The sequence below is a fragment of the Gymnoscopelus microlampas genome, assembly GCF_963454915.1.
Source record: "Gymnoscopelus microlampas genome assembly, chromosome: 7".
Classification (NCBI taxonomy): Eukaryota; Metazoa; Chordata; class Actinopteri; order Myctophiformes; family Myctophidae; genus Gymnoscopelus; species Gymnoscopelus microlampas.
Genome location: NC_139944.1, coordinates 35,436,603 through 35,541,602, shown reverse-complemented (window position 1 = coordinate 35,541,602; position 105,000 = coordinate 35,436,603). Strand labels below are relative to the sequence as shown.

Below are 105,000 nucleotides of genomic sequence, written 5' to 3'. Positions count from 1 at the left end.
CCTTTCTCCAGGACATTGATGGTTTGTTGTACAGGCACGGGGCCAGAAGGATGGAAAATCTAATCGAACTTCGTAACAAGACCCCCGTGTGGAATGAGGACTCAGCGTCTCATGTGCTGAATTTCAATGGCAGAGTCACTCAAGCCTCCATCAAGAATTTCCAGATAGTCCATAGTAAAGACTGTGAGTACATTAAATATCAAAAACCAATGGGTTTTAATCTGGCATGACCTGCTACTCTTGGTGATTAAACATAGTATTTTATCAAATCATAAAGAGGTTATGAATGATCATTTATGCACACTATGTATCTATCTATCATTCATTTGTCTGTTTCTGTGTTTTGTCTGTTATGTATGCATGAATATAATCTACTGCTCAAAATAATTAAGGGAACACTTTGATCCCTTAATTCTTTTGAGCAGTTTTTGTTAGCAGTATGTACACAGTTCATGAAAACTCAAAATAATTAAGGGATCAAAGTGTTCCCTACATTTCTTTGAGCAGTATATATAAGTCTGTTGACATTGACTACAATTATCACATCTTTTCTCCCTACAGTGGACTATATTGTGATGCAGTTTGGACGAATAGCTGATGATATTTTCACGCTGGATTACAGCTATCCAATGTGTGCTGTACAGGCCTTTGCTGTTGCACTCTCAAGTTTTGATGGCAAATTAGCCTGCGAATAGCAGAAAATTGTAAGCCTCCAGGGGCTACTCAATCTGCCACCACTGATGTCTGGTGTACATGATATAGTATGCTCACGCCCAAAACAGACCGTCGAGTCTTCTACTCAATACTTCATACCATGGGAGGTAGTGTTGAATGATGGTTCATCATTTGAGACAGACTGTTACTTTAGTTTTTTTGGCTTCACAAATTACATGTCAGCTTGTCAATTCATCTCATTTGGCATGTTGGGCAGAAGAGGACCCTGGTTTTTGCCTTGGTAAAGGGACAGCAATGTCTTGATTTCAAGTCAATTTAAGTGTTTTGAGTGAAACACTGACTGAAAGACTTTCACCACTCCAAAAGACTCCAGCAACTGGAGAATTGAGGACTTTTATGAGTGGATGATGCTAGCCTACACCTCAATAATGAAATGTTATTCTACATGTTGTCTTTATATTGTATTGCGCTTTGTTTAAAATGTGGAATTGGTGGTTATCACTGTTTCATTGTTTTGTTTTGATGTTGTAAAATGTTGATGAAATGTCACTTTCAGAATCACTAGTAGTTTCTTTGAATAAATATTAAAATATCAAGTTATGAATGTAATGTTTCTTTTTTTATTTGTTTGTCTTTCAATGAATGACCTTTAAGCCATTCTAAAATGGGTTGATTTAGCATTTTGGAAATAAAGTCTTGATTTAGGTCTTGCAATATGATTTTGATATTATGAAGTTATTGTATACATTTAATTTAGTTAAAGGTAGGGTACGTGATTTTCTTCTCTCTCTCTCTCTCTCTCTCTCTCTCTCTCTCTCTCTCTCTCTCTCTCTCTCTCTCTCTCTCTCTCTCTCTCTCTCTCTCTCTCTCTCTCTCTCTCTCTCTCTCTCTCTCTCTCTCTCTCTCTCTCCTACTATCCTACTATCCTACTATATCCTACTATAATTCTAGTAGCCTCTGTAGTGGTGGTGAGTACGTGAGTGAAGACACCCGGTTCTCCTCACTGGCTGGACCAATTGCTCTGATTTTGCACACAGCCATTGACCATTACCATCTGAACGCAACTGTGAAGCCCGTTTTTCAATTTCATCAAATCTCAGCTTCTTATTAGCGTTTTTCTGTCAAACACTGTCGCCATGGTTACAGGCCTGCCCAGCTATGGGACGAACTGCCTCCCGGGTTGCCAGATCATGTGCGCATATCCCCCCACGGATGCGCTGCGCCGACGGGTATGGTCTAGTATATATAAATTGTACAGTATGTATGTGTGGGGAGGTGGGGGTGGGGGTGGTCCTTGAGGATTGTTCAGAATAGAATATGCTAGTGGTCCAGAGCTCCAAAAAGGTTGAAAACCAATAGAAATATTTTTCTAATAGTAAGCTGTGATTTGGGACAGTGTCAGCATCAGACAGTTGGCGGAAAATATACACAAGCTTTGTTTCTGTAGTAAGATGGATGCCCACACTGTTTTTCAGTTGGCTCCCTGAAGTATTGAGAAATACTTGCTCTCAGAATGAAAAACCTGTTAGGCCAAGGAACTCAAGAGCAAGCGAGAGGTGTGTATTCTGCCTGAACCTGCTCAGGCAGTTGTCCAAACTCGCAGATTCAGTGAAGCCTAAAGCACTCAAGGTTTCTGGACAGATGTTCAAACTGAGTTATTCCTTCATTGTGGCAAGCATTTAAGAATTATCCAACGCAATCCAATCCACTTTATTTATATAGAACATTTTACAAACACAAGGTTTCCAAAGTGCTGCACAAGAGAAAATACAGAAAACAATCAAGAAAAGTAATACATAATAAATAAAATAAATGAAAAACATAAAAAAAAAGAAATAAAGAAAGTAAAACATCAACTACTAGCAAGGAGACTTGAGGACCACAGTTCAAGCTGGATTAAAAGCCAAAGCATAAAAATGAGACTAAAGGCGGGATGTAAAAGTTTCAACAGTATAGGGGCCAATTTGATATGGGAAGGTATAGGTTCAATAGTATTATAAATATGAGCTTCCAGATAGATATTATGAGCTTCTAATTGTGCTGTTGCTTTGGTAATGATACATAACTGCTTTATTAAAGGTACAGTAATGTTTGTAGTAAGCACATGCCATGTAGCCTGTCTGCATTCTGGTTTACTCTCTGTGCTGATTTTGAAAAGGAAACAGTGGAGTAATCTTGTTGAGCAATATGATACTACCAAAGTTGCAACTATATTACTGGCCAACAGAAGGAGCTATTGCTAGATGAAATATAGGCCTACTGTATGTATGTCTCAGTATAATGAGGGTATAATTTTAACAGCTGAAAGCTTCCCTTTTAAATTGATTATTTAAACGGATTGGTAAACAGTAAAATCATCAGTGTTAATTTATCCATTTGTATCTCTGACAGTGTACAGATGCAATTGGACCCTAGGGGTCGTCTATCTATTTAGTCATTCAGAGTTAAATTGACACTGACACTTTTACAGTGTAAGATCTACTAGTCACTTATTATTCCAAATGAACAAAACATTATTCTGAATCTGGGGTGCAGCCATGGAGACAATTATTGATAAGTGCCACATAAATGCATGGGGAATAGCCTATGTAGGCTATATTGTTGTCTTTTATCCTAATTTCTGAACTACCTGCTGACAAGCAGTGGTGTAATGTAACTAAGAACATTTACTCAAGTACTGTATTTGACTACAATTTTGAGGTATTTTTTTTTACTTTACTGGAGTATTTCCAATTTTCAGTACTTTTACTTCTAGGCTACTCCACTACATCTCAGAGGCAAATATTGTACTTATACTCCACAACAAGTAATTGAAAACTTTAGTAGTTACTTTGTATAGATTTTGATTATTATTCTAGATAATGAGTACTTTCTACTTTTGGTACTTAAAGTATATTTTGATACCAATACTTTTGTGCGACTTACTTGTAACAGAGTAAGCTATTTCTACATTGAAGTATTGACACTTTTACTTGAATAAAACATTTGAGTACTTTTTCCACCACAGCTCATTTCTAAACTACCCGCTGAGAAGCCCTATTCTAGTATTGATGTGATTACTCTTTTGATCAACTTTCCAATCCAGTGTGTGTGTAATGTGTAATCGAATCAGTACAAGTGTTGAGGGGTGGAGAGCAGTGTTGCCAGATTGTGCGAGAGAAATAAGCAACCAGGTCTATGAAAACAAGCCCAAATGAAGGCACATGACTCTAACCCTATACGTTCACTACGACGCGTTGTGCCCCCAAAAAACGCAACCCGTAACTACCAGCAACTTTACAGAAAAACAAGCCCAACGTCGCTTGTAATAAGCGGACATGGCAACACTGTTGGAGAGCCCAGTGAAGTCACTGCCCCCAAGCCTGTTGATTGACGCTCACCCAGTGGCTCCTCCTTAGAGAACTTTTTTCTCCCTTGGTTTTCCAGTGCAGCGCGTTGATTTCATACCAAAGTCATACTTAACATTCCACTTCTACTGTCAAACAAACCGGGAGAAATAGTACAACAAAACAATAAGGCGCCAAAAAAAAATAACAAGTATTATAAAATTGACAAGTTCTCACAAAAGGAAAGGTGACTGACAAACTTAAGGTAAGTTTGTCCATGAATTTTGCTTTTCTTTGTTTAAGAAGCTGATAGTTTTCATTCCGCTCTAGACTCTCCTCGGTGAAGTTTTCAGATCTTTGTCATTTTTCGCATTTTTCCGCGGAACTCCCTGCGTTGGGAGGAGAAGAAAGATCATCTATTGTGTTTGGACTTTCTCAGTGAGCAGGGATATAATATCTGACAACTTCATCATTGTATAATATTAGTAATACTAAGTAATTAGACGAGTAGGCTAGTAATAACATAATAATAATCTTGCCCCTTTCTTTTGACAATAGGCGACATTATCAGGACCGACCTGGGTCTGGGGATCTTAGTATGATTTGATTTGCAATTGGAATTGACTTTTTTTTTTTTTTTTTTTAAGCATTTTTCTGATCAAATTATACTAAGAACCCCAGACCCAACATGTTTCTTTTCTCTTTCACACAGTTGATATTTGGACCCCATTCCTCTAAACTTATTCCCAGGAGGAATCGACTATTTACAACCTCGGGTGGATAAAGGAGAGAGAGACAAAACCATTTGGAGAAATAAACATCGACATATTCCAAGCGCTGAATTAGGCAACTACATCCCATCGGTAAGTGATAAGTTCAGTTTGTTTGGCAGATCGACATGAGCAGTGGTGGAAAGTAACTTACATTTACTCAAGTTCTGTACTTATAAGTATACTGTTGAGGTACTTTGAGTATTGTCAATACTTTTACTTCTACTCCACTACACAACTCAGAGGCAAATATTGTACTTTTACTCCATTACAATTATTTGAAAACTTTTGTTACAGGTTACTTTGTAGATTTGAATTATTATATTATATACAAAACATACATTAACCACTTAAGCCCTATTTAAACTTTGGCTGTTTGAAAATAGCCGATCTACATTGCCAGGTGTTGTGAGCTTGTAGATCTGCTGTTCTCAAAAGATTTTAATACATTTTATACATATGATACCTTCTGAAACGGGACATTCTGCATAATGAGAACTGTTGCTACTTTAAGTATATTTTGATGCTTTCCTTTACTTTTTTTACTCAAGTACGTTTTTATTACCAGACTTTTATTTGGAACAGAGTATTTCTACATTGCATTAGTGATACTTTTACTTCAGTAAACAAATGCAGTACTTTTTCCACCACTGGACATGAGTTACTTAATGTTAACACTGTTTTTTTATTGTGTATTCTTATCCTATGGAGGAAGGTCATATATCCTAGTACTCTGTTTCAATCATAAGTTTAACTGCATGCTCTTTCTGTGTCTGTTGGCAAATGCTTTAAATGTTGTATCTAGATCCTGAATAGTTGTCTCACCTCATTTTTCAAGATGACATAAAACTGTCAAAATATGTCAACAACATTATGGCTTATAGTGCTGATAGTGAGAATAAAGTGCACACAAAAAAATATACAAATAACCTCTGCATAGGGATAGTAGCCTATTTATAAAATACTTAGGCCTACTTTTTTTCATAAATCAAGTGTTATGCCAATTTCTCCTCCCACTCCAAAACACAATACAGCATTAACACCTAGAAATGGCAGTCATAATTGTTTCTTCACCATTGTTTGTGTGTGTTGTTCTACACACTGTCAGTGACTGCAACTTCCAGCCAAAATTGGCAAATTGTTGTCAAACTGAATTAATTGGGAGGAAAAAAAGAAAATGGCCTTGTTGCTTTTTTCCAATGTATTAACATATGACATTTGAATGCATTACTGTCACTTATCATTTTAAAATGCAGTTCTTTCTAAATGTTCTCTGCCAGAGAGATGATGATATATAACCCAGTGTAAACTAAGTCTTGCTAAGTACATAATTCATAGGTGAGGATTTGAGATGTATGGATATATACACTCAGCTAATTGTATAATGATATGAATAACACCATGGCAGCACCTGTTCATAGTTTGCTTTGCCGGCTAAGCTTGAGTAAACATTTTGTTCTTAGCCAAATGCCTCAGCTGATTAGAAAATTAAAATGATGGTGTGATGTTTGCAGTTCCCCTCCTCATCGTAATCTACAGTCATAGGAGCTGGAATTGCACAATTAAATCACTGCGACTGTGATTCAGGTTTGGTTAAACAATAGAATGCTGTCTTTCAGGTTAGACAAAGTAAGTAGAGTAGCCTCTTCACAAATCAGTTTGGTTACCGAGGAGGAGGCAGTCTGTTTGCATGCTTTATTATCCACTGTGGTAAAAAAATATATCTTTTTTTTTTTTTACATCCAAATAAGACTTTCAGGAAGGCTACTACTTTCATCACATAAAATGTCTTTGGTCAAACTATGGAGCATTCAAATCAATTCTTACTTCTTTGTCTGGTGAACGCAGCTGTAAATCAGGATGTGACAGACAGGCTTGTGGCTAGGTCTTTGAAGCCAGACATTCTATGTTGGCGCTGCACTCTGACTTTCAAAAACAAACACCAAACAAAGCTTCGTGCAAACATTAGGCTATTTCAGCAATATTCCTCCTAGTTGTTATATATTTTTCTCTACCCAATTTGTAATGTATTTGTTTCGAGAATTTGCATTCTAACATAAAGAGTTAACTTACTGTTCAAACGGGGAGGAAAACTCACCCAGTCCTGGGAAAAACTACTAGTCAACTAACATTGTGGAAATAGTGTGCTGTAATTAGACAACCAAAAAAAGTTAGACCAAACAATGCATCTTTGCTAAATGAAAGACGCTAAGTTGCCTAATAATAGATTTTGATGCTGAGGGGTAAATCTGGAAAGGATTAGCATTTTGCTGGTTTGACAGATTCTCTTCATTGTGTTTTTGCAGCATGAATACATCAGGCCTCCCAATACACAGTCAGGTCTGTTTTATGGACGACTTCATAACTTCTCAGTCTGTGTGGGTTTACCACATTCCCCATTTACATCTGTGAGATTTACATGTGAAAGCTGTACAGCTCCACTAATGTCATAGGGGTCAAACAGATTATTGGAGGAATATCCTCTTAAAGTGACCATTTTCTCTCCTTTGCTCCCAGCTGTATAACCTCAGGCTCAGGCAGGCCATTAACCAGAATAAAGACTTGATTTACCACATGGAGCCTAGCGTCCCCATTCTGGGCATGTCATCATAGGCGAACATTCTTGAAAATAGGAGAACATTTGGCAAAAATAGCAGATATGCTATTTTCGGTCAATGAAGTATAGGGTTTAAGACAAGTGGATCATTTTGCTACTCATAAGTAGGGTCATATTTTTCAAACATGCACAATTGAAAATTCTGCTTACTTTTAGAATAAATACGGCAGAATTTCTTTATATAGTGTCAGAAGTGTAATTTTATGTTCCCTCTGTTATGTATGATGTTGAGTGCATCGAAGGAAGTTGAGCCAATGAGAATGCTTACTCTGTATGCGGGTCTGTTGACCGTTTGTCAGCAGCTTCGCCAGTTTGTGTTAAACCCACAGAAGAATGGCTAATGAGCTCTGCCCATTTGTGCAGACGTTGGTAGCCTTTTAGCACCATCCCCAGAGGTGGTCATCCAAATAGTGGCCACTTTCCCTTCTGTAAACAGAGACGTGAACAAATATCACTTTATGGGTGAAGACCCAGAGAGGGTAAAGGGGTCGCAAATTAAAAAAAGCATTGAAGGCCATATAGAGTAGTAGGCCTATATTGTAATTTGACCTTAACCCTAAATCTGATCCTACAAAGTTGCAAGGTTTTATTTGCATTAGTTTGTATAAATAATTTTACATTTTGTTAGCTACTAGACAAACCAAGAGAAAAATATATACTGTATATTACAAGATTTTTCAACATTCTTTTATGCGTAAAAGCATTATTTAATAAAACAAAATCAGTCAAGGACTTAAGTTATCTACTAGCAATTAACAAGTACCATAATTTGTTTCAATGTTGTGCTTTCCAGTAGGCCTATTGTATAAAACTTGCCACCACATTTGAATTTGATGGCAAATGTCTCATTTTTAAAACGAAAATGTGTCTTAAACCACGTAGCAATTATGGCTCCACTCTTAAAAAAACCCACTCTTCGATGCAGTTTATCAACATTGTATTCTAGTTAATGCACTGCACATGTTTACATATCCTCCAACCATGAGGCTTTAACAGATAAGATTTCTGGCCTCCTGTTCTGACCACTCAGGGGAGGAGCTGGGGAGTAGCCTAGAACACTGTAGCCTTTGTGTCAGATGTCCCCAAGTTGCTGAACGTTTCAGTTGCACTTTCTCTGGCAACTGACTGTTAAGAGTGATGATCCACGCAAATGACCACTGTATAGGAGACAAAATGCTGTGAGGATATGTGCCGGTTTCTCTGGCTACTGGCGTGTCTGTCCACAAGAGATAGTGGGCTCCAAGATGGGCCTGTCTGGTCATTCAGAGGCTGGTGTGTGTGGCCTGTGTGCTGGACTGAAGCTCCAGTGACCCAAGACCACTCATGTGAAACCCCTTTAATCCCTTTAGCACAGAGGGTTTTGGGGTTGGAGGATGACCTCCTTCTACATCACAGAGTAATTCATTTTGTCTGTCTGTAACGTAATACATCACAGGTGTTATGTTCATGATGAGAATGATAATGCTATCATGTGTGCTATTTATAATGGAGAGTGAACCTAGTGCTAAATTCACTCCCGGTTCAAGCTCTAAATGTCTGATCTTATTATTAGTATTCTCTCTGTGAAAGTCCCCCTTTATAAGGCCCCCGATTATAACATGAGTGGTAATAATAATGATATGAGCATAGCACTTTGAACGCCTTGTTCCATGAATTTATATGGTTTATATGAGTTATTACTAGTGTGTTCTACTGCAAAGTTATGCATGTCTTAAAGGTTTCACAGATTATGGCTTCAAACCACTCGCCTCACCACAAAATGACCGATTCAGGCAGGGATGGCTTCTCCGCTACGTTTCTCTGGAAAATTTCCGATTAAAATGCTGAATCAGGCCGTAAACGAATCACTCTGGCGCACTCTGTTCCCCCCACTCACTTTGTGTCAGTCTTTCCCTCCTCGGCCGGATTAAGGCTTTCATTCTCTGAGTGTGACAATTCAAGGTAGTCTACAGTCTGTGCCACGCGGCCATAAAGTAGAACAAGGACTTAATGAATCCAAACCTGTGTTAGTTAGATGTGCGATACTTGTTTAAGAAGTGCGTTTGCCAAGTTTCTTGGTGACTCACTCCCTTTTTGGGAAACCAATAACATCTTCTTGCCTCAGAGCATTATAAGTCCATTCTTAAGTATCACACTGTATGGTTTGGTTTGTTTACAGAGAGAGACATGATTCAGTTATGATGATTCTTCCAAATGTTTACGTTTGAAGAGGGTTTATGAAAAGGATTTCAGATTTTCTTCCAAGCGCCCCCAAAGTGCTCTTACACAGTGAAATGCGGTTGCTCATTCTCACACACTGAGGCGTTCACTGAACGCCAGTGTTTTTCTTGGGCATCCAAGTGGTATCAAACTGCAAATGTTTTACTTGACTGTGTGTGTGTGTGTGTGTGTGTGTGTGTGTGTGTGTGTGTGTGTGTGTGTGTGTGTGTGTGTGTGTGTGTGTGTGTGTGTGTGTGTGTGTGTGTGTGTGTGTGTGTGTGTGTGTGTGTGTGTGTGTGTGCATGCATGTGTGTGTATGTATGTACATGTATGGCTGTGTGCGTGTGGGGGTGTTTGTATTCAATCATGCTGAAGTGCACTCGCTGTGTGTGTGTGTGTGGGGGGGGTGCGCGCACGTGTGTGTGTGTGTGTGTGTGTGTGTGTGTGTGTGTGTGTGTGTGTGTTTAAGTGTAAGCGAACCTCTCTTTCTGCCTGTTGCCGTGTGAGCTGTTGGCCATCCAGCCCTCCTCTCACTCTCAGCTCTGATTGTTTCCTGAGCGCTGTGCCAGATAGGAAGTAGGAGGAAGTTATTGGAGGAGCTGGAGGGAATTTATTAGGGCCAAACACAGACAGAGGAGAGGGGGGGGGGGGGGGGGGGCTAGGGGTTTGGGGGGTGTACGTCTCTAAAGCCTAATTTATGCTTCATCGCATAACAGTGTCGCGCGCCAAAAATAACCAAAATGTGTCATGTTTGTTGTTGGCTTGAAAAAACATACTTTTGGCGAGCGACGCCATTGTCCTGCGATAGATATGACTCAGACTCAGAGATGCCCCTGACTTTCGTGCATAAATCTGGGGCAGGCGGCATTGTCAGAGGCTTGTGTGTTTGTGTGCCTGTGCGTGTGTGCGATTATACCTACGCCGTTGAGGGCCAAGGCACTGTTTCCAGAGAGCAGCCTTCCCTGGCCTGTGCCTAAAATGTTTTCTTTATCTGTAATCTGACCTTAGAGAGCAGCTGCTCTCTCTAGCGCCAAGTCCTGTTGTTTCGCCTGTCAAGTGTGTGTTTGTGTGGCTGTTAATGTGTGGGGGTCTCGGTGAGACACCGATTCTTTGTGCCCTACATCTGTGCACACTCTTCAACGACAGGAACAGGGTTTGTGATTTTAAACGTTCTTTTGGTATGTTTAGTTCTTAGGGCATATTTTGTTGTTGGGTGCTTCAGCGTAGGGTGTATGTCAAAGGAGGGCAGATGTAGGTGTACACGACTACTAGGCAGTGGGCTTTTCAGTCGGCCATTCACGTCTGTGCTCGGCGTGTCACGCCACCAAGTGTTTCTCAGCTCTGCCACACGGCGAGTTAGCAAAGCGTGCATTTTGGAACACACAAATAATCGGCTGTTTTGGTGAGAGAACAAATGGCGTTGCAGCCACGTGTTCTGCCAATGTGCTGTAAAGTAGGTGACATAATGTAGACTCATCATTGCGTTTAAGAGGTTGACTCTTGGGAGAAATCTGTTAACAATCTGCTCCAGGAGAAGAATGAGTAAATTTGAGTCATGGAATCATGCTGTTGGATAGGAGAGGATGTTTGACTAAACTATGTTATGTGGCTCATTTTTGTCCATCACTTTGTCCAGTGGATCGAGTGTATTACAGCTGTGGCCCCCTAGATTTATGTCATTTCACTTTTCTGACCAATTCCACAATACAATAAACTACCAAACATAGCTGCACATTTCTATCTGTATCTAATTGGCTCAGTGACTGTTGCCATTTGGATACTTTGCACAATGCATAAAAGGAGCAGTGACATGAAATCTGTTGACATCTCTGTGCACCGTGGCGTTTTGTTGACCGCTATGCATTTAGGGAGGCAATGAATCTACAACCCCTTTTGACATACCCCTGATTAAATAAAGATTTTGTCTCGCGAATGTACTTTTCTTTATTCCAATTTCCAACAGTGCATTTTAACTGGGAGTTGCTTTAGGGCAGTGTTTCTTTTTGTCTCCCTTTCATTTCCTACACCTATACACTACAGTGTGTATATATATATAAATAAAGATTTTCAAAAAATACAAAAATAATAAATACAAAAATCAAACATTTTTGTAAATAATTTCATCAATATATTTAAAAGAAATTCAACACAACGTTTAAGAAAAATTGAAAATAGCTACAGTCCTGGGGAGACATCAAATTTCTCTTTTGGGTCTCGAGCTAAAAGGTTTGAGAACCACTCCTTTAGGGTTTCTGGGGGCAGTGGGGGCACAGGGGTAAAGTTCCTGCCCACCCCAGTGGAGACATGGGGTTTGATTCCACCATTGGTGCCTCTGGCTTGGCCGTATGCTCCAATGAACACAACAGGCTCTGTGCACTGTGCACAACTGTAGTTCCCTTTTCAACACACAACACTTTCGTATGTGTTTTTTCGGCTCAAATCTTCTGCTGGGCCAATCAAATGAACTATGAGAAACTGACCCGGAACGGGAAACAGGAGTACAACACCTTCTGGAAATGTGAACTACAGTAACGCACAGAGCTGCATGCCCTCCCGGTGAAAATCCTCACTGTCAGGTGAAAAGAAGCCGCTCGCGTCTCCATGTGTATCGAAGGGAAACCTGGATGTCTACACCCTCCCCAGACCAACAGCAGGGGTTGACAGTGACAGGGACTATACAAACATGGGGGAACTGGTAATGACTGAATTAGGGAGAAAAAACGACGTAACAGTTAAAGAATAAAATACAATTGTAGTTGCTTTGACAAATGACAGTACTGGAGGGTGCAGGGAAGGTCAGCAAATAGTTTTATGGCTTGAATGATTGACGTGTTAGTGTCTTGTCCACCTTGACACATGCTGTCCTCAGCTGTTCTACTGCTGGGGCCCAATGGGCTTGCGTGGCTCATTCAGCTGATGGGATGTTTAGTCTCTGCAAAGGCAGGATTTATTTCTTTCATCCACTCTGTTTGTTCCTCAGAGTTAGACAAGGGATGAGTGTAATGGAGTTTTCCCAATTCCCACCCAGTAGAACTTTCCTGTCATGCCATGAAAGAAAAGTTTGAATCTAGACCCGCGTGAACATATTTGAATTTCAGTCTGTAATAGAAAATCAACATTGCTGATCTGAAAGCATCAACATTGCTGATCTCATCTTCAGTATATTATTAGAATAATGAACAAATCAAAGTTGATAGACATCCAGTGGTTTTATTTGCAGTGTGTGCTTGCCCAGTGATTAAGTCAGTATTGCTGCATGATACTGTAAATTCTCACTGCTGAAGATGACATATCTTCTGCTCTCAGTTTGTTATCCTCAAAACGCACACATGCAAGCTCTGTTTGTGTTACTCTACAGTCTCCATAGTGTTTTACAAGGGATTTCCTCCTTTTGGTGGCACACATTAAACCAAACATAGGTGATGGAATCCCTTCCCTTATTTAGGCTACAGCGACATCTTTCCAACGACTGGGCAGCAGACAGCAGAGTGACTCAGTAGAATTACTGGAATTCAATGGGACGTTTCGCTGTAAGCTATCCTGTCTAGAAAGAAAAAGCCTTGAGAGAGAGCGATGCCAGCAAAACTCTGTGGCTTTTGTAGATGGAGCTGGAGTGAGAGATAAGCCGTTCGCTGAAAACAGAATGCAATGTGATCGCCGCATAAATGCCTGAGAAAACTGCAAGGAAGAGGATTCCGGTGCATGAATGGTGGCGTTTTGAATGAATGCGCGAGGTGCATAGCTCTGCAGCGTTATTTACATTCCTGCTGCACATTGGAATTCTGTAGCATGTTGGTCTCACCGAGTTTCATGGCCTGACTTCCAGAGAGTGGGAGGGGAGGTGTGTCTCGCCTGGTTTTGTGTTAAATGTGAGTGTAGCATGTCATTCAATTAAAAGCATTAAGCAAGTATACCATCCCATCTGGAAACTGCCTAAAGGCACCATTCATCTGAGGGTTCTGGTGATTTTATCCATCTTAATGTGCGTGTGTGTGTGTGTGTGTGTCTGTGTGTGTGTGTGTGTGTGTGTGTGTGTGTGTGTGTGTGTGTGTGTGTGTGTGTGTGTGTGTGTGTGTGTGTGTGTGTCCGAACGTCATGCTTATAGTGTCAGTCGTGAATGAGAGTTGTGTCGCGTCTCATCCAAACCATTGTAGGCTCTTAGAACAGCTGATCTTAGAAAGCAAAACATGTTGACGCTGGTTTTCAATAGAAGCAAAACACCATAATCCATTTCTATGTCCATTGAACCAGTGCTGCTTTTTTTTTATCCTGCCTGGGTCGATAATGGTAAAGTGCTTTGCCATCAGAATTAGCTCATTATCAAACCATTGGCTTTAAGTTAATTTAGTCTCAAGGGTCTTTACTGTTCATCTGATTTAAATCCTATGATTTCACCACAAGTTGTATTGAAATATGCCGCAGGGTAATATAACTCCACTGACAATGCCTTCCTTCTAGTCATACAGCCACTCCATGTGTGTCCATGGAGCTGCAGCATGGCTTTGTCTGTTCTGTGCTGATGTTGCATTCCAGCAGGAACAATCCCACTGTTTTCCAGACCCTGAAGTGGACTCCTAAATTGGACAATCCAACCCCCCTCTGCACGCACATACGCACGCATGTGGGCGCACACACACACACACACACACACACACACACACACACACACACACACACCCACCCACCCACCCCCTTTTCCCTCCGCTCTCCAACCCACACACCATCTAGCCCCCCCCTCTCCCCTCCCATACATGCATCCCCTGGTCTCCTGTCCTTATTTGGGTAGAGACGCTCTGAGCGCTGGGCGGAGGGGTGGAGTGGGGGGAGGGGAGGGGAGGGGAGGGGAGGGGGGTGGGGGCGTCGAGTTGACACAAGGGAGGCAGGAGGAGAGAGAAACAGTGAGCGGCTCACGGCTCTTTCTTAATAAGGACATGTCTGGAATTTAAGCCCCGCGCTCTGCTCCGCGAAGAGCCTCTCTTTTCACGGCACCCCACTTATGAGCGCACTTTCATGCACACTCAGGGCTCGATCGAGGCCGTCAATAATAACTTCATATCGCAGACATCTGCTGTTCACATGTTATCCTCCACTCTGAGTGGCCTCTGTGTTTCCTCGGCTATAATTGGACAGAAACAATTGAGGCAGTCACTCCTCCATCACATGAACTGTGCCACTCATGTTAGATTATATTGCCGTGGCGTGGCCAAAAGCTGCCAGCCAACGGCACCTGTGCATTCATTAGTGGAAGACAGTGGGTTGGCTGAAAATAATTTCTAATGTTGTGGAGAGAAATGGGATCTCTTATATATTTACACAGCGGAGACCCACCCCTCGGGGTGCAAAATTAATGTTGGGGTTTGGTTTACAGTCAAGGTATGGTCATGTCAGTCCTTCCAACACTTCCACTTCAAACAAAAGATATTTAAAACTATTGGCTCGAGTGCCATGGAATTTGCTGTGCATCTTCATGCAACCCAGAGGATGAACCATAGTGATTTTGATGACCATATGGCTTCTCATCAAGCACCACTATGTGGCTAAAATGTCCTATTGCACACAAGATATCTCAAACATTAATTGGCGGATTGCCATGACAATTTCTGAGCACATTCATGCTCCTTGTGGGATGAACCATAACCATTTGAGTGACCGTACCCATGACCACCCCCTGGCCAAAATGTGCACAAGATGCCTCATCATCTAATTGACAAATCGTGCAGGATAAACAGGATTTTGGTGACCCCATGACCTTTCTATTGCACCGCCTTAGGGCTTCTGCTGTTTTTTACGCGAGTGTGTTTAGCCAACCGGGTTCGAGTCAAATGGTGATGCCCCCAGTCACTGCGTCACCTCCAAGGCGGAACTTGGCGACACCCCTACTCACTGCATCGTTTGTTTGTTTGTTTGTTTGTTTTATTTGTTTGTTTGTTTTTTAACCCAACTAGGTAGAGTGCAGGGCTCTAAGGATGGCAATGTTGGTCAGCTAAAAACAAATTTGTTCCGGCTGGTAGTAGCTAGCGGTGCTTTTAGACTCTTTTGTTTTCTAAGAATCACAGCCTGTGCAGGTCTATTCTGTAAATCAATTGTTCTCATGCACCCGTTCTAAATTCTGGGACCCTATTTCTTTATTTGTTTATTTGGAACAGATCCCCATTTGCTGCCGCCTTCACGGCAGTTAGTCTTCCTGGGTTCCAAGACAGCAAGATGGTATTATCTCCATAGAGTCCATTATAGTTCTATACTGTCAATGACAGGTCGATGTAGTTTGCTGGTAGACTAACTTGTGTACTCAGTCAGGGTGCTGCAATGTGGTTGGTTAAGCCTGAGATGGTACACTTGAGCCGCTGACGACTACTCAGTTTCACTGTGGTGTTTAACACCATGACCCTGGCCCCTAGGGCCCCCCAAAGTGCAGAAGGTTCACCGTGACCAATACCCCCCTCGACTAAAATTAGCCTCTTGACTTTGATATTTTTTCAATCTCTACAGTTTAGTGACTGCCATACACTGCGACAGTCAGAACATCACAGGAACAGTGTTTCTGGTTGTCTTTGTCTTTGATCTGTTGTAATTCGCTGTAAATGATGATGGGAATGGAAGGAAAGGATCTAATCCTCCACCTCTCCTTTTTTACTGCTCTGTGGTCCCTTCTGTGCCGTCCTTGTATAACTGCTGCGGTGCTAATGTAAAGTGAATCATTCCAGTTTGACGCTAAGAGAGAAAGACAGAGAGAGGGAGAGAGATAGAGAGACACAGAGATAGCGACAGACAGACAGACAGACAGACAGACAGACAGACAGACAGACAGACAGACAGACAGACAGACAGACAGACAGACAGACAGACAGACAGACAGACAGACAGACAGACAGAGAGAGAGAGAGAGAGAGAGATGGGTGAGAATATAATAGATTAATATGCATGTTTACTGTTGGCCTACAAACAGGTGAATGTTCTAAAGCCAATAGCAATGAGTCATTTTGAACCACTATAACCCTATATACTCCGTTGATTGGGGTCCCCCATGGCTCTATATTTGGTCCATTCCTTTTCCCCCCTCTAAACCAAATCGGCTATTTTATGGAATGTTCACTCCCAGAATAGGGATGTTAGGGTTCATGTGGTTAATAACTCAAACATGTATTTTCAATTATTTACTTTAATGTTTCCCAATTTGTACACAACAAAAAAGCTAATAATAAAAAAGGTTAGGTTACAGTAAACCACATTTCTTGCACCCTTATAAGTTTCGATTTGTTATTAATGGAAATATTAATTTGCAATCTTTCACTTTTCAATGTACCATGACCACAAGGAAATACACGGATTAAGAATCTGCTATTTGACAGTTCCATGACCCTTTATACACTTCAAGTATAAGCATACCATGTAACCTCATATTATAAAGCTCTTCTTCTGGGGCCTTCAAGGCTATGAAAATGATTTTACAGATTTACATTTCCCCTTTTCAAACAGCAACCACCACAAATCACATCACCACTGAGACTGAGACTTACCATGGAGAAAATATGTTCTTGATTGATTTTTGTGTCACATGGAAGCAATACAATGTGCTTCCACTTAGTGGAAGAGGTCAACTCTGGTCTCTGATGCAAAAAGCCAATTGAGAAACACAGATCGAGGATTCTCTGTTTATTATCATTTTCTGTTTTAGTTTTCTATTATTGAACCTATGGGTGAAAAGTGCAAAATGAAATATATAGTTTTTTACTATATACGTCAATATCGATATTTGTGATGATAATATCATATTGTGATAATGATATACATTTCCTTTAAATTTTTTCAAACATTTGCAAAAACTGTGAGAATCGCTCACAACATGTCGCATTGTGACATGCTATTTAACATGCTGTTAAGTTTAAAATAAGGCGTATCAAAACCAGGAAAAAACAACACTTATTATTCCATATCGCAATATTACGATATCCAAAATCTCAGATGATATCTAGTGTCATATCATGATATTGATAACATGTTGATATACTATTGCCCAGCCCTAGTGCAACCTCAAAATGCTCTTGTAATTTTAGGATTTTTGTTTGCTTTTGGACTTCTCCATATTTATCCAATATGTGTATTTTTGTCAACATCTGCAGAAATGCAAATTCAAAAACACAAGCATCCTGGGAGGATGATTACCTCATTGACTTCCATTTCAGAAACAATACAATGCTGAAAAGGCAGCTTGAAAAATACTTAAGATCTCTGCCTGCAGTCAGCCATAAGCCAACCACACTGGGACACAGTTCCCAGACCACAAGAATTCTTTGAGGCTAGTGCTGATTAGTGAGGTCTTTAAACTACATTTTATGGAATATCTTGAATTCATTTGGCCATTTCAGAGAAATAAAAATGTAGGAAATGATAGCAATAATTACGGTCAGTATTGTTTATTCATACAAATTTAATGATTGCAATAAAGAATATGTCAAACAAAGCTAAAGTTGTACCTTATAAATATATAGTGTTCCATGTTGTAGATTCGTGATATGCTTATTGTGAAGCACATGAGACCCATGCAGCTCAAAGGCCTGTTTTTTGTGGCTACCCAAAATATTTCCATTTTTCCAATATTTCCTACTAAAACAGTAGGAAACAACTGAGTGGATTTAGGGCAAACGGTTCAGTGCCATGGCGCTAAGTGATGCTTTGTCAAGCAGGCTATCCTGTTGAAATACAGACTAAAGCTTTCATTTCCAATAGCTCTTTAATATCTCTCTCTCTCTGCATCTCATTTGTCCTGCACGCATCCAGCTGAAATTTGGTTGGAAGTTGGTGTTAGAAGTGTTAACTTTGCACAGCCGAAACAAGGAAACATTTTAAGGGAGCTCTGAGTCTGTGAGCCTCCAAATGAAATGCTTTACGTTATTACTTTTGTAGGTTGTTGTCGTTGTTGAGAATGAAGCTGGCTGCAATGCAGTTGCATGGAATTTAATTAACACACTGTTCCCTGGACAATACCAAAACAAACAGCCCATACATTTACAACACTAGCAATATCCACCACCTCTGTCACAATGTGTGGCTCATGATGCAATTAGGACAAACTTGCTCCCTTTGAAAAAAGCGAAATAATTTATTAGTCGCTGACACTGAAACAGACTGACTTGACTGCAGTGGTCCATTAGATTAAGGATGGAATTTAGGGGGTCATGCCTATGTTCCCTCAGCCCTATGTTCCCTCAGCCCTATGTTCCCTCAATCCCTAACAAATTTATTTTATCCAAATTAGTCCCTATGTTCCCTCAGCCCTATGTTCCCTCAACCCTATGTTCCCTCATCCCAAATTAGACCCTATGTTCCCTCAGCCCTATGTTCCCTCATCCCAAATCATACCCTATGTTCCCTCAGCCCTATGTTCCCTCATCCCAAATTAGACCCTATCTTCCCTCATCCGTATGTTCCTTCAGCGTCACATATGGCCCTTCCATAATGTGCTGTTGGGGTCACCTGTTGGGTTCCCCCGGGCTCCCCAAGGTATCCCCCAAAGGTATAAGACTATATATAGATATATTATTAGTAAGTTATAAGTTATAAGACTTCATAAAGTTTTCTTTACACCGATGATGATGGTGACCACAACATTAAATTGTGGCTACGTGGTGCAGCTCCGACGGCCCGCTGCTCCGAAAGCCCACCAGTCCGACAGCCGTCCCTGGGCGCGGAGGTGGACCGGGGACCCCCGGGGGTCCCTGGCTCCGGAGGCTTAACCCGACCGGTCTGTCGGTCGGGTCAGGCCTCTACAGCCAGGGACCCCTGGGGACCCCCGGGGAGGCCTCGACGGACACCCGGCTCTCCAGGCGGTCCCGTGGACCCACTCTTAACACATCGGGTGCCAGCGTTTTTTCATAACAACTTACGTTGGGTGCCAGCATTCTCCCCATTGACTGCGCTTTACTGTTTAAATCTGTAGACTCCGCGATGAGCAAATCCCCACGAAAAAAAGCATCGATTCATGTTGAGCCATGAGCCCGGCTACAGCCTGGAACCATAACATTACCCTTGCGAGTTACAACGGGGGGGGATCGCGCATCGCGCATGACCGGTTTTACCCACAGGAAACAGATTCGGAGATATAGGCGTTTCAAAGTAGGAAATAGACAGGAAGCGAATGTGAATTTTTTTTTTGTTTCCGGTGAGCGATCTGGCACTTCCTTCGCAGGATTACAATGGGTGATCCCAGAGCTGCTCTAGCCCCGCCCGCGCGGAGAAAAACGAAAAAAACAAAAAGACCAAACTCACGGTTCAGACCGTGTTCGGCACCGAACCGCCACTATGTAAACACACGGTTCAGACCGTGTTTGGCACCCGATGTGTTAAGCACCCCTCAGCGGGCGTTAAGTGAAGTTACAGACCGTGGCCCAAGCACCGCGGGGACCTGGTGGTACAAACCAGAATAATCGCCCCTGGGACTATTCTGAACTTAGCGCGTCGGGTCCGGCTCACCGGCCGGTCCCGCGTACCCACGATTAAGCACCCCTCGGCGGGCGATAAGTCGGGGGGGGTCCCGCGGCCTACAGACCGCAGGTACCTGGTGGTACAAGGGGTGCCGCAATAGTTATCACGCCCATTAGCAGGGTCTTGTTTCCTCGCTGAAGATTGTCTTCTTTCCTCTATGGTCTGAGCTGATTTCATTTCTCTTGGCTATGGTTTCGCTAGGTAGCTGGTAGGGACAGTGGGAATCTCGTTCGATTAACTCGGGTGCAGCCACTGCTGAGTTGCGGGACAACCGCGGCGCCGGGCACAACCCACATAGATACGTAGCTGCTCGCAGGTTCATGTCAAGTTCCCCCGCCCCCAACCCCATCAAGGTAACTTGCCTTGTGGGTCCACAATCGGGAACTTTGGTTTACTCAACTCCTGCGTGCGCCACCTATTTTGTCTACACCCATATCAGTTACTGTCCCGGCGTGGTCACTTGGCAGTGACTGCGCGCCCAACTCAGACGAGTCTGCAGCGCCCTTTAAGACAAGCATATGCTACAGGATCAACCAGGTAGGCCTCCTGTTCCACCACAGAGACAGCGCGCCCAGGTGAGGCGCGCACCGTGGGGTTGCCGGTCCGTGGAGACTTTTTCACAGGAGGGAGGCAGGGACGAGCGGGACGCCTCCTGGGCCACGGGGAGGGGACAGGGAGGTACGACGCGGAGATCCACAGACGGAGCCTCACGTCGGGCGAGGCTCCGTCGCCCTAGCTATCCTATGGCACCAGTCGGCCCTTGTCCGTAGCTTCCCCCTCTCCACCAGGGGAGAGCCAGGGCGACCTGAGGCTGCAACACTTCAGGCTGCAACCTCCAGGATCCATGGCCCTGCGAGGCACGGGGACGCCCCCGAATATGGTGCACCATGGCCATGGTCTCTAGCTACCCTATGGCACAAGTGGCCACTTTCCCCCCAATGCGAAATTTCACGCATGGGAGAGGCAGCGAGCCCTAAAGCTCCTGAGCCTTCCGGAGCTTTCTTCGGGTTTTTCGGCCACCGTTTGCCCGGGCAGCCACCCAGGGGCCCGGGGGGGGGGGGGGGGGGGGGGTACCGACACGTGCGCACCCCCGGCCCAGATCCAACGAGCCCTCCGCCGGCCCCGAGCGACCCACGGGCCGGGAGGTACGGGCCGTTTTAGCCCGAAAAAGCGCAGATCGACAAGCCGAAAAAAGTTGGAATTTTAGGCCGGGGGTCCTCCAGTGGGTCCCCGGGGACCTCTGGAGCCCATGCGGACACTTAGGAAAAAAATCGAAATTTTTCAAAGAACCATGATTTTGGGGTCTTCGCCGCCCCGTCGCTACCCCAGGAACTGGAAGGTGCCTCTTCCTGGGCATGATCCCTAGCTATCTTATGGCACCAGTCGGCCCTTCTCCCTGGCTTCCCCCTTCCAGCAGGGGAGAGGCCAGGAGCCCTGGGCCTCCCGGCAGACTGCCGGGTTCACACTCGGTTGCTCTACCCGCTCCGGGAGCCACCGTCCCTGGGCGCGGAGGTGGGCCGGGGACTAGCGATGAGCGGGTCGGGTTTTTTCATGACCCGCCCCGCCCCGCGACGGAACCCAACCCGCCTCAACCCGCCCCGCAAACCCATATATAAATCTATGGCTCAACCCGCCCCACGACCCGCAATGTTTTTTTAATTCTGTAAAATCATGGTTAGAAAATAATCCCCAAGTGTATTCAAACTGTTTTATTGTTATTATTCTTCTTCTTATTAGGAATAAAGACAAAACAAGAGCATGTGATCATTTTTTTTTTTTTTGCGTGTGAGAGCGGCTGACCCGCTCACCCACAGCCCGCATAATTGCTTCTGAAATTCTGACTCGACCCACCCGCGCCGCGGGTTGACCCGCGGGTCCCGCGGGTTACGGGTCGACCCGCTCATCACTACCGGGGACCATGGACTGGGGAGGGCGCCGCCTTGTGGACACGGCCGGTATTGCGCCCCGCGGCCACCACAGGCCTATCCAGGCTTGTGGATCTGCTCTTTTTCCACGGCAGGACTTTGTCCCTTTTCCAGACCCACGACCGGGGACCCCGGGGGTCCGCGCCGGCCGCCCTTACCCGCCTCGGGAGCCACCGTCTCTGGGCATGGAGGTGGACCGGGGACCCCCGGGGGTCCCTGGCTCCATGTGGACACTTAGCCCCATCGCTTCCCCCAGGAAGGTGCCTCTTTCTGGGCATGGTCCCTACCTATCCGATGGCACCAGTCGGCCCTTCTCCCTGGCTTCCCCCTTCACACAGGGGAAGGGCCAGGGAGCCCAGTGCCTCCCGGCATAGTGCCGGGTTCACACTCGCCCGCTCTACCCGCCCCGGGAGACACCGTCCCGGGCACTGAGGTGGTCCATGGACCCCTGGGGGACCATGGACCAGGGATACCGGTGGGATTGCGCCACACGACAACAGGCTTTTACAGGCTTTTACAAGCTTGTGGATCTGCTCTTTTTCCACCCTTTTTGAGCCCGGTTTTCGGCTTTCGGATCCGCGGGGCGTCGGAGCCGCGCCACGTAACCTTAAATTGTACGTGTTGAAAGCATGTTCTGGGGGTACGTATACGTGTACATTATGTCACAAGGAAAACTTGATCATGATGACCATGACCATGACTGACCATGATGCTGACCATGCTACTGACCATGATACTGACCATGATGCTGACCATGATGCTTGGGCAACATGATTGGTCAAACTTAATTGCTTTGACCTGGTCAGCTAAGACACATTAAACTATATGTATAGTTTCTCTCATCAATTCAAATTCAGACAGCTGTGAAACTGACTGTTAAATTATATTGATAATTTCTCATCAATTCAAACAGCTTTGAAACCTATAGGTACCTATAACAACAGCTGCAAAGAATTACTGATCATTGCAGTGAACTATTGAACTTTTATCACAGCTAATAAAGTAAGATATTAATAATAATAATGATACATGTCTATACTAATATCGAGCTTTTGTAGATATCCAAAACAACTATATTACAAAAAAAATAGTTTAAAGGTATAATAAGCTATGTAAAACTTAGCTTATTATAAAAAATAAAAAAAATAGATGGGGATTTAAATGAGTACAAACAAAGTTCTGATATACAGACATGAACATTATACAGTCAAATGAATACGGGTTGGACATATATGGCTGGGGGTCCTCCCCCAGAAACTTTTTAACACAGTAGATACTGTATTAAAAAGGGAGTTTAATACTTTTATCAGTCATAGGAAAGTTATGGGTAAATTATTGTATTTTATCCATTACAACCCTAAACATATAGAAATCGTTTTGATGACTGAAGCAAATAACCACTCCTGATATTGACATAATTCTGACATGATACTGACCACCATGATACTGACCATGATACTGACATAATACTGACATAATACTGACCATGATACTGACATGATACTGACATGATACTGACATGATACTGACCATGATACTGACATGATACTGACATGATACTGACCATGATACTGACATGATACTGACAGACAGACAGACAGACAGACAAGACAAAACATTAGAATATTACATGGGCTGATGGAACATAAGGTTGAAGGAACATAGGGCTGAGGGAACATAGGGCTGAGGGAACATAGGGCTGAGGAAACATAGGGTCTATTTTGGGATGAGGGAACATAGGGCTGAGGGAACATAGGGTCTAATTTGGGATGAGGGAACATAGGGCTGAGGGAACATAGGGATGAGGGAACATAGGGCTGAGGGAACATAGGGCTGGGGGAACATAGGGTTGAGGGAACTTGAGTACGCTCCCGAATTTAGTAGCACTCAGTAATAAGGAACAGTCTTTAATTAGGGCTGTCATTAGGAGCAGTTGCTCTGTGTACAGTACACAGGGTTAAAGTTAGTTATAGTCATCTGAACCTCAGCAGTCAAACAAGGTCTGCACTCTACATACAGTACGTCTACTGTACCTGTGTGAAGAGGACCAACCCATTTGAGATTCACACTGTCTTCAAGGCCCTCTCGCCAAGCACACGTGTTGCTGTCTCACAATTATGTTCATTTTAGATTATTTATTTACGTCTTTTACCTTGCAAGGATGTTTTGATTAGCAGCTGCAATCCGAGTCATGGAGATAATTAATCAAAATTGTCTTTCTTTCTTTTTCCCCCCTCTGTCTCACACAGATCCTGTGATCACCGGGGCTCAGGGTCGGGCCCAAGGGGGAGCCGCCACCATTGCGTCCAACGAGTGGAGTGCGAACGGTAGCCCGGAGGATGGGCTGGACGGGGACAACGATGAGCTGGACAAGGCCCTGGACGGGGACGCAGAGGGTGTGTGGAGCCCCGACATCGAGCAGAGCTTCCAGGAGGCCTTAGCCATTTACCCACCCTGCGGCAGGAGGAAAATCATCCTCTCAGACGAGGGGAAGATGTATGGTGAGTGCGCTGGACAGCAGCCACATGCATTAGGGAACAATGCAGAACACAATAATTATATGGTACTCAGGACATACTCTAATGAATACACTGAAAGGCAACCCTCCATTACTCTGACAATTGTGGCTGAAACTAAGGAAAAAAAGAAGAGAAATAAATAAATAAATACATGAATCAAAGACACATGAACCCATATATCAATTCATCTCATTATTACACAAGAAATGGCCTGGCTCTCTCAGTACAGGGCCCTGGAGACAAGAGACTCTCACTCCTCTTTCACACTTGTGCTACAGCTTTGACACAGTTGTATGTTTTTCTTTCCACACAGCACTCCATTTAAAACAAGTCTATACCTGTTGTGCTCTGACCCAGGGGCTGGTTCTTCCAGTCACACCAGCGCTCTTTGAGCTGGTTACTGCCTTCCTCAGAGCATCTCACCTCCTCCTGCCTTGATTTTCACCCGTCTGTTCTCCCAAACTGGTTTTCCCTCCAACCTCTTTCTTTTTTTTCGTGCTGCGTCTCTGTCTCTCTCTTTGTACCGCCCCGTACATCTGTCAGTGGAGAAACCTGCTCTTTTTGCAGTAACAGATCGTGCGGCATTCTTGCCCTGCTTGTTTTTACTTCAGAGAGAGTTTTGCCCCAAGGTCACTGTGGCTCATCATCAGCGGAAGCAGTGTTTGATGCTGGATGACTCAGTTAAATTATCGATAGTTAGCACAGTGTGAACTAAACCATGGGAATTAAAAAAAAACATCATGTTGGCATTTTGTTCTCCATAGGGCCTTAGCATTGCTGTCTCCTGTGGTGTGTTTTTTAAGTTGCAGGTGTTGACCACTTGATGTTCTGAAACACTCTGTGTCCAGATGGATTAGTTGGCAACATCCTTGATACAATTGCAGACATCCAGGTGTTAGGCATTGAATGGATTAGTATTACGTTAGTATGGTCTCCCGCTCTCCCACACCAATTGGTGAGAAAATGTGCTTGAAGAGCTGGTTTGAATTAGATGTTGCATTAGACCTTGGAAGTTTGGCGAACAACAGAGTGAACCATTGATTGACAGGAAATCCACAAAGCTCAACTGACTCCGAAAAGACACTGATGTCAAATGCTCGCCGTGGTTCTTTGTATTGTCCTCGACAAACCCGATTTTTGGTTTGCGAAATAATCTTTATTTCCACCAGTGCAATGCAACCGCCTCAAGCCATGCTTTGTAAGATTTTCCTGCCCTTTAATTATTGTCCATGTCTCATAAACTTAAATTGAATCCTGCTCCACTGTAACATTAAAATACCCATCGATCATGTCCATCAAAGTCTCACATGTAACAGTATAAATTTGACGCATTGTTCTTCTGCTGCTGTTTTGCATAGTTGTTCTGTTCTTGATGTTAGATGGGATTCTTGTGGCATGAATCATGCATGATGGAATCTCATTCTTTTGATTTGTCAGACAGTTTGGGACGCACGCACATACCTGAGTTGTATCAGCCAGCCCACTGTTGCTGCTGCAGCTACCACTGCTCCTGTTGTTACACTGGTATTCTGAGCCTTTTTAAAAGCTACAGTAACTGATACTGATAGAATATTTATAGAACCCATGTTCCGTGAGTGACAGTCACATGACAAAGTAAGTTGCAGGTGAAAATTAGACTTACGGAGCATGGGCTAAACACGGACAATGGTTGAGGGATTCAAGAGGGTTTTATTTGTCACTCACTCAAACAGGTACACACAGTGAAATATTTATGTGTTCTGCAAGGCTGTGCTAACAACAATACAATATAAGAACAACATACTAATAGTGAAAATACTGGCTGTAATAAAATAAGATAAAAAAATATATATTTGGCAATATAGCCAACATGTAAAACAACTTTTGATGGTAAAGGTGCTGTAAGTGATAATCTTTTGGTTAAAACAAAAAGGAGTATTATTTCAGTAACCGCGGTCTCCGCATGTCTCCAGCTCTCCCCAATTTCATCCAATCAGGAGAGAGAACCCCTTCATCACCTTCAATTTTATAGTGTTCCAATTAAAAATGTGTCTTCTACCTTTTTATCCTGTGTCCTGTATGACTTTCTCTCTCCTGATTGTATTAAATAGGTATCCCGTACTGAAAATGTATTTTTCAGTACGGGACCTGGAGAGATGTAGAGACCTCTGTTACTGAGGAGCAAACACTCTTTAGCAATGATTACTATGGGATTACAGAGCGATTGAACCCGTATTTTAACAAAAACCTTGTAATGGGTGTGCTTTTTAACGTGCAATGATGTGATAGTAAGTCTAACACACAATTGTCCAGAATCACACAAGCACTGGCAGTGGTTATATTATTGAGTTTTTCTACAGTGACCTTTAGGACGGGCTACTGACAGCGACTCTAATGTGTTGGCCTAAATAGCTCCTCTAACGGTTTAGCAAGATGGTGCCGAGAACCAAGCGCAATCCATTTGTCATGAGAACGTCAACAAAGAGACAGATCAACTACAGCCTGTCCCCTTAGCAGCAAACTGTCAGGACCCCTGCTAGAGGTCAAGATGAGCCTGCTCTTTCTTTTTTTTCTTCTTTTTTTTCTTTTCTGAGCCGTAAACACGCTCTCCGTTTACATCCAGTCATCTGAGGTGCTCCTGGCAGAGCCATGGCATGCCCCAGAAGAAGAAGAAGAAGCAGCCGTCTCACAAGGCGATGACCTCAGACATCTAAAAGCTACCCTGACGTTAGGCTGGGGGAATTTTAACGATTGCGCTGCGTGTAATACTGTCTACCTTGCAGTCTCAGGCTCTCGTGGCCTTGAAAAGCAGGCAAGTCATCACTCCCGTTGGGAATTCCACATTTTATGCCAGGATTTTTCTCTCTCTTTCTTTCTCTCTCTCTCTCTCTCTCTCTCTCTCTCTCTCTCTCTCTCTCTCTCTGGGAAGCAAATTTCCATTGCCATAGCAGGATAATGACTTTACAGGGATGTATGGTGTTCCACAAAACTGACCAGACTTCCCTGTAGGATTGCAAGGTGATCATAGGGTGAAAAATTGTTTGAAGGGAGATGCAGTGAAATTAAATAATGCACACATCTGTTAATAATAATCCATATTCCATTGGCATGTCCAAAGCTTTTACCTACTTATTACCTACTTAAATTCTGTACTTATTCGTTACTGTCATATCACAGAATTGCTAATGTCAAGTCAGACAAAACTGTCCAGAATCACCGCAAATCCATAGTAATGTTTAAAAGTATGCCCCATTGTATCATATTTGTTGAATGATTTTTAAAGGCAGAATCGAAGATTATTGGTGCACACCAGTGAGATTTTTTTTTAGGTAGATGAGTGTATCTTAAAAAATGTGGTCTGTCTGGTTATGTGTTGGGCCCCTGCTGACATGCTGTTCACCTGCGTTATCTGGCCCTGGAGAGGCATGCCAAGCCCTAAGCACTGCACACACCTCTGCCCTGCAGCTGTCACTGTTGCAAAGCATGCTGGGCAAGAAAGAAGGGAGAGCGAAATCGAGCGCTGGAGGGAGGGAGGGAGGGAGGGAGGAAGGCTGCTGGCATGTTTTGACCGTATAGCATAGCACATTAGGAATGAGCGATGGGCTCGTCTCATGCACAGAGTTGGAAGAAACGGAGGGCAGGGAAGGCATTTTGAGTTAGGCAAAAGATGATTTGACTGACAGCGCGGGCAGCGAGGCCTGTGATGATGACTGTGCAGGTCCGGTGCTTCCCTGTCAGCCCCCTTACGTAAGGAGTGTCTTCAGTCATGGCCGGGCAGTATGTTAGCAATTTAGGATTACCTCAAAGTTATGAGAGTGAGAAGGGGGGAATGAAGAGTTGAAGTGAGGAAGGGGGATTACCTTTTTGTTCACCATCTCCGTGTGGAAGTGGAAAATTCCAATGGACATGTAGTAAAAGAAAAGAGATATAGGCGTGTCTTGGCATGGAAGCAGTTAAGAGCGGCAAAGTCAGCCTGCAGGGAACAGAGCAGCACTGAGTGGGTGTTGAGCAATCAACAAGGGACTGAGTGAGTGAGAGAGCGATAGAGAGACTCAACACAAAAGGGGGTTAGATGGAGAGATGGAAAGATAGTGAATGAGGGGAAATGGAGAGAGAGGGAAACAAAGGGAGTCATGCAAAACGTGCAGTCGTTGTTAAATGATTGAGGAATTTTTGTGTTTGCTTTATGTCCTTGCACATAGATTTCCCTGTGCATACGTGTGTGTGTGTGTGTGTGTGTGTGTGTGTGTGTGTGTGTGTGTGTGTGTGTGTGTGTGTGTGTGTGTGTGTGTGTGTGTGTGTGTGTGTGTGTGTGTGTGTGTGTGTGCGTGTGTGTGTGTGTGAGTGCTTGTGCGTGTGCGTGTGCGTGTGCGTGCGTGCGTGCGTGTGTGTCTGTGTGTGTGTGTGTGTGTGTGTGTGTGTGTGTGTGTGTCTGTGTGTGTGTGTGTGTGTGTGTCTGTGTGTGGCTGCATAGTACAGCAGATGCACCTGTCGTGTTCCCCTGCTGTGTGTACCAACCTTTTCACAGTGTGAGTTGGGGCCTACAGGCCTTTACTGAGGACTGACCGCTCACTCAAGTCGAGTCTGAACAGGCCTGGGTAGCTCAGCTTGTCTCGTGAAATAAAAAACTCCTGGTCATGCTATACATAGCACCATGTTGTCTTTGTAATACTTTAGCTTTATTGTGCTATTAATCCACTGAATTACAAACATCTGCACAGCACGGTGGATGTTATACTATTGTCCTTTATGTATGCATGAAGCAGCTCGAGTAGAAATTGGACATCATAGCAAGCAAATGCTCTCTACTGTATGTGAACCACGATAGAAACAAGCCCCCCGGGGCTTTTTGTGTTATCCTTTTAGCATAACGTTTTTGACTGTACTACCGTACTGTTAAAGTACTGAAGGTATTCAATCAATCAATCAATCAATCAATAAAACTCTATTGTGACGTTTATGATTATATGGCATGCTTATTATGACACTAATCGCTGATTAATATCAAACGTAGTTCTTGTCTGGCTGGGCTTCTGCACAGGAAGAGGAATTCCAGAAAACCTCTGCACTGACTCAGACAGACAGTAACTTAAAAACCACCCGTTTTTCGCTTTCAGAGAAACTGGAGAAGTGTTCCAGTCGGTCAGGGTCAGTCTTCTACAAGGCTCTACAATAGGGATAGCAAAGGGCTTCGATATACCAGAGGCCTGTATAATTTGGTGGATATCACGTTTTTCCCCTCTGTCCTGTCCCCTCGGTTGAAGAGATTGAGAGTGGCAGTTGCTGCCAGGGCCTTTTGGGATCGCATTGTTCTTCCTCTGCCGCCCGGACCGCGGACAGGACGGTCAGCAGCAGGTGCGGGCCATCCGTTGGGCTCCAGGGTCACACAGTGGTGTTGTTTTTGGGAAGAAACTGCCCCTTGCTGCCAGGTGGCAGTTGTTGGCCAAGACAGTTATGGCTTTGTGTCCCTCTCCAAGAGTTACAGCATCAGCTGCCCCCTCCCAACCCCCCCCCGCACCCCCACCTCCCCCATCTACCCCCTGAACCATAACCCCCTCCTCCTCCTCTCGCCCCAAGCGCCCAATAGCAGTTGTGTAAAGTAACTAAGTACATACACTCAAGTACTGTACTTAAGTACAATTTTGAGGTACTTTTACTTTACAGGAGTATTTCCAATTGTCTATACTTTTACTTCTCTACTCCACTACACCTCAGAGGCAAATATTGTACTTTTACTCCACTACAATTATTTGAAAACTTTAGCTACTAGTTACTCTGCAGATATAAATATATTACATTATAAAACATCCATTAGCGACTTTACCCCTATTTTATACATAGCCTATTTGAAAATAGACGATCTTCTATTTTCAAACATTTTAATACTTTTACTTTTGGTACTTTAAGTACATGCTGATACCAATACTTTTGTACTTTTACTCAAGCCAATTTAGAATTACGGACTTTTACTTGTAGCAGAGCACTTCTACATTGCAGTATTGAAACTTTTACTTAAGTAAAACATTTGAGTACTTTTTCCACCAATAGCCCCCCTCACCCCCCCCCCCCCCCCCCCCCCACCCCCCCCCCCCCCCACTCGCTTCAACCCAAGAGTTGCAAGTGGCGCATATGTGCATGTGTTTCGTCCGCCCAGGCACCGGCTGCGCTTCGCAGGCCCGGGCCAATCAGACTGGCTAGCACAGATGTGACAGGCAGAGAGGAATGCGAGGAATGCGGAGGCGCTGGAGCGGGCGTGTTCACCCTGGACCCGGGGGAGAGGGGGGAGGGGCCACCGCAGTATCAGCAGACAGACTTTGCTGTGCACCCCCAGCACTCTGTTCAGTTGGCTCTACTGGCTGAATGGCTGGCTGGGCTGGCTTGCTGGCTGGAGAGAGCACAGTGGGTGCTGCATGCAAGCTTTGCCGGAGAAGGCCCTGCACTGCACGACTTTTATGGTAATTGTGCTACCAGGGCCTTAAAGGAGGCCAAGGGCTGAAGGATGTGTGAAAAAAAGAAGCATGATTTGACAGTTGTTCCTGTCATTATGTGTCTGGGTGTGTATCTCGAAGAGCAGTTGGCTGTCAGCAACTTTGGGCCATTATTCATAATAATACATATAATAATACCTTTCAGCCGTCCCATTTCGATCCAATTTGCAACCACGAAAACCCCAGCAAGCATGACCTGGCAACAAAACGAAGTCAGCTTGATGTTCTTTGCTTCAAATTAGCACACTGTTACTTTTTCTTTCTCGGCTGCTATAGGTGATCCAGTTCTGCCAGATTCAAGCTGCATTTAAGTGCAAACGGGTGATCTTAAAGATCCATGTATAGAAAGCCATTAAAGCCCAAAATAGAAGGCCACTCTCTGCACAACCTGTTTGTGCAGAATGTCGAGTGTAGATGTTATGTCATGAAAAACATCGGTCCTGTTTTCTAAGCACTCTCAGTAATTAGGCTACATGGCCCTGTGAGCAGAAAGTAAAGAGGTGTCAAATGAGCTAATGAAAATTATGAGGTGAAAAAAAATCTCTCTCAGCAGGTCAGATTGTGTTATATGATGATACGGCCTAATTCAAATATAACTTTGCGAAAGAAAGTGTGAGGTATAACTGTGACCTTTGACCTGTGACAATCAACAAACTGTGTTTGACTGTTTGTCCTAAGAACCTCTGGGAAAGGTCATATGGGTGCAGTAGGTTGACTTGTGTATAGGTATGGTTAGTGCGCCATCTTCTGTCCAGTTTGTGGTATTGTCAGTTCATATTCTATATTGAGAGGCTATGGAGAGTAATGAACAAACTGCAATATAAATGTTCTTACCATTCATGACTTTCTGTTCTTTTTTCGTTACAGGCCGTAATGAATTAATAGCAAGGTACATCAAGCTGAGGACAGGCAAAACCCGCACAAGGAAACAGGTAAATATATAACATCCCTTAGTTTAGTACATACGTATATGTAACAACCCCCCTAGACCTACTTACTGTACATGCTTATCTCATTCAATAATACAAATGCATGTTTTTTTAAATGTTAAATGGATATAACCTCTGGATCATGGTAAAAGGTGTTTTTCTCAACACTATTTCAGAATGCATGAATAGTTTGTTATTGTTCATTTGCTTTAAAACATACATTAACATACATGACTACAGTGCCATCTTACAGTATGTTCAACAAGCCCTTAAGGTTAGATCAGTTGCATGCAATGTATCTGTTTATTATTATAATTGTTAGTGTGTGTGTGTGTGTGTGTGTGTGTGTGTGTGTGTGTGTGCGTGTGCGTGTGCGTGTGAGTGTGAGTGTGAGTGTGCGTGTGCGTGTGCGTGTGCGTGTGCGTGTGCGAGTGCGTGCGTGTGGTGCTCTTGCCCACAGATATACCGTATGCGTACATGCATACCCATGTGTGTGAGTGTGTTTTTGCATGTTTTTGAGTGCATGCAATGGTTATGCTCAAATACTGTCTCACACCCCTTTAGGTGTCTAGTCACATACAGGTGTTAGCGCGGAAGAAAGTACGAGAATACCAGGCAGGTATCAAGGTAGGTGCTACCAACAGGCCTCTGGGCACCACTGACTGGGCATCTCTTCTCTCTTTGGTTACGGCTTCTCTCTCTTCCCTTGTCTTTTTCTCTCCGTTTCTCTTCCCCCTCTTGGCTCTTTTTCATTGCAGGTTTCTAGCCATTTGCAAGTTCTCGCCCGAAGAAAATCTCGCGAGATCCAGTCAAAGCTAAAGGTATGCGCTTCACTGCGGGCTGGGCGGGGCTGATACAGGCTTGGCTTGGCGCTATTTGTGCACAGTACAGTACCCGTAATATGATGGAGGGACATTTGATCCAGTTGGAGCTTATCATTTTTGTCACTGTATGTGGCCTATTTGCATATGGTCAGGAATGCAGGATGCAAGCTTGGCAAATGAGATGCAGCTTTGTTCACAGACTAATAAATGAGAAAAAATATTATTCAGATCTCAGTGATCAGGGAAGAATAACCTTGATCCTGCTTCTGTATCATGCATGCATTGATACAAGGAATAACATGCTAAAAATGTCGACTTAAGAGTTTTGTTCCACGTTCTATGAACTTATATCAATACTCAGTAATCCAAGTACAGTAGCTGGTTTGAAGCTTCCGACGTGCTGTAATGTTATACATGAGCTGGATGACCAGCCTGGCCAAATGCCTTTTACTGCAGCATGATGCCCTTGCTCTGGCTCTCTATCCATCCTCAGTGCTAGCCATGCCTCTGCTTATGTACTTCCTCTGCCCTCAATCTTCCCTCTACTTTTATACCTTTAGTTCCTCTGAACTGTATCTGAACGCCCTACCGTTTGATATGAGCATAATCCTGGTGCAATGACTGTATATCGAGTAACGTGTTAAACCCGCAATGTTGTACTTATTTGACCTGCTTCTTGCCTCACCTAACATATGGTACGGTTTCCGTTTCAACTGGCCTCTTCATCCTCATTATGAACGTATTCTTTATTTTTCACGTAGTTGTACACCACAAATCAGTGCCACCCACACTTTCTCACACACACACACACACACACACACACACACACACACACACACACACACACACACACACACACACACACACACACACACACACACACACACACACACACACACACACACACACACACACACACACACACACACACACACACACAGTGACAGAGACACCCATAATCACTGAAAACATTGGTGGGGTTCTATTATTGGGAACTCAAATCACATTGCTTACTTTTTAGCTGGAAGCGGCAACCGAGGTACTTCCTCATTTGTCTGTCTCTCTTTCTATCTGTTATCTCTCCTCCCGAAAGTTAATCCCTAGATATTTTAATATTTTAACTCTCGAGGGATGGCACACTGTTGCGCCAGAGCCTGCCAAGCCTATTCCCATCCTACGGCGACACATCCTTTCTGCCATTATGCTGTCACACTAGGCCCTGTCTAGAATATAACCATCATGCTTACCTCTTCACCCATCTTGATGATGTGGCGTCCCTCCACCAACCCCCTTTTTCTCCCCAAGTCCAAAAATAATCACCTCTCTTACACTCCTAAAACCCTACAGTCCACTGGGATGTTTCTGGCCCAACCTTGGTCCATGACTGCATCATGCCCAAAGAAATGCTGAGTGTTCATTTACAGGTCCATTTGGTTACATTGTACATTCTCAGGCTACAGTCACACCTGCACAATGGTTGCAGGCTGATAAATGCAGGCTGTGCGCGGCCGTCTGTTTTGTGCAGCTAGCTCAGCCTAAAACTGGACAGAAAGAATTCTGTCTTGACGTTGCCAGGCCGGTCCGCCTTCAACTCATCCGATTGGACAGAGGAGGAAAAGCAGCAACGGTCTCGAGCATTTATCTGCTTCAGATAGACTTTTTCTCCGCAACACACGGAAAGCTGCGCAATGCCAACAAAATGCTCCGTTCCTATTGAAAACCATTGCAAAAAGACGGCCACATATAGGCAGACACAAAGTTAGGTGTGACCGTAGCTTCAGTGTTACAAACTGATAAATGAAGGCTGAGGATTTTACTGTGTATGTTTTCATAATCAATTACCTGTTACTTTCCTTATACTTTAAGTTTCATAATGAGCAAATCAGTAAATATAAAGAATGTTAAACTTGATAAGTCATTGTTGTCGCTCTCTTTCTTCTATGAGGGACAAATAGAAGGTTGCTGAGGAAACAGAGAGGTCACAAGTGTCTCTAGTTTTTGTTTACGTCTTGCAAGATGATTCATATATTTGTAACATAATGACAGTCACTCTATCCCCATCTGGTTTTTTAACATTGTTTGCCAAAAACTCCCCATGCTAGACATTCTATATTTGTGTCTACATTCTATATAGTGTATAATTCAAAACCCTAAAGTACTTTGGTTCAAATACAATATATTTGGTTATGTTATTCGATGAGGGTTTATTTTGTATCATGTATCTTCCATGATCTAAAAGTAAATGTATGATAAGAGCTTGAAAAAAGCTTGTCGCAGATACCTTTTAATAGCAATGGATGAGGAAGAAGAGTGCAATATTATCCTGTGATGTATATTTCATCATATTATGTTACAGGTGTTAAAGGGATATTTCACTTTCAAATAAAATAAACATTAAAAAATGTATAAAACGGCCCCTCACGCATTAGAAGGACATTCCAATGCGTGAGGGGCCCGTGATTTTCCATTACTTTTTCCATTAACTTTTTATATATATTATTTATGTTTATTTTATTTGAAAGTGAAATATCCCTTTAATGAAAGATTCGTGGATGTTTCTCAATAGACGTCTAAAAGAGCATTTCAAATTAAACTTGAATTTGATGTTTCAGTTGATTTGTTTCAAGAATTTATATCTATTCTACAATAGAAATTGTTTTTTTTTTAAATGATTTTGTTAATCCAAATATTTAGTTATGGCCAAAGTAATAATAATATCATATTGAGTTTCCTACTAATTTTGTAGTGCAAATGTTTTGCAAACACCATACCTTTCTATGAAAAGTAGAAAAGAAAGTGCACTTTTAATTATGATTTATTATAAATCATTATTATAAATTGTATTATATACAAATTAAATGTTTTATTTTTATTTTAGACTCAATTTCTTAGTTTATCTGAACATACCATAGAATGACTGGGTACTAATGGTTTCTCTCTTTTCTGATTTAGGCCATGAATTTGGTAAGTGAATTTGACTTGTGACTTATGCTTTCACGCTCCCATTTGCTTGACAGTGCAAGTGCATTGTCCCCTGCTATTGCCCTCTGCTGGCATGGCATTCCACCCCACTGTCCTATCCCATAATAAAACAATGCTGAAGAATTACCCACACAATGAACTAGGATGCTATAGTGCATCTTACCTGATATAGTATAAATTCTGCTGACATAAAGCTTGCTTTCGCAGGGTGTTAATCTCTGACTGGGGTCTTGCTTTCTGAGGCAGCTTTTTGTTTACTGTGCAGGCATCTCTGAATTACCTACTGTATACCTTAATAATGTTTGATGAGGTGTTTGTGGCCTGAGAGACAAGATAAAGGTACAACAAAACGTTTAATTGGCACCTGTTTGCCCTCCAAAAGTATTCCCTTTCAGTTATCCGCTAAAAGAATGGGTTCTCTCCTGTTTGAATTTGACTCGTGACTGCCATCCTCTTATTTTATTAGCAGTGCAATTGCATCATCACTGAGGGAGCCCATTTTCTTTCAAGTTTAGCGTATTCTGTGAAAGCAAATTACCCTGGTATGTTTGTGCATCATGAAGTATGTGTGGTGCACCACATCAGATGTTCACCATTATTTTTAATTTGACTTGTTTCTGGGTTTGCTTTTTGTGATTTTGACATGCTAGTCTTTGGATTGTGTTCTTGATGTAACAAGATGAATGTACAATAGAACTCACTGTTCTGTCTACGATCGAAATCAATGCACCTTGTTCTCCTATTCTTTTGTTATGATTATACTGATATCCTTGACCTTTAATTTGTCTCAAGACCCACACACAATAATTGTGTGGTAGTGCTGCTGCTTAATGTGTCTGTGCTTCACACTATTCAACTGTGCTATTTCAAGTTGTTTGTCTGCTTTGAAATTCAATTTAGAGAGCATGATCACCACAACAATATTACCACATAATTGCTTGATAATTATCCAGATTTTTGATAATTATCGTTATTGACTATACCAGGGATCTGTAACTTATGGTAGAATAGATCATTCTTATGAAATCTGTTGCACATTTATTTTAATTAAATATTGTCATTTATTATGAAAACACATCACTGAATATGATTGTAGCAGGCTAACTTTAAGCTGATCACTGCTTTGATTGTAATGGGTTGAAAAAAGACCCATCGTTTTGTGAAAGACCATGAATGTGCTGACATCAGTCCAAAATTGCACCCAGGCGTTTGTAATAAGTCAGTGTTATGGTGGTAATATGCTAGGTTATGGTGACATCTTGTGGTGGAGTGTCTCCCTCACCTCTCTGTCCCCTTCCAACAGGACCAGGCCTCTAAAGACAAGGCCCTGCAGAACATGGCTGCACTGTCTTCTGCACAGATTGTCTCGCCGAGCCTGATCAAGAGCCAACTCCCACCGCTGCCTCCGAGCCCCTACCCTCCACCAGCCAGGGTGAATCCTTTTTTACAATATGTCTGACACACTGGTCCTGTCTGTACACAAACGCACCAGCATTTGCAATATTTCCACAGGCTTTATTTAACCCATTAAGACCTGGGAGACAATTCTACATATGTCTTCTAAATCCTAACAGTTTTCTGAAACACTTGTTGCTATAATATCAGCGGTGTGCAAACCTTTTCAAGTAAAGGGCCCCCAAACTGATATGTATTTGGCCACGGACCCCCACCTGAAAATATTTTGTTCCAGGGACCCCCAGAAGCATTTTTTGAGTAAGATTTGAGTAAAACATTTTTGCTTTAAAAAATATATATATTCAATGATTTGCACACATTTTCAAGATTTTTCGAAAATAGCATATCTACAAGCTTGTATATCTGCTATTTTTGAAATAGCAAAAGTATGAAATAATAGTTTAAGTGGTTACACAGATGCATTCCTGGTTTTAATGGGTTAAGGACATAGCCATTGCAGTACATTGCGGATAGGGCCAATAACAAAGATTCAGCCAGTTTCAGAATACTGACATACTTGACACTCTTGCTTTCCAGTTCTGGCCTGGCCCAATCCCAGGACAGCCTGGACCTTCTCAGGAGTGAGTAGTCCACCCTCCCTATTATAAAGCCATTTACGGTCTGTGGCTGGTGATACAATGTGTGTGTGAGAGTGAGTGAGTGAGTTGACTGACAAATGGTATTCGAGGGGTGTGTGTGGGGGGAACGAGAGTGACTACATGTTTTAACGGATCACATTTTTTGCACATCAGGCTGGTTCTAGAGCTCAACTCGGGAAGGACTTCTGGGCTTGGCCGCACCAGCTATGCGTAAGTTCTCCTCGAGCCCTCAAGCTGTTAGCACAAGGCAGCACTAACTCTGCTTCACACTGACTGTACCGTATGTTTCCTGCACTAACGTGGACTACTGCTTCAGTTGTGATTGAGGGCAATACTGCAATAGATATATCCTCCCTGACCTTTTTGATTGATTGATTTATGAATCTCATAATTCCTCCCTGACATTTGGGAAAGGTATTGAATGTAGAGTTACATTACACGTCCCAAGTGCATAAGTAACGGCACAAACAGCATTTGCCGTCAATGTGGCTCATATTGCAGGCATAAGTACAATAACTGGACCTGCTGAAGCTACTTTGCATCATGTTGCCGTTTTACATTATAAAAATCAATGAAGCAGAGGCGGACTTATGCCTGGCTGGTTCAGCAACACAGGCTCCCACTTAGAGATTAACAAATGTGAATCAAAGATTAGATAGGCAGATGGCAAAACAATACACAAACGTGGCACACTCTGATCAGGCTTTGCACTGTTGTTGAATCGTCATTGTAGCCTTTTCTGTTTCTGTAATAATGTACCTCAGTAAAGAGTAGGATAGGTTTCATCACTGCCCCACTGACTAACTCATTCTTTTGCAGTATCAAACCGTTTGCACAGTCCCCATACCCAAACCTACCTGGTCCATTACCCCCACCCTTATCAAGTGAGTATCAACATCACTGGACATCACTGAAAACTACTGGGGGGAAGAAGAAAAGTAATGAATAATGACAAGTTTTTCTTTCAGACTGACTGACTGTGTGTGTGTGTGTGTGTGTGTGTGTGTGTGTGTGTGTGTGTGTGTGTGTGTGTGTGTGTGTGTGTGTGTGTGCGTGTGCGTGTGCGCGCTTTAACCAGATTATGAGCCCTTGGCGCCCCCTCCACCCCCGGCCGCTACAGCAGTGCCTGTGTGGCAGGATCGGACAATTGCTTCTTCTAAGCTGCGAATGTTGGAGTACTCTGCCTTTATGGAGGTCCAAAGAGACCCAGATAACGTAAGTTAAACAACCAAAAATATATCATTGTATAAGGTGTGATTCAATTCAATCTTTATTTCAGACCCAGGGAGATCCATATCACAATTATACAACACAACACAATAAAAAAGAAAAACATAAAATAAAATAAAATGCAAACAGCCCACATTGTTCAGTTTCTGACATACAAACATGTGCGCCAATGGTTCCACAGTCTAGATGAGATCCTGACAGAACTGCGTGTAGGGTCTGTTATGACAGTGATGATGTCATTTACTGACTCAGATGCCCTACACATAAACCTGTACATAAGCTTACGTGAGTTAAAGAATAACATGACAACCCGGTTTGAAGCTTGGAATAATCTGTCTGCTAGTGAGTGATAATTGTACAGATAAGAGGAGGTAGGTGGGTGCAAGGCCCTTCATCTGCTGTTATCTAATAGTGATGTATTTTGCCATCAGACTGACCTGGTTACTTTACATTGTATTTCTATTATGTTTTCCTAGAAAAATGTTCAAGCAGCAAATCTCAAAGTATCCCACAGAACTGCTGCTGTCTGATTAGGGCTGGAAAATACACTTTTAGACACTTTTACATTTAACATTTCTTAGCCATAGGGAACAGCCAGGATGAGGAAATGAGTGACAGACATATTTATACTTTCTTCTCCTCCATTTCCCATTCCTCTTTTTTCCCCTCATTGCAGTACAGCAAACATCTGTTTGTCCACATTGGGCAGACGAACCCCTCCTACAGCGACCCACTCCTGGAGGCTGTGGACATTCGGCAGATCTATGATAAGTTCCCTGAGAAGAAGGGTGGGCTCAAAGAGCTATATGAGAAAGGTCCTCAGAACGCCTTCTTCTTAGTCAAATTCTGGGTGAGTATTCCTAAAATACAGATACGTCGACTATCAGAGATCTACCGATACATCTGGTCTAAATTCCTTGTAGGGGCTAGAACTGGATGGAAACTATTCTGAAATTTGAAAACAAACAGCATTGCAGAACCAATCCAAAGACTTTGAGGCAGTCCTTCAAATTGGAACGGTATCAAGATTGGTTTTCAAAGCTGTGGTCACTGGGCATAGGTTTGTTAGCAGAGATTTTGCCTGCTACAACCCCAGCACTGAATTTAGATTTCCCCAGATGATCGGTACACAGTAAAATCCCCAATGTTGATCTATCCATTTATAACTCTGAGAGAGCCGGGAGGGTCCATTTGGTTCCATTTGTACTCTCTCAGAGTTAAATTAACACTGCAGATCTTTGTGTGTAGGAGGAGATGTCTGATTGTCTGCCCACGTGAGACTATACCGCTTCCCTATAGCTCCACCTGCTTAGATCATCTTTTATGTTCCATTGGTGGATTACATTAGTCCTGACCTAAGTCTGGGCGCATATATGCAGTGACTGACGAGCCATAAAACCAGATCTAGTCTTCCAAAACCAATCCTATTGCCGTGTTAATAACCATCAATAAACCTATTATGTAATTACGTGAGATGTCCTGTCTGAAATGTGATCAAGTGTTTATCCTCCACAGGCTGACCTGAATAGCAGCGGGATGCAGGATGGCCCTGGTTCTTTTTATGGCGTCAGCAGCCAATACAGCAGTGCTGAGAACATGACTATCACTGTTTCAACCAAAGTCTGCTCATTTGGCAAGCAGGTAGTCGAGAAAGTAGAGGTAAGACTATTGATTGATCGCTTTGTGTATTCTCTTCTCAGTGCGAGTTGTTATAACCCAAAGCACCTTACCGACAGGCCTTTTGACACTCTTTTACACGTTTCAGACCGAATATGCTCGGATGGAAGGAGGAAAGTGTGTGTACAGGATCCACCGGTCTCCCATGTGCGAGTACATGATCAACTTCATCCACAAGCTCAAGCACTTGCCTGAAAAGTACATGATGAATAGTGTTCTTGAAAACTTCACTATTCTCCAGGTAAGTGGTTTAGGCTATATCAGTGTCAACCAGTGGTCCGGGGGCCACCAGTGGTCCTTGAGGGGGTTCCAGGTGGTCCCCAGCTAAATGATGGAGAGTTGGTAACCAAACGGACCCTTATAGATCTTCAACTTTCAAGAGTTAAATTATTGTTAAAGATCTGCATTGCTTAATTAAAGAATTGTTATTTTGATCAACGTTTGCCTATTATCTCTCCTATTGGTACCACATCACTACAGCATGGAATTGTGGACAAAATCTGATCAAACGATGACACAATATTTTAAGTCTTGGGTTGAGAGTCTAAATCTCATCAAATGGTGGTCCATGGCTCAAATGCCGAATAAATAATGGACCTTGATATGACAAGGGTTGAAAACCACTGGGCTATAACAATAATAGAACTTGTTTGATTGCAATGTCACAACTTTGACAAAATTGTTTGTGTTTATCCTCCAGGTGGTGACAAACCGTGACACCCAGGAGACCTTGCTATGTATAGCTTTTGTGTTTGAGGTTTCCACCAGTGAACATGGAGCCCAGTATCATGTCTACAGACTTGTTAAAGACTAAGCCCTTCAGGGACATTTGGGAAAAGCCTGACAAAGCGTGACACAATCTCTCTTCAGACTGCTCAACTATCCAGGAAAGAACATTGAAACAATGTTAGACCACACTAACATGGACACATTTTAAACATGGATACATTTTAAATCTTCTACATCAGAACAAAAAAGAAAGGATGAACCGACAAGGAAAGAAAATTGAAGAATTCATGATTTCGCAAACAGCCAACTTGCCATGCATATGTACTTTAGATGAAGCGGGCCAGTTTTGCAAAGGACAATAGATGCATTTTGAGATGTGTTCAGTGAGGGAATGAGAAGGTGTCCAGGGGTGTGAAGATATTATACCATGCTCTCATATCGCTATGAGCGATAAGATTAAATTATGATTCATGCTTTGGCAACAAAATGAATCGGTCTACAGAAATAACATCAACTGAAAAGATTGTTGACTTGTCGCAGAAGCAGAAAATCAGGCTTAACCACTTACAACCTAGCATCCCTATTTTGGGCATGTTGTTATATGTGAATATTTTCAAACATAGCAAAAATAGCTAATCTACAAGCCCTCACCGCATCTCTTTGCAGTGTGATGCATTGTGAGCTTGTAGATCGTCTGTTTTTGCTATTTTCGAAATAGGCCTTTAGTGGTTACGTGCATAATAGAATGGGAGGGTACAGACACAAGGACCATGGAAGAGGAGACCCAGAGACAAGTGGAGTTGTTACAGTTTGGTACGTCAGGATAGCAAGTGCCTTTTTTTCTCCAAAGATTTAGCATTGCCTGCCACTTTGGATTGTCTTATTACTACCTCTTGTTTTTAGATGACAGAAAGAAGTTGGACATATATTTGTTTTGTCAATGAATTGGAACCGGAATATGACTATGCATTTTTCTCTCAGATTTAGATGTTTGAGGTGTATTTTTTATTCTTTTTCTGGGCACACAGCGGATGAGATAATTGCTTGTGTTTCATGTAGCCTAATGTTGTACAAAAAAGGCCTCAAGTTTTACATTGCAAGCATACAGAAAGAAGATTGATTGTGTTACCATATCATGCAGTCTCTGCTCCATCATGTGTTTTTACATATTGATTATCAGGTCTTACAATAATTTATCTATAACTGATTTATGACACTTGGGATGCCTGTTGCCAAGCCTAACGTATAGCCAGCCAGGGCTGTCCTATTCTTACAGTACACCCTGTTGTATTTTCTCTGTTAGAAGACGTGTGCATTGGTGCACTTAAAAGATCAAGAAGAGGTGAGGCAAGAACAGTTCTTACTTTCTGCCTTGAGTTATGTAGCCTAGTTGAAATAAATTGTTTCTGTACTGTGAGTTGGTGGACGCTACAGGAATATGTGTTACATAGGAGTATTCTGGGGACTTATGTTTATATTTGTGATTAATGTTAACACAGCACAGAGACCATATCTGCTCGGTTAAGATGTTGAAAGCTGATCAGTGTTTTTATTTTATTTTTTAAGTTCAAGTGTAGGTTAGGAAGTCAAATAATTTGACTTCATTAATCTGTGTTCTATAGTAACTCTACACTCAATCAGCTTACTTAATATTCAAATTTGTATACTGCCTTAAAAGACAATATGAGGCCCATGAAATTATTTTGAACTTGGGCAAAAATGACAAAACAATTAGCCTTGAAAGAGCTATCTGTGCTCTGTGCTGCGGAGTGTGACCATTGATTGTTATTTATAGGGTTTAAAAAAACAAATGGCGGGAGGGTTGGGTGGGTTATTGGTGATTTATTATTGATTCGCCATTGCAATGGAGATGTTGAAAGTATTGCCGGACTTTATACTAAAGACAAGATAACAGTCATCCCATGGATCTCACGAGACTAGAGAATGGTATCTGCTCTGTTATTCACTGGACAAAGTTTTGTCACAAAACTTCATACATCAGACATTGTACGGTGATTAATTGCACCGAGCTTTGAATGTCAAATTTCAGAAGCTAGATACAATAACACTCCTCTATCAGTTTTAACATTTTGCCTTTTTCTACAGACTTTTTTTTTTTTTTACCATTATCATTATTAATGTGCTTTGTTTGGATTCTGTTCCTTTTTTGGACTTTCAGTGTATGCCATATGCTTCACTGAAAATGTGTGATTGCGTTGATATTGATTATGAGATATCTAATGTATCATTATTCAGAATGGTGTGGGCAATTTTTTTTTTTTGTTAAAAGGTGGTTTACTATTGCCTTGGTTACTGTTGTGCATTGCAATTTTATATTTTCTGTTATCTTCAAAATAGGGATTGTAATATGTAATCAAACAAATGTATCTAACAATAAAAGACGCATTGTGCCTTTGGGGCCATTCCCCACCCCCCAGAAAATATATTAAACGTGTTTCTAAATTTGTTTTGTCCTTTGTTATTTACTTTCACATATTATTATAAAAAAACATGATTACACATTGTCTTACGTTGTTGTCCATTTATCACCTTTTGCCAACTTAGTAGTATTCAGACCAGCTTGCCGCCGCACAGATTATCCTGAATAGTGATCCCTTGGGAGAGCCTTTGTTTAGTTATGGGCTTCCCAGCATACTGCTTGGCCCATGAGACAGTAGCTGGTCCAAGTCTTAAGTGCCATTCACACTGAGCACTATAACTATAAAGATAACTATAACTATATCGTTCACCAATGTACTTTTTTTTATAGTCTGTGTGAACTCTGCTATCCACTTGAGTTAGAACGTTTTTTAAAACTGTATTTTTATAGTTATAGTTATAGTTATTGTGCTCAGTGTGAATGGCCCTTTAGACCTTTCAATATACATACATCAGTGCTCTGACAGGGCAAAGATAATGCAATTCATGGTGCTCCTGTGACGCAAAGAGGAGGGTGAAACGCTTCCAATTCGACAGGAATGCACTTCATAAGAGGGTTCTCTACGAAAGCCGGGTTAGGCTTCATGACCCCCCCGAATGTTATTGTCAGCGAAACGAGTGCACTCACTCCAGGTGTACCAAGAGCGCATGCACATAACTGACGTGTGGAGACAATGACATTGTGGAGCAGACCCACAGTGCTCAAGTTCATCCTCGGCCCATAGAGCCAGGTGCTCCAGATGGGGATGATGTGTCTCGCCTGAGACAGCAGGTCCCTGTGTAACAGGAAGGGCCATGGCTGACCGTAAAGAAGGGCTGCCAGTCCCTGGTCCCTCACTCTTGTGAGTGTGGGGACGAGTAGAGTCAATGGAGGGAAGGCGTACAGCAGAACCCTGGGCCGAGTAAGAGTGCAAAAGTATTGGCATCAAAATTAAGTACTCATTATGCAGAAAAGTCACATTTTAAGTTTTCAAAATGTATAACAATCTTTTGAAAATAGCATATCTACAACCTCACAACGCATTGCGATGCGTTGTGAGGTTGCAGATCGGCTATTTTCAAAGAGCCTATGTATATATAGGGCTGAAGTTGTTAATGCATGTCTTGTAACAATATTCAAAATCTTGAAAGTAACTAGTAACTAAAGTTTTCAAATAATTATAGTGGAGTAAAAGTATAATATTTGCCTCTGAGATATAGTGGAGTAGAAGTAAAAGTATTGGAAATATTGGAAGTACTCCAGTAAAGTAAAAAAAACTCAACATTGTACTTAAGTACAGTACTTGAGTACACTTAACTGAGTTACTTAAAATAAAAAGTGCTCATGGGCTTGAAAAGGTTGGTTGATCTAAAAGAACAACATATCCCAGCATCCCACGCGACTGGGGGGCGTCACACGTGGTCTTCTGGTGAGGAAGAATGAAGTCGGAAAACCGCAGCAGGGCTTGAAATTAAACACTACTGGACTGAGCAATGGGGTGCCTGTCTGCTCTGTGTCTGCTATGCTAAAGGAGCTGCTGCTATGCATTTCCTTGTCGTTACTTAGTTGAACCCGCTATAACTGCTAGCAGCGTCTTGGATTCACAGGAAAGATACAAACCTTCACCGTTACAGTCCGTTACCATTCCCGATTAGACGAGCAAGCAGCTAACCACAGTTCTGCAAGGTAAGTTAAATGAATAATAACTTGGGCAACAAGCTGACTTATAAGTTATAACTGTTTAATTACAGTAGGTGCCAGTTCGTTCAATTAAAGCTACTGGCTATAAATACTGTTATAAAAGACGCTGTACCTTCTGATTTGAAAACGCAATTGTCTTTAGTGTTTCTTACATTTATAATTAATCATCATCAGCAATGGAGGTGGTGAAGTGACAGTTAGTCCTCGATCGACTTAACTGTCGATGTGGATTATTATTATGTCCACATCGCATCGCTGTACCGTGAGATGCATCCACTTTTTCGGTTTATGTTGAGAGGAACTGACAACATTAATGTCACTTCATGTGTGACATGCACTCGCTGCCAAATTCATGTCAGTGACTGACATCATGTGTGTGTTTAAATGAGAGTGGTATGAAATCTATCTGCCCTGCAGCAGCCTCATAATGATTTTAGCACCTTTCGTCATCGATAACATTGCAGTGGTTATTTTGTCTGGTCCATATAACGCTATGGACCAGAGCTATTTGTGCTTCCATTTGGCTATCAGCTCTTCTCTCACACACACTAAGCTGGTGATGTTTCAGTAATCATGTAGCACAGCATGCACTACATTAATACCAGATTAATACATGACATAACATAAAGGATACAGACATGTGGATATGAATTATGGGCATGACCATTCAGCGTTAAAAGGGAATCCCCCCCCCCCCCCCCCCCCCAACAATTGTCACGCTGTTTACCCAGTGACTTAGGTCACTGCATGGGTAAACAGTGTGGCAATTGACCCACATTAACCTATTGAAATGACCACTTCCCTCTCACGTTAGCCTTTCATTATTTTTTCTAAATTTCCTCATTCCTCTTGGCTTGAAGTCAGTGTGTAATGGCAGGCAGTCTCATCAGAATAGAGTGGGTGTGATGATGCCCCCCCTGCATTGTCTCCTCTGATTGCAGGTCAGTAATAACCCCTTGTCCACTGCAGGGTCAATAGGAGCTCAGGGTGATTAGGGCTGATCTGATCAAATATATTACTATTGTGGTGCTATTATGGGGAATGGGGATGACAATTGAGGCTTTCACAAAATATTTACTTTGTGAGATTTTTTTATAAATATTCAGTCAGTAATGACTGTCTAACTAAAAGTGGGTAAACGCAAATAATAGAACAGTGTGGTCAGTTCAGATAATTATACCACTTACTGCACGTAGGCTATGCCATAATCATATCATATTTGCATGATATCCAAGATGATATCTAGTCTCATTTCACAACATTGATATAATACAATATCAATATTATTGCCCAGCACTAAATATTATATACTGTATTTATGATCAAGTATTAACCTTTGAAGATAAGTCATAGCCCTGCTGGAATAACTGTTAAACCACCAATTTCTACAGTGATGTAGGTAGATTTGTGAACGTCTTACATGTTTAATACTCACACCAATACTGGAACAACATGAATTGTTGGACACAACTATTAATATCAATGTTCACCATATTTACCTTGTTACTTTTCTCTTTCTAAAAGTATGAAAAAATTTGCAAAGTAATGACTATTATCCAGTGTATTATTATTGGTGCTTCCCCTTTTATGCTCCAATGCACTCAGCCTCATCATCAGCCTCTTGTTTGTGGTGAGCTTGTATAGATAGGCCTGTTCCCTCTGCTTACTGCTTGACTTGCACTTTTTGGTGCTGAGTGGAAGAATTTCACAGGGATGTTTACTGGTTTTTGTCTCCTTCTAAAGCATGTCTTTGTCTAACCTGTCATGTCAATGACCATGTTATATGAGATCTGACATGAAGATACTTTCTTTTTTTTTTTTACATCACATGTGTCTGATATCCCGAATGGCAGTTAATTAGGCATCTGTCATTTCTGCATTAATCCCTTTTATGTCCCTTCCTCTCCTCATCAGATTGCGTCCAGGTTAGTGTAGAACTCATGTCCTTGGTCAAACCTTCGTGATTTTGACACCTGGCTTTGCAGAGCTATTTAGCTATATACCGTATAAACACATCCTGCCACTTCACCACAAACGTTACTTCCGCTGCCATGATCAGGTGATAGATTCACAAGACAAAATTACATATGTACACAGCAAAATCTGGAGTTTACTATGTAGCCTCTCTCTCTGTCTCTGTCTCTGTCTCTGTCTCTGTCTCTGTCTCTGTCTCTGTCTCTGTCCCTGTCTCTGTCTCAGACCCCCTGAGAGTTACAGTCCAGTGCCCGGAACCTGCAGCACACGGGACCAGCCTAAGCCCTTCTGCTACTATTATCACCACCAACATTACTGATCTAGTCCAACACCACTATGGCTAGCAGAGACACTGTCAGGCTCCGGGTTTTCTCACTCAACTGCTGGTGGGCACCTTTGTTTCGTAACGTTTCTTTCTTTCTTTCATCCCATAATGTTATTTGACAGTAATGTAATGCTGCCCTGTCTTCTGTTTTACAGGGGAATCCGTTACCTCAGCAAACACTGTCCACAGCGCTATGTCATGATTGGCGATCTGTTGTCCAGGGAACAGCATGATATTGTGTTACTGCAGGAGGTCGGTGGAAAATGTGCATGTGTTACTCGCTGTATCACTCGCTCAGTCATTTGCGTCATACTTTCACTCCCTCACAGCAGGGAGGTTTTCTAAGTATGTGTTGAAGTATTTCTGTTCTGGTGTTGTAAATTAAAATATGGCTTAAATTAAGTCATAGACCCTTAGAGATTATTGTGATTATACGCCAATGAATGTTTCCGTGTGTGACCTACTGTATAAAGGTCTGATGCAAAAAAAAACATTTTGGGCAGTCTTTAACCCATGCAAAAAAGATGCAGGAATTGAACTGGGTTCGGTTATGAAAAAATACCCACCGTCGCTCGGCGGATGTCAATTTCAGAGTAGGTGTAAGAGGTCATAGAGAGGAAGAGAATAAAAAACAGTTTTTGTGTGTGAAAAAAATCTGACTGTGCTGTGTGTAAGGGCCATAATAATGACAAATTGTTGTTGTCTTTTTCAGGTATGGAGCGAGAAAGACTTTATCTCTCTGAAAAAGAAGCTTGCAAGCAGCCATAGCCACTCTCATTACTTCAAAAGGTATTTAGACTGTTTTAACTGTTTTAGCCAGTGCATTTAGAGCTTTATTCAGTCCCTTTGATGAAAGTTTGCAAAGAGGTCATTATACAAATCATGTCACTTTGTGAAATCTAATACATGGTCTCTGTGTCAAAGCCTTTTAACTGCTTGTCAATGACCTTGTCTTGGAAACATATCTCATATTGAAGTCAAGCCTCAAAAGAGGTGGATTAGCTTCTACTACACAAAGGATTTTCTCTATATTTTGCTACTTAATGCTGTCTTGACCTCCATGCTAAGGCACAAGACTGGGATTAATCAAAGGGCCTGCTTTTTTAATCCCTTTAAAAGTTATAAAAAAGAAAAGACAAAAGAAACTTCAGGAAAAACGTTATTAAATCCAGTTGATAACACCAAGTCCTTACATATTTTAGGCAGCTCACACATACAGTATATTTAATATTTGTCATAATTCTATAGGTTTTCTTTATGTAGGCCTATTGTATGTTTCAGTAGATAATTATTGTATAGCTTGGATATACCGTAGCATTACACTGAGAACTGAGTGTATAACTCCATTCATTTCTTGAGAGAGATGATTATTTTGTTACTTAAACCTCATATCCACACATTGTTTTCCTCTTGCCCACAAGTGGAGTTATCGGGAGTGGTCTAGCGATATTCTCCAGACATAGGATCCATGATGCCTTTCTTTACCGTTACTCACTTAACGGCTACCCATACATGGTAAGAAGAAAATTGATCTCAGATAATAGCTAAAAAAAACAAAGTAAATATATAAATAAAACAAAGAATAAAATAAACCTTTATTATGGGAATATTCAGATTCAGATTCACTTTATTGTCACTTAGATGCACTGTTTAGGTACATACATGTGAAAAACGTACACTCTGAAGCTTCAGTACAATAAAAACATGATCATAAAAACATGATAAAGCGACCTAAACACGCATTAAACACATGGCAAGAATATCAGTCAAAGAAAGTGCATAGTGCAAAGTACAGAGAGTTATTGCAGTCTTTTCACTGTTATTTAACAGTCTGATGGCCCGTGGGGAAAAAACTGTTCCACAGCCTGCTAGTGTGCGCTGAGAGGATCTTGTATCTCTTCACCTTTTTGGAGGGGAGAAAAGTATTTTTGTGGGGGTGGGTGGGGTCTTTAATGATCCTCAGGGATTTTTTTTGAGGCAGCTCTGGGTGTAGAGGTCCTCCAGACTAGGTAGCTCACACCCAGTGATGTTCTTGCGACCAGTAACGTTTTTTTTATACTGCGACACATGGCGATATGCAATATGGCACTGTTGCTGGTGCAAGTTATCCCAAAGTTTCTGTTTTTCCCCATTCCACAGGCCCATCATGGAGACTGGTTTGGAGGTAAAGCTGTTGGAATGGCCATCTTAAGCATAGGCAGTCTGAAGGCACATGTCTATGTCACTCATGTAAGCTTGTCTATGCCCAAACCTCTAAACCCATAGCGATTATCTTCCACACACATGTATGCCTGTCACAATTATTACCTAATCACCTGATCGCAATCATCTGAGCTAATTTCAATTATTTTGCATAATTCTTAGAATTGTTTACATTCTGTATAAAACAGCTGGATGAAAGGCCCTATTTCCATGTCGTTGCCGACGCTCTTTTAACCACTTTCAACTTTTGCACACCTTATCAGCTCAGGGACTGGTGCGTTGGTAGAGCAGATGTTTAGATAAAATAGAATAACCTGCACACCATCTTCACTTGCTCAATAGAGGAAACTTTTATTATTCAGTCATTGACGAAACGTGAAATGCCTGAAGAACGTCCGTGACTGAAACGTTGCCTTAAAAGGTTGTCTTTATTGATCAAGGTGAAGACAGTGTATTGTATCGCTATTTGGGGCAATAAGTTAAACAATAAAGTCATGATGGTGACAGCCCTACACACATGCAGTGTATACAGTAGGTACTGATGATGGTGTGGGTATTCTTGTGTGTGTTGTCTTTAGTTGCATGCAGAGTACTGTAGAGAGAAGGACTCCTATCTACCTCACAGAGTGGTCCAGGCCTGGGAGCTGCAGCAGTTCATCCGGTAGGGGGGTCTTTAAAGCAATGGTTCTCAAACCTTTTAATATCTATTTTGCTGCAGACCCCTATCTGAAAGGTTTTTGTGCCAGGGAACCCCATACAAGATTTGTGTAATAATGTTGCTGGGGATCCCCCGGAAGGAACCCCATTTTAGAACCACTGCTTTAAAGGACCAGACCATCTAAACACGTCATTGTCTACTCACTGCTTCGTCCTTATAACATACATACACATTTAGCTGTTAATTGCCTCAGTTTTAGATAACATAGCTGTGTATATTTGTTTACATGTTGTCCAAAGTTATTAAAACGCTGTTGAACTTACTTAAATAATTAAGTCAATGTTAGCTTAACAAAACTGCATGGCTAATTTGTCACAAGCATTTACATTTGTAATCAAGTCATAGTCAACTAAATATGCCATACCACCACTATGGTCCTTTTTTAAGCACGTGAACCTTTGTGACCCTATTCTGGGTGAACATTTGGTAAAAAAATAGCTGAGATGTTAATTTTGCTTTTCCTGGTTTATTAGCCATACCTCTGGTGGAGCAGACATGGTGATTCTTGGTGGGGATCTCAACATGCACCCTCAGGACCTGGGCAACAGACTACTAAGGACCTACACAAGTCTACGGGACTCCTACGTAGAGACTGCTAAGTTTGATGTAAAGAGACACAATAATCAATGTAATGATTTACAGTGTACATCTGTGCCATGCCATGACAGTATTTCACCAACAGGTGGCATCTAAAATACTTATTTGGATTTTTGTTGCAGGGATGTGAGGATGGGTTGACTCTAATAGCAGATAACCCTTTCATTAGCAAGAAAGAGATTGTCCCATTTGAGAAGGGACTCCGAATAGATTACATCTTGTTCAAGGTATGAGGAGTGATTTGTATATTTGTCCTTGATGTACCATTGTAATGCCATGAACTGCTCCTCTGCTATGAGACAATAATGTAAAGCAGTGTAAATGCCTCAATGTGGAAGCACTGCTAAATAGGATTCTCCTACATTTTGGGATTACCAGGGGACATCCAAGGTGGACATTCGGTGTGAGTCCTTGTCTACTACCAAAGGCTCTGTCCCTGACCATCCATTCCCATACTCTGATCATGAGGCGTTGACTGCTGAGCTGAGACTGGAGCCAGTCAGCCAGACCCAGGCTGGAGATGGCGAGAGAGCAAGGGAACCTGACTGCACTGCAGGTACTTTTCTATGGCTATCTGTGTTTTAACATTTAGTGAAGGCTCTAGGGGAGCCCCTGGTGGCTCTGCCAGGTTAATGTGCCGACCATAGAGTCACAGGTTGAGTTTGATTCCTCCTTCAGGACCTGGTATGGACCCTTCGCTAAGCCCCACCCACCCCACTCTGTGACTGGTGGTGCGAGTTAGTCACACCCAGGCCTGGCTTCTCACCCATTGACTTGCATGTTAAATGACGGCTTTTCCCCTTAAAAATAATCGATCATTTCAGCAGCAATAGCTTCAAAATCTATTCTAAATCTAGTCAACAAGGCCTGCAGTAGGCTATGCACTGGAAAAATGTGCATGACATTGTTTCAATAAACTAAAAACACAGGAAATGTTAGAGGGAGTAATAGCCACGACGGTCGTCTGTCTCGACCGTCATGAATGAACTTCAACCTGGTGTTTGCACTTTCTCCATTTACGGCCCGTACATCTACTGAAACGTTCATATGTCAAATATAAAGTGCTTATCCCATGGCCACGGATGTTACATTTATGTACGGGCTCTCAAAAGTACCCGTATCATCCGTATTGTTCAATAAAAAGTATTTTAATCTGATCGGTGGCCATTTTCTCCATATGCTTTCATCTAAGCGACCCTATCGGTTGGTAGGTGTATTGCACTCTGATACATTATAACTCTGTGAGAAAATGGCCACCGATCGGATTAAAATGCGTTTTATTGAACAATACAGAATATACGGGTACTTTTGAGAGTCCCGTGCATAATTCTAACATCCGTGGCCATAGAGTAAGCGATTTATATTTGAAATCTGAACGTTTATATAGATGTACGGACCGTAAATGGAGAAAGTGCAAACACCGGGTTGAAGTTGATCCATAACTGTAACAGGAGTTTTCATGTACCGCAAGTAAAGACTACAGTAGCAGTTAATAAATAGACAAACAAATTAATGAATATACTTTAACGTGTGAAATCCGAAACAGGCAGCGCTGTGATTCTGAATGTTGTTACTATTACGGTGATTAGTATTATTGACACCACCTGGGCGAGTGAGTCCTGTAACTTTCCCGACGTTAATATGAAGCATCGACTGAGTTGGTGGAAATGTACACATTTACCCAAAGAGTAATCTCTCAAGAACAGATTCAGAGCTTCGCAATCTGAAAAACGCTGGGGGCGCTGTTTTTCCTTTTTATTTGACGATGGGTTCCCAGATTGCCCAAAGAGTAACACAAAAACGCTAGAAACGAGTCAAACGACCCAAGGATTACATTTCCCATGAACGTGGCAGCTGTAGGGACAGTGATTTCAGACCCGGAAGTGTAGTTTTTAAGGCAGAATGAATTACATTTTCTCCGGCATCAAATATGAATGAATATCATAAACGATGCAGAGCCACCCCCTGACAGAAATGCCGGGGTGGTGTGTTTATGTTTGGAACACAGTTTTTATATGACGTGAAGATTCCCCTATGGGGATATCAACACAAAAAATAAACCCACAACCCAGGGGGACAGCGCCCTCTAGCGGCAGTGACATCAGACTTCGGTGCTCTATTTGAATTTAATCTCTCTACTCCTAACAAAAGGGCTAGATGGCATGTTCAGTAGGTGAGTAGCTATAACCAAGCCTATTCTGAGGTGATTCCTATTGCCTCCAATGCAATATTCCATTGTTTTTCCTCCAGCTAACGCTGTGACGTATCAATTACGTTGATGCAAAAGGGGTCGATAAACCCCCCCTAAGACCATTTATTCTTTGGTTTATTTGCTATTAATTATTTATATAATGTAATTCACTATAGATGAGGAGTTTTCACATTATTAAGTTTGATATGGGACAGGAAAATAGTGCTGATACATGGAAAAACTGCAGCACCAACAAAAACAAAGGTTTACTTTAGTGTTTAGCAACATTAAAGTGTGAATATTCTTCTTTTACAAATCCATACTGCACAAAGCCTACCGTTATCATTTCTTCCTCTTTGAAAAGTGTTCATTCCAAACATCAGCAGTGTTGTGTTATTGTTGTTCAAACTGGCACTTGAAGTTCCACTTACAACCGTTATTGCAAGACCTCAAACGGATATTGTCATGCTGCATAAGCATATAGATTTCTTCATAGCCTGAGTTTATAAAATAGGAAATAGACAGAAAGCAACGTTGGTCAAGTGTGTATTTTCGCAAAAGGAACCACAAAAACAAAGGCCTTCGTTTATCAAATGAAGGTGCAACGAAAAGTGGGCATACGGTGATTTCAATGCAATGCTCTGCATTTATCAATCTGTCAATTTGACGTGATCATATCCAACGACCAAATCTCACGTCAAATGTTTGTCAGCATGGACTTGCGGCGCAACATACTCGATATGGAGATTTGACTGGCATATTTTGTAAAGACCTACATCGACTATGTATCATATTCACCGAACATGAATGAATATGGGAATAGGGTTAACAGATGACATAATTACAAGCAAGTATAATACAATGGAGCTCCATTTTGCATATGCTCATATACGTCATCAACACGTCAGGGGTTTCTGGCGACATCAGGGATACCCATATCCCTGATCTTTAGTTGATCGGTTGTATGGTAGTGTGTACTCAACATGGGTACAATGGGTATTGCATGCATTCCCAACTTGCATCATTCCCAACCTGCATTGTGCTCAAGCATGGGTACCGCACTGGGTACTCAAGAATACTTATGGACCCGACCATTCCCAACCACGCTGTGATTGGTGAGACACGACCGTTTCATTAATAACACGTGAACCATGAGAGATTATTTCTGCAGTCGGATCCCATCTGTGCTGGTTCCTATGTTAGATTAAGTGTTGCTATTCTGTGCTTGGTGTGAAACGGCCCCCCCCTCTCTCTCTCTTTCCCCTCATGACATTAGGGAAGTTGGCTGAGTTGGTTGATATTGTGACAGAGGCCCGCACGGAAGTCAAGGTAGGCTTGCACTGTGCCGAGAGAATGCGCTACACGGCGGCCCGCACTGGAGTGATGGGACTAGCCCTCCTTCTCCTTGAGCTGGCCATTGCAGCCGTGCCCTGGTTGGCCCTTGGAGCAGAGCAACCTTTCCCCCGTGCCTCCTTCTACCTGCTGGGGGCGCTGTGCTTTGCCATCCTGCTGACCACTTTTCTGCTGTACCTCTTCTATACTATGGAGGTGAAGTCTCTGCAAGGGGCCGAGGACCAGATGAGGCTTGCTGTGGGCAGCCTGCAGGAGAAACTGCGGGGATTTCCACTGGCACGGCCCCTCGACCCCCAGCAGCATAGGGCACTGGACACAGGACTGGATCCTGGGACTTTTGACCCAGAGGAATAGGTTGTGGTAGCCCATTGTAAAACTGGGCAACGTGGGCTGACGTGAAGGTTTGACAAACCTTTGAACTGACGTTTTGTCTTGAAGAAGTGCTTTTGATTGTGTTTTTCTGCATGAGAAATTTCAATTTTGTTCAACATGCAGTGTGATGGGTTTAAGTCAAACCAAGGGGACATTTCTGAAGGTGGTGCAGGACACATAAGATGCTTTTATACTTAATGTTTTACTTTTGTTAGACCTACAGTAGTTTGTACCTCTATGCACTTGCTCTTATGTGCTTTCTATTATGTGATAAACCAGTTCCATCTTCTGACATGCAGCAAAACGTTTAGAAATACATTATGTCAAATGTATTATTATTATTATTTTATTGTTTACCTAGTTTGTTTTGCCCTTTTAATGATAGGGAAGTTTAAAGCTTCTTGGGTCCAGTTTGCATTCCACCAATTAGAGTGGCGGGGACCACTTATTTCTTTCAAGTATTCCGTTTCTTAGCTTTCTTTTATCGTCTATATATAAATAGATAATAAACCTTTATTGATCCCTGTGTGTCATAGCAGCACCGTAGTAGGTATGAAACACAGGACAGATGCAGGAATGGAGAGATTAAACTAAGATTCCAAATAAAGAATACTTTTAAAAAGTAGTAAGATAAAGATGAAAGTAAAAATAAGAACACTATATAAATAGAACACGTAAAAGTCTAACCGAGCCATCTGCACATGGACAGACCTGGTTCGCATAATGTACTATGAACTATTAAATATAGGCATAAGTATAATGTACAATCTATCACCAGTAATATGGACATACATCTGTCATGAATGGATATGTACAGTATGTGTACAGACTATCAACAGTGGTCGGAGAAGTAAGCTAGCAACTTAAGGCGGCACTATGTAACTTTTTTAATGAATACATTTTAATTTTGTCCAATCTGTATGGTAGAGTATGTTGATACAACATAACTTACACAATTGGTGGTGTATTTTGCCTCCCTGCTCTTCTATTGAGACATTTAGATCGTGTCAAAGGTCATGTCTCACCTAGACACAGGATCTGACACAAGATTCAATTAATTCCCTGAGCAATTAGGAAGACTCCATTAGCTCAATGGTAAAAATGTCAGCACTTTCGTAGGAAACCGGGTTCAAATCCGGGGTAGAAGAGGAAAGTTACATAGTGCAGCTTTAAAGCATGTTGTTGCAAATGACGGAGAGATGCACAACTCAACCTCAAATCCTACCGTATTTTAATTACATGTATACTTTCTTATCGATTAGTGTTCATCACAGTAGGCCTTCCCACCTCGGCTTGCATGTAATGGTGCTGCTTATCGTCGCATAGGAGAGCAATAATCTAGTAACTTACAGATGCATGTTGGGAGTGATGGCAAGATCTGCACATGTAACCTTCAATTCCAGACTGTATTTGTGAATTTGCTTGTATAAGAATTTATTCCCCACACCTTTGGGGTAGTCTTGTCTCTATACATTTCTACATACCTGAAATGTGTCCTCTGCATTTACCCATCCTAACTATTAGGAGCAGTGGGTGCTATTAATACAGCGTCCGGGGAGCAGTTAGGGTTTAGTTAAGTCTATTGCTCAAGGACACTTATTACTTATGACTGTGCAGGCCAGTGGTGAAGCCAGGACCTTCTCAGCCTCTCTACCATTTCAGCCATGGCCCTGTATACTTTCTACTCATGTTTTCTTATTTACTTTAAACGTTTAAAACAGCCCTTTCATCCCAGCCTCAGGGAACAATGTAGAAATGCTGTGGACAGCAGTGACACTGGTCTTTAGTTGCAGTACCGCTGTTGAACTAATCACTGAATAGCACTTGAAGGCAAAGCCAGTGAATATGTCCTTTTTTTTAATGAAATGTAGGAAATGGATCAACCCTCTGTGTCTTATTTCAAATCTCAGGCTGAACTACTTTGGCCATATTCAGCTCCATCGGCATTTTATCATTATTATCTTATTTGAATGGCAGTGCAGCAGTTTCTTTTTGTACTGTATGTCAGGGAGACAATCTGCACTCTTGTGCACCACAGCCCAAAGCATAGTAATGGCAATGCACTAGAAACTCTTGATCAATCAAGTACAGTGACTCCTCATCCATTTACAGTAGATTAATCTAGTTTTCAAGTCCATGACTCCATACACTGTATCTTGTATTAAAGATTATGTAATTTAAAAAATCTCAAGTCATGTGAGACACATTTTTTGACTAACAAAATATTAGATTTATTTTATTAATATATGTGCTGTAAATCAAAAGTTTGTAATGGGTTGCCACTGTTTGTTATAGATGACTTGTTCAAATGTGACTGTAAAACAGTGTGCGATTCTTCATTACTTAATTATTATTTTTTATTATTCCTCACTCAACTTAAAAGTTTTTAAATGAGTCTTATTATTAATCATGCTAGAATAAGTCTGTTTAATAATACCTCTTTTGTTATTTTCATTCCTGTTGGAAAATAGTTGGAGATGATCGTGAAGGAGATTAAATGCAATAATAAAGAATGTATACTCACTATACTGTGTGTTTGCTTTTTTGACTGGTCTGCTATTACATTCAAATCCATGTCTCTTGATATGAACATAAATCCAATGAACGCACACACGCGCACGCACACACACACACACACACACACACACACGCACACACGCACACACGCACACACGCACGCACGCACGCACGCACGCGTTTACTTAATGGACTTTTGGGGGAGTTTACATTGACTTAAGAGTCAATAATGTAAATTGACTCTTATGTCAATTAAGGAGAATATAATTCTCCTGAACGCTAACCCTAACCATATTAAATGCAGTAAAAATATTTTTTTAGTACATCATTCTGTCCCCAAATAAGGCACAGAAACACTGGTCTAGGCATTTTCCATCATAACAAAATAAATCAAAATTGTGGTGATATGTTTTCACCATTAGAGGGCAGTGTTTCACTGGACCTGAGGGCTGTTGGGACCAAGAATGGAAGCAAAAGTATGTCAAGTGGTGTGAATATTGTTGCAGTGGTGTGAGACTTATACCTCCCTCATACAATTGCAATCAAATAGGCATTTGAAGATGCATTGAGGAGGGGAAAGAAACTCTTGGTATCATTTGATGTTCTTTGAATGGCAGTGCAGCAGTTTCTCTTTGTACTGTATGTCAGGGAGACAATCTGCACTCTTGTGCACCACAGCCCAAAGCATAGTTATGGCAATGCACTAGAAACTCTTTATCAATCAAGTACAGTGCCTCCTCATCCATTTACAGTAGATTAATCTAGTTTTCAAGCCACACTCTCTCTCTCTCTCTCTCTCTCTCTCTCTCTCTCTCTCTCTCTCTCTCTCTCTCTCTCTCTCTCTCTCTCTCTCTCTCTCTCTCTCTCTCTCTCTCTCTCTCTCTCTCTCTCTCTCTCTCTCTCTCTCTCTCTCTCTCTCTCTCTCTCTCTCTCTCTCTCTCTCCTCTCTCTCTCTCTCTCTGTTTACTTGGTGGTCTTTTGGGGAATTTACATTGACTTAAGAGTCAATAATGTAAATTGACTCTTATGTCAATTAAGGAGAATATCATCCCTAACCATATGAAATGAATATGAATATTGTTGCAGTGGTTTGAGACGTATACTTTATTCATACAATTGCAATCAAACAGGCACTTGAAGACGCATTGAGGAGGGGAAGAAACTCTTGGTATCATTTTAAAATAGCCCTTTTGTTATGCTGGCCTGTTCAATTTGTGATGTTGGTCAGTAGCCAATTAATTCTTCACCTATGACTCACTTCTCAGCAGGATGACACGAGAAGGACTTACATAACATGCTGAAGTTGATTTTATAAACATCTTAAGTGATATGTACTGACACATTATTGGGTGCATACAGCTAAATATGTTTTGATAAGTTAGTACTGGTAGTTGGTACCATCTGAAAAAAGACCCCTTTTAAATAGAGCCAGTCTGTTGTGAGAGCCGAGGCTTATCTACTGTGGACTGTAAGTGGTACAATTGCTATGCTCTAGTTTTCCTTCCTATGAAACAAGTCATGGCTATGACTCTTCTATATAAATAAATACATGTTATCTCATCTGTCTTCCTGGCTGTGGTGTGTACATAGATTGTGGTGTGAGTGACAAAATGCTGGCACAGACCAAAGTGAATCACCAGCATACGGGTACTGCAGTCATCATCACAAGGGATTATAGGTGAGAAACAAATGCACAGGAGACAGACACAGAGTCAGAGAAAAGTATGGAAGGTGTGATGCTTTCTGACTTTGTCTGACTTTAACCACTATGGTACAGAGTTTACAGAGAACAGATGGGTGTGGTGTGTGGTGTGATGTGGTGAAAGTTGCTACAACAGCCTACAGGTTTGCCAGGTGAATGAGAACAATGCAAAACATCAGTCATTGCTCTGGCCTTTTGACAGTCCCATATCTGAGCCAAAGATTTGTGCAATTCCCACGACTCCCAAGTAACCATTTGTCACAAATGGAAGAAGTAAACTGGAGTCTGAATGATTCCTAGGAATAAGTTTCACTGTTTCAGAAACTTTCAGTTGCATTCTTTGGAAACATTTCCATTTCCCCCATCAGCATTCTGGTATATGTTGACCCCCCAACCAAGTCACTATTGAAATAACTTGCATTTTCTATTCTATTCTATCCTGCTGTCATTCTCTGGGGCAAGTATTGTTTTCACTATAACAGTTGCAAATACTTTTCAAAACTTGCTGTGCAGTTATAGAGTTCTTTGGACCTAGCCTTATAACACTGTGGTGGTAAATAAACTAGCCTTTGATCAAGACTATCATATATGTATTTTATCGGGCCTGCACCCCCAGTGCGTCCTGGACTTTCACCAGTACCTCCCGTATTTCTCCGAGCATGCACAAATAAAAAATATAAGGTGCTTACCCGGTTGGCCCAAATATGAACTCGCCCTCCGGAGTCTTTGTACAATGTTTTAGTCCGTATTTATCAATAGATATGTGTTTTACTCCCGTCTGTGGCCGAACGCCATTTGTTCTCCCTCGTTTACTTCCTGTTTACATTGAGTGTAATTCCGGCTTTCACCGGATGCGCCCCGTCACTACCGCCCATTGAGTAGTCTCGCGTAGCCACTAGCCAGACAACAAGGATACAGGGAACTTCCGACAGAAAACGACACAGACGGGATTAAAACTCATATCTATTGAAACATTTGGACTAATACATTGCACAAAGACTCCGAAGGGTGAGTTAACATTTGGGGCAACCGGGTAAGTACCTTATATATTTTTGTACATGTAGAAGAACAGAGAAATACGGGCTTTACTGGTGGTGAGAGTGCACGACGCACTGCGGGGTAGTCGCCAAGACTATCGTAATACGAAAAAGTCAGACTCGATAATGCATATGATAGTCTTGAATCTTGATCTATGGCTATAGCAATAAACCATCATGTTGAAATCAGACGTTCTAAGCCAGCATGAAAGGGACTTTCACTTGCTGGCTGCAATTCTATGTACATCATTAGCTATGCCTGTCAAGGCACGTTTAAATTGTAGTCAGACACTGATGCGTGTGTGATTAAGGACTGAGGCAGGGAGAGAGTCTAGCCTATAGCTGAGACACACCCAGTTCAAACATCAGTGCAGTCCCGTGGGTCTATTGTGTTTTTCAGTGGGCGAGGTCTGATTGTTCAGGGCAGGGCTCACCGGCTCAGGGCAGGGCAATGTACGGTGCGCTCGCTTTAAGGACACCTGTAGCGGTAGCCTGCCACTGTACCGCATGCAGACCAGTCCAGACGTGACAGACTGGACTTAACGTGCATTTGGAACGCAGATCCGCTAAAATGATGACGCTCGATCCACTGAAATCTGCCATTTCCTTTGATAATGTCGACTACACGTCTCTCGCGCTGCCCTCCGTCAATCAGTATCAATCGGGTCAACAGCGCGTCTTGGACCAAGTGCAAACTCTCACGCGATCCAAGTGCAAGCAGAGGCAGAGCAGCAGGGGCGGATCTAGTGGACACACTCCTGCATCTCCAATAAGTAAGACAACATCAATGTCATTTCATGTATGTGGCAGGGGTGGAAAAAAGTACTGAAATGTTTTACTTAAGTAAAAGTATCAATACTGCAATGTAGAAGTCCGGTATTCAAAATTGACTTGAGTTAAAGTAAAAAAAAAGTAGGCTATTAGTTTCAAAACCAAAGGTAGAAAGTACTCATTATGCAGAATGTCTCATTTCACAAGTTTTCAAATGTATAAACATTTTTTGAAAATAGCAAATCTACAAGCTCACAATGCTTCGCAAAGCAATGCATTTTGAGCTTAATGTAGATCTACTATTTTCAAATGGTTGATATATATGGCTGAAGTGGGTAATGTATGTTTTGTAATAATAATCAAAATCTACAAAGTGACTAGAGTTTTCAAATAATTAAAGTGGAGTAAAAGTATAATATTTGCCTCTGAGATGTAGTGGCATAGAAGTAAAAGTACTGGAAATTGATAATGCTCCAGTAAAGTAAAATACCTCAAAATTGTACTTAAGTAAGGTACTTGAGGAAATGTGCTTAGTTACTTCAAACCACTGGTTTGTGGCATCCAGATTCCAGGCTAAATGCCAGATAAATACACAAATAAGATACTGGTTATTTAAAATAACTGTTAAATCTGGCTAAATTAGGCTGCCTAGACATGTAAAATAAGTTATTTTACATAGGCATGCCTAATTTAGCCAAATTTACCAGTAATTATAACTGTATTTTACAGTTAGAATTGTATTTTTTGTAGCTTAAGTTTAAATTATACTTCCATGCATTTCATTTGAGTTCAGGCAAAATCCTGATCTTGTTGGTGTGGCTGTTTTTTGGGATGGATCTCTGCCATCTCTCCTTTTTTGTTGTTGAGCACAAAACTACTGCTTCCATAGATAGCTAATGTGTTTCAAATTAGCGTAGAAATGTATTTTTGGTTTCTAAATTGCCATTTCACAAGTTGCAAGTAAGCTAAATAATCAGAATGTAAGTAGCCCAAGTCTAAACGTTTTAATTTAAGTTTTAAGTTGAATATTGACAGCTAAATGTTTAAGTTATTTTTTTTATTTAACATTTCTTTATTTCTATTCAGGCCCTCTGTATGACAACGTGTTCACCGACTCTTTCAAGTCACTTCCCCCTTCACTCAATGGAACTAAATTAGTTGGAAATGGACAATCTAAACTGGTACGGTGGAACCTGTTTGTATGACCCACACACACCACACACTATACCCATTGACCATTGTATTACTCATACTGTATATAGGCTACTACTGTAATAGACAGTATATAACATGAAAAAAGATGATAGCATACGCTTACCATATGAGAGTTCTTAAAACAATGTGGTAAGGGTACTTTCGGGTAATAAATAAGGTATTGAAATGAAATATGATTCATGTGATGACAGTTGTGTTCTCTCATGTTCCAGGACATGGCAATAGTAAGATGAGTGACTGGCTCTTTGCCACTCAAACATAGATCATTGTTGATTACGTTATCTTTTTGTCTCTCATGCCATGTTGTGGTATGTCTTTATCAACAATCTTATTCATCTCTAGTGAGACTCTGTGAATACGTGCTGTTTACCACTGTTCTATATATGCATTTTATTCAGATGTAATTGTCTTTGAACCACAGAAAACAATCGATCGATTGATCGATCCATCTCACTCTGATCCACATAAAATTATATGGATTATCAAATTGATCTGTATGTTTAACTTAAACAAACTGGGACATTCAATAATAATATTGTAAAATATTATGAAATACAGAGGACTTGTAAGTTATACTTGACCTCAACGTTTAAATAATAATTCTCACATTAGGCCTATACTTTACATGCCACCATAATCTTTGGTATAAACATCAGTTGCTGGCCACAGATAATTTTACTCTGCTGGCAAATTTATCTCATCCATATTTGTGTAATTTGTTTTTTTATCTCATTCACCCGGCCTATATAATGCTGTGTTGAATACTGGAAAGAATTGGTCTGTCCTGTTGAGACTGCAGGACTGCCCATTTAAAGCTCTCTCATAACATAATTAACACACCATTTAACCCTATAACATCTCTATTCTTGGGCAAACATTCTGCAAAAATAGCAGATCTACAAGCTCACAACACTTTGCAATGTGATGAATTGCAACCTTATAGATCAGTCATTTTCAACGAAGGTAGTTAGTGTAGAGAGAAAACAGGAGGGGGTCTAGAATAGTTGTGATGTTGAAATAAGCCTTCTTCATGAAAAGTTCTTTTCATAATGCTCATAGTATTTATTCCTTGGATCTACAGCTCAGCCAGACCGTCAATCGCCGGAGCGTCAGTGGTGCAAAGGGATCAGCAGTCCAAAGGAACAGCTACCTATACGAGCAGGGTTACATCCCTGTTATCCCTGTGGCACTTGGCAGAGCCAACACCAGCCGCAGTGAGCCCGATATTACAGGTCGCTTCGTCAAGCCAAATCGCGCTATGCCTTCCCGCAGACTCCTGTCCAACAAGTCCAACACCTTGCTGACAGAGAGAGCCAGTCAGTTTGTGGTGAATGGCCCACCCCAGCCTCAGCCACCACGCATTATGAATGGCACAAGTCACACCAACAACAAGAACAGCCAGTTCATAGTAAGCCAGACCCAACTGTCCGCACCACCATCCAAAGACTTCGTTGTTGATGGTGCATCTAAGAAGATAGGAAGCAAGGCAGATTCCGGGTGAGTGGACCGCTATACATTCAAATTAAAATGTTGTTAATTTCATGTTATATAAGTCGCTGTCGGGCAGAAATCTCCATATTTCTTCTTTTAGTTTTTCCATAAATTAATCCATAATTAATTCCATAATTAATTTGATTTGAATTATTTGAAGAGCAATAAAACCACATGGTTACAGCAGTTTAAGGATTACACAATAAAGTCCTGAGACTTATTTCCTTTGAGGTCCTCTCACAGTTAACAAGTTAATAAGTTAAACATACAATACAAAACACTTGACAGTAACATACAGTACATAGATAAAAACAAGCGCTCCCTTATCTTTCCCTAGACTATACTTTGTATTGTCATATGGCAGTGTTGTGCCAAAACAACCTGAAATAGACGCGCAGTGCATCGCATTGTGATGTGTGTGAGCTTGTAGATAAGCTATTTTAGAAATTAGAGAATGTCTGTGAATCTTCGCCTATAAGATAGATCCTGTGCAGGAAATTAACTTGTTATGACACCACAGCAGTTACGAAACCCAGGACAGATACAGAAAAAGAGATACAGCTAGGAGTAACAAAGAATAAAAACATCTAAAAAGAGTAGCAGACAGTAACGGATAGGCATTAGGAAAAGAGACCAGTAGACTTTGGTATGCTACAGAAATCTAGCTTGGCCCTCAGCACTTGAGCTGCCTGGGGAATGGCATGGTGAAAGAACTATTAACAGGTATAGATACAGTATATGCGTAGTCATATCACAGTATATTAAGAGTATGAGTATATAATAGTGTGTTATTAGCATAATGACATGCCCAAAATAGGGTATGTACTGTATATGTTATTGTCATGTGTTTTGTATTGTAATGTATTGACTGTTAAATGTGAGAGGAGGAGCCCAATGGAAATAAGTCTCAGGACTTTATTGTGTAATCCTCGAACTGCTGTAACCATGTGGTTTTGCTTTTAAAATCAATCAAATCAAATCATAAGGGACGCAGGGTTGAAAGTGGTTAAGTCTGTGGGTTTTATAAATATTACCTAATGAAAAGTATTTACTGTACAAGAGCTTGTGACTAAATAATAACTACATTGGATCCATTGGAACACAGGTTACTTTTTTAAATATCCTGAAAAGTAACTGTTTTGGACATACAATGTTTTCGCCTGACAGCGACGATAAGTTCCTTGCTAAATTTATAATATGCTCCAGTATGTTTCTTAATAGCACAGGTTGATTTTTTATTTTTTTTAACTGTAGCTCTATCAGCAACAGTGGCATTGCTGATATGACAATGAGGGATGCTGTGGAGTATCTCTCTAACAAGGATGAGATCTATCAGCACTGTGGCGCCTCCTTCATTCAACACAACACTTACATTGAAGATGCAGCTAAACAGGAGGTGGTTAATCTTATTCTGTCAAATGTCCATAATTCCACACACACCACATGAGCGTAAATAGCAATTGTCGCTGGGCTGTGACTAATAACTGGTGATGTAGCCTGATGTGTCCACAGTTATCACATAGTAGTTACGTGAAACGTATTTGCACAACGATTAAACACGTCCAGCAGTATCAACCCTCCACACGTGTCTCCACTGCCAGGTTTTGAAACTCCGTGGGGTCGTTCCTCTGGTGGGCCTGCTGCGTAGTCCCAGTCCACAGGTCTATCAGACGGCCTCGGCAGCCCTCCGCAACCTGTCTTTCAAAAACAGCCAGATCAAGGAGGAGGTGCACCGCTGTGGTGGAATCAAGGAGGCCGCTGCCCTGCTCAGAGAGACTGACTCCTCTGAGACTCAGAAACAGCTTACAGGTACGTTCGCACACCTTTGCATGTGCATACATGGACTGCATAAGCAGCCATGCACACTGCATGAGTACTACTACTGCATCTACAGTATTGAACCTACATTATTCACAGGTGACAGTTCCCAAACGTGATCCCCAAACGGTAGCACTTTATAATTACTGCACACTATTAAGCAATAGTTAAGCATTAGTTAAGCATTTATAATACGTGTATTAACAACACACTCACTAACCATGTCTAAATCCTTATATGTACAAATGTATGCACTTATTCGTACTCAAACTCGTGATTTATTTAGGTAGTTATTAGTTAAGTATTTTGTGTGAGCCCATCTAAAGTCAGGACTATCTATGCCTTATAAAGCATTTATAAATTAGATAGAAGCAGTGATATAGAAAATGTCAATACAATCATTAAGCACATTAAAGATTAGGTTATAAATCGGGAATAAAACGTTTATAACTGTGTTTACTAATGCTTAGTAATGTATGAATGATACTATACAAATTATGAATTCATGATGAATTAAGTATTCTCTAACGCTTATAACGAATGCTTAACTAATGATAACTAGTGTAAGTTTATAATTATTATAAAGTGCTCGCTTGCTGTAATATAAATCCATGCCAAAACTAACATCCAGTGCTTAGTTAGTCCAAAACACCCATGTGACAGGACCCAAACATAGGATACACCATGGGAGAAGAGGCAAGGGGAGGTCCACAAGCACAATTTTATTGCCCAATATAACAATTTAACAACAATGTAATGAACATAAATGCCTGTCTGCTCACAGTCACAGCTGCAAATAAAGCATAAATCACAGTTTTAAATGCTGACAGGAATGGCTCGACTAATAACTTAAACAAGGTTCTTTCACCTGCCCAGTGAATGGGATGAAAATTGTCACTCTCCCTTTTACTACTGTATCTGGTTACAATGCTTGTTGCAAAGTTTGTTTTTAAACAAACTTTGCAACAAGCAAACAAGTTAAATAAACTTGGACATTGTTTTGTTGTTGCCGCCAGGCCTGCTGTGGAACCTGTCCTCTCTGGATAGCCTGAAGCCTGACTTGGTAAAGAGTGCTCTGCCTGTACTAATGGAGAGCGTCATACTGCCTCACACAACAGGACCTGATCGCACCATAAACTACAGTCTTGACCCAGATGTGTTCTTCCATGCTACAGGTTGTCTTAGGTAAGGTAAAAACACACGATTCCTGGCTTTGGATATTGTGCATTTGCCATTTCTTAGCTCATTATTAGCTCTTATTGTTAGCTCATATAGCTCTTATTGTTAGGGCGAGGGGATCTGACTTCAAATTAATGATTATTATAAGATAATCATGATTATTTCAAACATATTCCTCGATTGCAATTAATAAATGATTATAAAAAAACTGGAAAATATCAAATCTACAAGCTCACATGTTGCATGCTGCATGCGTTGTGAGCGTGTAGATCTGATATTTTCACTGTTCTTGCATGCCGTCATTGTACAATAAGTATAATAGTATGTGGTTAATCAGATTTCCCCCCCCCCCCCCTTCTTCTCGATTATTCGATTAACCTAAATAAGCAAGGGGCGCCCGCTGGGGGCGCATACCACATAGGCTCTGCAGCCTTACAGCATGTCCCGACGACCTTTGCTGCGTGGCACCTCCCTTCTCTCTCGCCCTGTTTCCTGTCGATCTCCACTATGTACTATCAATAAAAATAAATGAATAAATACATACAAAAAAAAACTACATAGGCAAGAATAAAGCTGTATTATGTAACTTTGTTTTAGTGATGTTATTTTGTCAAATCTGTTTGGTAGAGTATGTTAAGCAAGGGATAATCAATGGGGAGCGGGTCATTATTTAGAAATAAACCCAGACAGGAGGTCTAATCACCGTGAGAGGGTTTATTTCTCAATAATGAGCCGCTTCCCATTGATTATCCCGCTTATTACACGGCTACTTAATAAAGAAATGATAAAGAATACATCACATGGATGCATCACAAAGGATGTAATTGCTTACTGTAGAAAGTATTCCATTAATTTATGCCAGGTGTGTCCACAAAATAGAATCAATATTCGGTTACTGCATTGTCTATTTCTCACCTCAAATGTTTCACATTCTTGAGAGCAATGTTTAGCTGTAAATGACATCGTGTTTGTTTACATAGCTGCCATGTGGATACGGCACCAAATCAAGCAATGCAGATTGATATGAGTGAGCAGGTGCTCTGACCCTGCGTTTTAACAGCGGGCAATACTGGGCGACATCGCCCAAAAAGATAAAGAAAATCCATCTTTCATCGCCCCCCTGCCCACTTCGCCCGATCGCCGGCTCTCATAGACTTTCATTATATTTTTGGACGATGTCGCCCAGTATTGCCCGCTGATAAAACGCACCGTGAGCCTTTCATTAGACAGCGGCCTGTTATTGGGTTCAGCGGTCATAACAGACTGCTGAATTCAGTGATTGACCAATCAGAATCAAGCATTCAACCAAGCAGTGTAATAATGGAATATAACTTATACAATTGGGGTGGTTGTATTTCGTCTCCCTGCTCTTCTATTGAGACATTTAAATCATGTGTCTAGTTTGCACACAATCCTGTTTCTTGACCTGAAGTCTCCCCTGAGCAAGCTCAGTGGTTAAAATTTCAGCACTTCCGCAGAAGACCCGTGTTTAATTCCGGGGTAGGAATTGGAACAGGAAAGCAACAGGATGCAACTTTAAGTCCTTTATTTATTAAAAATGTCGGTTTCGATATATTTTCGGTGAAATGCCCAGCCGCTGGGGTGTAGTCGGGTCGGAACGTTGGGTAACGCCCTTCATACAGTGTTTTGAGCATGCGCCCGCACATGAACGGACATGCACATACGTGCCCGCGAGACTGTGTTCCCATGAACCATCCAATGCAGCCATCCGTGGTGTCTGGTGTAAGGTGTCAATGGTTGACAACTAAAAAAATAAACTGGTCAATTCCTAAACTAAAACTACAAATGCACCTGTAAACCTAACTAAAATAGCTGAAATCAAACGTTAAACTAAAGTTAATATTTTGTGCACGTGTGCGCAACATTAAAATAGCGTTCCACCTGTTAGAAATCCCCACTACACCCTGCCCATCCCTACTTATTGTCAATGTTTGAGCTCACATGTTCGAGTACGGATAGGTCTACTATCACTCTTAAATTATTTAAGAGCATGTCCAGACAGATGGAAATCGATCTGTGTGTGTGTGTGTGTGTGTGTGTGTGACAGCAAGTCAAGTGCAATCCAAGAATATGTCATGTGTCAGGATCCAAATTACCTTGTGTAGCGCTGACACATTTAGCTGAAATAATTGCTGTCTAATTTGTTATCAGTGTTTTACTTTATGTTTACACAACACACACACACACGCAAAATATGTATTTATTTATTTGTTTATTTTCTTACTACTTGCTTACTTTTGTACAGAAATCTGAGCAGCGCCAAACAAAGCAACAGACAGTCGATGAGAAAATGTCGTGGATTAGTTGACTCTTTGGTCGCTTATGTTCAGAACTGCGTGGTGGCAAACAGACCAGATGATAAGGTAAACCTGTACATACAGTATGTCTTTTGACATACGTATGCACACACACACGCACACACACACACACACACACACACACACACACACACACACACACACACACACACACACACACACACACACACACACACACCCCTCACATGCAGAATGGTTCAATTTAAACATGGAACTATAGCACACAATGTTCCGAGATGTGATCTGACATGTTGTGACGTTTGTCCTGAATAACTGTCATGGTCCAGCAATGTAGAAAAGCACAACCTTAGAGGATTATGTAAACCAAGCCTTTTCTTTTATCTTCGTGCCATGTGTAGTGTGTAAAGACAAAGAGTTCATCCATATACCCACAGTACTCACATGAGTCATACTGTCTCAAGGCTTTGCAACCAAAATATCTATCCTTTCTACAGCAGTGGTTCCCAAACTCTTTAGCTGGGACACAAGCTAGTGACAATAGCCGATCTACAAGCTCGTAGATCAGCAATTTGTAGATCTGCAATTTTCAGTACTTCTTGAAAGTTGTTATTTATTCATGGAATTTTTATTCATGGATTCCTTTTAATTTCTGAAAAGGTTTTTTCCTTTTTTTTTGTTTTGGAAAATCTTTTGAAATAATTATAAAACGCCAAATTGTAGGAAACAAATAAAAAGGGATATATACTTGCGACCCATAAAAATGGGTCCGTGAAAGACTACAGCATGTGCACTTACATGTGCCTGTCATTTTGTTCCTCAATATTGGAATAGTCCGTGGAAAACTGTGCCTGCATCCTTCACAACCTGACGTTCCAGCTGGAGGCTGAAGCTCCGGCCCTGTTCAACAGGATCTCAGCACTGTCCAGGACAGCCAGTAAAAGACACAGCCAGGGAGACACCGGCCCGATCGGCTGTTTCAGCTCCCAGAGCAGCAAGGTGCAAGAGCAGGAGGTAAGACAAGCTGTGTGTGTGTGTGTGTGTGTGTGTGTGTGTGTGTGTGTGTGTGTGTGTGTGTGTGTGTGTGTGTGTGTGTGTGTGTGTGTGTGTGTGTGTGTGTGTGTGTGTGTGTGTGTGTGTGTGTGTGTGTGTGTGTGTGTGTGCACGCGTGCGTATATCCGTATCTGAACCACTGATGAGAAAAATGTGGATCAGACATAATGGCGCACAGAGGTTTCTAAGTTATTGTAGGCCTAGTCCATGTCCGGTATGCATAGTTTAAGTTTCTGAGAGGAGCGCTGCTGATTTCATCCTGTTGGCGTGATGGTGTGGTGTGTGTAACAACCCGGTCATTTACGACCCGAGGTGGTATCTTTGCCACCCACAACCATGATAAGTTGATGTTGACACTGTTTCAGGTAAGCTATTTGTGTTAATAACACAATGTGGATTCGAATATTGCACGTGTCAATCCGCATGCTATTGCTATGGAGATGATATCCAAACTCCAAAGTGCTCATAAAACGCTGTGTGTGGACACAGGCCCTAAATGAAAGGCCGTTGTTTGTGTGGCGTTGTGTGTGCCAAGTCCACCCAGTAGCTATCCCATAGCCTGCGAGGACTCTGTAACCATGACAACACAGCACATAGGCCGGCCGCGCTAATACAGATCCTATAGCCCGCGGTGCACGTAACCGTGGCAACAGAGCCCATAGCCTGTTGCCACGGTTGACAAAAACGGTACTAAACGGCTCAAACTTGGGAAAAGTGAAGAACGGGCCACGTCACTGTCTGCATAAGCTAATGGTCAATGCCCATGTGTAAGTTCAGATCAATTGCTCAACCAACTGTAGGATAATAGGATAGTGTGAGCTGTTATGGCCATTTCAGATTACTGAAAAATATACGTGTAATGCTTTCAGCATAATTATTTGAATCTGTGTTCTCACAGTATCGACTGTAAATCAAATATGATATGTGCTGTCACATGTGTGATGTAAGCCTTGTGAGAATTATGACAATTACCGACAGAGGACTCTGCCATTTCTTGCTGTAGCGTCATTTTGACTATCCAGTTGTGGAAGAGCTACACCCTAAAGGAGCGGGCTGGCTGATCCACTCCAAAACCTTGCAGAGTTACCTGTCCCTGATCGGTTCCAGCCAGCAAGATGATACCCTGGAGGCCTGTTGTGGAGCTCTGCAAAACCTCACCGCAACCCAAGGAATTGTAAGCGTAAACTTCTTCTGAGTCTACTCTAATGTGGTATAACATTTTGAATAGTCGTGTTCCTCATTCCTGTTGAATGAGCGCAGGGTACCTGGGCTTCAACTTTTAACTAGCCCCGGGACTAAGGATGGTAATGTTGGTCGCTCTGTGCATAACCTGTCCACTTGCACCTCCAAATCTAATATGCGGATTGCCATTGAACTTTTCTGTTCATCTACTAGCTGGATTGCCATGGAATTTGCTGTACACTTTCATGCTCCCAGGAGGATGACCTATACTGATTTGTGTAGTGTACTCCATACCCCCTTGTTGTTTAGTGTTAGAGTTAATAGAATTTGTTTTTATGTGATTGTAGTTCCTCTGTGACTGCAAGCTTGTGCCTCAGAGGACACCCTCAAAAAGTTGCTTGTTTGTACTGTATATGACAACATTTCAGATTGCCCAAAGGGTACAACGACACATCTTGTTTGTGATTGGACAGAACCCAAGTCAATTCAGATTCAATCAATGCTCTCATTTGCTCTAATTGGTTGTTTCCCTGTCCGGTGTCATTGTGTCACTTCAGACTAGAGTTTTTGCTGGATAGGCTCTCCACATCAATTACAATTTACAATTTAGCAGACGCTCTTAATCCAGAGCGACTTACACTAAGCAGGTAAATACGAGGAAATACATCAAATGCATATAAATAGTCATCTAGGATCATAGGTAAACCATAGTCATCTAGGATCATAGGTAAACCAAGAACCTATCATCAGTCTAAAACAGTATAATAAAAAAACATTAATAATCTAACTATACACAGTATAGGATGCCAGGCCTACAAATTAACCTGGCTAGTCTACATAACATGCTATCTAAATCATCATGCATGTGGTTGAAAAATTATGGTTGAAAATGTATGTACAGTATCGTCTGTTTTGTGGGAAAACATTTCAGTCCCGTCCCTCCCAAATTTTGCCACTCCGTCTCTTCAGTCCTAATCATGTCAAGTGTCCTTTTAGGGTTTCACAGGACATTTCCATCCGCCTGTCTGTCTGTCCGCCTTTCCTTCCTTCCTTCCTTCATTGATCCCACGGGGGAAATTCAGTTGTCATGGCAGTATGGCGCTTATGCCCTCAATGGTAATTATGCATCGTATAAATAGGAGGCACAGCTGTGATGATGGTCTGGTATCAAGTGTTGGTGCAGGGTAGACATGAAGTCTATGAAGTGAGGTAGTGTATGTAGTAGGGGTGGGGTGTGCGGTGCTGATGGATGGCAGCTGTGTGTTTAGAAATCTGACAGCTTGGGGGGCAGAAGCTATTACACAACCTTGCAAAGCTGGTTCTGATGCTGTGAAAGGGGAAAACAGACTGTATGAGGGCTGAGATAGGCTGTTCACGATGGAACACGTCCTGATGGAGGAGACCCCTGTGATTTCTTTGTATTTTGTGAAGAGTCGTTTTGTCAAAATGTGTTTTTGTTTTCTTAAATGTTTTGTTAAATGTTGTGTTTTGTGAAACATGTTTCGTGAAATGCCATCGTGTTTTGTGAAACTTGTTTTTCGAAATGCCGTAGTTTTTTTTGTGAAATGTGGTTTTCACAAAACTTGTTTTGTGAAATATCTTTGTGTTTTGACCCCCAGGGCCACTGTAGCACACAGACAAGCATTCAGTTCCTTCATTCTTAGTGATGAATATGACCTTTTGTTCTCATAGGTCTCCAGTGTAATGAGCCACACCATTGTGCAGAAGTTAAATGGCTTGCAAGTCATTGCTCCCCTTTTGAAGTCACCCAAGCCTAACTTGCAGAGGAACAGTGTGGCCCTTGTGGGGAACTTGGCCCAGAACCAGAACCTGCAGTCTGCCATAGGTGAGTGAGAGATCCAAGACCATGTCAAACAACTTGTATTATGTTGTTCCTTCATGATGACCCTAAATAATTACGTGCAAATGTACGTGCTTTCTTGCCAACGGATTTTTTTTTACTCTCTCATTGAAGCCCGTAAGGCACTTCCAGAACTGACAGGAATCTTGAGTTCCGGCACCAAAGAAGGGAATGAGTCGGACGACACCCTGGCCATGGCATGTCAGACAGCTCACTGCTTGTTAAGAAAGGAGCCTGAGCTTGGGAAACGCATGCTCAGCAACAACCTGATCAACTCACTGAAGAATTTGAGTCAGAACAAGTAAGGTTTCATGGGTGGGAGGATTTGTTTCATATGCACTAATATATCACCATAGATCATGATGACTGAAATTTGATTTCAGCTATTAAAAGCACTTCATTCATTATTGAGGGAACAAAGGTTTAACAAAAAGTATAATTCATTTTATGTTGTCTTTTTTCTTTTATTTTTTGCAGTATGTATGGAAATTATTTAATTCCGTTTTTGTGGATTATGTATGATTGTGTGGACATTGTACAATGAAATATTAGGAACATAGCGCAATGATTTAGATTTTGCCTATATTCTAGTAAACAAGTCTTGTTTCATGATAATGTGTGTTCTCTTTCTGTTAGGTATTTCCCCAAAGCCAGCAAAGGTGCAGCTCTACTTCTCTACAGCCTCTGGTCGGATAAAGAATTACAGAACTTCCTGAAAAAGGTAAGCGAGTTCAATTGTCTTCATGGCTATAGGATTCACCTCAGGGAGCTATCTCTGCTATGTGTTCCCCTTCACACCAAAAGCCCACGCCTCTCTGAGGTATTTGTGAGAAAAGAAGAGAAGACAGGTTCAAAGCTTAGGTTGGTGATATGGAAGAATATCGCCATGACAAAGCTAACACACGTATGTGTAAGGCATCTGGTAGCACAGGTTCAAAACATAATCCTAAAATTGTCATTCACATAATGATATACTGTAGTACAGAAATTGTAGCACACTGGTGTGTGTTGTTATGCAACCCCTTTTCCTATTACGTCGTCACTGAACTCACTTGAAATAGAGGATGTGGTATTATTGGGAAAATCTCTCACATGCTCATAGGTTTGTCAGTATTTCAGGTAGGATGAGATTGTTTCAAGACTTGTGATGGAATTTTAATTCACGTCTCTCCCTTGTCTTACAGCAAGGAATGAATAAGGCTACGTTTGTGAACGACGTCACCATGGCAGCACTCAAGTCTGTCCAGGTTGTGGAATAACATGCCGGCCAAAAAGAATCCCTGTGGATACTTTTTTGTAGAGCACTGTTTCTCAACGTTGGGTTCGGGGACCACCACAGTCCAAATGGACGCTACACGGGTCTGTAACTCTGAGAGTGCACAATGGGTTGTCTCTGGGACCCCAATCTACTCTGAGTTACAGACCTGTAGGGGTCTATTTGAATCCCGGTGGTCACCAGTGGTGTAAACGACTCGACTACAGTTGCTCTTCACACCGCCACTGGGACATGCGCTGTGAGCAATGAGGCTGAGCAGCTAAGCAGCATGGTTTCCTGTCTCATTTCACTAGAAGTCATACAAAATCATTTTTAAAACAATGTTTCTGATGGATGCTTTACACATGTACTGTAAATACTACACCCCCCGGATGTACTATAGATAAAGGTGAAAGGTAGAGATATACTGTATGTATTTGTTACGCATCAGCCAATGCAATTTGTATTTGCTTTTATACTCTGTTAAGGTCAAATGTATTAACAAGGAAATATGTGCCGCCGCCTACCAGAATGACCCTTTCTTGCTTTATGAGTTTGTTTCGTTAGACATTTTATATGAGTATTAAACACTTTGCACTGATACTATTTATTTGTTTTCGTTTTTTTCATTAACCAACTTCAACTTCAACTACTTGAATTGATATTTCTATTGTTATTTGTGTCACAAAAGCTACAAGTATCACCAACTTCATATTATCTTTTCTGCAGTGTCTCACATTGACACAGGTGCAGTTTGCTATGGTAACACCTAACACACTCCCAGTTAACATTAGTACCTTCTGCCTCGTTTAATAGAACTTGATTTCCAGGAGACACCCACTGCTTTATTTCTCAATTGTGACTGATTCACAGATGTTGGGAATGTTGCATTCGTCACAATTAGTCATTTGTATCGTAGTCACAGCTGATGCCTAATACTCAGCTCACAGGTCTGTTTTCGTCACTTTCCTATTTTGTGAGCTTAGACTGCCTTCAGGCAAATAAGAAAAATCTCTCACAACAAACAATTTACGCCAGCTCTATGATTTACAGGGCTTCTAGAACCAGACAGTTGTAGCTGATGTGGCTTTCAGTTTACTGCATAGAGTACAAGTCTGAAGTAAAGAATAAAACACGCCCTGGGTCATGAAGATATTTTCCCATTTATTTCCCATTCCCTTTTTTTAAAATCACGTAAAATAAGAACTGTGTTCCAAAAACAAAAGAGTTTGGGCATTCTGTCAGGGACGTGGCTCTGTATTGTTCATGATTTTTAGTTACAGTATATTTGATACAGTCTTTGTTTGGGGAAAAAAATTCTGCAGCGGTACCCGGAAGTAGCGTTGGAAAACGACATTACCTTGGAGGAAATCACTGTCCCCACTGAAGCCACTCTGTCAGAAAGATTCCTGAGATTAGACATTCTGTGACATGTGTTATCATTGGGTGTTATTAGGTATTTAGTTTGTTTGATGAAACAACTGAGAACTGACAATACTACTCTCCTACAGAAAGAAGAAATCCAATGTAATGCTGCTTATATGTGCCAGTGGGCAGCCTCATGTATTATAGGAGATGTAGTTCTGTCATTTAAGCCTGAGAATTGTAGTCAATTTGTTTTCTTTGAATAAATTAGTACAGTACAGTCAGTTGGTCTTAACTATGAGTAAAATGCTACAAGGTTTCTATTACAATGGTAGACTGTATGCCTTAAGTTGTTGGCTCAAGTCCAAAGCCTACTTTTTAGAGAAGATTATGTGACACATGCATATAGCTACTAACCTGAAGCATAATTTATACATTCGTCATACGATGGTGTCGGCTGCCAAAAATAGACTTTCGAGTAAGAAAAACGCAACGGCAAGCAACACGTACAGTATTAATTACGGTTAAAAGTCATGAATAAATCATTATATATCCTGAAGGATGGATAAATCTTTTAATCACAGTGGAGGCATCCCTGTTTGGGCACTTAATATCAATCACATTAATACGTTTGGCAGCTTGGCTGACACATGTGGATCCAGCCAGGAAGGGTGTGGCTAAGCTTTTAAGCTCACATGGTGTTCATCAGCACGTTCCCACCAGAAATGTGTCAAACTAAAACAACAGTTTACAGCATATGACTTGACAAATCATTAACGTTTTATTCACTGTAATCACAAACAGTCAAGTCAGGCTGGACTTTTGTTACTATTCTAAAAAGAACCTACTACTTTGTATTAACTAAAGATTTCATTATTTGTTGTTGTTTAAAGTATTTACTACATGTCAAATAAAGTCTGTAAAATGTGCTTTGTTATGCAATATATTTAACAAACACATGATGCAATACTGACACTCATAAACATTGTGCAAATCCATAAAAATGAAAAAAATAATCAAAACCATAGCCTATTACATCATTCCTGGTGATAATTTCCACATGCACTTTATTGGATCGATGGTTTTGTTTTGAGAGAAGCTTAAAAACAAACACTTTCTTCATATTCTCCGTTAAGTAGCTAAATGTTCTGTTTATTCAGAAAATATTTTGTTACTTTACCCTACGCTTAAGGCTAATTTATACTTCTATGTGCGACCATGTCACTCGCAGAAAATAACAGTTTAAGGATATTAGGATCTGTGTTTCAGGATGGGGACAAATTCATCACTGTTCTTCTAGTTGGTGTTACTTCTTCCTCAGGACACGCTTGCTCCTACCCTTTGTACTGAGAACAAAGCAAAAAGGTGAGCACAACTCCACTGTATCGAAGTAAAATATAATACTGTACATGTGGTCCTGGTACTATAGCTAGATGATCATTTATCCTAAACGTTACGGAGCAGGCAAATTTCAAAGGCTTCATATCAAAACATTCAAAACTTGTGACACCTTCCTTCTCAAAATAGGTATAACTTATATGTGGTAGGTTATCAGGAAAATTAAAACATTGTGTACCTCAAGGCGAACTGTTATCTTAGATTCTTGAAAATATTAAAAGAATATATACTCGATAATATATAATATTCTCGAGTTTTCCCCAATATTTGTACTGAACTGAGCAGCGTAAGCATGTAGTATGCATGTGACGCCATGCTCTACTTTATCAAGTATACTGCAGGCCCAAATATACGGGATGTACAACTCATCTTCTTATTAGAACATTACATACCGTAGATCAGGGGTACTCAACAGGCGGACCGTGGTCCATGACCGGACCGCGGGACACCTCTCTGCGGACCCTGGGAAAATTATATATATTTTTTTCTTTTTTCCCAAAAAAATATTTCTATAACCCTAACCTACCGCGCGCGCATGTGCGGACCCTAGCCTTATTCAAAAACGTATTTGTGGACCTTCAAGATTTGTTGTTGAGTACCCCTGCCGTAGATAGTGTAGGCATATGTATTGTTCTGTTCATCACATGTTTGTTTGCCCAGCACAGTCTGTTCCTGTCCTGTCTATCTCTATCAGTCATCTCCCAGCCACCTCTGCAAATGTATATAATTATGCTCTTTATGTATTCATAAACTGTAGAACTTGTCACGTAGGATTGCCTGGTATCATCTTGTTCTCAGAGCTCACTGCTTGCCAACAATGAAGTAATTTCACCACTCACCACCCTTAATAGAGGAAAACTCTTAGGACCACAACAGAGGTCTATACTTAATTCACAAAGCATTTTAACCTAAAGATGTGCCCCTTGTTTTTATCAGCTCCAGAACAGAAAGGCCCATGGCAGCAATAATACGTCAGCTAGTGATCCCTTTCTGCTCCAGTATACATTTTACTTATGATACTATTAACTATATATCATCAGTAAAGTCTATATTGTAAAAATTACAAACAAGACCGGACCTAATAACGGCGTGGCTTCCATGTGGATCTCTGACGTCATGATAACGTCATATTGACTGACTTCCAAATAATGGAGTTATTTGTCTCTCCATTGACTTCCAGCATAAAATATGTTTTTAAAAGTTAAATATTTGAAGTATAACATGAAACACAGGGGATTTACTTCCTTGGTCTACTGGCAGTGTACAGTACACAAGCAATTTTAGCGCAGATCGTTCCAGTGGTTTGCAAGATTAGCTGCAGGCACACAGAGAAACAGACAGACCCTCTTCTAGACTGCTTACCTTACGCAACATAAATACAGCATAGCCTACTAGGCCTACACAATAATGCAAAGTACTATATGTCATACTTTACCATCATCTAAAACGTATTATTATGTCATCAAATTGATCATGCTATACTGGGTGTCAAAAAAGTCCCAATATTGTATTATCATAAAGAAAGTCATACTACGTCTTCTTCAAAGAAACGTCATGCTATACTATGGCATCAAGGAAACGGCATACTATACTATACTGTTATAAAATAAATGCCATACTATATTATTATCTCATACGATACCATATCATTAAAAATATATATGTTTTGGCTACTATAACACCCACAATAAGCCATACTATACTATGTGGTGAAAAAGTTAGATAAATAGTAGTATGAAAATAGCAGTAGTATAAAATATGATCATCATTACTATCTAGGTGGAATATGCATTTTGGTGAATAAATTTGTATTTTGTGTTCTGGCTCTCCACTTTTATATATATATGTTTTATTGAGTGGATGAGTACAAGGTACAACATGCTTCTTGACAATTCAAAAACCATATACATAGTCATCGAACAAAAATCAAGTAGGGACAAGGGATTAGTTTCTCAATACATTGCGCATTTAGATTTTAGCGGTGACATTGTAACTCCACCCGCCCAAAGTTGTATCTTTTTTCCTTCACACCATTCTCATACTGTATGCATACATGTATGCATTCGTCCTCAGACTCTCTCCCTCACTCATACACCTGCACACACACACACGGACACACCCGCACACACACACACACACACACACACACACACACACACACACACACACACACACACACACACACACACACACACACACACACACACACACACACACACACACACACACACACACACACACACACACACACTTACAGGTTACCTATACCAGTGGGGGGCATGCATTAGGCTACAGACCCCCATTTAATGGCATTTCTATCTCTGGGACCCCAATTTATATTGTAAAATCAATGTTAATTTAACTCTGAGAGTGTACAAATGGAACCAAATGGACCCATGTGTACACTCTCAGAGTTACAGACCCATAAGAGTCCATTTGGTTCCTATCCAACATTTAGCTGGGGACCCCCTGGAACCCCCTCAAGGACCCCTGGGGGTCCCCGGACCCCACTTTGAGAACCAATGACCTATACCACAAACATATAACAAGGGCACCCCACCTCACTAATACAGCAGGCAAATTTAATCTGCTAAAGATGTCCTTCTGGTTAACGGAACTGTTGTGTGATAGCTATCCGACATGGGAACAGGATTTGTTACTCCTCTATAATTTGAGTACTTGTGCTGCCATTCTTATCCTGCAGCCCTGGCATTTGATCCTGCGGCTTACCACGAAAAAAACAATATGCTTATTAAAGTTGTGGTAAGCTTTAGAGACACCGAAATAAAACTATAAAACTAAACTATAACTCACCATAAAAAATCTATTTCATTTATGAAATAGATTATTTATGGTTGAATTAATTAGTGTTCTACAACAGCTTGACACTCACTCACTCACTCACACACACACACACACACACACACACACACACACACACACACACACACACACACACATGCATTTATTATGGTAGTTATAACAAAATATTATCAGGAATCAACCCAGGCAGTGTTTCAACATGATTATTGGATTTATTAGTCATGGTTTACACACACCAGTGTTAATTTTAACAGCAAATTCTGATTTAGTCTTTTGAATAACACATAATTTAGTTTTAGTCCTATTTTAGTCATCTGAAATTGTTTAGTCTTAGTCTAGTCTTAGTCGACTAAATATCAAAATATTTGTTTGTTTTAGTCTTTTAGTCTTAGTGAGAGAGGAGCATCAAAGCTTTGCATGAGTACTAGTTTATTGGATCCTGCAAGCTAAAATGGCAGACTTAAGCTTCATTGTGAATCACTCAGCATACACAAAGTAGGGATTTGAAGATAGAGATCAAATGTTTTGGATAGCAACAGAGGGGTGTTCATCGTTTTAATATGAACTATATTATCAGACATGACATCATGCTGTGGGTTTAGGCTTCCTCAGCTGCTGCCATTAAATCCAGGCTCTCCCTCCGGTCTGTGTACATGTTTGTACATTTGTTGTTCGTACGTGTTTACAGGCCCTGTCCTTGGCCGAGAATCGTCTCTTTAACCCTTGCCTTTTGTTTTCCCCAATCCTGTTGCGGTTGGGTTTCCTGGAGGAATAGCATCACCATAGGCCAGCTGACACCAGTAAACTGCCATGGAAGCCACTTCTAACAACAGCTGGTGGAACGAAATCTTGAGTGTTAATTTTAACTCTGAAGAGTCTACAAAATGGACCCGAAAGGGTTCCATTTTGTACACTCTTCAGAGTTAAATGAACACTCACGATTTTTGTGTGTAGGGAGCAGTGGTGGAAAAAGTGCTCAAATGCTTTACTTAACACATTGGCTGCCAATTATTTCAGATTTTTTGCAGTAGACTGCCAGAAATTTTTCAATGAAAAAACAAAAGTACTCAGGAGCCGAGATACAGAATTTTTAAGTTTCAAGTTAACAAGGAAGTGGATGGGAGTCTAAATCTTCGAAAAATCATATCTCCTTGGTCTTTGGGTCAAATTAAAAAAGAATCAATAAAACGCAGATCTGCGTCTTTGGTGCCAATTATTTCAGATTTTTTGCAGTAGACTGCCAGAAATTTTTCAATGAAAAAACAAAAGTACTCAGGAGCCGAGATACAGAATTTTTAAGTTTCAAGTTAACAAGGAAGTGGATGGGAGTCTAAATCTTCGAAAAATCATATCTCCTTGGTCTTTGGGTCAAATTAAAAAAGAATCAATAAAACGCAGATCTGCGTCTTTGGCAGCCAATGCGTTCTATTCAATAGAACGCAGATCTGCGTTTTTGGCAGCCAAGGTAAACGTATCAATACTGCAATGTAGAAATACTCTGTTACAAGTAAAATTGTTAATGTAGGTTTTGTAATAATAATCAAAATCTGCACTACTGTAGAAACTAAAGTTTTCAAATAAATGTAGTGGAGTAAAAGTACAATATTTGGATCCGAGATGTAGTGGAGTGGAAGTATAAGTATTGGAAATTGGAAATACTCAAGTAAAGTTCAAATACCTCAAAATTGTACTTAAGTACAGTACTTAAGTGAATGTACTTAGTTACTTTCCACCACTGGTAGGGAGAGGTGGTGGTCGGACAGTCGGTGTCGAAACAGGAGGAGGTCACTGGGTGAATTTTTACATCAGTGCAGGCTTATCGGTTTTAGAAGGGATTTATCAATTGGTGTATTTCTGTTAGTGGAACCGCTACGGCTTGTTATTGGACAGTGCAGTAGTATGTAGACATAATTAACTTTGATCCACCTTGGAGAAAGGTCACATCTAATTGCAAAAGTATGTGTGCATGAAATGAAATCTTGTTTTATCCCATCTGGATAAATGTAATTAGGTCATAGGGTCCTAGACATAAGGGTCACAGTAAATTCCTCAGTGTTCATTTAACTCTGACGGTTTACAAATGTAACTAGATTGCCGTGTAAGTGTCCATTTGGTTGCATTATATACACTCTCAGAGTTAAAGATGGATAAATGAACACTTTTTACTGAGGATTTTACTGAGTACATAACTTTTCACCATGTTTCCCAAAACAGACTCTTTATGAAGTTGTCATACATATCATACTATCATACCAAATGTGTTGGGAGAGGGGGTGGGGGGGATAATGCTATTGTGTGCCTTCTTTCCAGTTATTTTGTGTCTATATTATATACCATGTACTGTCTAAATAAATCATGTCATACTTACTTCTTCTGATGATCAGAAACCCGGTTTCTCAGTACAGTGACCTGAAATAAAACACGACATGACTCAGTCATGTATACCAGCTTGCTTTCTGTTTTCTCTGATTTGTCTCGCAGAATCTGGCAGCACTGCTAGTGGCTCCCCATTGGCTTAGACCTGTTGCTTATTTCTCTCGCAGAATCTGGCAACACTGCCATAGAGGCAAGAGGCGTGTCTAGTACCATAGCTTGGGAGGACGCCCGTTCAGAGTATGGGAAAGTATCCCCATTGGCTTAAAGGACAGCCAATGATGAAAAAGTGTTGAGAAAGTGTTGAGAAAGTGTTGACTAGAAAAAATGATTTGAAGATTAGTGTCATGTCAATGACAGTTTGACATGCTGAACTTTGATCACTGCCTTGTATGCCCTCAAGTCATGTCAATATGTACAATGCACAGCAGGGAATGTGCATGAGGGCAATTATGGAGATGAGACTTTTTTTTCTCTTCTCATTTAACAATGTAACCAGTTACGGTACATTCTCTAATTTAGCTCTGCTTTTATCTACTGTATCTGTCCTGCTTTTGAGAGAGGATGAGTGAGTTTATGAGTATAAGTCAGAGTAAGTGTGTGAATGCGAGAGAATGAGTGGTTCTGTATCTCTGAGAGTTGCTTGAGATGAAAGTGTAACTGTATCAACACCTGTCAGGGTATGTATAGACACAATGTTATTTTAGTGTACATAAGATAAGAATAATAGAGATAGGAGGTATGTGTAAATTAAGTAATGTGTATAGCCTACCTCGTACTTCTGCCTCCTGGATTTATACTGAAGTTCGAATTTCTCTGCCTCAAGTTGGTTCATCCACTTCCAAAGCTCATTGGCCTTTTCCCTGTCAATATAAATACACAATACAGCAGCTTAGAGGAGGAAAGTACTCAGGATGAGTAGGGTATGTTGTCACAAATTCACCATAGACCTATTCCAGCAAGGTAAATAGTTCATTGAGAGAAGCTACTGATTTCTGTTGCAAGAGAGTAAACTAAAACCAACTAAGTTCCTTTGTTTGTGTGTTTGCTGTACCTGAGTTTGTCTTCACTCTGGTTTTCAAGGTTTAACTCCTTACGCCGATCACTTAAAAGTGTCCTTTTCTTCTCCCTCTCTGTTAGCTTTTTCGGCGCGCCCTTGGTTTGTGTCTGAAATTTGGAAAGAAATCTGTTGTTGCTTTAACCACTTAAACCGTCCCTCAGGGCTCAATACTAGTGTATTTTCTGTTTTCTGTTATTGTGGGGAAAACTTTCGCTGAAAATAGCCGATCGACAAGCTCACAATTCGACGCTGTGAGCTTGTCGATTTTCAGCCAAAGCTTTCCCCACAATGCCTATGCTGGGGTCTAAGTGGTTAACTACAAGCATTCTGTCAGTCCCAAGTCTTTATATTACAGAATATGAGTTACCTTGTATCCAGTGAAATTCAAGCTGGCAAGGATGTTCTTCTTTTTGGCATCTTCAGCTGCTTTCCTCTTTGCCTCTTCCTCCTCTTTCCTGGTTTTCTCTTCCTGGAGGACCAGATGAGTTTTGACCTCACATTCACAGTTCTTACATTTATGTCAGGCTGTCAAGGATCAAAATCCAACTGGGGTCAAATAGCACTTTCAAGTAATTAACATAAACTGTGGGGTAACACTTTACTTAAAGGTTGTGTCTATAATGCATTATAATCGCATTTATAATGTAATATAATGCACTTATAATGCATTATAACACTTGTTATAAATGTTTATAATCATGCATGACAACTTATAACAATGTTTATAATGTATTACAAGTGCTGGTCATAATGGATTATAAGCTCAGTGGAACAGCACATTATAACTACCTTAACTTAGCTAGTTAAAATGTGTCTTTGTTATAAGTTGTTGTGCATGATTATAAACATTTATAACAAGTGTTATGAAGCATTATAATGCATTATACATGTCGTTATAATGCTTTATAGACCTGACCTTTAAGTAAAGTTTTATCTGGTAGTGTGCTGTTCTACTGAGTTTATAATGTATTATGACCAGCAAGTTATAATACTTCATTAATCTTGTTATAAGTTAATAACAAGTGTTGTTATGCCTTATAAGTGCATTATAATACATTATAAATGTGGTTATAACACATTATAGACCCAACCTTAATATAAAGTCTTATAGCGTAAAAGCGTATAAGCGTAAAAGAGCATAAAAGACACACACAGGCACAACACCAGAAGGAGCCCCACTGATCTCTGTTTCGGGGAAAAATGGGGTCAAATTCGTTCTATTGCTATGCCGCGAGAATGTGGAATGCCCTACCAACAGTAATACAAAAAATGTGACTCCTTACCCTCCTTCAAAACCACTCTAAAATAGTGCCTACAGGGGGCTGCAATTTGTAACTGGCCCCTGGAAAAAATCGAAGCTAATCACCGGAAATGACCCTATTTTTGTTATTTGCTGTACCACAATGTATAATATTGGTTAATAATAAGTGGTTAACACCTAGGACAATAACTCATGTCATCGGAAACCAAACATCCACCTTTCAGCCAAACAGGAATCCCCGCTTGACCAAGGGAGATAATAGGCTTCTGGTCCTCAGGCTTGGCTACTCTGCTAGATTCACCCTGCTTTGGCCTCCCCCACCAGGAAACGTGATCCTGGCCTAGCCCCCATTGTAGCCTATCCACCTGGATTGTAACCATTGAAAATAGCAGACCTACAAGCTCACAACACACAGCGTCTATTTTCACACATAAACATATATTTTTGTTTCACCTATAATAATGTGTCAAAATATGGACGCCAGAGTGAAAGTAATTAACCCACACAAGAAACCAAACATCCACTGCTCAGCAATAGGGGAATCACCCCTTGGTCAAGGGAGATATCTGGTTTCTGGTCCTCAGTTGAGGCTACTCGGCTACACTGACATAATTGGAATTATTTGCCAATACAATTTGACCCAGTTCTCATCTGTATCTCATACACACCGCTAGTTTGTTTTGACGCTCTTTCTCTTTCTCCGTTCTGATCTTGAACTGGTCTGCTCGGTCCGTACGACGTTTCTCCTAAAGTGCAAGAGGACGTGAAAAAGAAAAAGAAAGAAAAAAAAGGAGAGCTAGTTAATTCTTTCTATGAAGCCCATGTCTATGATGCATTATAAACATTTCAGTCAGACAAACTATTTATAAGATGTTGTAAATTAAAAGCAACAGGCGCATACCAAACATCCAGGCATTGACAGCAGGAGGAAGAACAGTGAATGAGGTGAGTTTAAATAGACCGCCAAATTGGTCAGCTGGTTGACGCGTCAGCATACCCATCACGTATGCCAGTGTTTCCCAAGCAGTGGGTCGGGACCCATTTTTGGGTTGTGGACCCATTTGTATGGGTATTTTTCCGTTTCCTACATTTTTTTAATTATTAAAAAATAGATATAAACAAACAAACAAAACAAATATTTTGGGTCTCGAGCTAAAACGTTTGGGAACCACTGCTGTACACCAACATATTAATGGGTATGTGTAAACTTCTCGATTGTATCTGCCTGAACTATGAGCTCGCAGGCTACGCATCATATGTATAATGCATTAGTCATATAGTATTTATCTATGCCAATAATAACAATATATAGTATTATGTGCAGATTATAATACATTATTATAGACATGGGCTTCATAGAAAGTAGTGTTACTAAAAGAGCATTACAACTATGCCTTATAACCAAGATATACAGTAGTACTACCACATAACTGAAATGTCCAGTTTTGAGTTCCCACAACTCTCCCAAATCCCACTAAAGCAGAAATGTGATTAAACATGTATCTAAATAAAAAGGCTGCATCTGTAAAACGCAAATGTACCATTCGATCAGAAAGACCAAGGAGCTCCTCTTCTTCCTTCTTGCGACCCTCAAAGTGAGCCTCGATCAAGGTCTGAAGCTCTGTCAGGTCCTTCTCCATACGCTTTCGATGGATGTCCTGTAGTTGTTGGGGAAAATCGTAAAGAAATTAGCTACATCACGATCACTATAGACTACTACACTACGGAAATTATTGATATACAGTATATGCCAAAGCGGACTCACGTCAAAGTCCACTTTTTCTCCATCTGGGATTTTTGGAGCTGCTAAGCCAGGCAAAAAACCTGGCCTTAAGTAGGGACAAGATTGTTTTTAAAATAATAAACATTGCCCATTAGTGGTAAGAGCTCTCATTGTCAATACACTTTGGTTATAAAGGTGTTATTTTACTACTCACTTATTCTTTGGCTTTGACCCTTTTGTACAAGTATGTTCAATGTTGCAAAAGGAGAAAACATAATTTTAACAAACACATGTAAATATTTTTACTTTCTCACACATTAACCAGTTATTTATGTGATGAATATCCCTTCCATAGCCTACCTCCTTCTTCATTCTCCTCCACGTCATCTGCTGAAAGGTGACAGGGTCGTGTCAACTTTGACTGACTTGGAAAGGTCTATACTCTAGAGAGCTGACATTTGAAATAGACTGTGATAGAAATAGTGGGGGCCAGTGCTAAACTATGTAGACTAAGAGCCTGGCTCTCAGATAGTCCTATAACTTTATTTATATGCCGTAAGTGAAGTCATAGCTGCCATGTTTTGCGCCAGGTGTATAGGTTTTTTATTGTACCTGCATGGTTGGTTTCCTCCCGAGTCTCTGCCTCTGTTGGAGAGATTGACAGTTAAAGAGGGAAAGTATGAGTAAAGGGAAAACCTGTCTGTCTTTGTCACTTTTTCTTTCCCCATCAGTCACCACTGTTTATCTCTTCCCCAGTGATGGGCGTTAGCCCAGCCCTTAAGGCCCTGACACACCAAGCCGAAACTGCATTGTCTTAATTACGGTGGAAGACAGTCATACAATGATCATAATTACAGTATGTAGCACTCCTAATCCTGACACCAAGAAAATATGATTATTAACAGTCTGAAACAATATGAAAAATTATCTTAACAAACATGTTTCTTTGTATCTAAATTGTGCTTTAAGCAATGGCCAATGCAGCTCGAACAAAGTATATGTATGGTTGAACAGCACTACAAGAGACAGGATGTATTCTTTTGTTTCTTCAAGGTTTCACATTTCACTAAACCACACCATTATGTATAGAGTGCTGTTTTTCACTTCACCACACAGCACTGCTTTGTGATTACTTAAACATTTTTAAAGAGCTACTGTATACTCCAGAGTTGGATACTACTATTTTATACTTTGTCGTACAACGGTGTCACCCAAAAAAAAATTCTGGTGATGGAACTCATTGCTAATCATAGAGTCAGAATGACTAATTCATTTTTAAGTTGAATCAATGGAAACAAAGTCTTATGCACACCTGATCGGCTCAAAGACAGGTGCGTATAGGCAGGGATCAACGGAGAGAATAAAATAAAATGACCAACACACCGTCTGCACTTGAACAATAGGAACACTTTTATTTAAGCAACGTTTCGGTCACATAGACCTTCTTCAGGCATCAAATGCATGCAATTCATGGAGACTAAACTAAACAAAATTTATTTTGTTTTTGTTGCATTTCTAAGTTAATAATTTGATGACCGTCGGAGTCTCTGGTTCTTTCCTCTGCACTAAAAGAGTCTCCTACTGAGTCTCCTGAGTCTCCTACTGACCGATGACCCGTCATCAAATTATTGGCTCAGGAATGCGACAAAAACTAATAAATCTCCATGAATTCAAGGTTTAATGGGGTGTGTAATTGATAGAAAGTAAGTATTGTTTTGGGTGAGCTACTCCTTTAAGTGGTTAAAACAAGAAATGACAAGTCATATTATACCAGGTGTTTCTCTCTGTGAGCATGTGTGTGTGTGTGTGTGTGTGTGTGTGTGTGTGTGTGTGTGTGTGTGTGTGTGTGTGTGTGTGTGTGTGTGTGTGTGTGTGTGTGTGTGTGTGTGTGTTAGCATACATTTGTTGTTAGCACTTAGCACTCAGTAGCATGCCCAGTAGCAACGAGCGACATTAAGCAGCGCTGACGGCCGGGCGGCGATACACTCTCGTCAGCCGCAGCAGAGTGAATGAGAGAGGGGGAGAAGAGAGACAGGGGAGGGCGTATGATCCCATAGCATGGGAGGACAGCCCGTCTCCCCACTGGCTTAAAGGACAGGCAAAACGGGGAAGTGTCCCCATTGGCTTAAAGGAGTAAAGGACAGCCAGGACAGCCAATGATGAAAAAGTGTTGAGAACGATCAACTAACGACTAGTTGATCAGTCTCTTCCTAGACCAGGCTGCAGCTGGTAAAAATCTAATCTGGCCTGCTGTGGCATCAGTATCACTCTTGTAGACTCCTGCAGAGACACCATACAGATGTCACTCATATATGACGTATGACTCCATTATTTGGGCAAGGTTTCAGATCGATCCGGCCGCCATTTCTATTATGAATTTTAAGTTCAATACAAAATAATCAAGAAATTTATATATACACAAAAAATATACATACACGTGCGAGATGCATACTGGCGGATCAGTCCAGCGATTAATGAGATTAATCCCGAAACAGAGACAAACAAACAGTCAGAGGGGCGAAAACATAATCTCCCCCTTGCCCTCGGCCTGGCGGAGATGATGATAATTAATTCCCAATTTGTCACCAGCTTTGACATTACATAACATTTGACAGCAATCCAACTTTCAATGTAGTTTTGTTAGTGTCACTAATACTAACCTTGCTGATGCCAAACGCACCGTGAAAGAAAACGATACAGCCATCACACATTATTGTCTGCTAGCTTCCCCAAAAATGCCACCCGTTTTGGCCAGAGTGTTTCCGTAAGCCAAGGTAACACTAACCTCTTCCTTCTGCACAAAAGGTAACCCAACCTTCTGTACCTCCAGTGGACCTTTAACTGGCATACAAATGAGGCTGGGTATTGTTCCCTCGCCACCATCATCCCCAAGGTAGTCCATTGAGAACAAGCTGACCTACATTGCTATCCAACACTAACTGTGCTCTGTGTAAACAGGGGCTGCTCAGATTCATGGGCTGCCACACTGTGGTGTTGTGGCCCAAATGGACACATGCACCAAGGTGGGCACAGTAACAGAGAAAAGTACCCTATTATCTTTTATCTAGAACAGGGGTCTTCAACAGGGGGTCCGGGACTCCTAGGGGGTCCTCAGAGTTACTACAAGGGGGCGCCAAATCTTTGTGTGGTATAGGGACTTTTTATTTTACACTAACCATTTGAACCCTGGCATCCCTGTTCTGAGGGGAACATTAGCCGAAAATAGCACATATACAAGCACACAACCTCTCGCGCTGCGAGGGGTTGTGAGCTTGCAGATCGGCTATTTTCGGCAAAGAGGTTTGGTGTGGGGGAAAAAGAGCAGACCAAGTACAGAGCCAACAGTCAAGTTTACAAAGTATTGAGGGTTTAAGTGGTTAAAAGTCTGAAAACACATTTAACATGAATACAATACTGTATGTAGTGGGGGTCCCTGCTTCATCTCTCTCTCAGCTAGGGGGTCCTTGGCCTGAAAAACGTTGAAGACCCCTGATCTAGAACCTAGTGCACCTCTTCATTAATAACCACTTAAACCCTACTTAAATTAACCTGGGACCACCCAGGGGTCTGTACATTCTTTCCCCCTACACTGAATCTCTTCACAGAAAAAAGCTGATTTTCAAGTTTTTTTTTGTTTTTAAACCCTTCACTTCAGTTAACCACGACTCACCCAGTTACCCTTTCCCTTTACACCAAATCTCTTTGGTGAGCTTGTAGATTGGCTATTTTTGCTGACGTGTTGTGAGTCTGTAGATTGGCTATTGCGACAAACGTTTTCCTATTTTTAATGTTCTTCCACTAATGACATAAGAATAGGGATGCAAGGGTTCATGTGGTTACGAAGTACAGTGTCTTTCAGAATTTGTTTAGGTATGAGCTAGAGCAGCTCCAACCAAAACCAAAGAGAAAGAATTAGCTATAGGGTCTGTCTGGGAGAGACAACATTAACTCATTCGTTATATATGGTGATATCCCAATGCCAAAAATACAGTGTTGTACAATGGATTAGCAGAATCCGAAACTATATTAACTTTAAGCAGAGGAATTCATTGTGTAAAGAAGATAACTTATAGTGGCAGAAAAAACAAACCCACAGCTTATGTAAATATTGATCTGTTGCTGAGATCTAGGTAATGTTTTACACTTCTTAATATATTGATTGTGATACATACCACCAACATCTTCCTGTCCTTCCTCTGCTACTGGGACCATGTTGGAGAGAAGTGTTCACACATTAGCATGATATCCTTTAGGTCAGATACCCATGCATAAGATCAGTCAATCAATTTTCACCATGATGCATACAGAATGATGCAAATCAGACACACACTTTTCAAGCATGTCAAATAAGGTCATTTATGTTAGTGGAATTAATTCTGATCAACCGTATATTCTGCATAATGAGAATGTTTTATCGTTTAGTTGCCATACAGTTATGTTATATTTAGCATATCAGAAAATATCTCTGACAACATGCAAATAAGTATCTAAATTGCTAGCCCCAGCTTTGCTTGAATAATAAATAAATACAATATTAATTATAAGTAGATGTTATATAAAGCCACATTGCCCCTGTATGTAGTTCCGAATTGTGAAACTGACTTACTTTCTTGTTCCCTGGGTGATAAAGACACACACAAAAAGAGAATGTGTCTCAATTGATGTCACTATACTGGTATGTTTACACACAGTTTAGATAACCATTCAGAAATTAACTACTCTACAGTTATTATTCTTTTACTTACTCATTTGCTTCTTCTGTGTCAGACATTCTTTGAGAAGTTGCACCTGTATGGGTAAATAAATAACTGAAATCAGTTGACAGTTAGACTGTATTATAATAACAGAATGAACGCTCCCAAATTACACAGCTTGTCATTGATGCCAACTCAGCAATTATCTAACCAGCACATTTTCCAAACTACACTGCAATTCGCTAACACAAGACATTTTAGAAAACCAAATTCAAATATAAATTCAATATTAAAAACAAATAATAGTATGCAGACTCACCCTGATATATCGATGTGCGCTTGACTTGGGATGCTTGACAATGTGATATTGTATACTCTGTCCCTCTGTTTGGGCCTAAGCTTTTAAACCTAACTGCAGATCACATGGCGGCAAGCTGCCCATGTCTACAATGGGAGGGAGGGCACATACCTACACACAGATGGTAGGTAGGATCAGATACATAAGATCAACACGTATACTCCATGGACCTTCATTATCTATTTTTACAAGTCCAAACCTGGAACAAGCAGCAAAGGATTAAGGCTACAAAGGTAGGTTGGTTTCTTAGATACATGAAAGGTTTGCAATAATTATTTCATTTAAACTCACACTTGGCAGACATTCACAAACAAAAGAAACACCTCATCGTGAAATTCATGTCTTGCTTGTGTCAGATTTTGTCAAATCTAATATAACATAGTTTTAGAGCATGCTGTAATTCAAATATTCAAATACATAGTATGTGTATGAGCAGTGAAATTATAGCAACCCTAATACAAAGGTATTTTATAATCAAATAACTGAGTTGTCCCTTAGGAGAGTGAAATGAAAGAGTAATTCTAAACCTCACACCCTTCTAAGCACCTGGCCTTTACTGTGAATTGCTGCCCTCTGTCCTCAGGCAATAACATGTGATAAACGAGACGATAAACACCCTTTATACACATGCCAAGTCTTTTGATACGGTCAGACACTATTTTTGATACTATTAATACTAGATCTGGCCCCACACACAAGCCAAATTACTCATGGTGTTATGGTTCAGCTTATGCCTCTCAGAAGTCAACGCCAAAATATAAAACTGTGTTAAAGATGCAGTCCAGTTACAGCACAGCAATCCGTGTTGAAATGGCCATCAATAAATGCTATTTGTCATAACGTGTGGTGATGATGGCTCTGCTGCTCTGTCTGCCAGGGTTTTTATTTGTTCTTTGTTTCCTATTTGCAAGAGGATGGGAGGTAGGGCTTGGAAGGTCATGAGTGCTATTGGGACACCGAACCTGGGTCTGGTTTGTCCCAGGATTTAAAAGCTCATGAAGCTCCACCCATGGGCCATGGCAGGGGAGACTCTACACCCACCCATCTTTTGGTTTTGGGTGTCTTTAGTTTTGCACCAGAGCCTACACTCCCATGGCATGATTCACAACTGATCACTCGTGTCCGATCCATCCATCTTTGTCATACAAGTCTGGGCCGGGTTATGACAGCCATGGCCATATTCACATGGTTTATTATGTCATATTCCAGATTATGACTATGACTTATGAGCAAAATGTACGCCATGTGAATGTGACAATGTGTTCAGTTGGCTTAAACTCATTTTGGACTAGAATGCATGGTGAGAATATACTGCCATCTAGCTGCAAATAACTGCCTTGCACAATAAGTGAATAGTTTTACAGGAGATAGGCTTTAGGCCAGGCCAGTGGTTATGTGAACAACACTCACTTGGGAAACGTCTACAATGCTCTACCACAGACTTTCTCAAACTATGGGTTGGGGCCCCAAGTGGAGTCGTGGGAAGGTGACGGTGGGTTGCACATTAAAATGGAAAATAAATGGAGTTTGAAGTTACAATCTGTTTCTATAGGAAGGATTAGGCTACCCCAAACAAGTTTGAAAGGGGAATATCCCTTCAAAATTAAGAAAGCTATTAAAACATTTTGGTTATTAAGAATACAAAGGTAATTTTGCACACAGGCCTATAATATAATATCAATTCAAATCTGTTATCCAAATGTATATATACTAGAAGTTCGGGCCGCTATGCGGCCCGAACGTCTAGCGTGACGCGTCGTTCACTTTGCAGTGCCACCTTACAGGCACCTCACAGTGTGAGAGTTATATATAAAATTATCCTGAGTTAGTGAATCCCATTGGGTTACATAACTAATTGATTTCCAACTTGTACTGTTTATTGTACATTGTCAGCACTGTAGTACAATAACTCAAAACTTCTCAACATGTAGGTACATAGAGCTATCATTAATATGACTGAACAACAGAATACATGAAAGAACCAGAGCATACAGTACACTGTGTTTATTTAAGTGAAAATGAAATATAAAGACTTTATACCAACAGGTTTAACAAAAAACAACACAAAAATGCTGAACAAGAACACATTGTGTAAAAACATGTAAATTCAAGAAACCTGATCATTGCATTTGGAGGCTTGGCTACTTGTGAATGAAAGTAGAACAATTGATTAACTTGTGGTCTCTTTCTGTAATCTAGATTGGTTTATGTTTTTTTTTTTTTTTGCTATTGTCCATTTACTGGGCGACGGCACCATCAAACATCTTCTTTCTCCCCTCCATACCAGACATGGCTTCCACGTTCTTCCTCCAGTCGCTCACCTCCGCTGTCTTCTCCTATTGGAAACATTAAACCAGAGGATCTCAACCATTTCATGTCAAGGACCCCCAAATTGATATGTATTTGGCCGCGGACCCCATGGGGACCCCCATAAGAGAACATGTGTCAACATTTGTCAGCATTTATTGAAAACAGCAAGTATACAAGCTCACTTTTTACTATTTTATATAAAGGCTAGTATATGTAACTTTAGCAAACTAGAGGTTCGGGCTGCTATGCGGCCCTCACATCTAGAGGCCCTCACATCTAGATCCGACCAATATGCCCGTATATGGAGAACTCTGTATGTCAGTCTTTGTCCCTTTTATGCCCATATATGGAGATCGTGTATAGCTGCATTGGGATCTCCTTAGGCTATATGGCTGAGTCATAGTGACATGAGCGTGACGACGTGGTCCACCGGCTGGCCGCCCACCGGCCGGTCCTCCCTTAAGTCATTCAGTGCCTGACTTATTTCTGGCAGTTTGGCTCTGAGTGCCAGAGCCAAAATTCATTGTAAAAAAAAAAGTGCTTAGGAGCCGAGATACAGCCTTTTTCAGTAAGAAGTTAAACAAGCAGTGAATGGAGAAGAACATTTTCAAATCATGATATATTGGTTGGGTTTTTTTTAAATATTGTTTTTTGGAATCTTGTATTTTTTATTTTTTGACGTCTTAGACGTCCGGTGGCACAGGGCTTATGATACAACGGACGTCTTAGACGTCCAGTGGCACTGAATGAGTTAAGCAAATATAAGACATGACTTTGACAAAATATGTCAAGATAAAGACATATGCAATATTTTAGGATAATTGAATGGTGAAATGTAGATAATGATGGGTTTTCAGAATTGATATAAAATATCGTCCACAGTCAATTAGCTCTTCCTCTTTGTCTGCCATTATACGTTTCTCAAACCCACCTTCTCTGTGTCCTCCTTCTTGACTGATTTAAGATTTGCCCGCAGGTCCATGGAGACCTTATGCTTGGAGCCCAAGAGTGAGCGCAGGATGGCGTCTGCAGAGACTCTCACCCGCCGCAGGCTGGGTCGTTTGAACTTCCCTCGCAGATCCAGAACCTTGATGGTCAGGTCTTTGATCTGTAGAACAAGTGGAGTGATACAATACATGGTACACATGTCATCTGTCATGACACTTATCCAGACACTTATCCATTTATAGTATGAGTGGACTCGTGGTGATAATAAAACCCTGAACTTTGTAAGTGTTATGCCATGCACTACCAATGGTTCTACTTTGCTGTTAGAGTGGCGGTGTCGACAGACATCCTTAACTGGGCCCATTTATCTGTAGTTATAGAAGTCACTTCCATAGCGAGTATTAGCGACCTTCGGTTACCTCTCTTGTGTTGTGCACCACCCTGGCGTCAATGTCGTACCTCTCTTCATCCACCACGTCGATTTTGGCATGTAACTCCTGGCATAATGTCTATGTGGGCAAGAGAAGGTGGTGAGGTCAATGTAGAAAACCTCTCCAATATGACTGTAAGGTTTTACAGAGGGAAAAAAACAGAAAGTTGTTGTATTCATTGAATATTCACAGGGACGTGCACAGATAGACTCTAGGTGGTGCTAGAGCACCTGCCCTTTGCCCTCTTGACCAGAAGTGCCCTTTTGAAAAAAAGAAAAGAAAAGTTTTTTTTTTCCAGTTTACAGCAGGGGTCTTCAACAGGGGGTCCTCAGAGTTACTACAGGGGGTCCGCCAAATCTTTATGTGATATGATTTTTCTTTTTACCATAACCACTCGAAACCTAGCTTTCCTTTTCTGAGGAGAACTTTAGCCAAAAATAGCAGATCTACAAGCTCACAACGCCTCGCGCTGCGAGGCGTTGTGGGCTTGTAGATCGGCTATTTTTGGCAAAGAGGTATAGGTTTAGAGGGAAAAAAGAGCAGACCAAGTAAACAAAAAAAAGTATAATTTACTTGAGCACGTGCCCCTCAAAATGTCTGTGCACGCCACTGAATATTCATGTCTTTAACACAGATCTAAAAGCCCCGCTCGGGTCACCAAAATCAGTAGCGCTCATCCCGTTATCGATTATGGAATTAAATACGTTGTGAGATATGTTTCTTCTTTACCCCGAACCCCCCCGACCCCCATTGTGTATAGTCCCTGGCAATGCTAACCTCTACTGTTTGGAGGGTGTAGACAACCACATGTCTCCTCTGACACCCATGATGTTGCCAGCCACTCCTTTTTATCTGACAGTGAGGAGTTTTACCGGCAGGACATAACGCATGTGTGGGAAACATGCTATCCGATTCCTTCCCCGTTCTTACCTCTGCTGAACAGGTCAGGCACTGTTACCAACCTGTAGTAGGCAGGCCCTAGCTGCGACAGAGAACACTCTCCCCAACCAGCTTCCCACAAGCAAACACGGCCAATAGGCTCTATGCACAGCAGCCATATTGGAAAGAAATTGGGCCTCTTTTTACTTCCTTCACAGGTTTTGCCAATGCTACTAATTAAGGCTTTGTTCCATTTCATGTAACACAGTGGTTCTCAAACTTTTAATTTCAAGGACCCCCATAACTCTCAGAGTTACACACCTTTTAAAATGCACAGTACCCTGACTATATTTGACCCGAATGGAACAGAGCCTTCATTAGTATCATTGGTAACACCTGTGAAGGAAGTAAAAAGAGGCCCAATTTCGCTCCAAAATGGCTGCTGTGCATAGAACCTATTGTGTCTCCACAGTAGTGGGCAGGAACTTTTACCATACTCAGACAGTGGCCATTTTGCTCTTACTTAACCCATTTAGACCTGAGGCCGATTCTAAAAACGCCTTCTAAATCCTGACCACATTTTTTTTCTCCAAAAATACATATGTTGCTCTCTCTCTCTCTATATATATATATATATATATATATATATATATATATATATATATATATAGCTGTTGTATATATATATACATAAGTCTAAATGGGTTCACTCAGGGGGATATGAAGGGTATGACGGGTGGATATATACATCAGACAAAATGGACGCTGTTTGAATGAGGTCCATTCTCCATTGTACCTTAAGTTCTTCCAAAGACATCCTGGTTATCTGTATTGGGGGAGCCTTCTCTTCCAGGTACCTCACCTTCTCCTCCTCCTTATCCACCAGTTCCTGCTCCAGGTCCTCTTTAGCCTTGGCTACCATCATGCTCTGAGACAACATGAACAGGAAGCCATAAAGGTGAAAGTGTCAGTGAGAGATTGATCAATTCTCCGTCTCCGGGACGGATTGATACAACTTGTGTTAACCACTTAAACCCTAGTCTAGACTTAGTAAAGTGGACCAGTTGGATCTGTACTTGGACCGCTTTTTGACATCGACACCAAATCTCTAAAATAGCCGAGTTGTACATCTGCTATTTTTGGCTAATGGCTAATGTTCCCCCCAGAATATGGATGTAGGGGTCAGGGACGTCACGGGCTCTCAGAAGGTGGGGGGGATGGACTTTTGGTGGACTATACACATTATTTTACACTTTGGCTATTCAAAAATAGCAGATATACAAGCTCATAGAGCGGCACCAAGTGCCGCGCTATGAGCTTGTAGATCTGCTATTTTTGAAAAATCGTGAAAAACATTTCTAACTGTCAAATGTAAACAAATTTTGTATTTTCAAAATGTTGCGTTTTTTGCGCGGAGTTTTTTTTGGTGTTTTGTTTACTTTATTTCGGTTTTAGGATTAGGTTATTTCATTCTTATTTTTGCCTCATTTTACCCATTTATTATAAAAAAAAAAAAGTTTTGATTTTTTGATTTTTTTAAAGTGGGGGGAATGAAATCACGGATCTGTGAGAGTGAGGGTGTCGCGTCGTACGCACAGTGAATGGCCGTGACACCCCTGGTAGGGGTTCAAGTGGTTAATGGTCATTCAGTTATAGCCTATTATAAGGACTGACCTTTAGCATGAGCTTGCGGGAGGCTGAAATCTTGGATTTCCTCTGTGTATTAAAACAACATAATTTGAGATTAGTTTTAAAAACAAAACATTATTGCAGTGACGTTCTGTGGTGCTGTGCTGATCTTACCTCTGGACTGTTGGTAGAAGGCCATTTGAAAATATAAAAAGAGCACAAAAGGGACAGGAATTTAACTTGAAATTGTTAACAGCAAACTATTTTAATCACCATGCATTGTCGTGGTCATGTTTCTATATATAATAAACCTGATGATGGTCAGATATCTAGAAAAGTAAACAGAAACCCAATACTTACTTTTGCTCAGGCATCTTGGCAGTTTAGATTACCCCTGGAAGACAAAAATAAAACCTCTGAAGTGCATGTCACCGTGGAACACTTGAGTCTAAAGCCCTGTTAGGTCTTAATTAAGGCTTCCATTTGTTGTTCCACCCGACTCTGTGCTCCAACATTTATACATTCCAGTGCGCATCTGCTGTATATACGGGATCCTCCAAAGATTATCTAGGCTTAATTCTATCCCACCCAGTATTACTTAGGCATTTTTGCTATATAAAGAGCAAACACTGCAGATTCAACTCTGCAAGAAAGTAAAAATAGACTTCACTTTGTTGCGGGTGGCCATAGCTGAATGGGTACAGAGGGTCCCAGCTTTGATTCCTGGCCCTGGCTATGTTTCATGTCCATGAGCAGGACACTTAACTGCCCCCCCCCCCCCCCCCCGCCAGCGCTCATCAGGACCATCTGAGAAGCCATCAGCTGGGTGAAGCTGGAAACTGAATTTCCCCTGATTAACCAGGTCTCTACTTTCCCCCTTTCCTTTCCCCCCTCATTGTTCTTGGATTGGATTTTGCTGTGTTGCTGTGAGACAAGAATGACAGGAGAAGACATACCAGGTCAACACTAAAAGTAAAGAAAAGGCTTAGGATTCTAATCCCTGAAGAAGACCTTACCAGGTCAAAACGTTGGTATTCTTTAAATAAATCCTGTATCGTCGCTATGAGTGCGCAGCCTTTTCTTTACTTTTAGACTTATTTACTAAGGTCAGCAGCACCTCATAAATACTAGTGTGCGCCCTTCTCTATTTCATATTTACTTATCGACAATGCAATCCAGTTGCTGTGGGACGTGTTTGTTTGCTTACCGTCTGTGTCATCAAAAGTGCTGTTACATGATGCTATTATAGTGGCCTAATGAACCCTGCTGGCCTGCTCGGCAATATCAGTCAGTCACCTCCCAGTGCTGATAGTGGCATGTCCCCCGAAAAAGGAAAGTGATGGCAGACAGAGAGGCATGACCAATATGGCAGCTAAACTAGGCCCAAGAGATAACATCAACCCCACCTGTGTTTTTCCACTGGTCAGGATAAAGACAGAAACAAACATCAGATTCCTTTACCTTGAGGTATTATACCTTTTTTCTTTCTTTCTTTCTTTCTTTCTTTAGGTACTTCCATTTGAGGTAATCAAATGATTATTCCATTCGCCAGTTCCATTAGAAATAGAACACTAAATTAATTAGAGTAATGGTTATGTACACAATCAAACTGTGCTTGCAAAATAATGTACTGTATATACTGTATGACAAAGTTCTACAGATAATTCCGTAATCTATTTGAAATGTTATACTTCATCAGTATTTCAAACTCCACCACACAGGGTACTCATGGGTTGGTAGAAGCTGTATAAGGACAATGGAAAATAGGCCTATGTTTCTGGAGGGTACACAATACAGAATATACTGTATATGAATACAAATAAGCCTGGATCTGGAATTATAAATACTGTACTTTGTACACTCCAGAACAATGCAGTATCTTACTTACAGTAGTTTGTTTAGTTTGTTATCTCGTAATTTGTAACATCCTCACAAATGCAGAAGGCAGATAGTAATTTGAGGTTAGTAGTTTTTGTTGTTGCTGTTATTCAAAACTGTAATGTTGTTTTAAATTATGGAAGATACCCATGGATGATGGAAGATTGGGAAGTAAAAAGATTCTCACCACTTTCATTCTAGAAATGTATCGATCTCTTCCCCATGTGATGACCAACGATGGATCACATTATAACTATGACACCAGCAAGCCGAGAAATGTTACTGTATTGATATACCACCAACATTGGCATATCAGAGTAGATTACAGTATGTTCAAACTGATAAGAGGCTGCTAGATAACCATCAGGAAAATTGCATTGTCTTACCTTTCTCTGGTGATGACAAGAAGAAAAGTGATGGTGAGCAGAACACACCACAGTATCTATCTCAGTCACCTACAGTATTGTCACTTCTGTCTATGGTGGCGAGACTTAAATAGGCACCCCCCCAAAAAAAACAGACGCACGCGCGTGTGCACGTTTATGCACTCATGCAGAGCCACACACACACATTATGTCTTTCTCACACACACACACACACACACACACACACACACACACACACACACACACACACACACACACACACACACACACACACACACACACACACACACACACACACACACACACACACACACACACACACACACACACACACACACACACACACACACACACACACACACACACACACACACACACACACACACACACACACGCACAAAACCCAAAAGAGGGAGTGGTCTTGATAACAATGATTATGACGGTGAACTTTCCAGTGGCATTGACATGTCATGACCCCGTCTTCTCTTATGGTGTTGTGTTTGGGGTCAGCACTCTGTGCCAGGAGGGGATAAACACTTTGACAGCTCTTATGACTAGCTCTTGACTTGTTTTGTTTTTTTCCCTTTATGGTAGGATGGGTACTCTAAGGTCAGCATGCCATGTGCATTTGGAGTCAACACTAAAGCCTGTTCTTCCATATAGGATACTTTAAATACAGTTCCACCCAGTGTCCCTCATCCTGGGCCTTCCACATAGAAGAAACAAGTATATGTGACTGTACTGTACTGTACTGTACTGTACTCTTACTTAATGCTTCCTGCAACGACACATGTTTTGGAATATGGAGGTGGACTGTTATTATAATTGTTGTTATTGTCTCCGCCAGGCCGAAAGGCAGGGCGAGAGACGGAGAGAGTGTGTGTGTGTGTGCGTGTGTGTGTGTGTGTGTGTGTGTGTGTGTGTGTGTGTGTGTGTCCCTCTGTGACCAGCTAATCTCCGCCACCGTTGGCTTGATCGCAGCGAAACTGTGCACACACACTCCCTGGATGCCAATTCCGAACTTTTGCCCCAATTTTTTCACATGGGCCTTTTATAGCGCCACCAGGAGGCCGATTTGTGCAAAACATATTTTTTGACAGTCCTCCTACAGATTTTGTCCAAAAATCTCGCAAATTGGTACACAGTATCTCTATAGTCATTAAACAAAACGGGTCTTTCAGATTTTTCATATTTCATCCTGATTGGCTAAAATGGCTTCCAAAGTTTGCAGGAGTGCCCCGTTTTCAACAAAATGCCTCAAATCATGAACACAGCATGCAATTTCCGTGAAATTTTGCACGCTTATTTACACTATGCCGAGGAAGAAATTCCACTTGAACATTTTCAAATCAGCCTCATGGTGGCGCTATAACAGGCAGATTCATGTTTTTAACTATAACTGCACCGATCTGTGTAAAACTTTGTATGCGCACTCCCTAGAAGTCAAGGAAAAACCTTTGCCCTGCATTTTTTACATTTGCCTTTTATAGCGCCACCAGGAGGCCGACTTATGTAAAACACATTTTTTTATATTACTCCTTCCGATTTTATCCAAATGTCATGCAAATCGGTACACATGATCTCCATAGTCATATGCCACCTCTCTCTCTCTCTCTCTCTCTCTCTCTCTCTCTCTCTCTCTCTCTCTTTCTTTCTCTCTCTCTCTATTTCTTTCTCTATTTCTTTCTCTCTCTCTCTCTCTCTCTCTCTCTCTCTCTCTCTCTCTCGTCGAGGCAGATGGTCCCAAAGCCTGGTTCTGCTCATGGTTTTTCCATATTCAATTCTGATTGGCTATGATTGACCTCCATATTGTGAGTCCTGGGCAGCCAACCCAGCCTGCAGAGATCTACGCTCTAAGGAACACACTTTTCTAGTTTTGTTGTATTGGATTATTTTGTTTCTTTATTAGTTTCATAACATTTATTTTCTTGTTGTAAACGTGAAATATATAATCAGTGAATTTAAAGTTTAAAGACAGTTCTGCAGTTCACCCTCACCTGTCTATAACTATCTTTGCTAAGGAGCCATAGTTAAGAGGTATGACTCGTTCTTCGGGCGATTAAGCGATTTGCCTGGTATTATTTATTTAGCTAGGGGTCTGTTGGTCAGTAATGACAGAAGAGATTATATCTCGTTCTCTTGAGACTGTCAGGCCCCATTTGGTCTGATTAGGATAATAGCTGCAGACGATGCTAAGCCATGGGCTGGTGAAAGGAATGCAGCACCAAGCGTGCAGTACAATGCCAACTAAACATAGACAAATGTCAGTGCCATGTGATCCTGCCACTCATTGAGTGGCTGTACTTACATAATAAATATCTAAATATTTCCTAGCACTATTATGTGCTAGGATGTGTGTACTGCAGGTGTGCATGAAGGCATGTGCTTAACTATACAGTATATGCGATGCGAGAGTGCGGTCTAGACAACACCAACTCAGGACTCCTGAATCGCTGCCCTCCACACTCTCCTATATCTAACATCAGGGTTTTAGGCTCTACAGAGTTGTTAGCTAAGCTGTCGTGCCGCAGTGCATCTACGTAGGTGGTGCGCTTCTTGCCTTTCCCCGGGTTGGCTCCCATAGTGTCAGTTTACTTGCCACTAGTTCCGGGTGCCTGACGCAGTGCCCTGCCAGTTTCATTAGTTTGTAGTTTTAGTTTGTTATCTCGTGTCATCACCTCAGGTTGAGCTAGAACTTGGGTTTTCAACTGATTATGAACCAGGGACCACCACCCTGACTGAGAATCAACCTGGGGACCACTGTTGTGTTGGGAGGGGGGATATGGGCGTGGTGTGGGGGGAAAAGCTTGAAATTTAATAATGACTGTTAATTTGTTAATTCGAGGTGAATTAAATCAAGCCCTTAACAGTCATTATTTAACTGAGATATGCTAGTGGTCCAGAGCTCAGAAAAGATTGAGAACCACTGATCCATTCCTTTCCCATGGTTGCCCCTATTCTGTTCTCTTAACCTTATATCCATATTAAACTCATGTTAACTGATTCATTGCAACATATGTATGAGCAAGCACATGCAATTGATATGGGCACATTTCCTACTAATGATGACTCAACCAGGTAAAGCGGTACAGTTTCCCTTGAAATTCTAACTCCCATTTCTGTGGAAGTTGACATCCGACTTCCAAGTAGCTGGCAACATTGATGCGCCATGATACAGGATACTTCCCCTCAATGACGCGCCCTAGGTGGAGGCGCTGTCCTTGGCACTGAACTCTGCCTCTGTCCCACTGTCTCGCCTCGCTGGGGTGCTTACCTGTCTGGTGTCTCCACAGTATGTATGTATGTATGTATGTATGTATGTATGTATGTATGTATGTATGTATGTATGTATGTATGTATGTATGTATGTATGTATGTATGTATGTATGTATGTATGTATGTATGTATGTATGTATGTATGTATGTATGTATGTATGTATGTACAGTATGTATGTATGTACAATACGTCTATATGTACATTTGGCAGGTCAATTGAAAAAATGTAAAGCCTTTTTTATGAGTTTCATTCTTTACTGCACTTAGTTTGTAGGGCACTTGCTGAGGACCCAAGGAAGTGTCAAGTCGACTAGATGAACGATTCTCCAGAACCGGTCCACTCCAAACAGGCACACATTATGAATGGAGGCCACACCCGGAACGAGCAATGCACTAGTACAGTCAAAGTGAACTAATTGACACAGAAAGAGTCAAGAGAGAAAATGTTCACATATGCATGTGCGCGTGCGTGCGTGCGTGCGTGTGTGTGTGTGTTCCTCCTGCTTTGGCCTAATTCACACATGCAGGCCAGGGCTATGAATCCCTGAAGTACATGCTCAGACCAATTGAGTCAGACCAATTGAGCCTGACTATATTAGAGAAAAGGTTCTCAAGATTCAAGATTTAATGAGGATGAGGATATAGGCTCCATCACCTCTGCTCCCCTGCCCCTCAACACAGGAGCCCTCCAGGACATGACCCTTTTCTATTCCCTGTACACCCACAAGTGCATAGCCACGAACAGCTCCAATTAAGTGGTCAAGTTCGAGGTCAACTGTACCTGAGGCGGCTGAAGCAGTTTGTTATGAGTGGTCCTACACGCCTTCCTCCTGCATCACTGCCTGGTATGGGAACTGTACTGACCTCAACCGCAAAGCAATGCAGAGGGTCGTGCAGATAGCCGAGCCAGAGCGCATGTGTGTACGTGTGTGTGCGTGTGTGTGTGTGTGCGTGCGTGCGCGTGAGTGAGTGTGTGCGTGCGTGCATGTGTGTGTGTGTGTAGTAGGCAGACAGGAAACAAGCCTTTAGTGTCTAGTGTTCCTTAAACCTAGTTGTCTGGTGGCAAAAGCTGTCTCGGAGCCTGCTGTACAGCCTGCCAGACAGTAGCAGCTGAAACAAATCCTATGGGATTTAATAACACATCGGTCGGTGTATATATCCCGGGTGGAGGGAAGCTCATATCCACTAATGCTCTGGGCTGTCCATAGTACCACCCTCGCTATAGATTGTGGTTGAGAGCAGTACAGTGTCCCATGCTAGGCTGTGATGCAATAGGTCAGGATGCTCTTGTTAGCCAAGCTGAAGGACTATCATCTCTGCTGCGTACTGAACAACACCAAGTGCCAGGCCCTTATTGACACGGATGATGCTCACAATGCACCGTCTCCACTATGGTCACCTGCAATGATGCAGATAGATTGTAAAAGGGAAAAGAAATGCTCCAAAACATGGAGGCCAATAGAAGACTGTAACGAGTTCTGGCTGGCATCTAAAATGACTGGATCTGTTCTGGCGATGGGGATGGACATTCCTAGACAGCCACAAAGACAATAGCCTTTAATCGTTGTTGCAA

General features: G+C 41.4%; 6 protein-coding genes across 12 annotated transcripts in view; 4 read left to right on the top strand and 2 right to left on the bottom strand.

Annotated features, from left to right (window-relative positions):
• Window positions 1-695, top strand: part of LOC311048871 (tubby protein homolog) — a gene marked incomplete at both ends in the record, with an annotated part of 11,476 nt that extends 10,781 nt beyond the window's left edge. Inside the window, 2 exons of the mRNA XM_084062197.1 lie at window positions 12-183; window positions 562-695. Of these exons, the coding sequence (XP_083918323.1) occupies window positions 12-183; window positions 562-695 (306 nt within the window). The remainder of the gene's footprint in view (window positions 1-11; window positions 184-561) is intronic.
• Window positions 696-4,112: 3,417 nt separating this feature from the next.
• Window positions 4,113-43,872, top strand: tead3b (TEA domain family member 3 b). 5 transcript variants are annotated; one of them, XM_084063135.1, is made up of 15 exons: window positions 4,113-4,266; window positions 4,752-4,864; window positions 24,244-24,495; window positions 31,848-31,912; window positions 32,474-32,536; window positions 35,686-35,697; window positions 37,019-37,147; window positions 37,708-37,751; window positions 37,923-37,979; window positions 38,589-38,653; window positions 38,848-38,984; window positions 39,676-39,849; window positions 40,515-40,658; window positions 40,765-40,917; window positions 41,377-43,872. In XM_084063135.1, the coding sequence occupies exons 3-15, from the start codon at window positions 24,489-24,491 to the stop codon at window positions 41,488-41,490; spliced, it is 1,164 nt and encodes a 387-aa protein (XP_083919261.1). In that variant the 5' UTR covers window positions 4,113-4,266; window positions 4,752-4,864; window positions 24,244-24,488; the 3' UTR covers window positions 41,491-43,872. The 5 variants fall into 5 exon arrangements, with proteins under 5 accessions (XP_083919261.1, XP_083919259.1, XP_083919258.1 ...); XM_084063133.1 differs by lacking the exon at window positions 32,474-32,536 and adding an exon at window positions 32,668-32,730 and having other exon boundaries at window positions 4,714-4,864; XM_084063132.1 differs by having other exon boundaries at window positions 4,714-4,864.
• Window positions 43,873-45,284: 1,412 nt separating this feature from the next.
• smpd2b (sphingomyelin phosphodiesterase 2b) lies at window positions 45,285-57,783 on the top strand. The gene is made up of 11 exons (XM_084062879.1): window positions 45,285-45,510; window positions 47,725-47,885; window positions 47,980-48,076; window positions 48,537-48,613; window positions 49,246-49,339; window positions 49,964-50,053; window positions 50,605-50,687; window positions 51,218-51,350; window positions 51,464-51,568; window positions 51,720-51,897; window positions 54,809-57,783. Exons 2-11 carry the CDS (start codon window positions 47,836-47,838, stop codon window positions 55,237-55,239), a joined length of 1,338 nt encoding a protein of 445 aa, XP_083919005.1. The 5' UTR covers window positions 45,285-45,510; window positions 47,725-47,835; the 3' UTR covers window positions 55,240-57,783.
• A 3,173-nt stretch (window positions 57,784-60,956) lies between these two features.
• pkp1b (plakophilin 1b) lies at window positions 60,957-75,238 on the top strand. The gene is made up of 13 exons (XM_084063186.1): window positions 60,957-61,286; window positions 62,371-62,465; window positions 63,581-63,996; window positions 65,245-65,386; window positions 65,592-65,799; window positions 66,825-66,993; window positions 69,254-69,371; window positions 70,119-70,298; window positions 71,341-71,511; window positions 73,212-73,365; window positions 73,495-73,681; window positions 74,017-74,101; window positions 74,565-75,238. Exons 1-13 carry the CDS (start codon window positions 61,085-61,087, stop codon window positions 74,637-74,639), a joined length of 2,202 nt encoding a protein of 733 aa, XP_083919312.1. The 5' UTR covers window positions 60,957-61,084; the 3' UTR covers window positions 74,640-75,238.
• A 1,322-nt stretch (window positions 75,239-76,560) lies between these two features.
• LOC311049556 (troponin T, cardiac muscle-like) lies at window positions 76,561-92,510 on the bottom strand. 3 transcript variants are annotated; one of them, XM_084063194.1, is made up of 15 exons: window positions 91,652-92,510; window positions 91,384-91,426; window positions 90,811-90,837; window positions 87,251-87,283; window positions 86,999-87,028; window positions 86,853-86,871; window positions 86,681-86,744; window positions 86,457-86,573; window positions 85,584-85,661; window positions 84,022-84,123; window positions 83,649-83,761; window positions 83,367-83,457; window positions 82,590-82,630; window positions 77,791-77,860; window positions 76,561-77,346 (listed from the first exon to the last, which is right to left on the bottom strand). In XM_084063194.1, the coding sequence occupies exons 2-14, from the start codon at window positions 91,385-91,387 to the stop codon at window positions 77,797-77,799; spliced, it is 783 nt and encodes a 260-aa protein (XP_083919320.1). In that variant the 5' UTR covers window positions 91,388-91,426; window positions 91,652-92,510; the 3' UTR covers window positions 76,561-77,346; window positions 77,791-77,796. The 3 variants fall into 3 exon arrangements, with proteins under 3 accessions (XP_083919320.1, XP_083919319.1, XP_083919321.1); XM_084063193.1 differs by lacking the exon at window positions 91,652-92,510 and having other exon boundaries at window positions 90,811-90,885; window positions 91,384-91,397; XM_084063195.1 differs by lacking the exons at window positions 77,791-77,860; window positions 91,384-91,426; window positions 91,652-92,510 and having other exon boundaries at window positions 90,811-90,885.
• A 1,169-nt stretch (window positions 92,511-93,679) lies between these two features.
• On the bottom strand, window positions 93,680-98,054 carry LOC311049560 (troponin I, slow skeletal muscle-like). The gene is made up of 5 exons (XM_084063200.1): window positions 97,933-98,054; window positions 97,055-97,186; window positions 95,368-95,457; window positions 94,932-95,108; window positions 93,680-94,026 (listed from the first exon to the last, which is right to left on the bottom strand). The coding sequence occupies exons 1-5, from the start codon at window positions 97,939-97,941 to the stop codon at window positions 93,928-93,930; spliced, it is 507 nt and encodes a 168-aa protein (XP_083919326.1). The 5' UTR covers window positions 97,942-98,054; the 3' UTR covers window positions 93,680-93,927.
• Between the last annotated feature and the right edge of the window lie 6,946 nt (window positions 98,055-105,000).

Bases quoted from the DNA above. Each gene is read 5' to 3' on its own strand.
- tead3b (XM_084063135.1), top strand. The intron at 38,985-39,675 runs GTAAGTTAAACA...CCCTCATTGCAG, and splicing joins TCCAAAGAGACCCAGATAAC to TACAGCAAACATCTGTTTGT. The intron at 39,850-40,514 runs GTGAGTATTCCT...TATCCTCCACAG, and splicing joins TCTTCTTAGTCAAATTCTGG to GCTGACCTGAATAGCAGCGG.
- smpd2b (XM_084062879.1), top strand. From the start codon at position 47,836: ATGGCTAGCAGAGACACTGTCAGGCTCCGGGTTTTCTCACTCAACTGC. The intron at 49,340-49,963 runs GTAAGAAGAAAA...CCCATTCCACAG, and splicing joins TTAACGGCTACCCATACATG to GCCCATCATGGAGACTGGTT. The intron at 50,688-51,217 runs GTAGGGGGGTCT...CTGGTTTATTAG, and splicing joins GAGCTGCAGCAGTTCATCCG to CCATACCTCTGGTGGAGCAG.
- pkp1b (XM_084063186.1), top strand. From the start codon at position 61,085: ATGATGACGCTCGATCCACTGAAATCTGCCATTTCCTTTGATAATGTC. The intron at 61,287-62,370 runs GTAAGACAACAT...ATTTCTATTCAG, and splicing joins CACTCCTGCATCTCCAATAA to GCCCTCTGTATGACAACGTG. The intron at 65,800-66,824 runs GTACGTTCGCAC...TGTTGCCGCCAG, and splicing joins GACTCAGAAACAGCTTACAG to GCCTGCTGTGGAACCTGTCC.
- LOC311049556 (XM_084063193.1), bottom strand. From the start codon at position 90,850: ATGGTCCCAGTAGCAGAGGAAGGACAGGAAGATGTTGGTG. The intron at 83,762-84,021 runs GTAACTCATATT...TCCAAATTTCAG, and splicing joins TGAATTTCACTGGATACAAG to ACACAAACCAAGGGCGCGCC. The intron at 77,861-82,589 runs GTAAGTATGACA...TAATTTTCCCAG, and splicing joins GTTTCTGATCATCAGAAGAA to GGTCCGCAGAGAGGTGTCCC.
- LOC311049560 (XM_084063200.1), bottom strand. The intron at 95,458-97,054 runs GTACAATGGAGA...TTGCCCACATAG, and splicing joins TGTCTTTGGAAGAACTTAAG to ACATTATGCCAGGAGTTACA. The intron at 95,109-95,367 runs GTAACCGAAGGT...CTTGTTCTACAG, and splicing joins TGGTGCACAACACAAGAGAG to ATCAAAGACCTGACCATCAA.